The sequence below is a fragment of the Muscardinus avellanarius genome (genome assembly GCF_963383645.1).
Source record: "Muscardinus avellanarius genome assembly, chromosome: 17".
Classification (NCBI taxonomy): Eukaryota; Metazoa; Chordata; class Mammalia; order Rodentia; family Gliridae; genus Muscardinus; species Muscardinus avellanarius.
This window is the reverse complement of record NC_137803.1, coordinates 63,259,343-63,403,521: the sequence shown is the minus strand read 5'-3', so window position 1 is coordinate 63,403,521 and position 144,179 is coordinate 63,259,343. Positions and strand designations below refer to the sequence as shown.

The following is a 144,179-nucleotide window of genomic DNA, read 5'->3' as shown; positions in this document are numbered from 1 at the left end:
GGCCTCCCCGCCGCGCTGCCCGGGCTGGCGCGCACGGGCCGCCCCGCGAGAGAACCGTGTGGGCGCCGAGTGCAGCCTCCCGGCGGGCGCCGCCATTTGCAGGCGCTCCGGTCGCCGCGGGGCCGGCGGCGGCGGCGGCGGCGGCGGCGGCGGCGGCAGGGCGGGGCCTCCGGCGCCAGCGCGGTCACGTGCCGCGTCACGTGCGGCGCCCAGCCAATCGCCGGCCGCGCCCGGGCGAGGCTGCGGGACGGCGGGCGGGCCGCGATGTGCTCACGCCCGGCCCCGGCGGCGGCAGCGGCGGTTGCGGCGGCGACGAGGACGGGCCCCGCGCGCAGGCCCGCGCTCCGGGGGTAGCGGCGGCCGGGGCGGGCGGCGCCCGCGGTTCGCGCTCGCCGGGCCTCCGCCGACAGGTAGGGCGCGGGCGAGCGGGGCCGCCGCGGCTCGGAGCAGGGCGCGGCCGGCGGGCGGCGGCGGGCGGCGCGTTCTCGCCCCGGTGCGCGCGGCGGCTCGGGGCGGCGGGGCCGGCCGCGGCGGGTGGCCTGCGGGGCTCGGCCGCCGCCTCCGGGCCCGCCGGCCGCGTACAAAGACATGGCCGGCGGCCGCCAGCTGCCGGGCCGCGCCCCGCCCGGCCCGGCCCGGCCCGGCCCGGCGGGACGCGTCGCGGTCGCCTCGCCCGCGGAGGGGCCGGCCGTGGGGGCCGCCCGGCAGGGGCGGTGGTCGTGCGAGCCCTCACGCCCAAGCAGGCCGCGGAGACGGACGGCCGCGCGGCGGGCGGCTCTGCTCCGCACCCAGCCGGCTGGAGATGAGCTCAGGACTGGCAGGACACAGGCTCTGTGGGCGCCAAGTGGCCTAGAAGTCAAACGAGAGTGTCCGCGCTGGACATGAAGGCGTAGCACCTCGTCTCGGGGGAAAGTCCTCAGTTTGGTTTCAGAGAAAAAGACACAGGGCGACTTGGAATGGTTTCTCCGAGATCACAGACAGGCGGGGCTCTAGTCCTTAGGCTCCCTTCCTAGTTGGTAGGAGCAGCAGCTGCGTTTCTTGGCCCCCTGGACAGCTGGACTCGGGGCTGGCTCTGCTGTTCAGGGTGTGTGCGAGGTCTGACGGACAGGCAGGGTGTTGAAATGAAGGGAAACCAGAACGGTAAGTGAATTCATGCAAGGAAGGCTCGTGTTCCGAGTCGGGTGCCTTTCATAGTCTTAATCTGCTTAGCTCCCAGAGCCGTCAGGAGTTTGTGTTTGTTAGCAGAGTTTAACGAACTGATACACAGAGCTGGGAAAGTGGAACTGCCTCCGTGTGTATTCCATGAAGAATATCCGAGGAAGAGTAAGGAACAAAAGTCATCAAAGGAAGGAGAACCCAGACGTTGAGAGTACGTTTTCCATGTCTGCTCCCCTAAGATTCGGTGGTGGGGGTGGGGGGGAGGCTTGAATTTAATTTGGAGACAAGTTTCCAGCGAGTGTAGTGAATTTAAATAGATGTTTATATCACAGTTCCAGTGTTACTTTTTTTTTCCTCTAGGAAAGGTTTTTAGAAAAGTTATTCTACTGCTGAGGTAGATTGGGGAAGGTGTCAGCTGACTATTAATAGGGTTTTTAAAACCACCGTTTTAAGAGCTTATTTAAGACTAAAATGAAAATGGTTAGGGAGACTAGTTTTTTTTCCTGTCATAGTCCGTAAGGACTGCACTGCTTTCTGTATATAAACCTCATGATGCCAAGGTAACTTCTATCAGATAGTGTGGAAGAATCTCCCTGATACTTGGAATAGGTAGCTTAAGAGCTGTTGCTGCTGCTCTGATTTGGAATTTGTTGCTAACAACACGTATTCTTGTAAAATGTCTGTGCCCTGGAAAAGGCCTTGGAGACTTATCATAACCTAGAACTGGAACGGACCTCAAATTTTTTAATCCATGCCTCTCGCTTTACAGACGAGAAAATAAAGGTCTGATGAGGTAAAAAGACTTAGAGCTAGTCTTAAGTCACACAACTTTTAACCTGTAAAGTAGTTTGCAGCTAATTAAGCAGTCTGGCTTGGCCCGGAAGTTTCTTCCTGTGCTGTAAGGTGTAGCTTTATGGACTGGTTGAAAGAATATTGAAATGTAAGTGAGCGTGCCTGAGTGTAAATCCTTAATTTATCGCTTAACAGTGTTTTTTGACAAATCACATTAACACTAACTTTCAGAATCTTGCCTCCTTAATCTACAAAAATTAAATTCCTACACAATTCACAGCATTGTTGGGTGGAAGAAATGAGAGTACTATATAGAAAACATGTTTTCTATATATTTTGTATGGATAGAAGAGGTTGATATTTTTAAGGAAAATACAGCTCTTAGAGTGTAACAAGGTGTTTAGATCCCTAGGTTTCTGTTTCGCCCTAGCGTTATTGTTTTCTGCACCTGCTATTTTGCAGATTATGACTCCCTGTAGATCCATTTTCTGATCCCCACTTGGTTCTAATCTTAGTAAAGCTGCTTATGAACATTTTAAATATTGCAGTTGTTAAAGCCTGACTTTCCCTGGAGAATATAAAGTTTCTTCATGAAGCATTTAAAAACATTCTGGTATACACTCATGCATACATAATCTGTTTCCTTAACTGACAGTGGCTTTTTTAAAGTAATAGTGGAAATATCTTAGTAGCTATGTTAATTTGTCTCTTGCTAGTTTTCATATATAGCAATAGTAGGAGATAATTTCCTTTATGAACTTAGTTTTGAGTAGTTCACATTAAGGTCTTCTGACATCTAATATACATAAAAATGAAGCCGGGCGTGGTGGCTCACGCTTGTAATCCCAGTTCTTGGGAGGCTGAGACTGGAGGATCACAGGTTCATGGCCAGCTTTCAGCTACTTAGTGAGGCCTAAAACAACTTAGTGAGACCCCTTTATTTAGTTTCAAAATAAAGAATAAGAAAATAGGGCAAGGGGTGTAACTCCGAGGTAGAATGCCCTGGGTTCAATCCCCAGTACTGCAAATAAATAATAAATAAACTAATTAAAGTAAAATGCCTAAAAATGTTTAACAAGAGTTTTTGTTTAACCTTAGTGTTAAGTTTAAAACCGTTTTTCGAGTACTTTAAGTTGGTTATGCTACAAATCAATATATCAGTATTATAGTATTATATAGATCTTTTCTTGTGCATTAAATTGATAATACTGAAAATCACTATCAGGATTATAGCGTATTGATTACTAAAGTGTTTATAACCTTGAAAATAAAGTAATGATCATAGATAACAGTCAGTGAGCACCAGAATATGTGAATCTGTGTTCAAAATTCTAAGTGAAATTTTAACTGACAGGAATACAAATTTTAACTGTTTGACAGGAATCAAAATATAAAATTTTGATTAGTTACTATTTGATTAGTTACTATTTTGACATATGGCAGAGGAAGCAGGCTGTGAACAGTTAGTTGATGTTAGGTGTTCACTAAGTAAATAACAGATTCCTATTGGCCTCTCCCCTCCCCTTATTTTTTACTAAGGGATTGAACCCAGGGCATTTTACCTCTGAGATACACTTCCAGCCCTTTTTAAAATTCTTTGTTGTTTTTGTTTTGAAAAAGGTTCTCTCTAGGTTGCTGAGATTCTTGCTATATTGCTGAGGCTGTCCTCTAACCTACAGTCTCCTGTCTCAGCCTCCCAAGTACTGGATAACAGGCTTGCACCAACTTCTCTGGCTCCACTGTCCCCTTTCTTAGCCATTTTTCTGTACTCTTCCTCCAAAAGTAGCCAGCTTATTTTAGAGTTGGAAGGTTTTGTTTTCTTGGTTTTCATTCTTCATGGAAGTGCTTTGGGGCCACCTATTTTACCTTTTAACTGGGTGGTCAAAAAAGGAAATAATCTTCTGAGCATCATAGAAAATAGGTCAGCAATCCTTTTTATGAGATGCCGATACAATTGTTTTGGTTTTTATATTAGTTGTCAGGAGCAAATTATTTTCACCCACTACAAAAGAACTCCATTTGTCAATGTTATAAGAGGCTATCTCAACAAACTCCATCTTTATATTTGATGTTATTCTAAAAAGACATTTTTAATCACAGATACTGAAGGTAAAGATTACTAACCAAACTCAGCACTTTCATAAAGGAGTAAGTACATCCAGTAATGGAAAATGAGTTTTCCAAGTTAGAAAATAGCACCCAAGACTAGGTTTTCTTTCTTTTCTTTTTTTTGCGGGTCTGGGGATGGAACCCAGGGGCATTCTACCTCTGAGCAACACCCCCTGCCCTATTTTTTATTTTTTATTTTGAAACCGGGTCTCACTGAGTTACAGAGGGCCTCCTAAGTAGCTGAGGCTGTCCACGAACCGTGATCCTCCTGTCTCAGCTTCCTGAATGCTGGGATTACAAGCGTGTGCCACCATGCCCGGCAAGACTAGGTTTTCTGATTAGTGAGACCCTCCAAAATTCTGGCAAGTTTAAATATGTAGTAATTTACTTTCCTGTATTAGTTTGTATTTAGGCCATGATCAGGGAAAATACCAGAAACATTAATAATATGTACATTTGGCTGGGCATGGTGGCGCACGCTTGTAATCCCAGCATTCAGGAAGCTGAGACAGGAGGATCACACAGGTTCGAAGCCAGCCTCAGCTACTGAGTGAGGCTCTCAGCAACTTAGTGAGACCCTGTTTCCAAATAAAGTATAAAATAGGTCTGGGGGTGTAGCCCAGAGGTAGAAAAAGAGTATAGCCCAGTGGTATTGGGTTCTACCCCCAGTAGCCCCCCCCCCCCACACACAAATGTACATTTTTCTAACTACCTTATTTCTCTTGTTACTTGTAATTGGATCCAGGGACATTTACCTCTGAGCTACACCCCCCAGCCCTTTTTACTTTTTGGTTTGAACCAGGGTCTCACTAGGGTGTTGAGAGTCTCATCATGTTGCTGAAGCTGGTCTCAGCCTTCCAAGTACTACGATGAGAAGCATGTCCCACCGCGCCTGGCTCTACCTACCTGATTTCCTGGGTGAGTTGTAGGTGCACTCCATAGCTTCTCTGGTTTCATCTTATTCTTCCTGCTGTGTAGACGTTTGTCAGCATTCTTTCAGTAGAGAACAAAATTATGTATGGCCCCCTGTTTTGTCTAGAAGTAGCTATATTGACTAATGATTTTCTTTAAGAATACCTTAAAAATTACAGTGCTTTGTAGTTCAAAAGTATTTTTACACTTCCTAAATTTCACAGCTCTGTGAGGTAGGCAAAACAAAGCTTGTCGGCTAATAATGTTGTCAAGCCTTGGATTGAACCTAGGTTAAGATTATCTGGAGTAGTAGACTTCTCTGAGATTCACTCATGAAAGAGACGCGAAAGTAGAGTTTAGATGCCATCCATCATTGGAAATTACCTGGTGGTTCAGGGAGAGACTTTCTGCTGAGCTTCTGTACACGGGGTACTGTTCGTGACCATCATGTATTCTCTTTTAACACATGATGAGAGTAGGTATTTTACACATCCAGTTAAAACCAAAAACATTGTCATTAGAATATCGCCAACTCTAGATCTTACTGCCTAAGAACTAACTTGAAATTTTATGAGTGCTCTTAAAAATGTTATCAACTGCTGGGCGTGGTGGCGCACCCTTGTAATCCCGGCGCTTGGGAGGCGGAGACAGGAGGATCGCGCTAGTTCGGAGCCAGCTAGTTCGGAGCCAGCCTCGCTGGCTTAAGAGACCCTGTTTCCAAATAAAAATATAAAATAGGTCTGGGAGTGTAGCCTGGAGGTAGAAGGGCTTCCAGGAACCCCAGTACCACCAAAAAAGAAAAAGTTATCAACCCAACTTACTCATGTTATAGTTGAGGTGATTCTCCATTGGTGGTCATCTAACCTTCAGAAATTATACCTGTTTTCCAGGAAGTGTAAAAACATCTGAAAAGTGGAGAAGAGTATTTTATTTAAGCTACAGTTGAACAGGACTAAAAAGTGCCCCTTTACCAACTTTCTATATGTCCTTATGATATTGAAAGTAAACAAGAATGGTTGGCAACAAATTGGCTTACAAATTCTTCTCTTCTTTGTCCTTTACAAGCCCAAGCCCTCTGGCCTCCTCCTCCAGATGTTGGTGCTCCTTCAACACTGCAGACACAGTGCAAGCCTGTACTTAATACTCACACGCTTACTTTCATGTTATTAAGCATAAACATATTACCACTTGATTTTACATTTTGAGGCTTTTCAGTTGTTATAAAAGGCATTTGACTGGCTACAGGAATTTGGATCATTAAATATAATAATATGTGGTGAAATTATCATTTGCATTTTGTCTTCTGCAAATCCAAACTTCATGTCCTTTAGCTCTTTTTCTCTCATTGTTTCTTCTTACTCAAAACTTTGAAGAGTAGTAGTCAAGACATTTTTTTGGGGGGGGAGTGGTACTGGGGTTCCTGGAAGCCCTTTCACCTCCGGGTTACACTCCCAGACCTATTTTTATAGTTTTATTTGGAAACGGGGTCTATTAAGAAACAGGGTCTTTTAAGCCAGCAAGGCTGGCTTTGAACCTGCGTGATCCTCCTGTCTCTGCCTCCCAAGCCTGGGGATTATAAGTGTGTGCCACCAAGTCCGGCTAGTAGTCAAGAATTTAAATAAACCGGGTGGAAAAAATAAGTAAATAAGTAAATAATAAATAAGCTGGGTGTGGTGGTGCACGCTTGTAATCCCAGCATTCGGGAGGCTGGGACCTGAGGATTGCGGTTCGCCCACAGCTTCAGCTACTTAGGCCCTCTGCAACTTAGACCCTGTTTCAAATTGAAAAATAAAAAATGCCGGGCATGGTGGCGCATGTTTGTAATCCCAGCACTTGGGAGGCTGAGACAGGAGGATCGCGCAAGTTCGAAGCCATCCTCAGCTACTTTGTGGGACTCTTTCCAAATAAAATAGAAAACAGGTCTGGGAGGGTAGCTCGAAGGTAGAAAGCCTTTGGGTTCCACCCCCAGTACCACAAAAATAAATAAATAAATAAATAAATAAATAAATAAATAAATAAATAAATGGGCAGAGGGTGCAGCTCAGAGGGTTCCATCCCCAGACCTGCGGGGGGGGGGGGGGGATCATTTAAACAAATAACATCCTAACATTTTTCGTAAGGTTTATAACAGCATTGCCCCTTATCAAAACCAAAAAGAAACAGGTCTCTCCAAACTGCTACCTAATTGGGGGTGAAGCCTTTTTAAGCTCATCTTTTTTATTCTGTTCATGTGGTTAGCATAAGAATTGCCTTTGCCTGTAGCTTTTATATACACTCATGTTTTAGCAGAGACAGTTGAGAACCCTTTAGCATAGGGAGAAACGTGGATGTCTCGTACCTGAGTCATATTCTTAAGATGCGTTAATTGAGCCGCAGAGGCAGAATTCCAAATACTCTGGTTGATAATCTGGAAATTGTGTGGAATTCAAAAGGGAGGTAAGATCACTGAAAAGGTTCTTAAATTTTAAGGATTTTGGCCCCAGTGCTGAACATGTGTCTGAAGAAGGCATTCTAGTTTTTTTTTTTTTTTTTTTTTTTTTTGGTAAAGCTTAAGGTCCAGCAGGAGAAGATAAGTTACTTAAAACAAGGACCCATAATTAGAAGAGGCTGTGCAAATTTGTGTGTGTGTGTGAGAGAGAGGGAGGGAGGGAGGGGGTTGAGCATCGAACTCAGGAACATTCTACCTTCAGGCTATACCCCCAAAAGTGTTTTATCTTTTATTTGGAAACAGGGTCTTCTGAGTTATTGCGAGCCTCACTAAGTTGCTGAGGCTGGCTTCCAACCTGTGATCCTCTTGTCAGCCTCCCAAGTGTGCACCACCACCCCCGGCTCTACAAATATTTTGAATGTAGATTGTCTAGTGAATATGTGTTTAGAGGTTAGGATGTATAGACGCTAAAATAGGTTTCTCCAAAAAAGGCTGAGAATCACTGACTTTGAAATTTGGGTTCAGTTTTTTGATGTAGAACTCTTTAAATTCTTAAACTACTAAATTTCTTTTTTAGCCATTTTTAAAAATTGGTACTGTGAATTGAACCCAGGGGCATTCTACCTCTTAGCTATACCCCCAGCGCTTTTTATTTTTATCTTTAGTTTTTATTTTAGTGTGCTGGGGATGGAACCCCGGGCTGATCTACCTCTGGGCTGTACCCCAGCCCAATTTTCTTTCTTTTGTTTGAAACAGGGTCTCCCGAAGTTGCTGAGAGACTCGCAAGTTGCCAGGCTGGCTTCTTACCTGCAGAATTCTCCTGTCTCCGCCTCCCAGGTACATGCCAGCACGTCCAGCTCTTTTCATTTTGAATAAGGTCTTGCTACAGGCCGAGGCTGCCCTCAAACCAGTAGTCACCCTTGCCTCAGCCTCCCAAGCACTGAGCACAAGGAGCGGGTACTCTTCGAGCACATGTGTTTGTGAATGCAGTTGTTTAGCATGTGCACCACTAATGAGTTTCCTTTTTTTTTTTTTTCCTTTTTCAAAACATTTGTGTGCTTATACATCAGGAAATATTTTATTTGGGAAATAAAGCCAACTTTTTTTTTTTTTTTTTTTTTTCCGGTACTGGGGATGGAATCCAGAAGCATTCTTAGCCTTTATTTTGAAACAGGGTCTCACTGAGTTGCAAAGGGCCTCACTGAGTAGTAGCTGAGGCCGTCTGCGAACCCGGATCCTCCTGTCTCAGCCTTCCTCGTGCTGGGATTACAAGCGTGCGCCTCGGGTGCCCGGTGCCCGGCACTTCCCCCCATTGTGTTTGGAGTTTTCAAAGTATCAGTCTTTCGGTTTCATACTGTTGTTGTTATTAGAATATGTTGAATTTGCTCTGCTCCCACTCCTGATTAATCTTTCTCATTCTTATCAACATGATTTGATAGAAAAACAGTTTTTAGTTTTTAGTTGCTCTGGGCGGAAGAGCTACCAGTGACCTCTTACTGCTGCCTTAACTCAGTATAGAGTATGAGCGCCCCGGAGTCTGCCTTCACCCTGAGTTCCTGTGTAGCACAGGACGTAGCTTCCACTGGAGAGCGAGAAGACAGTGGGTAGCCACCATCGTCCTGGAAGGCCTGAAGGGGTCAGCCCCGCTACCGGTTCATAGGAGAGGCAGCTCTGAGCTGCAGTTGGAGCAGCATTAAGACCAGTGCCACAAAAACAAACAAAAACCCACAGGATGGTTGGGACACGAGAGAAGTGGCACAGTGTGCAAATTGGAAATTGCTTTTTAAGCATTACTCTCCTATAGGGTGCTGATTGCAGCTCTCCTTACTGCGTGGAGTTGAGGCAGAGGTAAAGACATTTGGGGGATCACAGGCTTCTGCTGCAGAAGCAGTGAGGTTTTTTTTAAAGTGATCTTTAATCCCAGTTTCTCTTATTTTTGTACCACCATTGAAACTGGATATGTCGTCCAAACAAATTGTTTCCATTTCTGGGTGCAGGAGTGTGTGCCTGTAATCCCAGTTCTTGGGAGGCTGAGGCAAGGATTGCAGGTTCGTGGCCAGCCTCAGCAACCTCACAAGGCCCTCTACAATTTACTGAGACTCTGTTTCAAATAAAAAATAAAACCAGGCAGGGTGGCGTATGCTTGTAATCCCGGTACTTAGGAGTCTGGAGTAGGAGGATCGCAGGTTGCAGCCAGTTTCGGTACTTAGTGAGGCCCTGTTTGAGAATAAAGAATACAAAAGACTGGGATTGTAGCTTGAAGGTAAAATGCCCCTGGGACTAATCCCTGGTACCACAAAAAAAAATACAACAAAATAGTTGGGGGGGTGAAGCTCAGAGGTAGAGTGCCCCTGGGTTCAATCCCCAGTACCAACACACACACACACACACACACACACACACACACACACACACACACACGTTCTTTCCCTTCACTCAGGGGCAAGGTATGTGTCTATCATTTTTAAAGAAAGCCAGTAAGAGTGAGATAGGGTGCTCTTTGGGATTAAGATGTGAATAGTACTTAGAGATTACCAGGCTTATTCATAATTATAATGATACATAGAAAGATTGGCTGTAATAGCTTGTCTTTTAAGGTGGGTGGGAGAGAAGGCAAAATTAAAATACCTAGAGCTTTTATTTTTAAATATTTCTGATAACTTAAAATGTAAAACAGCATAATGAATTCAAGGATTAAACATTACGGATTGAGTTGAAGCTCCATTTATACTTTCCTTAGTTTATTTCCACAGTCCCCGGTGTGAATTCCTGTGTCCTCTTTGTACAGACTTTCTTCTCCCCTAGCCCTGTATAAGTCTTCTTTTCTTCCTAGTTCACCTCAGTGTGCCCTGTGCAGTGAAGTCAGCTCCTATGTATTGTGCAGGGCCGTTAAGAGCATCTGAGTAGGATGTGCACGTGAGGTGGACATCTGCGCCGCAGGTTAGTAAAAGGAAACCAGGCTTAGCACTGCTTACCTGCGGAATGGATTTGAGAAGGGTGTGAGACTGACCTAGCAAAGTAATAATTTTAAGAAGATTAGTCTTGTAGCAGCAGTGTAGACCAAGGGGTCAGAAAGAAAGTGGTAGACTGTTGGCTCAGATTGATTCTTTTTCTCCCTAGATATTCTATGGTAGGTAGATTTTACTTGACCTTTAAATAGTTTACTATTTTGGCAGAAGGGAAAGGAGGTGCTGGCAGAATTTCTTTTTTATTTTATTTATTTAGTTTCTGGTAATGGGCATTGGGCCCAGAGACCTTCTACCTTGAAGCTACAACTCCTAGGTCTATTTTTTTAATTTTTAATTAATTAATTTCAGTACTAGGGATGGAACCAGGGGCATTCTACCTCTGAGCTACACCCTTAGCCCTATTTTTTATTCTTTCTTTTGAAACAGAGTCTCACTGAGTTGCTGAGGACCTCACTAAGTAGCTGAGGCCGTCCTCAAACTGCTATCCTGTCTCAGCCTCCCAAATGCCAGCACGCCCAGCAGTATTTTTAAATTATAAAACAGAGTCTTACTAAGTTGCTGAGATCTGGAACCTCCCAAGTACTGAGATTACAGGTATTTGCCACCACAGCCAGCTCAGAACTCTTAATTTGGGGTGTTTCTAGTTTTCAAGATTTCTGGGGTCTACTGGCTGCTCTCCACGTTGATGGTGAAGTGAACGTAGTGGCTGTTACATTCCTCCTTACGCATTGGTCATTTTCTTTCAGTTTCCAATGCCAGTTCGCAAGCAAAGCTGCCTGACTGTTTTTACTGAGCTTTGCAGCCCTCTGCTGGTTTATGAGGGTTGCAACAATTTAAAACCTCTAGGGCCACAAGGAGGTCCGTAAACTAAGCATTTCCTCTTGTGAATCTTAGACCCTTAGAAGTCATCAGTGTCATCTCTCTTAATTGCAGATGAACATTTTATTTATTTACTTATTTTTATTTTTTATTTATTGGTACTGGGGAATTGAACGTGGAGGCATTTTACCTCCAGCTTGGTTTTATTTCTCATTTGGAAACAGGGTCTCACTAGGTTACTGAGGGCCTTGCTAAATTGCTGAAGCTGGCTTTGAACCTGCAATCTTTTTGTCTCAACCTCCCAAGTACTGGAATTATAAGCATGTGCACTGTACCCCGCTGCAGATGAATATTTTAATAGCTACTGTTCTGGAGGGGAAAAATCAAGATATTCATATCATTCATTCATATTCTCTCTGTGTCTTTCACACACACACGATACCCAGGGCAAATAGATGACTGCAAACACATCTGCTTACATTATTTCACCTACAAACTCTAAAAGTGTTGTTAGAGTGGGGCCTTTTGAAGTTAGATATTTTATACTGTCAAAGAAATCGCCATTGGGAGGCTGAGACAGGAGGATTGCAGGTTTAAAGCCAGCCTCAGCTAATTAGTAAGGTGCTCTGTGTGCACGTTAGACCCTATTTCAAAATAGAAATAAAAACTAGGACTGGGAGTGTAGCTTCAGTGGTGGCGCGTGCACACTTGGAATCCCAGTACTTGGGAGGCTGAGACAGGAGGAACACAGGTTTGTGGACAGACTTTCATCAACCTAGACCCTGTTTCAAAATAAAAATAACAGGACTGGGGGAGTAGCTTGGAGGTAGAATGCCTTAGGGCTCAATCCCCAGTACCACACACACATACACACCTTCCTAAAACTAACCTTTGAGAATTTTTAAAACATTTGAGGTGATTTCAGTTATAACTCTTAGAATAAGACAAGTGCAGCAGATAAATGCTTGTGTTTCTTCACACTGTTGCTGAAGCATTTTTCCGGTTATCCTAGAAGCTAGAAGTTGACTGTCATTCTAGCCACCCAGCTGTAAGTGGTCGAATCCTCTGTCAGCTAATTCCTCCTAAGACCAGCTCAGAGGCTCATCAAGGGCACCTTTCTAAATGCTCCTTGAGCTCCGCCCCTAGCTTCTTAAAACTGCACAGTAGGGCCCAGCCCGCCGCAGTCCCCACCTGGCCTCGTCCTGCTGCTTCAGCCTCCTTTCTGCCTCACTGTGCTTCAGGTGTCTGCTTTCCCTCAACGGCGGCCTGCTGTCCTGTGTGGGCGCCTGCCCACGCCTGTTCTGGCCTCAGCTGTCTCCCTTCCTCCTGGGTACCCGCAGGCTCCTCCTCCGCGCCCGCCCAGCCCACGGTCACTGGCACCCGGGCTGGGGCCTTGGTGCCCATCCTCCATGCCACTTACTACTCACAGGGCAGCTCACTTGTCTTTGCCCCCCCCCCCTTTTTTTTTGGTGGTGGTGGTACTGGAGGTGGAACCCAGGGGCTTTTCTACCTCCAGACTACACTCCCAGACCCATTTTATACTTTTATTTGGAAACAGGGTCTCACTAAGTTGCTGACAGCCTCACGAAGTAGCTGAGGCTGGCTTTGAACCTGTGTGTTCCTCCTGTCTCAGCCTCCCAAGTGCTGGGATGACAAGCGTGCGCCACCACACCTGGCTCCTTTTGCTTCTTAAAAAACTCCAAGCCTAGCCGAACGTGAGGGCGCACGCTTGTCATCCCAGCATTCGGGAGGCTGAAACCAGAGAGTCGTGGTTCGGGGCCAGCCTCAACTACTTAGTGAGGCCCTCTGCAACTTAGTGAGACCCTGTTTCAAAATGAAGAATAAAAGTAGGGCAGAGGGTGTGTGGCTTGGAGGTTAAATGCCCCTGGGTTCTATCCCCAGACCCACACACACACAAAATAGCTGAGGCTGTCCATGAACCCCCAACCCCCGTCTCAGCCTCTTAAGTACTGGTATTACAAGTGTGCGCCACCTCGCCCAGCACTTTGTATAGTCTTCTGTATTATCTGTCATGCTTAAATTCCTGAAAGATAAACATTAGAAGCACCAACCACAAGTACAGCCTATATATGCTGGATTGAACTTCTGTCTTAAATATTTTGCGTCCTTCCCTATTCTGGTAATAGGAAGAGATGGATCACAGAATTGCAGCCAGCCGCAGCAATTTTAGGCCCTCTACAGCTTCGTGAGAGCCTATTTCGAAATTTAAAAAATTGGGCTGGGGGAATATAGGTCAGATTTAAAACACCCATGGGTTCAGTCTTCACACACACACTACATATACATATACGATATTTGCTGATTATAAAAGTAGTACTAATTGGGCACAGTGGCATACATCTTTAATCCCAGTATTTGGGAGGCTGAGACTGGAGGATCACAGGCTCAAGGTCAAATAAAAAATAGAGCCAGGCGTGGAGCACGCTTTTAATCCCAGCATATGGTAGTCTGAGACCTGATGATTGCAGTTTATGGGCAGCCTCAGCTACTTAGCGAGGCCCTCCACAACTCAGTGAGACCCTGTTTCAAAATAAAGAGTAAAAAATTGGGCAGGGGGTGTAGCTTGGAGTTCAACTACCTCAGAGTTCCATTCCCAGACCCACAAAAAAAGTAAAAATTTAAAAAAATTTTAAATAAATAAAAAAGGCTAGAGCTTGGAGGTAGAATGTTTCTGCATTCAATCCCCAGTACCAAAACAAAAGTAGTATATGTTCATTCTAAAAGTTAAGACAGTTGGCTCTGTGTAAGATAGACTATTAAAATTCCTTACAGACTTGGGGACATTCTGGAGGAGTCTGCTGCTTGAGAGAGTGAATGTTGGCGCTTTGTTTTTTTGGGGGCACTGGGATTGAACTCAGGCCCCCTGAACACAGGTGCACACTCTACCTGCACTACACTCCCAGCTCTGGCCCTTGGCCCTTTGTTTTCATTTTTGCATGATGTTGGTTAAATTTTGTGGCTTTTTTATGTTACTCATTTCTTGTTCTGGAATGCAACCATTAGATTCTTGTGGGAAGTGTTACATAATAGCTACTAAAAAAATTGTGCTGACAATTAACTAGTACTTTGAGAAATTGGTGGTAACCATGTTTTGCCTGTTGAGATGGAACACTCCTGTAACCCCAGTACTTGGTAAGCTGAAACAGGAGGATTCCGGGTTCAAGGCCAGCCTCAGCAAGCAGAGTGAGGCTCTTAGCGACTTAGCAAGACCCTGTTTCCAAATAAAAAATAAAAATATGGCTGGGGTGTAGCCCGAAGACAGAAACCCGTAGGTTCGATTTCCAGCACCACGAAAAAAGAGAAAAAAAGAGCAAAGCGTGTTTTCCTTTCATAGGCAGAATTCTCATTTGAACGGTTTGAGTGGTGAGCAGGAGGATCTGGTTAACACCTAAGAGCGTGGCCCTCCATCTTGAGTGGTGAGCAGGAGGATCTGGTTAACACCTAAGAGCGTGGCCCTCCATCTTGAGTGGTGAGCAGGAGGATCTGGTTAACACCTAAGAGCGTGGCCCTTCATCTTGAGTGGTGAGCAGGAGGATCTGGTTAACACCTAAGAGCGTGGCCCTCCATCTTGAGTGGTGAGCAGGAGGATCTGGTTAACACCTAAGAGCGTGGCCCTCCATTTAGTGGTGAGCAGGAGGATCTGGTTAACACCTAAGAGCGTGGCCCTCCATTTTGAGTGGTGAGCAGGAGGATCTGGTTAATACCTAAGAGCGTGGCCCTCCATTTAGTGGTGAGCAGGAGGATCTGGTTAACACCTAAGAGCGTGGCCCTCCATTTTGAGGCCTTTCCCGTCTCCTCAAAATCCCTTTTCAAGTATGAGGAAATTAAGCTGCTTGGTCTTTTCTTTTACGGTACTGGGGATTGAATCGACCTCTAAGCTTCACCCCCAGCCCTATTTTTTATTCTTTATTTTGAAACAGGGTCTCATTAAGTTGTGGAGGGCCTCACTAAGGGGCTGAGGCTGTCCATGAACCACAATCCTCCTGTCTCATCCTCCTGAATGCTGGGATTACAAGCCTACATACACCACCATGCCCAGTTTGGTCTTGTCTGTCTGTCTGTCTTATTTCTTTTCTTTTTTTTTTTTTTTTTTTTGTGGTACTGGGGATTGAACCCCAGGGGTTTCTACCCTTGGGCTGCACTCCCAGACCTAGTTTATATTTTGTTTGGAAACGGTTCTCAGTTTCCAAACAAAAAACAAAAAGTTGCTGAGAGCCTCATTAGGTAGCTGAGGCTGGCTTTGAACCTATATGATCCTTCTGTCTCAGCCTCCCAAGTGCTAGCATTACAGGTGTGCATCACCACGCCTGACAGTCTTTAAGAAGGAAATACTCAGCAGACCAGCCGTCGGGCATCATGGAGGCCTACGAACAGGTCCAGAAGGGACCCCTGAAGCTGAAAGGCGTCGCCGAGCTCGGCGTGACCAAGCGGAAGAAGAAAAAGAAGGACAAAGACAAGGCGACACTGCGGAAGCGATGGGGACAAGCAAAAAGGAGGAGGAGGAGGAGAAGCGGCGCTGTCTGGACAAGCGCACCCGGCCCAGGCGGCCTTCGAGAAGATGCAGGAGAAGCGGCAAATGGAAAGGATTCTGAAGAAACATCCAAAACCCACAAGCAGAGCGGAGGACTTCAGCAGTACAGAGAATGAGGGGCAGTTATACGAAACTTGGAGAGCCAGGATCTTTGGGGCCTCTCTGTGCCACAAGAGAACCCAACTGCTTATGCTGTTGGCAGAGACTCTGTTGGCATTGGTACCAAAAGAGCAAAGTCAGAAGAGAGGAATCAGCTGGTGGATTTGCAGCTGCCAGGTATAAACTACACAATAAGGCAAAGACGAGTTATTAAAAAAAAAAAAGGAAATATTCTCAGGCTGAGTGTGGTGGTGCACGTGTGTCATCCCCGCACTTGGGAGGCTGAGACAAGGAGGATCTCCAGATTCGAAGCCAGCCTCAGCTACTTCATGAGGCTCTCAGCAACTTAGTGAGACCCTGTTTCCAAATAAAGTATAAAATAGGTCTGGGAGTGTAGTCCGGAGGTAGAAAAGCCCCTGGGTTCCACCCCCAGCACCACAATAAAAAGGAAAAGGAAATATCATGTTTGTGTCTAGTAGCCTCTTCTTTTGCATGTAAAGAAAACAAATATGCCTATAATTCAGTAATTTAAGATACCATTTTTGTGTTCATAAAAAAGTATTACTAGGATGTGAAGTGAAATGGTTGTAAACTTATCCTAGAATCAGAATTTTGGGAGGAGATGCTATCTTAAATGGCATATGTGTAATTTTACTTTCAAGAAGAAGAAACAAATATTGAAAAATGATAAAGGACAATGAGAAAGTCGCGGTGGGTCTCAGAGTAGCGTCTTGGACCTTAGGTCTCAGCTCAAATAACAGAGCAGCGGCCTCTTTCCCTGTGAGCACCTTCAGGGAAGGCCTCGCTTGGCCCCTTACTAGTTGCCTTTTTTCTCCTATCAGAGTTGGAGGAAGCATTTTACCTTCAAAAAGCAGTAGCTCAGTGGAAACTGGAACCCAGATACTAAGTCAGGACCATCCCGTCCATGCACATAGTCATCGCTTTGCTTTCTGTAGGTAGAGTATAGACTTGGTGTAGTAAGTTGGAATGCAGCTTTTGGCCTTTTGAAAGCACTAAGGACTACGAGTGTGAGTTGAACGTTATCATCTCATAGGTGATGAAATTAAGGGATTTGGATCTCCATTGTATTTAAAGTGCATGTTCTGAGGGTTTCTGGGTAAGATGGCAAAGTAGAGAAATTCCCTTTTTCTAGTATATGAAAATGCTAGAAATAAAAAAATACGCACCGAGCTTTACACAAGAAAGGGTAATCTGCATTCTAAAGTAAAAAGAGACTCAAAAGTTATGCAGAAAACAGAAATTAAAGCCTAGTCCCATAGGGAAAATAAAGATACCCGTAAGGGTAAGATTTTTAATGCAGCAGTAGAGGCCACAGGCCTGTGAGTGGCAGAGCTGAAACTTGGTTTGAGTAAAATCCTAGACCAGACAGACTGAATTATTCATAAATGGTGCCTAAAAAAGGTACTCCCCCCCCCCTCTAGATACTCATGATTGAACTCAAGGGGGGACACTTTTCCTCTGAGCTATATCCCCAGCCCCTTTTGCTTTTTTATTTTGAAGCGTTATCTAAGTTGCTGGCCTAAAGCCAGTGATCATACTGCCTTACCCTCCCAAGTACTAGGATTACAGGTCTGTATCACCACACCCATTTAAAAAAAACTCAGTTAAAAAAATAAAGACTTAAGTCCGTTTTGATTTTTTTTTTTTTTTTTTTTTTTTTTTTGGTGGTACTGGGGATAGAACCCAGGGGCCTTCTACCTCTGGGCTACACTCTCAGACCTATTTTCTATTTTATTTGGAAACAGGGTCTCTTAAGCCAGCAAAGCTGGCTTCGAACAGGTGCAACCCTCCTGTCTCCGCCTCCCAAGCGCGGGGATTACAAGAGTGCGTCACCACGCCTGGCTAACTCTTACTTTTAAATAATAATTGAGTTCAGTTGATTATTTTGGTTTGAAATATTCTTTTAACATTTTGAAAATACTCCATTGTCTCACCTCTGCTGTTGTTTTCAGGGATTTCTGGTGTTAATTGGTTTCCTTTCCTCTGTGTGTGAGGGGCAGTTCCTCCAAGCTATACTCAGAGCTCTATTTTTTTTTTTTTTTTAGTCTTGTTATTTTTTGAAACAGGCTCTCACAGAGTTGCAGAGGGCCTCACTGAGTAGCTGAGGTTGTCGGCCTCCCGAATGCTGGGATTAAAGTCTTCGCCACCACGCCCGGCTTGTTTGCTTTCTTTGGGGGGTGTCTTTTTTTGGTTTTACCATAACAGGTTTGTGAGTGGCATATTTTCTGTCTTCTTTGGCCCTCTGGGCTCATATCTATTCATTCAAGTACTTAGTTGTTGAAACCTACTGTGTGCCAGACACTTTATTCTGAGGTCTTCCATCTTTCTTCAATTCTGGGAAGTTAGTGTTATTTTTTCCACACATTCTCTCTCCCAGACCCCCAATTATGTAACAGTTACACGTCACTTAGTGACAGATACACACTGAGAGCCCATCACGAGGCGAGTTGTCACCTGCGCACATTATAGGATGTACTTGTACACACCTAGGCTGTGTATAATCTTCCGCTACTACTGTTGGTTGTATGTGTGGTCTGTTGTTGGCTGAAACATGTTTGTATGGTATGTGACTGCTTGTGGATTCTGAAACATCTTTCTATTGTGGTACAGGGAATTGGGCCCAGGGGCATTCGACCTCTAAGCCACACACCCAGCCCTATCTTATTTTTATTTTGAACAGGGTCTCAGCTGGGTGAGCCAAACTTGTACAGAATCCTAGTACTGCACCTACAGGATTGCAGGTTCAAGGATAGCCACACCAATTTAGTGAGACTCAGCAACCTAGTGACACCCTATTTCCAAATAAGAAATAAATTGGTATGGGGATGTAGCTCAGAAGTAGAATGCCTCTGGGTTCAATTCCTGTACCCCAAACATGCACAGAAAAGAAGAAACAGTGTCTCACTAGGTTGATGAGAATCTTGCTACTTGCTTTGAACGTGTGTGTGTGTGTGTGTGTGTGTGTGTGTGTGTGTGTGTGTGTGTGTGTAGAGAGAGAGAAAGAGAAAGAAACTAGGGATTAAACCCAGGGGCATTCTACTTCAGAGCTACACCCCCATTCCTGTTTTTTATTCTTCATTTTAAAACAGGGTCTGAGTAAGTTGTGGAGGGCCTCACTAAGTAGCTGAGGCTGGCTATGAACCTGGATCCTCCTGTCTCAGCCTCACACATTTAGGTAGTATATAAGTTAGAAAATAGGAAACCAGCATCAGGTGCTGAGGCACACCTAATATTTACAAGTTCTACAGAAGAGGTGTTAATTTTAAAAAGAAGTAGTAGCCTTTTAAAAAGGCTTATTTTTAGAGGCGGCGGTGGTGGTGCATGCTTGTACTCCCAGCGTTTGGGAGGCTGGCACAGGTTCAAAGCCAGCCTCAGCTACTTTGTGAGGCTCTCAGCAACTTAGTGAGGCCCTGTTTCCAAATAAAGTATAAAATAGGTCTGGGAGTATAGCCCAGAGGTAGAAAAGACCCTGGGTTCCACCCCCAGTACCCCCCCCATGGCTTATTTTTTATCATTTGCATAGCTTTCAGCATGAAAATGTGCCATAGTTTGTTTAACCACATTCTTGTAAATGGATATTTATTTATTTTTGGTGGTACTGGAGTTCCTGGAAGCCCTTCTACCTCTGGGCTACACTCCCAGACCTGTTTTATACTTTTTTTTGGAAACAGGGTCTCTTAAGCCAGCATGGCTGGCTTTGTGAGATCCTCCTGTCTCTACCTCCCAAGCCCCGGGATTACAAGCGTGCGCCACCACTCCCGGCTGTAAATGGATATTTAGATACACCTCCCATTCTAGTGTTTGGGGCATTGCTAACCACACTTCCTTGAATGTCTTTGCCTATCATCTTTCTATATTTGTATAAATAAAACTCTTAACATAAATTCCTAGAGGTGGAAAATTACTAGGACACAGGCTGTATATTTTTACTTTGATGGGTACTGCCAAATTTTCATCTCCATTAGCCAATTAATGTTGTTAGTTTTCCTGAAAACTTGGCAAAACAGCTTTAATCTTTGTCCGATTTTTAAATGAGAAGTTGTGTCATTTTACACTTTTAAAATTATGAATGAGTTTGAATACTACTTTGGGTTTACTCGACATTTTTATTTCTTGATCTTTGAACTGCCTCTTCATACCTTCTGACTTTTGTAATTAAGTTCACCTTTTTATTGACTGTTAAAACTTTTTTTTTATATTTGTTGCAAATAGTTTCATTTGTCTTCTGACATCTGTTTATGATATGTGCATTGTAGTTTTTGTGTGTGTGTGTGAGAGAGAGAGACATAGATACACACACACACACACACACACACACACACACACACACGGGGTGGAACCCAGGGGCCTTGTCCTCCAGGCTATACCCTGAGCCCTATTTTATTTATTTATTTGTGAACAAGGTCTTGCTAAGTTACTGAGAGCCTAAGTTGCTGAGGCTTCGAACCTACTAGCCTCCTGGCTCAGCCTCCCAGGCTCTGGGATCACAGGCACACACCACTACATCCAGCTAACTTTAAAATTATTGCTTAATGTTCATCGTGTGTCAGAATTTAGTCATTATGCTAAGTGAATTAAGTCAGTTACAAAAAGACAACTAATTGTACAATTCTAACTACAGGAGGTTCCAAGAGAAAATAGGATGGTGATTACCAGGGGGTGGAAGGTGAAGGGCTCTGGAGATAAATGGGTAGTGACAGTTGCACAGATGTGTAGATGTACTTACCTAAGTCCACAAAGCTGGATACAGAATTATGGTTAAAGTGGTAAGTTTTGTTATCGTATTTAATCACAGTTTTTAAAACATGCAACAAAATAATGGCACAGATTTTATTTTCTTCCAAATAAATTGTAAATTATGATTATCTCAGTAGAAAAATTGGAAAAGATATTAACAGTACTCTGAGGAGGGAGAAATAGGTGGCTATAAGGTAGAAAAGAGTTTTGATAATAAGACATTAACCAAAACAACCACCAGAATGTGAAATAGGTATAGAGAAAAACTTGGAAGAGAACCCAAATGGGCCAGGTTGTAGGAGCACACAAACCAAAGGCAGTACTGAGTTCTTTCTCTATTACTAACAGCTTCTATTAATACTGTGCATTTGTCACAAGTGATGAACCAGTTTTTCACTCCATTTTTCAGTCCGAGTTCTTGAGTTTTTGTCTAATGTCCTTTTCTGCCCCAGGATCTGACTCGAGATGCCACGTTACATTACTCATCATGTCTCCTTAGGGCTCTCGCTGTGATAGTTTCTTAGACTTTCCTTGTTTTTGATGACCTTGACAGCTTTGAGGAGTAAGGGTTAGGTGTGTGTAGGATGCCTCACTATTGGAATTTGTCTTACGTTTTTCTCGTGATTGGACTGGATCTGTGGGCTCTGAGGAAGAATATCACAGAGGTGGAATGCCATTTTCTTCAGATCAAGAGTGCGTCCTGTCAGTGTGGCCCTGGACTTTGCCGTGGCTCTCCCGGCTGAGGTGGTGTTTGTCAGGCTTCTGCACAGGTCTTTCCACACTGTGGTCTTGGGGAGGCGGCCCTTATGCCCAGTCCGCACTTGCGGGGTAAGGACTTGGGCCCCACTTCCTTGGGGGCAGAATAGCTATATAAGCTCTGTACTTCTCAGGGAAAGTCAACCTGTTCTCTTTATTTTTTTATTCAGTCTCATATCACTGTGGACTCATGGATATTTATACCTTGAGTTTTAATCCAGTAGTACTTTATTTACTCTGTTGCTTTAATTTTTCTTGCTTTGCCCATTGGGACCTCTTTATTTACTTATTTATTCATATTTTTATGGTACTGGGAGTGGAACCCGGGGGCTTTTCTACCTCCGGGCTACACCCCCAGACCTATTTTACGCTTTATTTGAAAATGGTCTCACTGAGTTGCTGAGAGCCTCACTAAGCTGAGGCTGGCTTCGAACCTGTGCAGTCCTCCTGTCTCAGCCTCCCAAGCCTGGGGATGACAAGCGTGCCCCCCACCACGCCCGGCTCCATCGGGAACTCTTTCAGTTGACACTTCTGTGCCTTTGGCCTGTCACCATTGGCTGTGTCTTACATACGATGCATGTTTTCAGCACTTCCTGACTTTCCAGCAGAATGAGGTCCTCTGACTCGTCTATATTTTCTGCTTCACCCCTAAAGCCAGCCATTTCTCCAAGGAACCTGGCTCCTTTTATTAGAGGAAGATACTAGTCACTGCTGTGGCTTGGATGTAGTTTATATGCCAAGGGTTCATGTGTCCACAGATGAGACTGTCGGGTTGATACTAGGAGGCTAGGACCTGGAGAGGTAGAGCCTCACGGGAACTGGCTAGGAGCAAGGCTGGCCCTGAAATCACTGCCCTTGGCTTCCTGTCAGTGACGCGTCTCTTCACATGCTCCCATTTTGATGGTGTCCACACGCCTTTGGGCCCTCACCAGAGCCCCTGCCGTATGCCTGTGCCGTGCACCCGCGAGCCTCCAGAACTGCGAGCTGTCAGTCTCTGTGCGCACCAGCCCCGGCCATCTTGTTCTCGTGAAGGGAACGTGGACCGAGAAAGCCGCAGCGCTCGGTCTCGGTGCGCTTCTTGCTGAGGCTGATGCCGTGGGGAGGACGCGCGTGTGTTCTGAGTCTGTGCACATCTACAGCTGCGCAGTGCAGCCATCTGTGTCTGTGTTAAACCGGACAGGAGTTCACGGCTCCAGCTGCACGCAGCCTACATTCCCGCAGGCTCTGACTTGCCTGCTTCTTAGTTCTCTTACAGTGAGAGCCGGGTTCCCACCACTCACCGTCGGTCCGCTCAGGCTTTCGGCTTTCGTTTCCAGTACTGTGCTTTCAGAATGGTTAACGAGTACCCTCTGGGACGCTTTTTTAAAAAAATTGAAATAAAATTTGCATAATGTATAATTCACCGCTTTAACATAATTCAGTGGCTTTTAGTATATTCGCAATAAAGTATAACTGTTGCCACTAATTAGAGAACATTTTCATCACCCCAGAGAAACTCTTCTACCATCATACTGTCCACAGTCACTCTCCGTTCCTCCTTCCTCCAGGAAGTACTGAGGGAGCTTTTAGAAAGCATATTAGGGTAAGCCGGGCGCTGTGGGCACGCTTGTAATCCCTGCGCTTGGGAGGCTGAGACAGGAGGATGGCGCAGTTTTGAAGCCAGCCTCAGCTACTTAGTGAGACCCTGTTTCCAAATAAAGTAGAAAATAGGTCTGGGAGTGTATCCCAGGAGTAGAAAGCCCCTGGGTTCCATCCCAGTACTGCAAAAAAAAAAGAAGAAGCATATTTGTAGATTCCCCGACTGTGCATACAATAGGTCTGGAAATAGGCCTGTATTATTGTCCCTCCTTTCCAAGCTGTATACCTTTTTTCCTTTTTGCCTTACTGAACCAAGTACCATGTTGAATAGAAGTGAAGAGAAGAGACTTCCTTGCCTCAGTGTCAGTCTGCGAAGACATGCAGATGCCTTTTTGTTTCTAGTTTGCAGATTTGTTGAGTTGAACATTATCGAACACTTCCAGTATCTATGGAGATATCTTTTTTGGTTTGCTTTAATTAATACTGTGGGTATAGCCCGCTCCCAGCACTTTGGAGGCTGACAGGAAGGTGTGCATTCAAGGACAGCCTCAGCAATTTAGTTAACCTCATATCCAAATAAAAATGAAATAGGGTTGGTGGGTGTAGATTTTAGGTAGAATGCTTCTGGTTCAATCCCCAGCACCACCACCTACACACACACACAGAGATTACTACAGTGTTAGGCTGACTTTGCATTTCTAGGTTCAATCCATCCCACTTGGCCCCATGAAGTATCCTTGAAGTATCCTTTTTATATGTAGTTGGATTTGATTCGCTGATATCTTGTTTAGTATGATCCTTTGAGATAAATTGGTCTGCAGTTTTCCTGTAAAAGACCTAGTCTGTTTTTGGTATTAGGACAATGATGATCTCATGAAATGTGTTTCTGCCCCCTTTTTTTCCAAGAGAGCTTGTGTACAGTTGGAGTCATTTCTTAAATGTTTCTTAGGTGTCTCTGTTGAAACCATCTGCATCTGGAGTTTTGTTTTTATTTTATTTATGATTGCCAGGGGCATTCTACCTCTGAGCTACACCCCCGAAGCCCCATTTTTATTCTTTATTTTGAAGTAGGGTCTCGCTAACTTGCAAAGGGCCTAAGTAGCTGAGGCTTGCTGAAAACCTGCAATCCTCCTGTCTCAGCCTCCCAAGTACTGCGATTATAAGCATGCATCACCACACCCAGCTTTCTTTGTTCTTAACTTTGAATTTAATTTATTTAATAAATGCAGAACTTTTGAGGTTGTCTTTTCTGTGATGAGCTTTGGTATTTTGTGCCTTTCAAGAACTTGTTTGAAATATTCTTTTTTTATATGTTTATAGGATCTATAGTGTTGTTCCTCTTTCATTGTTTATATTTGCAATATATATTTTTAGTCTTCTAATTGATCTATCAGCAGATTTGTCAATTTTAATGATATTTTTAAAGAATCAGTTTTCAGTTTTATTGCTTTCTTTTTGGTTTGGAGATATTCCCATTAATCTTATATAATTCTAGTTTAATTTTTATCTGAGGAAAAATTTGTATGATTTTAATTTATTTTAAATTTGTGAAAGCTTGTTTTTTATGGCCCAGGATGTGGCCTGTTTTGGTGAGTAATCTGGTTGCCTTCGAAAAGCACAAGTATTCTGCTGTTTATCTATAAATGTCAATTAGTTCCAGTCAACTAATGGCATTTTTCATTTCTTTTATATAATTTCTGATTTCCTTTCTTAATGAGAGAGTACTTGAAACCTAACTATTACGGATTGGGAGACTATGGTTTGTGGAAACCATTCCCCGGGGACCCCTGGTAGGGTCCCAGACACTTTCCTCCAACCCATAACAAAACCCAAAATGACCTCAAACAGAAGAAAATTACTGCAGATTCTTGTCCTAAGCTAAGAATAAATATGCATAGCTTGGACCGTTGCTGAAAATTTAAAGAAGTTTATTAAAAGATGGAAATACAGAAAATAGAAATACAGCCCCATGCCAAAATGGCATGGGGGGGTGACTCGAAATGAATACACCAAAGGGCTTACACGTGGACTTGGCCTTTTATACCCATGACCTCCACCTTGTTTGCATGACTCTGACATAGTGAAGGTCCCTGCAAGGTACCTCCCCCAACCAGGTGTGGCAAGGTGTCTCCTTTCCTGAAGGGCAAGGTCAAACCCTGCCCTATCCTCCCTAGATCTTCATGTATATCTCTTTAGAAAGCAGAAGTCCTAGCTCTCCTCTATTGACTTGGTAATTATTTTGAGCTAGGTTAATTTACATTGGAATAACTGCCTGTCTTAGGCAGAGGTCAAGTCCTTGCACAGATCTGCCCCTCACCCATGTCTGCCGCCATTTTGATACAACTATTTTTGAAATATCAGTCATCTTCTTTTGAAATATATTAATAGAGTTTTCCCAAATCTTCCCAGGCCGTTCCAATACTGGTACATTAACTGTCATTTTAAATTTATTTCTTTCTTCAGTTCTGTCAGGTTTTGCTTCATGTTGTTGTTTTTTCTTTGTTTTATTTTTGGTACTGGGAATTAACCCCCCCAGCCCTTTTATTTTTTTATTTGTGTGTGGGTAGAGTTCTGGGAATTGAACCCCAGGGGCATTCTGCCTCCAAGATATACCCCTGAAAGAGGGTCTCTTAGTTACTGAGACTGACTACAAACCTGTGACCCTCCTATCTCAGTTTCTCAAGAATTGGGATTATAGGTGTGTGCTGCCACACCCAGCTATTTTTATGTTGAAAGAGGGTCTTGTTAAGCTATTGTAGGCCTTGAAATTGATTTGAAACTCCATTGATGGTTGTGTATGTATTTAGGATTTAGTACGTCTTAGTGAGTTGGCCCTTTTATGAACATCTAATTTGTGATGTGTCTCTGCTCCGAGATCTGTTTTGTCTGGCATTTTAATACAGCTGCTGCGGCTTCCCTTTGATTATTGTGCTTACGTGGAGTATATTTTTATTTTTAACTAGGCCATTTTGTCAACCGCATTTCTTCGTGTTCGTTCTTCCATTCCCCTCCTTCTGACAATCTGTGTTTTAGTTGTAGTGTATAAACCATTTCTGTCATTCATTATTTGCTTTGTTCCCTCTGTTTTTTTTTTTTTTTTTGGTGGTACTGGGGTTCCTGGAAGCCCTTCTACCTCCGGGCTACACTCCCAGACCTATTTTTACTTGGAAACAGGGTCTCCTAAGCCAGCGCGCGCGGCTGGCTTCGAACCTGCGCGATCCTCCTGTCTCTGCCTCCCAAGCGCAGGGATGACAAGCGTGCGCCACCACGCCCGGCGTTCCCTCTGTTTTATTTCTCAATTTTCCTTTTCCTAACTTCTATTGGGTTATTTGTAATTTTTGAAATATTTTAATCATCTAGTGTGATATTGGCTCTTCTTTGTATAGTTTGGTGATTATAAATAAGTTTACATTTTTGGGAGTGGTGAGTTGGCCCGGGCCACCCTCCCCACTCATGCCATTTCTATTTTCTGTGTTTCTATCTTTCTAATAAACTTCTTTAAATCTTTAAAAAAAGTTTACATTTTGGGACAACATATATATGTATATATGTGTGTATATATATATATATATTGCACAATACAAGCTTTTGCTAACATACAGTCTACTTAATATAACACTTTCTATAGTGTTTCTTCAAAAATATTCTTTGCCCTTTAATTTACTAATAACTTGTTTTGCTTCATCTACAAATTAGATACTGCTTTATCTTCATAGTCTCACTTAGTTTGATGTGTTATATGCAGCTCAGCTTTGATTTTTGAGTCAATTTTTGTTATTAGAAGACTCGTAACTCCAATTTTGTAAGCTCTGTACATGGCTAGCTTTGAGGATGGTGCTTTTTTTTTAATGATTCTGCTAATATAATAATAGTTGAAACAGGTGACTTCGCCCCAAGCTAAGATATGCCTCTTCTTTGTAATGTATAGAATTTCCTATTTTCAAGTATATTTTCTCCTCTATAAAATGAGAAATGTGAACCATTTGAACTATGGCAGTTTTTTGTTGTTTGATTTGGTTTGTTTTTCAATGCTGGGGATCAAACCTAGGGCCCTCTACATACTAGTCAAGGGCTGCACTGCTGACCTGTACTCTCAGCTCTTATTGGCTGGCAGTGTTTATGTTGTAATATATTCTAATTTGATTCTATCCAGATCAGTTTATATGTATAGCTCTGATGATTTAGCTCAGTTTACTTCAGGCATTTTTGTTTCTATCTGAACCAATTTTCAAGTACCAGTAGAACAATTTGAAGAGCATAGCAGGTTTTACTAGTACTCTGTTAAAGTTGTCAGATTATAGCCGGGCTGGTGGCACAGGTTTATAATCCCAGCTTTTGGGAGGGTGAGACAGGAGGATTGCTATTCATGGACAACCTCAGCTATACTCTCAGCCCCGCCCTGCCCCCCTTTGTTTTCTTCCTTGTGGCACAACTAGGGATTGAACCCAGGAGCATTCTACGTCCAAATTACACCCCCAGCCCTATTTTATTTTTATGTTGAAACAAAGTCTCACTAGGTTACTGAGTCCTGCTATTCTCTGTCTCAGCCTCACAAGTACTGAATTATAGGTATATACCACCACACCTTGTTTTCAGGAAACACATATTTGAACAATATAATTTTAATTAGAACCTTAAATTATTAATGAAAACTTATTTTAGGGTAGGGTAGCCTTTCTGAGAAAGTATCTAGAAAACAAAATAGCAACAATTGTGGCACTTAAACTTTAAGTCAGTTCTAGAATGTTTAAAAATAACCTTGTCTATCCTTGTTTTACAGATCCAGGATGAAAAGACTGATAAAAGAAGAAGCTAGCTGAACAGCTATAAAATGCCCAAATCTGGGTTTGCAAAACCAGTTCAGAGTGAAAATTCTGACAGTGACAGCAATATGGTAGAGAAACCATATGGAAGAAAGGTATATTGTATAACTCAAGATCTTTTTTATGCTTTGGAACTGGGGAAGGGTACGCAATTTAGTATTTTCAGTAATTGCTAATAAAAAGTGTGGGTGCTGTTAGCTTTCCATTACTGCAACAAATACCTGCGATTACTTATAAGGAGGAAAGATCTATTCTGGCTCCTGGTTTTGGGGGTTCAGTCCACAGTGACTTGTGCCCGTTGCTTTCAGGTCCGTGGCAGGGCACGTGGTAGGTTGCTCATGGCGAAGCAGTGTTCACTTCACGGCCAGAGGTAGGAAAGAAAAGATAGGGAGGGCTGGTTTCCACTCTCCGTTTTGAGGGCATACCCCAGGACCTAAGATCTCCCACTCGCCGCCATTTAACCACCGTCTACTAGCATCAACCTTTCGAGGCTTGGACCTTCTGGAACATTCAGATACAAACTGTAACAACAGATAAATGGAAGCTTTTATAAAAGGCCCTTTAGAGTTAGATTCCGGAGGATGCAATTGTTCTCTTCCCCGGGATCAACACAGTTACGCAAAAACCCAGTCACTTAAGGTCACTCAATTTTAAAGCAGTCATAGTTGAGCATAATTCCAGTACTTGAGAGACTGAGACAGAAGGATGGCAGGTTTGAGGCCAGCCTGGGCAACTTAGCAAGACCCTCTTTCAAAATAGAAAGTAAAAAGAGGTGGGGGTGTCGCTCAGAGATAGAACGCCCCTAGATTGAACCCAGTACTGTTAGGGGCAGGGCAAAGCAGTTGAGTTGGAGGGGGGATTCAAGACCTCAAGCTTTGGCATTTCTTCCCCCAGTGCCACACCCCAGTGCTCCCCCCCCCACCCACACACAAAATTAACCTGTCTGTAACCTTCAGTAAATTTACAGTAACTTCTCCATTCTTAAGATTTTTCTCTGTGTTAGAGGATTATAGTACCTTAAAAATTTTGATGGACACAATGGAATTTTACTCAGCCATAAAAAATAAAGTTACGTCAGTAAATGGGAAATGGATGGAACTGGAGAACATTATGCTAAGTGAGATTAGTCAGTCACAAAAGTAAAAAAAAAAATCAGATGTTCTCCCCGATAAACAGAAGCTAGGGAGAAAATGGGTCAGAGGAGGAGCTCTAGTTGAAGAAGGAGAAACCATAGATTAGCAAATAAGGTGACCTAACTGAGGGGGTGGGGGAGTCCCATTGTGTACGTGGTGTAAATTAACAAGCATATCAAAGTTAATCACTAAGTCAAACATATGGGAAGGAGGGCGGACTGAGGAAGGGTTTGAAAGGGCGGGAACTTGAGCCGGGCGTGGTGGCGCACGCTTGTAATCCCAGCATTCTTGTAATCCCAGCATTCGGGAGGCTGAGACCTGGAGGATCGTGGTTTGCGGACAGCCTCAGCTACTTAGTGAGGCCCTCTGCAACTCAGTGAGACCCGGTTTCAAAATAAAGAATAAAAAATAGGGCAGGGGGTGTAGCTCGGAAGTCAAATGCCCCTGGGTTCCATCCCCAAACCCGCAAAAAAAAAAAAAAAAAAAAGAAAGGGCGGGAACTGGGGAAGGGCTAAATGAGTGATGTGTGCATGTACACCTCCACCATCCTGTACCCCATTAGGATGTATGACTATAATGCACCAATAACATTTTTTTAAATTAAAACATTTTGATGGGGTCAGGCTTCGTGGCACATGCTTGTAATTCTAGCTCCTGGGAGGCTGCAACTTCATGAGACCCTCTGCAACTTTGTGAGACCGTTTCTAAATAAAAACTTAAAATAGGGCTAGGAGGTGTAGCTTGGAGATAGAATGCCCCTGAGTTTAATCCTCAGTATACACAAAAGAAAGAATTATGATGGAGAGGGAACATACTTTCCATGATGCTTGGCACATAATAAATGCCAGTAAATGTCAAGCGTTCCTGTTGTCATTAGCCCCCACCAGCACCTTGGTCAGCACTCTTAACTGCTGACCCAAAGACTTAGCGCACACAGCCCAGAGGAAGGAACATCTGTCTGCTCAGTTTTGGAGATCTCGGTTCCATCCACGTGAAGCCCTCGGAGGCCAGAAGCAAGAGAGAGCGAGCCGGCCCGGGATTCTGAGACGCACAGTCTGCAGTCTTGGTTACCACTCCTCCCCGTCACAGCCCCGGGGCTGAAGCCAGGTGTGCTGGCACGCCTGTCATCCCAGTACAGAGGGACCAGCCTGAGAAACATAGTGAGACTCTCGCAGCCGAGTGAGAAAAGGCCCCAAGGTAGAATGCCCCTGGGTTCAATCCTAGTACCACAGACATGAAAGGAAAACAAACCCCCACGACTGGACCGGATCAGCCTGGACCTGACTAATAGTGAGCTCTTCAGTGCTACTCTCCATCTGACCACGACAGCTAGTAGCCCATGATTCTTTTGATACCTGCCCTCTCCATTCCTGTTTAATGTAGACGTGGAAACCTTCATTTTGACTTCTACTGTTGTCTTCTAACTGATCTCTTGCTGCTCTCTTTATCTAGATTTCTGCACTATCTTTGTTTTCCTGTTCTCTTTGTTTAAGCTTTTTCTTTTCAAGGCATTTCTGCTTTAGAAATTGAACCTGGAGCATTCTATCTCCAAGCTATACCCCTAGCCCTTGTGTTTGTTTTGCTTTGAAACTCTGTCTCACTGGGTTGCTCAGGTTGCCGAGGCTGTCCTCAAGCCTGTGACCCTCCTGTCTCAGTCTCCTCAATTCTGGGATTACAGGCATGCAGCATTGCACCCAGCCTGAAGCCATTGTCTTGTTGCAGGACATCTGAGATTTTTTGGTTTTAAACTAAGTAGAGTCATGCAGTGGTCGTCACAGTCCAGTCGTAGAGCATTCTCATCGTTATGGAAGACCCTTTTTGCCTGTTGCATCCAGTCTTCACTCTGCCCCAACCCGAGTCAGCCTTAGATCTGCTTTCAAAGCGTAAGAAGTTTAAGCTGGCGTGCTGGGCACACTGTGATCCCAGCACTCGGGAGGCTGACACAGGAGGATCGCCACTGGGGACAGCCTCGGCACTTAGAGGCCTCTGCGACTCAGTGAGACCCTGTTTCAAAATAAAGACTAAAAAATAGGGCTGTGGGTGCAGCTCAGAGGTAGAGTGCCCCTGGGGTCCATCCACAGTACAGCAAAAAAAAAAAAAGTGTAAGAAGTTTTCAAATCAGTCATTTTAAGATTGTTTTGACTACCAGGTTCCTTAATGTTTTCATGTAGATTGTAGGACCAGTTTGTCTGCTTCTCAAAAATAGCCTGCCAGGATTTTGCTAGGAATTTATTCAGTGTGTAGACCACATTGATAGCATCACAGTCTTGATGTTATTTCCCTCCGGGGTGCTTTATGGTTTTTAGTGTATAGATCTTTTGCTTCAGTTGTTCATTCATGAATGTGTTGTTTCTTTATTGTTACTGTATTTCATTTTGGAATTTTTGTTGCTAGTGTAGAAATATGATTGATTTTTATATAATGAACTTGTGCCCTGTGGCCTTAGTTATTGGCTATAAAAAGTTAGTGATTCCTTGGGATTTTCTAAATATGAGATCGTGTCATCTGTAACTAAAGATAATCTTACTTATCTTCCAGTCTTGATTTTTCATTTTCTTGCCTGATTGCACGGGCAGGCTCTGCCTTTTGATTTTATGTTCAGTCCAGTCACATTTAATGTAATTATTGATAATGGCTTATATCTGATATTAATTATGCTATTTTAATTTTTGTTCTTATATGTTCTTGTTTCTTTTATATTGCATTATTAGGCTTTAAATATTTTTCAGTGTCCTATTAATTTCTCTATTTTTTATTTATTTTCTTGTTTGTATATGTAGTACTAAGAGTTGTACCCAGGGATACTCTACCACTGAGTTGTACCTCAGCCTTTTTTATTTTTAACTTTTAAATTTTTAAATTTTTGTTTGTTTTGAGGTGCTGGAGATTGAACCCAGGGACATTTTGCCACTGAGTTGCATTACTGGCTCTATTTATTTGGGTTTTGCTAAATTGCTATGAGCCTTACTAATTTTTTTTTTTTTTTTTTTTTTTGGTGGTACTGGGGTTCCTGGAAGCCCTTCTACCTTAGGGCTACACTCCCAGACCTATTTTATATTTTTTTATTTGGAAACAGGGTCTCTTAAGCCAGAGCGGCTGGCTTCGAACCTGTGCGATCCTCCTGTCTCCGACTCCCAAGTGCGGGGATTACAAGCGCACGCCCAGCGTGAGCCTTACTAAATTTCTAGGGCTAACTTTGATCCTGTAATCCTCCTGTTTCTGTTTCCCAAATAGTGGGAATCAATGTTAGAACATTTTTACTCCAATACACCCTCTTTCATTATGATTAAACCAAGGCAGGTTTTAATCAAGGTGGGAAGTTACAGCAGCCCTGCCTTATTCACAGTTTTAGTCCCTCGCTTAACTCCACGTAGTCACGTATGAGTGTGAAGTGGTGCGCCATTCTGAGCAGTGTGGTAGATGTCACAGTTTCTCCTGTTCTCCCTGGGATACGAGTCCTCTGTGTAGAGAGGACTTTACGCTGAGCAAATCACCCTCCTACTCGTCACCTAGTAGCTCCCAGTAAGCCCTCTGGAGAGAATGAGAGGATATAGAAGCCTCCTTGTTATTATGAGCTTACGTCCAACCTGGCAGAGCCCTAACATGATCTCATGGACCCTGATTGGAGCACAGCTGTACCAGTGTCACCAGCACCCAGAGGGGGGAAGAGGCATGATCACTCTAGGGGGCCTTCCTGTAGAGAAGGTCCTACCTATGTTCTCAAGGCATCGATCTGCAGGAGAGTAGTGGTAAAGGTAGTCTAAGCACAAGAACGAGCAAGTAAAGTCAGACAGGAATCTGTCCTGAGGTGCGGTCCATGAGTGATGGAGGATGGGCGCCGAGTCTGCCACCAGGAGCCAGCTGGCTGTGACCCTGGGTGCTCCAGAATCTTGGGCGTTGTCATTGGTCAGGAGCCTCGGGAAGGGCCATTAAGAAATCACTGGGAGTGCCACTTTGTAAAACCCAGCAAGAGGGAGTATGCACAGTGATTTGGGGTTGAAGAGAAGTAGCTGCTTTCAAGGGTGTTGAGTGAAACAAACTTCCCGGGTGTGTAGAAAACGTAGTCTGCGGGAAGGGGCCATTGGACGCCTTACACAGCTTTAGTAAGTGGAGACTGTATTACAGACTTGAACAGAACTGAGGAAAGCATTAGAGCTTTGATTTGTAAATGTTTAATAAATACAGTGAGGATTACATTATGACAGTGCCTGGGCCACTTGATGTCACTTTCTTGGATTTGCATTTCAAGCACTTATAATCCTTGAAGCTCTTACTGTTCCTCCGTACTTAGTGTCTTCTGAAAGCTGCCACAGGTAAGTAGTGCTGAACCTGCCCGGTGAAAGTGAGGTTTCTTAAAAGTGCAGGGACAGCAGACAGCAAGTACTGCCACCGACGCGTGCGTTGTCAACGTGTCTCGGTTAAGAGTACTTACCATTAGATTTGTCAGAGAATAGACACAAGCTCTTAGAGTCCTCTATTCACTTAGCTTAATTAAGTCACACTGAGCTCTGATCAGTCTGATATACTCTGTATTCAAGGTCACCTTTCTATGGGCAGGGGTAAGGACAAGATACAAAACGCCCTTCGGAGGCAGTATGCCTGGGGTATTTTTACTGTGCTTTGGGACTAAATAGCATCTTGAAAGCTGTTGGATTTGTCTCGTGCTTTATGAATATTGGACTGCTTATTTGTTCATTAAGAGAGGAAGGGCCATAGTTTCCTACTTATAGACCATGTTGCTACTGTTTCTTAAGGCAAAATTAAAGTTAGAAAGGTACAAGAGAAAAAAGTATGGCCATATTATTCACCTCTATTTTTGCAGCAGATGTTCCTTTGTCTTTTTTAGTTATTAGCCTCAATGCCAGCTTGAGCTCTGCAGAATTTTATTTTTCTCCCATAAAATTTTTATAAATGATTATTTGTTTCATTATGTAGAGATGCTATTTATAATTTAATATAACAGTATCTCTTAGGAAATTCTAAATTTAAAAAATATAGCCTAAACCAAAATTTAACTTACTAAATGCATTTAAATAGGTTTGATAGATCAGTATTTATCATTTACAAGACCTCAGGTGATAATCTAAAACCTCCATGCATGGTGGTGCATGCATGTAATCTCAGTACTGGGTATTGGATGATCACAGGTTCAAGGACAGCCTTATTAGCAAGTAGAGAGACTCTTAACCTAGCAAGATGCTATTTCAAAATAAAATAGGGCTGGGGTTGTAGCTTGAAGATAGAATGCCCCTGAGTTCAATCCGTAGTACCAATAAATGAGTAAACCTGGGTTAAATTGATAAAGTATGAGAGAATATTAACAATTATAACCTTTTGAGTGGTTCTGTCCTGTCCTTTTCATCAATATAGTTAAGATGTTGATTGTTTCCTATCCAAATGATTATCAAGAAAATTTTTATTATCCAGGTAAAACATACATCTATATTGCAGAAATTTTTCAGAATACATTCAAGGATCATGAAATGGAAATTACCTTGTAAAACTGTGATAGACCTGAGGATTTTTTTTTTTTTTTTTTTTTTTTTTTTTTGGTGGTACTGGGGTTCCTGGAAGCCCATCTTCCTCCGGGCTACACTCCCAGACCTATTTTTTTTAATATATATTTTTATTTGGAAACAGGGTCTCCTAAGCCAGCGCAGCTGGGTTTGAACCAGCGCGATCCTCCTGTCTCCGCCTCCCAAGCGCGGGGCTTACAAGCATGCGCCACCACCCCGGCTAGACCCGAGACTTTTACCTTGTTTGCCAACTAGTCAGTTCACGCGTGCTGGCAGAGATCTCCGGTGCTCTGATACCCTGGACCATAGGTGAGGGAAATTTGTCGGGTGAGCAGCAGCAGCACCGAGGACAGCAGTGTGCGTGTTGCTTGGCCCTGCCAGCCAGCGTTTCACCACTGGGACCTCAGGAAGCACCTCTGGAGGAGAGGAGAAGTGGTTACTTTGGCTCCTGGCTTTGGTTGCTGTTCAGCTGGCTCCATTGTTGCTGGGCCTGAGATTAGGCAGGCGCTGCCATGGTGGAGGACACAGCAGAGCGAAGCTCTCACCTCTTGGCAGCTGCGGAGCAGAGAAAGAGGCGGCCGGGCATCTCCCCGCGGCCCCACGCCTTGGACGGCAGTTTCCTTCATCTCCCAGTCACCTGTGCAGTTGTGAATCCATCCGGAGGTGAGCCCATTAGCGAGGTCACTGAGGCCCACCTCTGACAGGTGCGTGGGACCAGGTCTTCAACACGCGAGCCTGAGCGGCGGGCGTGTCAGCTCCCAGCCTGCAGTCTCCTCTCTCACAAGGCTAAGCAGACGCGTGCCAGGTGCGGTTACACTACAGTGAGTTGTGTTACAAGTCTTTTATTATGAATGGGTGGTGAGTCTACTTGACCCTTGCCCTGGAAGATGACATTATTGTGCTGAACACTGAAAAGATCTGTCCCTTGCTCCAGAAGGAGTCACTCGCTCTTTCAGACTGTTGTGTGTATGTGTACTGGGGATTGAACCCAGGGCATTCTACTTCTGAGCTACGACTCCAGCCCTGTTTTGTTTTTTATTTTGGAACAGGGTCTCAAGTTGCTGAAGGCCGTGCTAAGTTGCTTAGGCTATTCTTGAACCTGCCATCCTCCTGTCTCAGCCTTCCAAATACTGGTATAATAGATGTGCAAGCCACCACAACAAGCTTCAAGGCCATTCTTTACTCAAATGGCCTTGAAAAGATAGTGCAAGACAGGAAATGTAGTGTTCCTGCTTGCAAGTTTATAACTTTCAAACATTATTCTATTTGTATATGTTCATGTGTGTTTGTTGTCAGGTAAATTCCTACCTCATTTCTCTTACTGAGATGGAGAAAGTTACCAGCATATTGTTTAACAGAGGAGGTGATAGCCATTCTTATTTGCTACTGGGAATTGAATTCAAGGGCATTCAACCACTTAGCTACACCTCCAGCCCTACTTATTTTGAAACAGGTCTTGCGAGTTGAACGAGTCTCACTGTTTGCTGAGGCTGTCCTTGAACCTTCAATCCTCCTTTCTTGAGCTCCCAAGTACTGGGGTTACAAGTGTGTGCACCATGCCTGGCTTCTTTTCTTGCCATTTATGCTTTCATTTTTATGTGTGCTAGCTATTGTAGATTATTTTAAAAATTAGTTAAAAGTAAAAAAAAAAAAACTTAATTTAAAATAATAAACCCAACAAAGTTAGATATTTTAAAATTCTTTTTTTTGGTGCATGGTAACTATACAATTATAAAATACTTTCATGGTATATTATAGCATCATAGTGAGATTCAGAGCGGTGCGCTGGGTGTGCATGCACGAGTCAGTGGTGTTCCCCTGCACCTGGCCCGCCCCCTGCCCTGCGTGTTAGTGGCAGTGCAGTGAGCCTGCGTCTGCCACGGCAGCACTTGAGCCGTGTGCTTCCTCGGGCCTCCCACCCCTTCTGCTGGCCTGGCCTCATTTAGCCGAAGTCCTTTTGTTCCTTATTTTATCTCTAGCTTACAGACGGTGTATCTCCTAGATGTGGAAGAATATACTAATGGTCCTCTCCTGATAGAAATTTTAAAACGATCGGAAATAAGTATTTATTCTGAAAGTTGCTTCTTCAAATCTGAAAATACTTTCAAAGTATTCAGAATCTCGCGTAATACTTGTAAGGGTGGTTTTACTTTACGGAGGGCATCGCGGGGGGGGGGGGTAGCAGTAATGGTCACATAGTTGCTGTGTTGCACAGTGTACTCCTGTAAGTGTTTTCTGTTTAACTTACTACTAAGTTGGTTCCTTTTAACTCAGGTGGGACAGAAGATATCTTTATTTAGCAGCATGTGGGAGAACAAGCGTGTTGGGGTTTCCTTAGCTCTTCTGTTCGTAACACAAATGTGTTTTCTGGGCAAGTCTGGGGTCCCGCCCGCTGGCCTTTGTGCTCTGGTCCTGTCTCAGCAGCGGTCCCACTGAACGCCTCCCAGCTCTGGTACAGCACAGAGGTGGACTTTTGTCTCCCTTGCTCTCACTTTCTTTTTTTTCTTTTTCTTTTTTTTTTTTTTTGGTGGTACTGGGGTTCCTGGAAGCCCTCTTTCCTCCGGGCTACACTCCCAGACCTATTTTATATTTTTGAAACAGGGTCTCTTACGCCAGCGCGGCTGGCTTCGATCCTGTGCGATCCTCCTGTCTCCGCCTCCCAAGCGCGGGGATTACAAGCATGCGCCACCACGCCCGGCCCTTGCTCTCACTTTCCATACACCACTCAATGATCGCACAGGTTAGCACTATTAGGAAATGAGCTTTGTGTTAGAAGATTTCGCCTAGCTGCAAGTGATGTGCACGTTACACTAAGGTGTCGGTAGGGTAGGTATTTTAAGTGTAGTTTCTGCTGAATATTTTCAACAGCAGGTAGGTTGATTGAGATATAACCCATTGCAAGTTGAGAAGCATCTGTATAAGCATGCTTTTTTTATTATCTTCATTTCTGATGTTTTGACATAGGGAGCCATGCTGGTCTGAGAGACTTCCCTTACTGGAGCTTAGAATTCCCTCGAGATAAGTTGGGCTTGGTGGCACACACCCGTAATCCCTGTACTTGGGAGGCGGAGACAGGAGGGTTGCAGGTTCGAGGCTAACCTTGACAGCTTAGCAAGGCCCTCCACAACTGAGTGAGGCCCTGTTTTCAAATAAGAAATAAAGAAATAAAATGAGGTTGGGGGTATAACTTGACGGTTCAGTCCACAGTACCAGACAACAACAAAAAGAATTTCTACAGATAGGCCAGCTCAGTTGGGCATGGCTGTAATCTGAGTATGTGAGAGGCTGAGACAGGAGGATTACAGGTTGAAAGCCAGCCTCAGCAACTTAGGGAGATCATTCATAAAGTAGGGCTGGGGTGTGGCTCAGAGGTAGAATGTCCCTGGGTTTAGTCCCCGGCACCCACACACCCCCGACACATAAGAAGCAGCTTGTGCGCCTGCCTTCATATACAGACCAATGCCGAGCCCACGCCTCCACCACCAACCTCATTAGTTCACACTGTGGCCCACCTTTTCTCTTTCTAGTTACCACAGAACCAGGTACCACATAATTAGAAAACTATCCCTTGTGGCCCAAAGCCCTGTGGGATAGTTCATACTAGCTGATTCTAAACCTGTTGGCCTGTCTCATCCTTTCTTCCCCCTCTGGAAACTCCAATGAAGGCTTCTGTTCACATGCCCACCCCACCTCCTGATTGCCCGGGTGCTGCCCTGTGTAGTCTGGGGTGCAGGACACCCCTCCTCTTCCATCCTGGGAAACTCGGGCCTTGTCAGTGGCCACCGTCTCCTGAGTAACAGTAGCACCCACACTTTAAAACAACCTCATAAACAAAACATTTGGTTGTGAAGTTTTATCTCATTGACAGAAAAACAGGCCAGGAGAATTTTACTTTAAAGCTTGTAAATAAATGACATGAGGCTCTTATCTTTGGTAATATTTACACTTAAGATGGAAGGCAGTCTCAGGAAACTGACGCAGGAAGACCACAAGTTTAAGGCTAACCTGTTAAAGTTGGCTAGACCACGTCTTGAAATAAAAAAATACAAAGAGGTCTGGGGATGTAAGTCCACAGTAGGGCACTCTTGCGTTAAAATCCCAGGTATTGTAAGACTCCAGACAAACCAACAACAGAAACATGGTTTTTTCCTTTCGTCTTGATAAAGTTGATTGTCATAAGAGGTTTCCTGCTATCTAACTACTCATTCTCTGAGTGAACCCTGCTTGGTCGTGATGTACTATTTTCTAAGATACCGAATTTGACTTGACAGTTTATTTAGGATTTCTATATTTATGTTCATAAGCAGATTTTTTTCTGTAATTTTTATTCTTGCAGTGTGCCGGGGATAGAATCCAGGGGCATTCTACCTCCAAGCTACACTCCTAGCCCTGTTTTTTAATTCTTTATTTTAAAACAAGGTCTCACTAAGTCACAGAGGGCCTCACAGTTGCTGAGGCTGGCCGTGAACCTGCGATCCTCCTGTCTCAGCCTCCCAAATGCTGGGATTATAAGCATGCACCACCAAGCTCGTCTGTAATTTTCTATCTTGTATTCTTTGATTATTTTGACAAGATGTATTAAGTAGCTCTTATTATTTCTGTGTTGTGTTAATGTTTATTTGAAATGGGGAGTATTGAGTTTTTCTGTTGAAATTTTTGTGAAGTCATCTAGGGTACACTCCTTAAAACATAAGATTTGGGGTTATGGATTTATTCTCTTCTGTGGTCATTAATCTATTCAGGCTTTCTCTTTTGTTAAGCCAGTTTTTAAAGATGCATGTTTTCTAAGAAAACTATCCATTTTTTTTCTAGGCCTTAAGTTTTTTTATAATGTAAAAATGAGATGACATTCTTTTGTAACTTTAGTATATCCTCTAGAGGTGCATTTAAGCGCCATCTCAGGTTTTTAAATTTTCTCTCATTGTTATGATTTTACTTGATTTGTTTCTTCTGTTGCTCTTTTAGAATCACTTTGCTTTTATTGAAAAGTCTGTTGATGTTTTTGAAAAACAGAGTGGTTTTTAAGTTCCTTGCTGCTCCCCGCCTCCTTTTTTCTTTAAATTGGTTTTTCTTTCCTCTCTTTTTTTGGTACTGACCCCTTCTACCTCTGAGTTAAACCCCAGCCCTATTTACTTTTATTTTGAAACAGGGTCTTGCTAAGTCTCGGAGACTGCCTTGGACCCTCTTGTCACAGCCTCCTAAGCATGGGATTGCATACAGGCAGGCACAGCCACGCTAGGCTCCTTTGGTTTATTTTTCATCTTGGGTTGATAGCTAGGTTTTTCACAGACTTGCTTCTTAGACTATAATTATGATACATGTTATTTACTGTCATAAATTTGGAGCAGATTTCTCTAAGCTGCTCTGCTCAGGTGATAGAGTTCAGCTCTTAGCAGGAGCTTGTGTTCACAAAGGCGTTTCCCAGCCCAGGGGCTGCACTGTGCTGGCTGAGACTGGGTGGACCTGAGTGCCCTGAAAGGAGGCTATTTACCTCACTGGGTGCGCATATCATTTCTTTATTTGATACACTGGCTTTTTTCCACATTAAATCAGAAATGAATCCTGTTTCTCTGATTTAAGAAGTGAGATTGTAATCTTTTACTGAACTGGCTTTTGTAATCTGTGTATATTTCCTTTTTCATTGATAAAATCAGTGGTTCTCAGACTTCAGCTTACATGAGAATTGCCTAGAAGGACTTTTCCCCGCTACGTGGTACCAGGAATTGAACCCAGGGGGGGCATTCTTCGAGCTACACCCCCAGCCCTATTTTTTATTTTTTATTTTCAGACAGGGTCTCACTCAGTAGCTGAGGCTGACCACAAACCTTGAAACAGGGCCTCACTCAGTAGCTGAGGCTGACCACAAACCTGCAATCCTCCTGTCTCAGCCTCCCAAGTACTGGGATTATAAGCCTGCACACCACGCCCAGCTGGAAGGACTGCTGAAGGCGATCACTGGCCCCAAGCAGTTCTGGTGCAGTAGGTCTGCAGTGGAGCCAAGAATTTGCATTTCTAGTAAAGTTCCCAGGTGATGCAGAGGTTGCATGCCCCAGTGATCACTCCGCTGGCACAATGTCTGACTGTGCAGTCATGTACCTGCAGGGGTCCATCCCAGGGTGCCCACACACACGCATTTCAAAATCTGCAGATGCGTGAGTCCCATGTAAAATGGAGTCTTGCTTACATCTAACCTACACTACCCTCCCATCTACTTTAAATGATCTCTAGTTATAATATGTAATACAATGTGAGTGGTGTGTAGTTGTTACCTTCTATTGTTTAGCGAATAATGTTCGGTTCAGGTACAATTTTTTTCCAAATATTGTCAATTCGTTGTTGGTTGAATCCACAAGTAAGAAATCTAAGGATACATAGGGCTGGCTGACTACTTTTTTAAAAAGAATCTATTTCATTCCATCCAGAATTACATTTTTAGAGTTGTATATTTTAATATTGTTTTTAAATTACTTTATTAAGTAAAAGCAAAGAAATATGAAAAAGTTGGAAAAATTGTTATAATTATTGAATTGGGTCTTGAGTACATTGTCCCTCTTTGTTTTTTTTGTTTGAAAATTTCCTTAATAAGAGTGAGCTTTTATTTATTTATTTTTACCAATTTGTTATATTTTATTTTATTTTTTTTATTGGTGCATTGTATTCATACATCATAGTGGGAATACAAACTTTTGTAGACATACATGCACACATTGCCCAGTCAGCCCCTACCCGATCCCCACCCCATTCTCTCCCCATCCCTCCCTCCCATGCTTGGCTTAGTGGTTGATGTCTAGTATTATAGCAATTTATCCAAAATTAAAAATGATAATCTCTCATAACAGTTTCATTTGTCTGATACCAAGCTTTTGATGACTTAAAGATAACATTTCAATATTTCTTTTCACTTTCTCTCTTACCAGAGAATATTTTTTTTTCTATTTTTTTTAGGTGAAACTATCATATATTTATATATTTATTTTTCAAAAAAAAATCTATCCTAATATGGAATATGGACTCTAGATACCCAAAACGATCTTGAAAAAGAACAAAGCTAGAAGATATATATTTTCTGATTTCAAACCATATAAAGCTACATTAATTGAATCAGTGTAGTACTATTCTAAGGGCAGATATATAAACCATTGGAGTTAAATAAAAGCCTAGAGCTAAATTCTTCCCTATATTGTCAAGTTATTTTTGACAAGGTTTCCATGAACATTTGGTGGTGGAAATAATAATCTTTTAACTAAATATTGTTGAAACATAATAATTACATGGAAAAGAATAAAATTGGACCCTTACCTAATCCCATATACAAATATTAACTCAAAATAGATAAAAGACCTAAATATAAATCTTAAGACTATAAACTTTTAGGAGAAAATCTGGGTCATAAAACCTCACAACATTGAAATTGGCAGTGATTTCTTGGATATGATTTCAATGGCACAGGCAACAGAAGAGTATACAAACTCCCTAAAAAATAAAAAACATATTGTATATCCAAAGACAATGTAAACAGAGTTAAAAGTTACTGATAGAATGGGATAAAATATTTCCAAATGCTATATCTGAAGGTATATTAATATTCCAACTAGAAATCCTAAAAATTAACAACAATAAAGGCAAACAATACTATTTAGAGATAGGTAAAAGACTAACATAAATAATGAATCTCCACAGATAACCAATCTTAGTTGACTGTTGGATGGAAACTCTTGTTTCTCTGGTTCTGGTGTGTTACCTATTTCTTCTTTGTAGTTAATCTCTTTGAGTATTTTCTCTAGTGCTGGTTTTGAAGACATAAATTCCTTCAGTTTCTGTTTGTCATGGAAGCTTCTTCTTTCCCCATCTAATTTGATAGAAAGTTTTGCTGGGTAGGAAATTTTTGGCTGGAAGTTGTTTTCTTTCAGAGTTTGGAATATGTTACTCCAAGCCCTTCTGGCTCTCATAACTTGGTTTGGGAAGTCTGGAGTGATTCTAATTGGTTTGCCTCTGAATGTCACTTGGCCCTTTGCTTTTGTTGCCTTTAAGATTCTCTGCTTGGCTTCCACATTGGTCATTTTGACAATTATGTGGCGTGGGGATCCTCTTCTCCGATCCTGTCTAAAGGGAGTTCTATAAGTTTCCTGGACCTGTGTATCGACCTCTTGCTCTATGTTTGGAAAATTTTCTGCTATTACTTCCTTGAAGAGATTGTTGATCCCTTTGGTTTCACCTTCTTTTCCCTCCTCTATTCCAATTATTCTTAGGTTAGCTCTCTTAAAATGGGCCCATATTTCTTCAATATCAGATTCCTGCTGTCGGATATTTTTTTCTAGATTAGAAACTATGCGTTCATTTTTGGAATGATCATCTTCTAAGAGCAAGATTCTGTTCTCCATGTGTTCTAATCAGTTGTTTGTGCTTTGAATTGAGGCCTTTACTTCATTAATTGCATCCTTTATCTCTTTTTGGCTCTCTCTGAGTTCTTTTCGAAGCACCTCTATTATTTCTACAGTTATTTTCCTGATTTGATCTTCTAAAAATCTCTGAATTTCTGTTTTATCGGGTTCTGATGTTGTGGGGTTGTGGGCATTCATTGCTCCAGTATTATTCCTTTTTCCCATGATTTCAGAAGTTTGTGCCTTCTCTGGGTGTTCCCTTAGGTCACTATGAATTCACTTAAGGTGTTCTGGATCTCAAGTCAGTAGTATCTCAGACCCCACTACTCCTTTACTGTGTTGTATCACAGAGTCTCCGACCCAGAGAGTCGATAGAGGCTGCTTTAGACTGTGGGGGGTGCCAGGTTGCACGTTCTCCTATGGTGTGATATCTCTGCCACCGCCACTCCCCCACTGGGTCAAGTCCCAGGGAGTACAGTACTGGGATTTCTCCTCTGTGGCCCGCAATTTGACTCACTGTTCTTGAGTACGCAGATGTAGCTGTATTGGTCTCGGTGAATTTGCTGCTGCTGCTGCCGCCGGTGGCAATATGGCGCCGCTGCCACGCCCTCGGCCATGAGGCTGGCGTATTTCTTCTTGGTTTTGAGTTCCACTCTGAGTCCCTGCAGCGTGTGCTGAGCTCAGCCACTGGGAGCTTTAGATGCTCCCTGCGCCGAGAAATCCCGCCTGGCTGTTCCGCAGCGGCTCACCTCGGCTTGCTGTAGCCGTCCGGTGAATTCGCCACTGCCGCCGGCAGTATGGCGCTGCTGCTGCGTCCTCGGGCATGAGGCCGGTGTATCTCCTCTGTGGCTCTGAGCTCTGTTCTCAGTCCGCTTTCTCTCTGGAGCCTGGTGATTTTTTTGTTTCTCTAGTGATGGTGTTTTCTGGCTATGAAAGGCGCTGGTTTTGTGGTAATGGAGATTGCTTGTTAGCGGGGCTCTTAAGCCCCGCTTTTCTCGGTCGCCATCTTCCCGGAACTCAAGAGTGAGCTTTTAAATGCAGTATTGTTGGCTGGGCGTGGTGGGCACGCTTGTCATTCCCGCGCTTGGGAGGTGGAGACAGGAGGATCGCGCAGGTTCGAAGCCATCTGCACTGATTTAAGTGACCCTGTTTCCAAATAAAAATATAAAATAGGTCTGGGAGTATAGCCTGGAGTTAGAAAGGCTTCCAGGAACTTCAGTACCACCAAGTAAATAAATAAATAAATAAATAAATAAATAATAAATAAATGCAGTATTAAGTATAATAGATATAACTTTATTCACATTTGATTTTTTAATAGAGTAAAGACAAAATCGCATCCTACAGCAAAACTCCAAAAATTGACCGAAGTGACGTGAGCAAGGAGATGAAAGAGAAGTCGTCCATGAAACGCAAACTGCCTTTCACCATTAGCCCGTCGAGGAATGACGAGCGGGATTCCGACACAGGTAAGCTGCAGCTTGTTGTTTTCTGTTAAAAGCTTCCCTGCTCTCTAGAAGCCTGTGGGCTTCCTTCGTGTATACCACTGCTCTTGACACTGCAGTTTGTGGAGGAATATTTGTGCTTCAGCATTTTAGACTTGCTGTTTTGGGGGCAGAAGTTTATTCATTACACAAATGTAATGGGCATTTTAGATTCCGAAATGAATTAGAAGCATGTGCCACACGTGAAAAATAAGGCTGATTAAGTGCTATTCATGCCACTTGTTTCTTAGATTCCTTATACCTGTGAAGTTGATACTTGAGATCAGTTCACTCCAGTTATTCATGATACCTGAGAACCTTCTTACTGTTACCTAATGTATTCCCAGGTTGTGCCTTAGGCCAGAACTAATCATTTTTGAAACTTAATATGAACTTCAGTGTTTGTTATGTGTTTGCCACGTGTATTTTTCCTTGCATGAATTTTTCCTTTTTTCTTTTCCATTTATTTGTTTGTTTGTTTGTTTCCAGTACTGGGGATTGAGCCCCAGAAGCATTCTACCTTCGAGCTACACCTCCAGCCCTGATGTTTAGTCTTTATTTTGAAATAGGGTCTCACTAAGTTGCAGATGGCCTCACTAACTTGGCCAAAGCTAGCTGAAAACCTACAATCCTCTGGTCTCGGCCTCCCAAGTCTGGAACTACAAGGGTGCGCCACCATACCCGGTGTTGCATTAAATAGTAATACATTTTTTTAAAAAAACATTATTTCTGGCCGGGTTTGGTGCACACCCTTGTAATCCTACTATATGAGAGGTTGAGACCGGAGGATCCATGTTCATGGCCAGCCTCAGCTACTTAGGCCCTCCACAACTTAGTGAGACCTTGTTTCAAAATAAAGACTAGAAGCCGGGCGTGGTAGCGCACACTTTTAATCCCCGCACTTGGGAGGCGGGGCCAGGAGGATCGCACAGGTGTGGTTTTTTTTTTTTTTTTTTTTGGTGGTACTGGGGTTCCTGGAAGCCCTTCTACCTCTGGGCTACACTCCCAGACCTATTTTTATATTTTTATTTAGAAACAGGGTCTCCTAAGCCAGCGCGCGCGGCTGGCTTCGAACCTGCGCGATCCTCCTGTCTCTGCCTCCCAAGCGTGGGGGATTACAAGCGTGCGCCACCACACCCGGCCAGATCGCACAGGTTTGAAGCCAGCCTCCCTGGCTTAAGAGACACTGTTTCCAAATTAATATATATGTAAAATGGGTCTGGGAGTATAGCCCGGAGGTAGAAGGCTTCCATCCCCAGTACCACCAAAGTAAAAAAAAATTAAAAAAAATAAAGAATAGAAAGTTGGGCTAGGGGTGTAGCTTGAAGGTAGAATGCCCCTGGGTTCAATCCCCAACACAACAAAAAAATAAAATAAAAAAATAAAACATTCATTCTCACTCACAGAAAGTTAGTGTTCAGTTCTTAATCTTACATACAGCGATCATACCCTACTTATATTTCTCTAGCAATCTTTAATCAATACTAAGTTGATCTTCACTCTGGAAAACTATGAAAATACTCTAAAGATTTTTAAACGCTCTCTGCTAGTAGAGCTTTAGAAAATTCTTGTCGTGGTGTGGTGGCACACACTTCTAATCTCAGTACTTGGGAACCTGAGACAGGAGGATCACAGGTTAGAAGCCAGCCTCAGCAACTTAGATTCCATGTTGTTGTTGTTGTTTTGTTGTTTTTACCCCTGAAGCTTAGCTGAGAAGAAGATGATTATAGTCATGTGCCAAACAATAATGTTTTAGTCAACAACAGGCTACGATCTCCAAGATTGTATCACCGAGTGACGTGTTGGTATAAGTGTACTGTGTGACACTCACACAACAGTGGAATTTCCTGGCACAGACCTCAGAGCACTATATGTTCCTCCATGTATCTACTTAAAATTTAACCCTAAGCTGGGTGTGGTGGTGCACACCTGTAATCCCAGTACTTGATAGGCTGAGACAGGAGGAGCACAGGCTCAAGCCAGCCCCAGCAACTTACTAGGCCCCTTGCAATGTAGTGAGACCCTGTTATCAAAATGTATAACCCTGTTATAAAAATGTAGTGAGCCCTGAATAAAACAGGGCTGAGTATGTAGCTTTTAGGTAAAATGCCTCTGGGTTCAGTCCTTAGTACTACACACACACACAAACAAAAGAATCCTCCTTATATTTTCTCTTTGGGAATCTATTTGCTGGTGATTTTTAAATTACATTACCCAGATCTTTTTCTAGTGACAGTGTTATTTATAATAGTAGATCGAAGCAGGGATTTGGTTAAATTCTAGGAATAAAGTTTCAAAGTAATAAACTTGCCATGAGGTCCTTTTCTATTAAATCAGGTGAATTCTCTTTTATTTAGAGTAAAATAAGGGGAAAATATTACTTAGGAAGACCTGAACTTTAGGCACTGATTAAACATAATCTAATTCATATTTTAGTAATTGAATTATATACTTTTTCTCTGATAAAGTTTTCTTCTGTTTGCATTAGTGGGATATTAAAGCTCTCTCTAAGAACATTTTATAACTCGTTCTTTTAGAAAAGTTACAAGTAGAGCCGGGCGTCGTGGCGCACACACACACTTGTAATCCCAGCATTTGGGAGGCTGAGACAGGAGGATTGAGATTCAAAGACAGCCTCAGCTACTTACTGAGGACCTTTGCAACTCAGTGAGACCCTGTTTCAAAATAAAGAATAATAAGAAATAGGGCTGGGGTGTTGCTCAGAGGTTGAATATCCTTGGGTTCCATCCCCAATACCGTGAAAAAAAAAAAAAGGAAAAGTTACGTAAGTGGGTTGTGTGCCTACAATCCCAGTAGGAGGCTGAAACAGGAGGGTTGCAGGTTGGAGAACAGCCTCAGCAATGTAGCAGAATTCTCAGCAACCTAGCAAGACCCCATTTCAACACAAAAAATCAAAAGAGGGCTGGGTATGTAGCAGGAGGTAGAATGCCCCTGGGTTCATCGTTAGTCCACCTTTTTGGGAGGTTGAGACTGGAGGATCGCGGTTCACGGACAGCCTCAGCTACTTAGTGAGGCCCTCCATTACTGATGAGACCCTCTTTCAAAATAAAGAATAAAAAATAGGGCAGGTGTAGCTCAGAGGTTGAATGCCCCTGGGTTCCATCACCCATCACCAGATCCACAAAAAAGAAAAAAAAAAAAAAAAAGAATTTCCCTGGGACCAAAGGAAAATGTATTACGTAGAATTTACATGCTTCTATTTTTATCTTTTAAAATGAAATAATATCCTGAATACCATTAATTGATATCTTTCATATGAACAATAATACAGTATCAGACTGTGTGTGTGTGTGTGTTTGTGTGTGTGTACTGATCCCAGTGGGATTTGTCTGTTAGCTATATCCTAGCCCCTTTTCTTTTCTTTTCTTTTCTTTTCTTTTCTTTTCTTTTCTTTTCTTTTTTTTAATTAGGGACTAAACCCAAGAGCATACCTCTGAGCTCCATGCCTAGCCCTTTTTATTTTTTTTATATTAAAACCAGGTCTCATTAAGTTATTGGGGCTATTGCTTAGGACTTGAACCTGCGATTTGGCTCACCTCACATTGTATGTGTGGAGGAGAATTCTGCCAGTTGAACCCACGGGTGCTCTGCCACAAGGCTACATTTCCAACATTTTACAACATATGTGATAACTTAATATACATAGTATTTCAAAATCTCTTAAATATGAAAAAGAAAAAAATAGCAAAACGGATAAAAGATTTGTATTGGGTAGTTCAGAACAACAGAATTAGAGTTGGCAAAGAAATAATATAAAACATATAAACAGTAATCAGAGAAATATAAATTTATAATGAGTGGCAAAATTATTAGTGTAAATCATACCCAATGGTCATGGGTTGGAAATAGGAATTTATTTTTGTGGGTCTAAATTATAGGAATACCTGTTGGTGGTAAATACGGCAACATATATTCCAAACTGAGTTTCTTTCTTTCTTTTTTTTTTTTTTTTTTTGCGGGTCTGGGATATGGAACCCAGAGGTTTGACCTCCAAGCTACAACCCCTGCCCTATTTTTTATTCTTTATTTTGAAACAGGGTCTCACTGAGTTGCGAAGGGCCTCACTAAGTAGCCGAGGCTGTCCGTGAATCCCGATCCTCCGGTCTCAGCCTCCGGAATGCTGGGATTACAAGTGTGCGCCAACACGCCTGACTCAAACTAAGTTTCTTATCATTTGACTAGTTGTTTTGGTATTTGTTTTTTATAAACAGTCATTGATAAGAGCAAAAATTTATATTTGAGTGTTTCACTCAGCTTTGTGTATAATAGCAAAAAGTCCTCCCCAAAATTAGGGAAATAGTGCTGTGTAAATCTAATGAGGAAATGTGATTTTCACCTTTAAGTAACAGTGTAGAATAGACAGTACATTTTTGGTATTGAAAGTGAGAAACCTGGGTTATGAAACAAGCCGTATGTATGGTCTGGTTGCATTAAACGTCATAATTTGTATATATACACGTGTGTGTAAGTACAACATATTAACACACATATGGAAAGGTAAAGTAAGGTTTTAAGTGTAAAAGATTTGTCCTTTGTAGGAATGAAGCCTAAGCTTAGTGGGTGTACTCTGGATCCAGAATGGGATAAAAGAACAAAGAGTGAGGAATGGTGCCATGGTGTTAGTTAATAATGGGGACCAGCTCACGCTGCTCACAGCGAGGCGCCACCTAACACTAGAACTGAAATGTATAGCTTTAGAGGGAAGCTATTTAAACCTCTTATGGTTTTAAATTTTTTAATTTAAAATTTCTACATACATTTTTCTTTTTATTTTAGTATATTATGTATTTTAGAGAAAAGTTAAATTCTCTAATTTTTCCTTTTTTTTTGGTTAAAGCTTTTTATAGAGCACGTCTGTGTTACCTTAAGTGAATTTATTTCTTCTTGTCTTGCCAGTTTCTCTGTCTTTGGACATATTAGAGACATGTTTGGAATGATGCTCACCAGATATTTATGTTTTTTCTTTCTAGAGTTGGGGATATTTGTTTCTTCTTTGTGCTTTTGTGTACGGCTTGGATTTTTATAATTTTAAGGGAATATTTTTATAAAGCAGAGTTGCTAGCCGGTGGTGGTGGTGCATGCCTGCACTCTCAGTTCTTAGGAGGCTCAGACAGGAGGCCACAGGTTCCAGGACAGCTTCAACAAGTCTCACTGGCCTAGGGAAACGCTGCTTTCAAATAAGAAAATTAAGGGACTGGGGATGGAGCTCAGTCGTGGAGTGTTTGCCCAGCGTGGGAGAGGCTCTGGGTTTGATTCCCAGCACCATAAAAACAAAGATAGATAGGTAGATAGATACCATAAGTTCGAGACACATTTAATTTTTATTTTTATTTATTTATTTTTGTGTGTGTGTGGTACTGGGGTTCCTGGAAGCCCTTCTACCTCCGGGCTACACTCCCAGACCTATTTTATATTTTTGAAACAGGGTCTCTTACGCCAGCGCGGCTGTCTTCGAACCTGCACGATCCTCCTGTCTCCGCCTCCCAAGCGCGGGGATTACAAGCGTGCGCCACCACGCCCGGCACATTTAATTTTTACTTTTTTTATTTTTTGGTGGTACTGGGGTACCCGGAAGCCCTTTTGCCTCCGGGCTACACTCCCAGACCTATTTTTTACATTTTTATTTGGAAACAGGGTCTCCTAAGACAGCGCGCGTGGCTGGCTTCGAACCTGCGCGATCCTCCTGTCTCTGCTTCCCAAGCGCGGGGAGTGCGCCACCACGCCCGGCTGCATTTAATTTTTAAAAAAGAAAAAAAAGAAATTGAGCTAGGGATGCAGCTCGGGGCTAGAATGCTCCGGGGTCAATTCCAAATACCACAGGAAAAAAATGAAGTCACTGCTTTAAAAAAAAAAAAAAAGGTATGCATATCATTCTCCAGAGAGTGGTACTACACTAGCATTAGTGCCATCAGCTGAATGAAGACTTTTAGACCTCATTTTATGATAGCCTAGTGTACTTTTCTTAGGCTTTAGATGCTGTTGAACAATTTACCTTAAATTGTGATTCAAATTTACAGAAACCTTTCTTTTTTTTTTTTTTTTTTTTTGGTACTGGGGTACCTGGAAAACCTTCTACCTCCAGGTTACACTCCCAGACCTATTTTTTATATTTTATTTGGAAACAGGGTCTCTTAAACCAGCACGGCTGGCTTCGAACCTGCACAATCCTCCTCTCTCTGCCTCCCAAGTGCGGGGATTACAAGCGTGCGCCACTACACCCAGCTTACAGCGAACATTTTTAAAACGAGAACTGTGTTCGGTGGGATGTGGTGGCACACGCTTGTAATCCCAGAATTTGGGAGGCTGAGACAGAAGGATCGTAGTTCGCAGACATCCTCTGCTACTTAGTGAGGCCCTTTTCAACTCAATGAGACCCTGTTTCAAAATAAAGAATAAAAAATAGGTCTGGGGGTATAGCTGAGAGGTAGAATGCCCCTGGGTTCCACCCCCAGAACCGCAAAAAGAAAAAAGAAAAAAATAGGTGAGCCGTTAAATCAGTGCTATGTTTCCTAAGAATAAATCACGTTTGGTGATGATTTTCACGGCAAATCACTCATTGCAGTCTGGCTCCTCTCCCTTCCTTGATGTTTTATTTTATATATATATATATATATATATATATATTTTTTTTTTTTTTTTTGGTGGTACTGGGGGTGGAACCCAGAGGCTTTCTACCTCCGGGCTATACTCCCAGACCTATTTTCTATTTTATTTGGAAACAGGGTCTCACTAAGTTGCTGAGAGCCTCACTCAGTAGCTGAGGCTGGCTTTGAATTTGAGCAATCCTCCTGTGTCAGCCTCCGAAGCGCGGGGATTACAAGCGTGCGCTACCATGCCCAGCTATTATAAAAGTTTTGATTATACACTTTGAGTTTTAAAAATAATGTTTGTACTGTTCTCTTTTTCTCTTTTAACCTAAAGTATTAATTTAACACTTAAGTGTTTTACATTAGTCTCGTAAATAACAGTAGTCTTATACCTAGTCTCAGAATAGCGCAGAAGGAAGAAGTAATAAAGGGACAGGGTATGGAAATTTTAATTTTCCAGCTCATGAATTAAATCCCTATAGAATACATATGTAATTCCCCCCAAATATAAACATACTTATTCAAATCAAAGCTAAATGGTAGAGGTCAAGGTGAATTTGTTACTTCCAAAGGAAGACATTGACAGACTGTTTCTTATTTTAATGAATGCAATCAAAAGTTCATTTTATCAACGGTTTTTAATCTGTTTAAGTAATAAGATCTATTATCAGTAGCCATTTAATCCATTTGATAGAACTTAAAATTGATTGCCATTTTTTTCTTTGTTTTGCAGTTTTTTCATTTTAGATTTTTGTGTTTGTCTTTCTATGAAATGTCCAGTACTACTTTTCGTGTAATTCTTATACTGCTTACTTACTGCACTTAGTTTTGAAATGTAAGTGTTCATTGAAAGTATTATAATTCAGTCCATCTACCTGCTTGCTTTAGAATTCATCTAAATGTTATTTTATTAATGATCCCCTTCCAATTGAGTGAATCTTCTCATCACTAAATGTTTAGGATTATCTTCAATTTTTTTTTGGGGGGGGTACTGGGGGTGGAACCCAGGGGCTTTCTACCTCCAGCTACATACTCCCAGACCTATTTTATACTTTATTTGGAAACAGGGTCTCACTAAGTAGCTAAGAGCCTCACTAAGTAGCTTAGGCTGGCTTCGAACCTGCAGGATCCTCTTGTCGCAGCCTCCCAAACGCTGGGATTAACAAGCCTGCGCCAACATGTCCCATGTCCGGCTATAAAAAAAAATTTTTTTTTTTTTTTTAAGTACTGAGGCTGGAGCCCAGAGGCACTGCACCTTTGTGCTACACCTCCAGTCCTATTTTTTAGTCTTTTTATTTTTTAAAACCGGCTCTCACTGAGTTGCAGAGGCCTCACTAAGTAGCTGAGGGTGTCTGTGATCCCCCGGTCTCAGCCTCCCGAATGCTGGGATTACAAGTGTGCGCCCCCACGTCCGGCAGAAATTACATATTATCTAAAAGCAAAGGGTTTTCTTGCCATATTGTCAAAGTCAGTGCTTCTGTTCTGGCTCTTCTGTCATGAGTTGTCAGGCAGGATTCCATTCTTCACAAACTGGTTCAGGCTGCTTTCTCTGTAAGGTGTCTTTGTTAGTGATCACTACAGTCGTTCGTGCTGTTTGAAATATATATAACTTACAGAGACGTCTGTGATCCAGGACAGTGCTGCATCCAAAGCGTTTTGTTTTGTTTTGTTTTCAGTGTTGTTTTGGCCCTCAGAAAAAAAGGGTGTTCAAGTTTTTAAAAGACAGATTCTAAAGACAAAGCTAGGGATGAGTATTGTCTTCTTTGACCGTCATTCAGAGATTGCAGAAATGAACATCAAGAGAGATGTTGTTTAATAAGCAACTTGAGTTATAGCCACTGTTAAAACTATATGATTGACTTTCTAAATTTTAAGGTACTCTATTTGAAGAAATTGGCATCTTAAGTGTTGACCAAACCTGTGTTTTAAATATACTTTGGGCTTTACCTTAAAAGTAATCTTTCAGAAAAGTAATGATAGATCATTGCCTAACTGGTGGTCTTTTGAAAATGTTGGTTTGTTGAATTCTGCATTTCCTTTCGTGTGCCTTTTTCTTTCCTCTGTCTCTTCTCATTCTGTAGATTCAGACCCAGGACATACAAGTGAAAATTGGGGGGAGAGACTTTTATCTTCTTACAGGACATACTCAGGTAATTAGATTATCAGGCGCTCTTCTCGAGCCAGTGGCTTTTGTCCTCTTACAACTAAATATGGTATTATAAGTAACTTATTTTCAAATCAGTTTATAGATATCTTTGGTTGAATAAATGTGAACTATATGAGTCTACCAAATTTTCCAGTTTTTGTGAGATATCCAGTCTATCATCATCGACACATGCTATGTATGAACACTGAAAGGAAGAAAGCTATATACCTTTATTTAGGTTTTATACAGCACAATGTGGGGATAGTAGTTTATTTTGTTGTATACCCTTTACAAGGTACACTGAGTGTACAAATTTCAATAGACAGTGTCATCTTACCCTTAGGTCATGTGATATCTTTTAAAAGCATATTTAAAATTTTTCCCATTGAACTCTTCTGTCTTTATTGACTTTATTGCCCACAATCAATTTAACTGTGAGTGTATTAATATACCATGTAACTAGAGAAACACCATTACTGTCAACTGTGTTAGGACCTCTCTATTTGGCTGTGGCTCCATTTATGTGTTGGTGATTAATAATTGCACCAAATAAAAGAATACCAAAGAACATACCAATACCACCTTTTAAAAAAAGAGTTAAATATATTTCCTAGTTGAAAACTAGTTAAGTGTTTTGATTGTTCTTATCTATGAACTTTTTTTTTTTTTTTTTTTTTTTTTTGGTGGTACTGGGGTTCCTGGAAACCCTTTTACCTCTGGGTTATACTCCCAGACCTATTTTTTTTTTATATATTTTTATTTGGAAACAGGGTCTCTTAAGCCAGCATGGCTGGCTTCGAACCTGCACGATCCTCCTGTCTCCGCCTCCCAAGTGCGGGGATTACAAGCGTACACCACCACGCCCGGCTATCTATGAACTTTTTAAAATATACTGTTTAACAGCCCCATAGCATCTAAGGCTTCAGCTTGTAACACATAACATTTAGCTATAAATATAGCTAAAATAAACCTTTTATGATGTGCCTTTTATTATTTTTATAAATTTGTGCCTGTAATCCTAGTACTTGGGAGATGGATACAGGAAAATTCGCAAGGGAGATGGATACAGGAAAATTCGCAAGGGAGATGGAAAGCCTCTAAGTTGGAACCCCAGCATGCACACATCCGCACACACGCCCTCACCCCTGTGGGGCTGGGTCAGGTGATGGCAGAGCCAGTCCGCCTTGACATTGTCCTAAAGGTAGGAAGTTGGCCCGCCTTTATAAGAGGAGACTCCTGCTCTCCAGGTACACCTGAAAGCTGTATGTGACGGAGCCATACATGATCTGAGTGTGACTGCTGAGGTCAGGGTATAGACATTCAGTTGTTAGAAGTTCATGATATTTCAGAACCAGAGCATGATGGCAGTTTTTCCCCAGGATTGAAGTATGCATACTACAAACATGAATGATAGAATGATACTCATCTGTATTTAGACTGTAGCCCCACCATCTTGATTCCTTATACAGTGCTTTCTTTGTAGGGAAATGTTAGTCTTTAATTTTTGAGACCCTGTATGGTTTTTTAACCAAGTTCCCCATGAAAAAATTTTGTCTCTTCATAATATATCCTATAATTAATAGGGAAGTAACAGTGCTGAGCCTTCTGTTTATTCTGTCAAGACCTTAAAGCATTAATTTTCCAGATTATGACTGGGACATCTCTGTATTTCTGAAGATTTCTTTCTCTCTCTCTCTCTTTTTTTTTTTTTTTTCTTGCAGTACTGGGGATAGGACACAAGGGCATTATACTTCTGAGCTATACTCCCAGCTCTATTTTTTTATTCTTTATTTTGAAACAGGGTCTCACTGAGTTACAAAAGGCTTCACTAAGTAGCTGAAGCTGGCCTCAAACAGCGATTCTCCGGTCTCAGCCTCTTCTCAAACTCTTCTGAATCTTAAAAGATGTTAGATTGTTGTAAAGGTCATTCTAGTTTTGGTTTTGAAAAATCTTAAATAAGCCTCTTGAATTTCCCTTAGAAATCTCTAGGTTAGCTAAGTTAGATAGCAGGTCTTTGGTAGAATGTGCTAAGTGACCACATTTACCTATATTTGTTGCATGTACATACTGCAGTATTCTTGTGTTTAAAGTTCTAGTCTATTATTAGGAAAAGTAAATGTTACTGAAAGCTGGAGAAGTGTCTTGATTCCTTGAGATTTACTTATGGGTCGGAGGAAATGAATTCTTTACACAATAGATTTCAAATAGTCAAGTCATATTGACTGCTTTAAATTTGAAAACAAAAATTTGGGGGAGATCACAGTAGTCTAGCACTTAACGATTTTGAAGAATGTTATAATTATCTCAAACCTAGTTACCTTGTTTCAGCTACTGTTTATTTAGCCTTCTTTTCCTGTCTCATGTAAAACATGAGTTCAGACTATGATAACTCGTTTAAAGAAAAAAAGTTTATATTAGTTGGAAGCATCTAACTTGAAATTTGGTTTAGAGCATTCCAATTTGTTTATTCTTTTCCAAAATGTAATATATGTTTGATTATCTAGTAGTGTGGAATTCTAATAATGAACTTATGTCTTTTGTTTTTGTAAACCTGAGTATATTAGAGTATAATCTTTTTTAGTATTTTGTTAAAATACAGATAGAAAATGCATACAGGAAATGCAAAATTGTCCCCCAAATTTTAGAAAGTACTTAAAGGATAGATACTAAGAATATTTTGTTTCTACCTGTTACTAGATTTTGCTCCTTTTCCTTGAAATATCTTTTCTGCTTTCTATAAAATGTTATAATATTAAATATTCTTATATTAGGAGAGAATTAAATCATTATTTTAAATTTTGTTAATCAAATAGAAAGCCATTAAAATAACAGCAAGCCAGGCGTGGTGGCACACACTTGTAATCCTAGCTCTTGGGAGGCTGAGACCGGAGGATTGTACAGGTTGGAAGCCAGCCTCAGCTACTGAGTGAGGCTCTCGGCAACTTAGACCCTGTTTCCAAATAAAGTATAAAATAGATCTGGGAGTATAGCCTGGAGGTAGGAAGCCCCTGGGTTCCACCCCAAGTACCATACACACGCACACGCGCACACACACCAGCAATATAGTTCCTCCCTAAATACGAGAGAACTAAGAGGTACACAAAGTTACTAAGAGAGTACACATTTCAGAAAAAAGGGTCCCTCCAAAGACCTACTTAGGGCATTATAATAATTTAATAATAGGTTAAGTATTTTGCTGGGTTTGGATTTATGCTATGATGTTGGCCAATTAATGTTAATATGAGAGATATGAAAAAATACATTAGCAATACTAATGAAAGTATTTTAATAAGTCTTGAGATTTCAGTTTTGTTATATAAAAATCAAATTCAGTGAAATGGATATACTACATATTACTGAGTTTTGAATGATTTTTGATAGCAGAGTTTAAATATTAGTGCCTCTAATTTTTCTAGGCCATTAATTAGGATCAGCTTATTCTAATTAACCAAAGCGGCACACGAGAACAATCATTAATTTCTTAGGGCTACTAATATACTTTAATTAGTTTTTCGAACTTGCTAGATTAATAAATACTTATTTCTTAAGAGTATCCTACCTGCTGGCTACATCTCTTGGGGGTAGGACAGGTATTGTATTAACTACTAAACCTTTCCATCTCCCGCTCATTTTTAAAAATATTTAGTTTATTTTTAACTCCTGGTTGCAAGTACCCTTAAGCCTAGATCCAAGAATCTCAGGTATTTGTATATGATTTCCCAGGAAATAGGTACCTAGACAGGCAGTCAACCACTACATTAGTTTGCCTAGGACAGCTGCATTTACTCCCAGAGAATTCCTAAAGAAAAGACATCTGTATTTATTACCTTTGGAATCTAGTTCAGTCTGAGTTCCTTGGCACTTAAGAGAAACACTAGGTGTTTTCAAATGATTCCCAACACAGCTAAATAGGAGAGTTGATCTTGTGACAGATGCAGTCTCTTTGTAAAGACCTTGTGTGTTACAGATGTTCACAGTGTTAGGATCTGTGCAGGACCTCTGTTAATCCGCAGCCCGCAGAATCTCAGATGTTCACTTTTAGCTTAGATTAGTATCATCTCTTGTCCAGCTAGAATGACTAGAATCAGTTGGTTTGTTTTCAGTAGCTATTCTGTGTGATGAGACTTGTCTTAACTACTTATTCTTGAAACTTTATACAAATTATTGCTGGAATTAGGTGAATAGTTTGAAGGAGTATTGCTGTACAGGGTTAGCAGTCATAGGAATAAGTCATAGTGAATGAAAAGAAGCTTCAAAGGTGTAATACTTGGCCTTCTATCTGCAAAGTCGCCTGATCACAAATCAACAATTTTGGGGAAAAATTGCATATACAAACTTTTTTCTTGTCATTATTCCCTAAACAGCAATAGAATAACTTTATTATTTATAATATTTATAATACCAGGTATTATAGGCAGTGCAGAGATGATTTAAAGCCTGTGGGAAGATCGTTCAGGCTGCATGCAGATGCTGCACTCTGTTATGTTAGGAACCTGATCATTCACAGACTTTACTGTCTACGAAGGGATCCTGTAGCCAGTCCTTTGCAGATGACTAAATGAAATGTTTTTGAAGAAGCTACATTTTAATAGAACAAAAACTAAAATAAAAATTTTACTTGTATAACATTTTCAACTGCTTAAAATCGATAAAATTAAAGCATTTAGAAAGGAAAATATGCTCATAATAACGAAGTCCAGTGCTCGCTTGACTGCTACTACATCATGTGTTTTATACTCTGCTCATGTTTATGTAATGCTTCTATCAGAAAAGTTGTCCCAGCCGGGCGTGGTGGGCACGCTTGTAATCCCAGCGCTTGGGAGGCTGAGACAGGAGAATCGCACAGGTTCAAAGCCAGCCTCGGCTACTTAGTGAGGCTCTCAGCAGCTTAGTGAGACCCTGTTTCAAAATAAAAATTATGAAATAGGTCAGGGTGTAGCCCGGAGGTAGAGGCCCCTGGGTCCCATCCCCAGGACCACAAAAAAAAAAAAGTTGTCCCATGTTTAGCTTTTTAATACTTGCTTTTGTTTCAAATTATCTTACCTGTTTATTAATAATTTCAGAGAAAGAAGGTCCAGAAAAGAAGAAAACCAAAAAAGAAGCTGGAAGTAAGAAGTCCGCGCCAGTTAGCATTCTTTTTGGTTACCCACTGTCTGAGAGAAAGCAGATGGCTCTTCTCATGCAGATGACGGCGAGGGACAACAGTCCAGGTGGTGCCTGCCCTGCAGACTGCGCGCCGCGGGCTCGGGCCCGGCGGCCTGTCCGAGTCTTTGCACTTACGGGGCAGTAAGAGCAAAGTAGTTAAATAAAATGGGACTTTGGAAATGTACTCAGCTTAAGAAATACATGGCAGAAGCCAGGCGTGGTGGGTTGTGCACACTTGCAATCCCAGCATTTGGAAGGCTGAGACCAGAGGATCACAGTGTGTGAACAACCTCAGCTACTTAGCGAGGCCCTGTTGCAAAAAATAAAATAAAAAGACTAAAAAGTAGGGCTTGAGGTGTAGCTCGGAGGTAGAATGCCCCTAGGTTCCATCCCCAGTACTGAAAAAAGAAAAAGAAATATATGGCAGAACTAGGTGCTTTTTTCCCTGATCCCTCCCAGAACTGTGTCCCTTGACCTTACTGAAGATTTGTGGGTCTCTCTATGTAGCTCTTTTCAATCTTCCACTTCACTAGCAACCTGCTGATAAATTGGAAATCTTAGCATGTTTCTTCTGTCTGATTGATACAAGAAAGTGTCCATCACTCTTGTGTGGAGAAAAATGGTTCCTTCTGGCTCTGAATTCAAGGCATCTCCATATAAGATTGTTGGAATGTATTGAAAAACAAGTTTTTCCAGTGAACTTTTTCCTATATTGGCTCTTTTTTTAAAAAAGCCAACAAGCCGGGCGTGGTGGGCACGCTTGTCACCCCAGCATTCAGGAGGCTGAGACCAGAGGATCACGGTTCACAGACAGCCTCAGCTACTTAGTGAGGCCCTCCGCAACTCAGTGAGACCCTGTTTCAAAATAAAGAATAAAAAATATGGCAGGGGGTGTAGCTCGGAGGTCAGGTTCCCCTGGGTTCCATCCCCAGACGCACACACACACAAAAAAAAGCCAACAACAGTAAAATTCTTAGTGTTTCTAAGTATCAAGATTTCAATAAAATTGTTAGTATATTAAATACCTTGTGAGACTTTCTGCTTTAAAAACTATAGAGTATGTTGTTTTGTTTGCTCTCACCTTTTCTGCACTAACCTCAGAAGGACTGCTCAAAATACTTTGCAGTGCTACAGCTTTCAATGTCTCTATAAAATGCTGACTTTGAAGGCACACGCAATGCAGCCACCATCCCTGGCTGAAATACTTCTGTTTTTAAAAACTTTTTAAATACTTTAGAAGTAGTTAAAGAAGTATTTGTCCTTAAATTAAAGAATTAATGCAATAAGACAAAAAGTAAACGTCCTCCTTAATCTCCAGTGGCCTGAGTTAAGAGTTCATCCACACTCCAGGGACTTTTTAGTGTTACAGACACAAAGCTTACGTTGCGGTTGAAGTCTTTCCCATTGGTTCTTCTCATTTAGTTCTTCCTCAGCTCTTGTTACCAATATACATAAATATCAAGCTGTTTGCCATCATACAGAAGTACTTGCAATTCAGGGTTGATTCTTTTTGGTTTTTGTCTTTTGTGGCACTGGGGATTAAACCTATGGGTGTTCTACATCTAAGCTGCATCCTCAGCCCTATTTTATTTTGTATGTTGAAACTTGTATGTTGAAACAGAGTCTTGCTGAATTGCTAAGGGCCTTGCTGAGGTTGACCTGAAACCTGAGATCCTCCTGTTTCAGCCTCCTTAATACTGGGATTACAGGCATGTGCTTACAGCTCCTAGCTGGAATTGATTCTTTAATCAATTAAATATGTGCTTTAGTTTTTAAGAATCAGCAAGCTAGTTTTCTTAAAAAATAATTTCACTATAAGGATTATAATAAAATGGATATATTCATTCAACAAATGTTTCTTGAACTCCACAATGTGCCAAGAGGTCTTCTACGGCGATGCATAGGTTCTTATGTCCATTCTAGAAATACTTAAGTAGGAAAATGTTACCAAGGTAATGTATTTAAAATCCAAAGGGCAAGCTGGCTATGGTGGGCACGCCTGTAATCCCAGTGCATGGGAGGCTGAGACTGAGGATCCCAGGTTCACAGCCAGCCTCAGCTACTTAGTGAGGTCCTCCACAACTTAGTGAGACCCTATTTCAAAATAAAGAATTAAAAATAGGGCCCGGGGTGTAGCTCGGATATAGAATGCCCCTGGGTTCAATTCTCAGTACCACCAAAAAAAATGGGGTAAACCTTTAACTTTTTCTTTTTCTTTTTTTTTTTTTTTTTTTTTTTTGGTGGTACTGGGGTTCCTGGAAGCCCTTCTACCTCCTGGCTACACTCCCAGACCTATTTTTACATTTTTTAAATTTGGAAACAGGGTCTCCTAAGCCAGCGCGCGCAGCTGGCTTCGAACCTGTGCGATCCTCCTGTCTCTGCCTCCCAAGCGCGGGGATTACAAGCGTGCACCACCACGCCCGGCCTAACTTTTTCCATAATGAGAAAAGGATAGCTTTGCTTTAGTGCTCTTAAATCTTACATTTTATTTTTCATGGTACTGGGAATTGAATCCAGGCACCCTCTCCCTTCAAATAACATCCCATCTTTTCTTAAGTTTGGTTTGAAAAAGGGTCTCTGGGTTGTGGGAATCTAGCTACTTTTTGATTCTATCCTCAAATTTGTGATTTTCCTGTCTCAGCCTCCCAAGTACTGGGATTAAGGTGTGCACACCCACACCTGGCTTGGAGCTCTAATCTCGCAAAACTGATAATGCAAAATGACTTTCCAGAGATGTTCTCTCTCTTACAAAATTGTTCCCTTTAAATAGTATAAGATAGGCCGGACATGGTGGCGCACGCTTGTAATCCCCGCGCTTGGGAGGCTGAGACAGGAGGATCTCACGGGTTTGAAGCCAGCCTCAGCTACTTAGTGAGGCTCTCAGCAGCTTAGTGAGATCCTGTTTCTAAATAAAATATAAAAAAAGGTCTGGGAGTATAGCCTGGAGGTAGAAAGCCTCTGAGTTCCACCCCCAGTACCACCAAAAAAAGTAAAAAAAAATAATAATAATAAAATAAATATTATAAGATTTCAGAATTAATTAACATTGCCTTGACTCCTTAGGAAAAGAACACCGTCCCAGTAGTTTTAATAAGCAAGTCATCTAGCTTTACTTTCTTGTTTTTGATGTAGAAACTAAAACAAAAATCCAAAGATGAAAGTGAAAGCAAAGCATAATCTCTTAAGACTTTTTCCCATTGGTGTTACTTCTTACTGTTCTTTGGCTTTATTTTATACTGAAATCGTCCTTGGCCTTGATTTGCACTTAGCATCAGATTGGAACTCTGGTGCTCTGCATCAAAAATGTGAGCTCCAGCCAGGCATGGTGGTGCACACATGTGACCCCGGTATTGGGGAGGCTGAGCCTGGGGGGTCACAGGCTGGAAGCCAGTCTCAGCAACTCAGTGAGCCTCTCACTAACTTAGGGAGACCCTGTATCCAAATGAACAATGAAGTAGTGCTGGGGGATAGCTCAGAGATAGAATGCCCCTGGGTTCAGTCTCTAGTACCATCAAAAAAAAGTGAACTTCAGCCTTCCATTTAGTCTTTCTTAATTAATTTCATTTAGGTATTAGAATAATAGTATAACATGCTCAGAAAAATATTTTTGTAGCTTCTCCAGTTATTCATTAAGCAGATACTTTTAAGGTGTGTCCGTTATTTCAAACCCATTTTATGAATTGCAGGACTAAAACATTTTTCTAAATTGGCTGTGTTACTTTATAATCCTAAAGGAAGATGTACTCCATGAGTTTGTCTCAAGTTATAAATATCTAATTCTAAAGTTTAGTATTTTTAGAGTGAGAACGTATTCTCTGTGACCTAGGAGGTACTTTTAAGATGGTAGAAAAAATATTTAGCCTAGAACCTTTGCTCACTTACTTTTCTTATAGATTCCACACCAAATCATCCATCACAAACGACACCAGCCCAAAAGAAAACTCCCAGTTCTTCATCGCGACAAAAAGATAAAGTTAACAAGAGAAATGAACGTGGTGAAACCCCTTTACACATGGCAGCGATTCGAGGAGATGTGAAACAAGTCAAAGAACTAATAAGTCTAGGGGCGAACGTCAACGTGAAGGACTTTGCAGGTGAGACTGGGAACTCGGGGCTCAAGAGATGATCTTGTAGACCGTGGTTACAGTCTCGTCTGCGTGCTTACTCCTTCCGCTGAAAAGAAAAGGCTCCAGGAGTAGGTTTCATTACAGAGCCTTTGAGGATAAACATGAAACCCTGACATCTGCTACATATCATCTGAATTATTACTTAGATTTTTACATATTAAGCTTATATTTTAGTTGACACATTACAAATATAATTGGCTTAAGTTCTAGGTAATTTTGAGTATATAATGATTTTAAAGAAATTTATTCTTAGGAGTGTTTACAATATGGAATTTGAACAGCTGGATGGACACGTGCCTATCATTCCACTACTTGGGAGGCCGATACGGGAGGATCACAGGTTCAAGACCAGTTTCAGCAACTTAAACTCGTGGCAACCAAGTGAGGCCATGTTTAAACCAAAACAAAAAGGGCTGGGGCGTAGCTTAGAGGTAGAATTCCCGTGGGTTCTATCCCAAGTAACACACATACACCAAAAAAACTCAAACACCAGAAATACAAGGAGAACAGTATAGGATTTCCCCCTTAATTTCTCATACTACACTATTCTTTCCTTTCTCAGTTTTTCTTTTCCACAGAACTGTTACTAACAAGTTAGAGGTTATTCTTTGAGTGCATTTTTATGATCACATGTAATAGTAAACATTGAGGACGTCCTCAAACCTGCATCCTCCTATCTCAGCCGCTCAAGTCCTGGGATTATAGGTGTGAACCAGCCCAAGTTTGTCAGGCCCTCATTTTGAAAAAGTGAGATTGCTCTGTCTCTATCAGCCTGCTTGCAGTGTCTTACAGGTATTTCATCGGTAGGTGTAAGTAAATTGATTTCATTTTCATCAGCTGCATTGTGTGTTACACCACGCTGTGGGCAATGCTGTAGTGAACACTCCTGGAAAAACTAATTTATGTATACTTATGGAACTATGTTAGTACAATTGAAGTTTGTTTCAAAGAACATGCATATTTGAAATAATGGCATGTTGTCCGCTAAAAAATCCTATATCAGTTTATATAGTCACCAAGAGTAAGTGAAAGAGCCCCTTTCTGCACATTTCCACTAAAACTGTATAATAATAACCTAATTATTGAATCTAACAAGTAAAAAAGCCCTTATTTTAATTTGAACTTTCATAATCAGTCGTGATAGTGAATGTTTCTTCTCCTGTTTATTATACATTATGTATATTTTGTGAATTGCTAAATCTAGTCCTTTGTTGATTTTCTTTTGGTGTGGTACTGCTTTTAGCAGAGCCTTTGATTTAGGCTAGACTTTATTTTTCTACCAAATATATGAAGATTTTCACTATCTGTAACTTATGTTGAAGTTTGATTTTTTTATGTTATCACACCATTTGATCTTTTCATTTATGAGTTGTTTCAGTGTTTCAAGAAGCCCTCTGTCTCTAGACCATAAAACTGTATTTCTGAGTTTTCTCGTTTTCAAGTTTTGTTTTCATCTTGTTTTTACACATAGTTCTATTATAATATCCTTGGAATTTATTCCTCTATTTTGGTGTAAATGAAACACGAGATTAAAATACACAGCATCACCGGGCGCGGTGGGCACGCTTGTAATCCCTGCGCTCGGGAGGCGGAGACAGGAGGAACACGCAGGTTCGAAGTCAGCCGCGCTGGCTTAAGAGACCCTGTTTCCAAATTTTAAAAAAAGTATAAAATAGATCTGGAGTGTAGCCTGGAGGTAGAAGGGTCTCCAGGAACCTCAGTACCACAAAAAATAAATAAATAAAATACACAGCATCCATTTTATAGAGATAAAATATCACAAACCTTAGAAAATAAACCCTCCCTTTGACTTGAAAAATCTACTTTTAAGGATTTCTATTTAGAGGATTTACTCTTCACCTAAGATTTTATTGTAAGGATACATTGTTTGTAATATTCAGAAACTAGCAATAATCCAATTCCCCGGTAGTAGGGGAAGTTGAGCTTATTGAAGCACATTACAGTATAGTCAGTCAGTCAGTGCTGTGTTAGAGAAAAGTGTAACGGTGCTGGGTGCAGTGCTGCACACCTGTAATCCCAGTACTCAGGAGGCTGAGATAGGAGGATCAGAGCTTCTAGGTCAACCTCAGCAACTTGGACCATATTTTAAAATAAAAGGGGCTTGGAGTGTAAATCTGAGTTAGAATGCCCCTGGTTTCCCCCACCCTGGTACTTATGTGTGTAAGTAAGAAAGGGGGAGAGGTGAAAGGACGTGGCAAGCCCCCCCACCCGCTGTAGAGGAGAGAGCGGGAGAGGGTCACTGTCACCACAGGCTTGACCAGTGTGGGAAAGCCAACAGACAGACAGACTGTAATTGTGTGTGCATATGTGGTGAGGTTAGAGACCGTGCTCGTGTGTGTGTGTGTGTGTGTGTGTGTGTGTGTGTGTGTGTGTGTGTGTGTTTAAAATGAGTGTCCTGGCTTTGACAGCACATATTAAAATTGGGGTGATACAGAAGGGGTTACCATGGCCCAGCACAAGGGTGGCATGCATACATGAAGCATCCATGAAATAAAATAATAAAATGTTTTCCAATGTTTCTTTTTGTAAACATATAACCTTTTTTACAAAAAAAAAAAAAGTTAAAGTTGATGTTTATTTTAGTTAAAATAAGTATTAGGTCCAGAAAAGATTGTACTAGCAAAATAAAGCCCTTAAAACATCAGTGTGTGTTTACATCTTGAAAGCCTCTCATCAAGCTCATTCATCTTTTGCCTCCTTTTCTGCATTTTCCTTATTTCACCTGGTTATGATTGATACCAATATGTATTTATTGGATGAGCTTACTATTTTAGTGTTTTTGTGAGTTAATTTGACCTGTGTGAGGTTGGTGTGCTTAGGTTTTGTTCCAGAAGCCTTCATCACATTCCTTCTCTCTTCTGTGTCATTTGTTACTTGGACTTGATGTGTCATGCCTAGGCTAAATGGGAAAGCCTCGATCTTGAATTAGTGTCATTGGGAATTGATTTAGAATCGATGTGTCAATACAGGGGTGTATATGGAAAGCATAGATCTTGTTGGTGCACATGAACTGTATGTTAAATTAATCTTCTAACTAGGTTGGACACCACTGCATGAAGCTTGCAATGTTGGATATTATGATGTTGCTAAGATACTTATAGCGGCTGGAGCAGATGTGAACACACAAGGATTAGATGATGACACTCCACTCCACGACTCTGCTAGCAGTGGGCACAGAGATGTAAGTATGATAGAAAACTCAGCCATGCGCCTTTGCAACTTGCAGGTTCAGCACAGAATTTTTTCTTTTTTCTTTTTTTTTTTTTTTTTTTTTGCGGGTCTGGAGATGGAACCCAGGGGCATTCGACCTCCGAGCTACAGGTCCAGCCCTATTTTTTATTCTTTGTTTTGAAACCGGGTCTCAGCCTCCAGAATGCTGGGATTACAAGCGTGTGCCACCACGCCCAGCTAGCACAGAACAATTTAGCTCATCACTTCTTGTTTGTGTGGTCTTGGGTCACATTTCATTCCTTGCTTGATTAGTTCATCTCTATTTTGTTTTCCTATTTTTCTTTGAAACTGCTAATTCATAAGCAGAATCTCTTCTTATAAAAATCCTCGTATTTAATTTGATAATTGATTAAACAGTCTGGCAGAAATTTTATTTCAAGGCATTCTATTATCAGATAGCCAGGTATTAGTGGTTAAAGTAGATCTTACTAGCAGTAATAATAATTTTGCATTATTGTGCTACCAAACTTCAAAACCATTGAATTTGGAGTGAGGATAACTCTGAAAAGAATTCTGGCCTTGCCAGTTTACCAGCTGCTTGATCTCAAGTTACTTCTCTCCTTTTTGCATATATTTCCTTATCTTAAAAATATACAGCAAGAAGCTGGGCATGGTGGCTCATGCTTATAATCCCAGCACTTGGGAAGCTGAGACAGGAGGATCAGATTTGCGGCAGTCTCAGCTACTTAGTGAGACTTACTGTTTCAAAATAAAGAGTGAAAAAAGGGCTGGGGGTGTAGCTTGGAGGTAGAACGTCCCAGGGTTCAGTCCCCCTCCCCCACATATATATGTATTATAACAAGTAAAACCTCTCTAAAGAGGATATTGTAAAGACAGCGCTGCAGGGAAGCACATCTGTGTGTGTGGTGAGTTGGTCCTGGAGATTCCGCCCAGGGGCAGTCTACTTCCAGACTACATCCCAGCCCTTTTTATTTTTGTATTTGAAACAGTCTGGCAAGGTTTTGAGAGTCTCACTGAGTTGCTGAGGCTGCTCTTGATCCTATGCCACAAACTGTATGTAAGCACATCTTAAATCCACAGAGGGATAAAGATTAAAAACCTGCCTTTACACTGTTAAATTTCATATGTACCCAAGTATCTTAGAAATTAAACTGCAAAAATGCTATTTCTCTCCTATGTTTCTGTAAGATACATTTTCTGTGTTCCTCCACAAAGAAACTGTAGTGTTAAAGGAGAATGCAGTCTGAAGGGTTTCCTCAGCTGTCCTTGCCTGCCTGTGGCCCATTCTTTCCTCTCTGCTGCACTGACAGTGTGTGCGCACCTATATGGTAGTACACACTGTGTTATTTCTTATTGTCTGTTCAGTGCTGTGGTTCCCACACTCAACTGCATACTATTTATAAGGCATTCCGTGTTTTCTCTTAGTGACTGTGGAAGAGCTTGTCACAGAAGGGATGCTCAGTGGGTTGGCCTGGGTGGGTGGGTAAACCGCCTCGGCTGAGGCTAAGCAGAGTGTGCAAGGCTTCGCCCCAGCCTGACAGCACACACGGCGGCATTGCCCTTTCCTCCGAATTCATCGCCGGAGGTGCAGCTTCTGGCATTGGTATTTTAGATACCATACCTCTTGCCTTTTTTAAAAAATAGTTTACCAAAAGCAAATGTGTTATATAAAGGTTTCCTGACTTTTAAATATAATTTTAAAGAATTATGCCTTCTGACTAACATGTTTCTGTGAGTATGCAAGTTTCTAAAAATGCACATAGCTACAAAATGTTTCCAGAAACTGACCTTTGAGCTCATGTTCTCACATGAACTCAAACGCTATTTTCAGTCTCTTACCAGAACAAGACAATGGCGTGCTACTTTCAAAAGATCTTTGCTTTCTCTCCTACTGCCATGCCTTGGGTAGGAAGAGGCACAGCTCAGGAGCTGCTGTTGGTCTGTTTTCTCCTTGTTCTTTTACTTCTGCCTGAGGAGGAGGGAAATGAGAGCCACATTTCTGTGTATTTATACCATGTCTTATGAACCTCTGCCTAAGAATTGGATCTCTTTCACTCAGTAATAGTCTGAACAGTTTCAGCCACCCATAAAATATTTCTAATGTAGGAAAAGCCAAAAAGTATCAGTTTTGTAGTCAGGTTTAAATGACTTAGAGTAAGAGAGGCTCAATATAGCTTACTAGCAGTAAGCTGATCTTTGGCTTGCTGTGGTAAGTGTATTGTACCTTAGGTCGGTGTACTGGTGCACATCTGTAATCCCAATATTTTGGAGGCTCAGAAAGGAAGATCAGAGGTTTAAGGCTAGCTCACACACACGTACACACAAAAGTTAAAAATAAGTGTACTGTAAATTATACACATGTGTCTTGGGGGGTTTACTGGAGAGTGAAACCAGGGGTGTTTTACCACTGAGCTATGTCCCCAGCCCTTTTTTATTTTTTATCTTGAAACAGAGTCTCACTAAATTGCTGTGTGCTAACCTCAAACCTAGATCCTGTGTCATCCTTCTAGGTCACTATGGTTATAGGCATGCACCACTGGGCCTGGCATATAATACACAAGTGTATGATAACCTTAATTCTAGTTCTGTTTCAGATACTTATCATGTGTGTGGGGAGGGTGTACCAGGGTTGGAACCCAGGGCATTCTACCTCCAATCCACACCCCAACCCTGTATTTAACTCTTTTTTTTTTTTTTTCCTCTCGCGGTACTGGGCATGGAACCCAGGGGCATTCTAATTCCAAACTCCACCCCTAGCCCCCTTTTTTTCCTTTATTTTATTTATTTATTTATTTTGGTGGTACTGGGGTTCCTGGAAACCCTTCTACCTCCAGGCTATACTCCCAGACCCATTTTATACTTTTTTTTTTTTTTTTAATTTGAAAACAAGGTCTCTTAAGCTAGCGCGGCTGGCTTTGAACCTGCACGGTCCTCCTGTCTCCGCCTCCCAGGCACAGGGATTACAAGCGTGCACCACCACGCCCAGCTTTCTTCTTTTATTTTAAAACAAGGCCTCACTGTTGGAAAGGACCTAAGTAGTAGCTGAGCTGTTCTCACCGCGGTCCTCCACCTCGGCCTCCCAAATGCTGAGATTACAAGCATGAGCCACCACGCCTGGCTTAACTCTTTATTCTGAAACAGGGCCTCACTAAGTAGCTGAGGCTGGCCTTTGACCTCCTATTTCAGCCTCCAAAGTGCTGGGATTGCAAGTGTGTGCCACCACACTGGCTCCTATCACTTTTTTGCCTAATCATTTTTGTCTACTTCTGATTTATAGCCTGGTGTGTGTGTGTGTGTGTGTGTGTGTGTGTGTGTGTGTGTGTGTGTGTGACAGATAGACAGACAGACAAGGGATCAAACCCTAGGGGTGTCTACCCCTGAGATAAACCCCCAGCTCTGGGTTTTTATTTTTTGTTTGTTTTGCTTTTTGAAACAGGGTCTTGATATGTTGCTAAAACTGGCCTCAAACCTGTGATCCTTCTGTCTCAGCCTCCCAAGTACTGGGATTACAGGCACGTGTTGCCATGCCAAGCACCTGTTAATGCTTAAAGCAACTTTAAGTTGCCTGAGATGAGAGTGATCTGTAAAATATTGATTATTGGGATTTTTGTAGCATGTTTACATGAATTGTCTGTTCCTGACTTATTGTTGTAGGAATGTACTAAGTATTTATTGATACTTCTTGATGAGAGTAGAAAGCTTTCAGCAATATCAAAATTCTTTATTACTGTGTTTTCTCATCCTAAGGCTTTAAGAAAGTAAGACTAAAGTGAAAAGCATTTCAGTTCATAAAAGCGATTGCCGCAGTGTTATTTATAACGGCTAAAAGTTTTTTTTCTTTAGTTAACCTTTCAAATCCCTAAAATGACAGGGAGTTTTTGTTATGGTTTTGGTTGGTTTTTGTTTGTTTGTTTGTTTGTTTGATTGAACTTAGGAGCAGTCTACCTCCGAGCTACACCTGCAGCCCTATTTTTTATTTTTATTTGGAAACAGTGTCTCACTAATTTGTGGAGGGCCTTACCAAGTAGCTGAGGCTGGCCACAGACCTGCCATCCTCCTCTCCCACATCCCAGGATTACAAGTGTTGTGCCACCGTGTCCAGCCAGGGAGATTCTAAAAGACAGGGAGCCACAGGACAGTGAGTGGAGGAAACACAACCCCAATTTTAGAAGACATGTGAGAGCAGCCCAGCTCTAGGACGGGCTTTGGCGGACTTTGTATGAAGGCCAAATAGCAAAATATTTTAAGCTTTGCAAGCCGGAGGCTACTGCTGCCACCTCTTCCTGCCTTCCCTCCTCCTCCTCCTTCTCCTCCTCCTCCTCCTCCTCCTCCTCTTTTAATAATCCCTTAAAAATATAAAAAGTGGTCTTAGCTAGCACACCAGATTTGGCCCAGAGGCCATCATTGGCCTACCTCAGATTTCAAAGAAGAAAATTAAAACCAAAGCCATTATATCACAGAATCCCAGAAAACTGAAACTCAGGAATTGAAGGCACCAGTTACCCCTGAAATTGCTCAAGTTAGAAATGGAAGCAAGATGTCTCAACCAGTCTTTCCCCTCACAGCCCCTCCAACTCCACACAGCTCCTGCTTTCACCTCCAAGACCTCAGTAGATACTTTTCCTTTGTAATAGGTATTAAACCCAGGGATGTTCCTTCTCAAAGCCACAGCCCAGACTGCTTTATTCTGAAGATGGTCTGACTGAGTCGCTGACGGTCTTGCTCATCTGCTGAGGCTTGTCCCGAGGGAGGGAGCCTCCCGCCTCAGCCTCCTGAGTGCTGGGATTAGAGGAAGGGAGCCTCCCGCCTCAGCCTCCTGAGTGAGTGCTGGGATTGCAGGCCTGCGCCAGCACGCAGTAGGGAGCCTCCTGCCTCAGCCTCCTGAGTGCTGGGATGACAGGCCTGCGCCAGCACGCAGTAAGGAGCCTCCTGCCTCAGCCTCCTGAGTGCTGGGATGACAGGCCTGCGCCAGCACGCAGTAGGGAGCCTCCTGCCTCAGCCTCCTGAGTGCTGGGATTACAGGCATGCGCCAGCACACAGTAGGTGCCTTTGACACAGAGATAGCAGTCAGGGGCAGCCATGGGAGCTAGTTGGTCTCCTAAAATATGAGCTTTTGTCATTTGATAAAATGTAACAAACAGGAATAAAATATTGATATATTTATTACAACTATAATTTTTTTCTATTACATTCGAAATTTTCTACAGTAATTTAGAAAAGTTTTTATTTTGAATCATTATTATTCCTAAATAACTTGTTTGATATTCTTGATTTACTTTATTTTATTTTAAATTGTTCTATTAGTGCCAAGAAGATAGTTAATAGTTATCTGTTTCAGGATATATATATATATATTTTTTTTTTAATCTTTTTTTTTTTTTTTTTTTTTGGGTGGTACTGGGGTTCCTGAAAGCCCTTCTACCTCCGGGCTACACTCCCAGACCTATTTTATACTTTTTTTTTTTTTTTTTTTTTTTTGTAACAGGCAGGGTCTCTTAAGGCAGCACGGCTGGCTTCGAACCTGCACGATCCTCCTGTCTCCACCTCCCAAGCACGGGGATTACAAGCGTGCGCCACCACGCCCGGCTAGGATATTTGTTTTTAAATATTATTATTTTTTATTTATTTTTATTTATTTATTTTTGGTGGTACTGGGGTTCCTGGAAGCCCTTCTACCTCCGGGATACACTCCCAAGGGCTACCCTCCCAGACCTATTTTTTAACTTTTTAAAATGTGGAAACAGGGTCTCTTAAGCCAGCAAGGCTGGCTCCAAACCAGGGCGATCCTCCTGTCTCTGCCTCCCAAGCGCGGGGATTACAAGTGTGCACCACCACGCCCGGCTATTTTTTATTTTTTTATTTTATTTTTTGGTCGTAGTGGGGGTGGAACCCAGAGGCTTTCTACCTCTGGGCTATACTCCCAGACCCATTTTATATTTTCTTTGGAAACAGGGTCTTACTACGTTGCTGAGAGCCTCACTCTGGCTTCGAATCTGCGTGATCCTCCTGTCTCTGCCTCCCAAGCGTGCGTCACCACGCCCGGCTAACTATTATTTTAGAAGATATATTTTAAGTACATGAAAATATTATAGTTAAGTGCTAGAAACACAGAGGTAAAGAACTGATTTCATATGAAGCTTATAGTCTTGAATGAGGGAGGAGATATGTTAGTAAATATAGTGTAGGTTTGTGTATGACAGAACACACCAGTGTCAATGGAAACAGAATTTCAAAACAAGAAACAGCAAGGAGGAGCTGTGCTTGGTGGCACATGTGTGCAATCCCAGTATTTGGGAGGCCAGGACACAGGAGAATTGCAAGTTCAAGGCCAACCTTAGCCAAAATTAGTGACACCCTGTTTTTAAAATATATATGTATGTATTTATGTGTGTATATGTGTGTGTGTGTGTGTGTGTGTGTGTGTGTATGGGGAGGGTATAGATTAGTGATAGAGAAGCCCAAGGTTCAGTTGCCAGTACCACCAAAAAAGGCACAGGTAATAAACTCAGCCACTTTGGTGATTGTTCAGTTTCAGTGCTAGTCATTGGTAGTAAGAACATGTAAGACAAGTTTAATGAAGCCCACTCAGGACTTGTTTTAGACTTTTGTTTTGAAATACACGTGCATTCAGGTGGATTTCGCCAGTGCTTTCTGAATACTTGTTTAGAGTTAGGGAGAGAGAGAGCAAGCAAAGGAAGGAAGGGATTGCGTGCTCGCCACTGCAGACCGCCTGGGCAAGGGCGGGATGAAAGGGCAGCATGTGCCCACGGCTGCAAAGCAGGCTAGGGCGGACTGCTGATAGAGCTGTTTGCGGACATCGCCACAGTCTAATTGGAACTAGCATGCCATAGGATGTCGCAGGTAGAATACGGAAAAGCCGTTAAAAGAAAGGCTGCAGCTGGGCACAGAGGCACAGGCCTGGAATCCTAGTGCTTGGGAGCCGAAGACAGGAGGAACACAGGTTCAAAGCCAGCCCCAGCAGTTTAGGGAGACCCTGTTTCCAAATAAAAGAAAAAATAGGGCTAGGTTAGCTCAGAAGTAGAACAGCCCTCAGTTCAGTCCCCAGTCCCAGAGGGTGGAAGGGAGATCTTTTCAGAAGTTCATGAAGAAAAAAAAAGATTCAGCTAACGGAGGAGGTGTCGTGCTTCGTTTTGTTTCTTGCAGTGTTGGTGATGTAGCCCAGCACTTGCGCACTCGGGGGAAGCTTTCTACCACTGAGCTGGGCTTTTTTTTTTTTTTTTTTTTTTTAACAAAAGTCTTGCTAAGTTGCCCAGGCTGACTTCAAACTTGCACTTCTTTTAGTCTCAGCCTTCCAATTAGCTGGGATTGGTAATACAGGTTTGCAGTTTCCTACTTTGTGTTTCAGTTCTACATTGCTATATTTTTTTTAGGTGAGATATAAAGTGGGAAGATTTATCTTCTAAATAGAAGCCAATCAAGGAGAGGTTAAAAATAAAGGAAGAAGACAAAGAGAAAAGAGAGGGATGATATTTAACTGGGCAGATCCTGGTTTTATGGAGATTGAAGTTTCTATTATTCAGTTAGGAAGAAGTTCTCTTAGAGAAGAGTTTCAAAATAATGGATGCAATATTAGATACAGGGACTTGTACGGGTCCATGATCGTGAAGGACTTTGGCGTTTAAGCTTCATTAGTTCTAAACAAATTGTATGAGCTAATGATAGTTAAAATTCCTGGGAGATTGGGAAGAGAGTATAATTAGGCATTGATACTAATAATAGCCTTGGACAGAAGGGAAATGCCTCCTTTTAGTTCTTCCTACAGGCTACATTTTACGAGGCTAGGGAGTGTGTGTGTGTGTGTGTTGTTGTTTTTTATCGACTTTATGGTGAAACAGAAAAAAAAGAAGCTATAAAATTAAGTCCTAAAAGCCAGGCGTGTGGCGCACGCGTGTGATCCCAGCACTCGGGAGCTGAGACAGGAGGATCCAGGTTCACAGACAGCCTCCGCTCCTCAGCGAGACCCTCTGCAAGCCAGCGAGGCCCCGTTTCAAAATAAAAAGAATAAACAATGGGGCTGGGGGTGGAGCTCGGAGGTAGAATGCCCCTGGGTTCCATCCCCAGTACTGCAAAAAAAAAAAAAAGAAAAAAAAAAAACCAACAACAAATTAAGTACTAAAACAGCCCCGTTTGAGTTTTAAGAAGGAAGCGCCTTCGTCAGTGGAGGTCGTTGGTAGAGGAGGCTTCAGTGCAGTTGGAGCTGTGGCTAAAGCTTCCTGCCTCTTGATGTTGCAGATAGTGAAGCTGCTCCTCCGCCACGGTGGAAATCCATTGCAAGCGAACAAGCACGGGGAGCGCCCAGTGGACGTGGCCGAAACAGAGGAGCTGGAGATGCTGCTGAAAAGAGAGGTGCCTCTGTCTGACGACGACGAGAGCTGCACAGGTGTGTTTCAGAAGATCTACATTCAGCCCTTGGGTATATTTGATAGAACATTGTGAATAGGTTTTAATACATAAAACATTTGAGGACTGCGGAACAGTGCTCACTAGCTATTACTAAAATAATGCTTTCCCAACTAAGATGGCGGGGTTAGTAACCTGGGTATTTGCCACGCCCTGTAAGCGGAGTCACCCTGTCGTGCCGTTTGTGTGACACTCCTGCTCTGTAAGTTGAAGTGTTTTAGTCAGGCTTGCTGCATCGCTCCCAGCAGCACTGACCCTGACTGCTTCTCATTCGTGCGTGCGTGCGTGCGTGTGTGTGTGTGTGTGTGTGTGTGTGTGTGTGTGTGTGTGTGTTGGAGCTTACCAAACCTTTCTTCCTCCCCCATGTTGGTGAGCCATCTCTGCAGCATCCTTTTGCGATTTAGGGCCTGAACTCTCGGCCCACCAGGGCAGGGGCAATTCCTTACTGACAGTTTTGCTTTTGTTGTTGTTGTTGTTGTTGTTGTTGTTGTTGTTGTTTTGGTACTGGGGGTTGAACCCTGGAGCTACACCCCCAGCCTTGTTTTATTTGTCATTTTGAAACAGGGCCACACTAAGTTTCAGAGGGCCTAAATTGCTGAGGCTGACCATGAACTCGTGGTCCTCCTGTCTCAGCCCCACAAATACTGGGATTTCAAGCATGTACTCTCACACTTGCCTACAAACCATTTTTTAAAAGACAGATCCAGCATAACATGGTGGCACACCCTTGTAATCCTACTACTTGGGAGGCTGAGACAGGACTATTGCAGGTTCAAGGACAGCCCTAGTAAGTAGTGGACTCTCATCAACCTATCAAAACTCTTAGTTTTAAAAAATAACTAGGCCAAGTGTGGTGGCGCACGCTTGTAATCCCCATGGTTGGGAGGCTGAGACAGGAGGATCGCACGGGTTCGAAGCTAGCCTCAGCTTAGTGGGGCTCTCAGCAACTTAGTGAGACCCTGTTTCCAAGTAAAAAATAGAAAATAGGTCTGGGAGTATAGCCCGGAGGTAGAAAGTCCCTGGGTTCCACCCCCCAGTATCACCAATAAATGGATGGATGGATGGCGAGCTCTGGGGGTATGGCTTGGAGGTAGAATGCCCATGGGTTCAATCTCCTGCACTATGTACACACACATACAAAAGATAGATCTAAAAGAATTAGAAAGCTTTTGGTATGAATGGAGTTTAAAAAAATAAATTTTAAGCTGGGCGTGGTGGCGCACACTTGTAATCCCAGCATTCGGGAGGCTGAGACCTGGAGGATTGCGGTTCGTGGACAGCCTCAGCTATTTAGTGAAGCCCTCCGCAACTTAGTGAGACCCTGTTTCAAAAATAAAGAATAAAAAATAGGGCAGGGGGTGTAGCTCGGAGGTCAAATGCCTCTGGGTTCCACTCCCAGACCCGCCAAAAAAAAAGAAATGTGGACTCCAGACAGTTTAGCATGTGTTGAGCTGCCTCGTGGACTTGCAGGCTGTGTCTTAAGGAATTAATTGTCTCAGCTACTTAGTGAGACCCTGTTTCAAAATAAGAATAAAAAATAGGGCAGGGGGTGTAGCTCGGGGGCCAAATGCCCCTAAGTTCCATCCCCAGACCTGCAAACAAACAAACAAATAAATAAATAAAATTTACAGCATAACAGAAAACTTCTTTTCTATGTTAAAGGATGTCTACTTAAGGCCAGGCGTGGTGGCGCACGCTTGTCATCCCAGCATTCAGGAGGTGGAGACCAGAGGATCGGGGTTTGTGGACAGCCTCAGCTACTTAGGCACTTGGCGACTCCGTGAGACCCTATTTCAAACATAAAATAAAGGATTAAAAAATAGGGCTGGGGCTGTAGCTCCAAGGTACAATGCCCCAGGTTCTATCCCCAGTACAGAAAAAAAAAGGCAGCCCCTTTTTTATAAACTGAAAGGGTTCATCATATTTCAGGCAAAAATCTATGAATAAATTTATTAGTTTTTTTCAAAGGCTATGTCCTCCTAAGAACTTAGTTCTATAAGCAATTAGGTCATGTTACTTTTATATTACATACGAGAGAATAAAAACCAAACCATACTTATTTAATCTCAGCCATTCTAGAAAGCAGTAGAAAAATATCTAATTTCAAGCAGGAGTTCTGTCCTTTATATAATGCAGTTTAAATTACCTTTCTTGTGAAAAGAGAACTAAAAGAACACATCTTCTGAGTATAACATCCTTATATTCTTGTTGAACAAAAATTAGTTATAAATATGACCCAAGTTCAAGGCATGAGCGCTCACTGCAAAAGAGATACCTAAGTAAATCTTGCAAATATCAAACTGACTATAAATATGAGATCATACTTAAAGTAAGTCTTGAAATGAAAACATTTGAGAAGATAATCTTTTAAATAGGGAAATTATGTGATAACATCTTCTATGGTAGTTGAAAACTCAGCTAAAGTGCTTTTTAAAATAAGCAAGATTTACATTATTTAACAGTAGACAATGAAGAATTAAAGTCAGGAAATAGCACATGGCAGAAGAGATAATTTTGTGCTAATTAAGGGCATAAAATTCAAAACAAAGATTAAATTTGGTTGCCCTGTTAAGCACCAGGTTGCACTGTCAAAAGAAATAGAAAGCAAAAAAATTTTTTTGTTAGAAATATAAGGCAAGCCGGGCGTGGTAGCGCACACTTGTCATCCCAGCATTCGGGAGGCTGAGACAGGAGGATCTCTGTTCGCAGACAGCCTCAGCTACTTAGTGAGGCCCTCCGCAACTTACTGAGAACCTGTTTCAAAATAAAGAAAGAATAAAGCAGGGGGTGTAGCTTGGAGGTCGAATGCCCCTGGGTTCCATCCCCAGACCTGCCAAAAAATAAAATGTGTGTGTGTGTGTAAACACAAAAATGTATGGAATCTTGTTTCCAGTCCATACAAATGTCTTATTATAAAAGTCTCAAAACTGTAGACATTAATACTTAACAGAATGAGACCAAAATTATGCTATATTTGGTAAAAGTTCATAGCCGTCATCCTTAAGAATGAAAACAAATGACTTTACTAAGGACATCTGGAAGAAGAGAAACTCCAAAGAAAAAAGCAAGGTATTAATAAAGAGCAAAATCTAATCGTTAAAACAAATTTCTGATTATTACACAAGTTCTTTCATATTTATAAACAGTAATAGAGTGAAACTCTAAGTTCATTCTATTACTTAGCTGTCAGCTGAATAGGGAAACATGTAGCACAGCTAACCCAGGGAACTGAACATGTGTAAGCATCCTCTAAGAGTTTTTTATTTATTTTGTTGTTGTTATACTGGGGTGGAGCCCAGGGGCTTTCTACTTCCGGGCTACACTCCCAGACCTATTTTATAGTTTATTTGGAAACAGGGTCTCACTAAGTTGCTGAGAGCCTCGCTTAGTAGCTGAGGCTGGCTTCGAACCTGTGCAGTTCTCCTGTCTCAGCCTCCTAAGCGCTGGAATGACAAACGAGCGCCACCACGCCTGGCTTCATTTAAGAGTTTAAAATAGCCACAAAGATAGAGAACATTTTTCATAATATAGTGCATGTAGATCTTAGCCAAAAACCATTAAAAGCTTGAAAGATAAGTGCAGGCACAGAGCAGACCTAGGAACTGGGAGAGCAGGTCGCAGAGGAGGCGGCGGCAGGCGGCACCTGTCGAGGCATGCCAGCAAGGCTCTGATCCCGCAGCGAGGAAGGCAGCTTAGCAGTGGAGAAGTACAGAACAGGCTCCAGCGCGGCTCCATTGCAAGCATGCAGAAATGCTCAAGTAAAGCTGCCCTGTGTAATTGGTAAAGACTTCTTTTAAAACTAGTGTTCTGAGAGCAGGGCGTGGAGGCGCACGCTTGTTACCCCAGCATTCAGGAGGCCAGAGGATCACGGTTCGCGGCCAGCCTCAGCCACTTAGTGAGGCCCTCTGCAACTTAGGAGACCCTGTTTCAAAATAAAGAATAAAAAATAGGGCAGGGGGTATAGATCGGAGGTCGAATGCCCCTCGGTTCTATCCCCAGTCCTGGTGGGGGGGAGTGTTCTGCCAGGTGTGGTGGCACACGCTTTTAATCCCAGTATTTGGGAGGCTGAGCCAAGCCTTGGCTACTTAGGCCCTCAGCAACTTAGTGAGATCCTGTTTCCAAATAAAGAATAGAAAATATGACTGGGGATGTAGTTCAGAGGTAGAATGCCCCTGGGTTCATTCTTCAGCACCACAGACACACACACAAAATAGTCTTCAGATGTTGATAAGCTTGCATTGAAGTTTGAGTAATACACTGTTGTTGAGAGTAGTTTAGTATGTATGAAAAATTGAGAAAGACACAGCCAGAAATGCTGGTGGCTCTTGGCACCTCACTGCTGACGGGAAGGAAGCAGGAGGCAGGGGCCACTTTGCCTTCCATCTCCTGGAGGAGAGCTGCCATGTGCATTGCTCAGACAGCAGACAAAGCTAACCACCTTCCAAGGTTGTCTAAAAGAAATAGCAGTAACCCAGCAAAATAAAACAACAAGAGAGAAAAAACACAAATTTATCCACAAAAATGGGCATCTAGGAAAATTCAGCTGCAAGCTGGGCACAGTGGCATGCACCTTTAACCCCAGTCTTGGGAGGCTAGGCAGGCGACTCTTAGATCCAAGGCACAGCCTCAGCAACTTGTCAAGACGCCATTTCAGAATAAAAGAATAAGGCCGGGCGTGGTGGCGCACGCTTGTAATCCCTGCGCTTAGGAGGCAGAGACAGGAGGATCGCGCAGGTTCAAAGCCAGCCACGCTGGTTTAAAAGACCCTGTTTCCAAATAAAAATATAAAAAAAGGTCTGGGAGTGTAGCCCGGAGGTAGAAGGGGTTCCAGGAACTCCAATACCGCCAAAAATAAATAAATAAAAATTAAAAGAATAAAAAGGACTGAAGGTGTAGCTTGGAGGTAGAATGCCTCAGGAGTTCAGTATAAACTAAGGCGTACAAGTTGTTGCTATCTTTTTTCGTGTGTGTGGTGCAGGGATTGAGCCCAGGGGCTTTCTACCTCCGAGCTACCCCTTGGCCTTATTTTACTTTTATTTTGAGTCAGAGTCTCCCCAGAGTGATGAGAGTCTCACTGTTTGCTGAGGCTGTCCTTGAACCTTGTGTCTCAGCTTCCCAAGTATTGAGATTATAGGGTTGCAGCACCATGCTCAGCTTGTTCCTGTCTTTTGTTAAAAAAAGATCTGGAACAGCTAACAAAATACAAGACCTTTATCATCTTAAAGGCAGCACATTTATGGATGAGATCATAGGACAAATGGGATGTTTAAACAATCAAATTGTGCTTTTGATTTACCAGGCGTATTTCTTGGAATATCCCATGGTTGCTATATTCTTTTCAGTGGCAACAGTGAGTGTATGTACTTGAGTTGCAGATACTGGGAGCAAAGATATTCTTTAGTTAGAAAGATCAAGATGAGCTGGGCACCGTGATGCATGCCTATAATCCCGGTACTTGGGAGGCTGAAACAGGAGGATCTCAGACTGGAGGACAGCCTCAGCAATTTAGTGAGACCTTCTTTCAAAATAAAAAATATCAGTGGAGGAATCAAGTGAGAATACCATTGTCAGCCTCAGTGCTGTGTGCCTGTGTCCCGTCACCATGGAGCCACATTATGGTATGAGACAGTTATGCACCAGTAACAGTATAAAATCAACAAGTAGGCTGGGGAGGGTAGCTCAGAGATGAATAATTTTTATTAAACAGTGGTTGGTGTTGTTTTGTGTTGCTGGGGATCAGACCCAGGGATTTGCATGTTCTAGGCAGTGCTCAACCATTGAGCTACACGTCAGACCTGAGCAGAGTTTGCAAACCCGTTCACAAGTCCTTCCATTCATAAAGTACAGTGTAGACTAATTCTCCATGGAACATGTTTTACTAAAGTCACACGTGATCTTTCACCTCAGATCCCTCAGCTATATGTCAGCCCCTGTCCTTTCAGACTTTTCATAGAATTTGACGCTTTTGATCAGGTTCTTCCTAAAACTTCTTGTCTTAGTTTCTGGGACATAATTCTCTAGCTGTCACCAAGCTTCTCAAACTGTTCTTCCTCACTTTCCTTGTAGAATCTTGTCTTCTTTCCTTTTCTTACACCCTGTGATGATCTTTCCAATGATTTTGCTTTCTGGATTCCCTTCTTAGGTCGCATAGTCTCCCAAATAAGTCTCACCCACTCTCACAGTGTCAACTCACTCACGTAGTGAGGACTTACTGTTATCTCTTTGTCCTAGAGTTTTTTCTTAAACTTTAATTAATTAATTAATTAATTTGTGGGTCTGGAAAGGAACCCAGGGGTATTCGACCTCCAAGCTACACCCTCTGCCCTATTTTTTATTTTCATTTTGAGACAGGGTCTCCTAAGTCGCAGAGGGCCTCACTAAGTAGCCGAGGCTGTCTGTGAACCACAATCCTCTGGTCTCAGCCTCCCGAATGCTGGGATTACAAGTGTGCGCTACCACACCCAGCTTTAAACTTCAAATTTAATTTAGCTGACTTCCAAATATTAGACTTCCTCAAAGAAACTTCAAAAATCAGCATAACAAATGAAACTATATATGTCTTATACTTACAAGTTGTTTAACCTTCTTTTCTTCCTTTTCCTTCACCTGAACTATTCAACAACTATTTTTTTTAGCAATTTGTTTGTGTTTGAGATTGTGAAATGGGGATACGTCTGATTAAGTAAATGGAGATAATAAGCCGAGCACAGTGGTAGGTACATGCTTGTAATCCCAGTACACGGGAGGCTGAGACAGGAGGATCACAGCTTCAAGGCTAGTCTTAGTGAGACCCTGTTTCAGAATATAAATGCTGGGCTGGGCGTGGTGGCGCATGCAAATAAAAAGTATAAAATGGTCTGGAAGTGTAGCCTGGAGGTAGAAGGGCTTCCAGGAACCCCAGTACCACCAAATATATGTGCTGGGAGTGTAGCTCAGAAGTAGAACGTCCCTAGGTTCAATCCCAGTACCTCAAAAAGAAAGGAAAGAAAGAAAGGAAATGGAGGTGTAATCCACTAACCTCTATCAGCCTTTGCTTTCAGCACACTTGTTCCATCTGCTAGTTACAAGCTAAAAATCCTTTCAACATCTTTTTGGTATGTAGAATTAGAATTAGTGAAACTGTGTTGTCTTTCATGAGAAAGTAGAAAAAATAATAAGAGAAAGGTTGGACATTTGTATGTTCAATGTTAATTGTTTATTATGGCTGTGAGTTTTTTAATCTTGCTCTCTTCAGAACACTATGAAAAGCAGCTCTTATTATAAACTTGCCATTAGAAAGAAGTGCAGCAAATTTTGTCCTGCAGAAGAAAAGGTATTTTATTTGAACTTACATATTTGAGTAGAGCAGAATATATATTTGAGAACCTTTTTGATTCTCCCCCGTCTTAATGATCACATGTGTTCATCGGCTCTGTATTGGTTTTTCAGAATACTTACTTTGACATGGTGAATGCGTCTGAACCCTTGCTTGGTCAGAGTCCCTCAAGGAGTGGTGCAGGACTTAGCAGTAAGTATCACGCAAAGATTGTGGAGTTGCTGGGAGGCTGATGAAATACCCAGCGTTTATTGTTCCATTTACATGAGGTCCTTGTTAGACTTAACTGTATCAAATTTCATCCAATCTGGTTTTAGAACATGCTAGAATTTAATCAGTATTAACTTTGACTGCCCATCGTGCTTATGTAGAGAAAGCTGATAGCATGTTTACTTATGTATCTGATATACCGTGTCATCCATGTGACAGATGCACTTTAAGTGTTGCAGTTAGAGAATAACTAAGACTGAATTTTAGAACTTAGTAAACTTGGAGTAAGTGACAGGGTGCAGTATGTGGAGCCCTCCACGCAGATAGAAGTCTCTACGTCAGTGCTCTTCAGAGCGGCCATCCTGTAACTATGTCTTACTAGCCCTCAAAATGAGGAGCTTATGCCAGAATGTAAACTCTTGCCCTGCTTTCTAAGAAAGGGAAGCGCTGTGGGCAGATGGCAGCTGAAGTGAGATTGTGCTAGAGGTACAGTTGACTGCCCACCGTGGAGCGTGCTCCTGACGTCATGCTGGATCAGTAGCGAGCCGTGTTCAGCGTAGCCTTGCTGCTGGAACCACAGTTTGAGAACCGATTTTTGTCTTGCATATCAGACGCTTTATGATAATGTTGCAAGAATCTATGTCCTGGTTAATACTGCTTATTGTATAGGGATATATGGTAGTTCTAAATTTACACGGTTCCTCCACACACCGTTTCTTCCTTTTCCACAGTCTTGCGCCACATCACCTTCCCATACCAAAATTCTATCTAATCATAGTGTCTGCTGCAAATACTTGCTTCTTGCTGCCGTGCTGAGAATTCCTTCCTTCCTATTTGGAGAGCTGTCTTCCATGCCCACAGTTGTGGTCATGGAGCACATAACTCAGTGCCATACAGTGCCCTCTCCCCCGCTTGCTGACCCGGCTTGATAACTGCCAGGCGCTGGTTCCGTCATTCCCCACAGTGCCCGGTGGGGATGTGGGAGGTGCCGGCCATGGTCATCAGGCCCTCCCTCGCTGACCGATGCCGCAGCTGGGCTGGTTCCTAGACCGCTGCTCTGCGCTTTCCTCACTCACACGCCTCGCTCAGCCAAGGGATGCTCCGTCTTGACACAGCAGGCTGCTTCCAGAGACAGATCAGCACACTGAGCGAACAGATTGTTGCCCACCGGTGTGGCTGAGTGCATTTCTGTGTCATAAAATTTCTAAAAATGACCAGTATCATTGAATCCTTCCCTTCTCAATGCTAAAATAGTAAATGGTACTATTATATCATAAATATATTGTCATAACTTGTGAAACTCACTTCCTCAGTTTTATGTTGCAGGAACTCTGAAAATCCAAGTACTGGCACATGCTTTATGGAGTTATAACAGCTAATATATCAAGAGATCAAAAAAGACCACAGATATTTAAGTTAAATTATAACAGAATTGTTTACCATGTGGCTTATGTGCTATTAGTAGTTTAACCCTAAGTAGGAAGAAGTACCACCCTAGGAAGTTTAAGAGCAAAGCTTTAATCTTAGGATTCCAGAGTACAGAAGAGGTAGAGTGTCCAATCAGTGTCTTTGATCATTAGAGTTTGGACTTGATAGGGCATGCTATAAAAGTAAAGTAGCTTGTATATTGACATACCTATAATTAAAAGATTTCTCTTCAACATATAAAGTTAAAATATACATTGTATATTTATTCCTTTCCAAAAGACATGCTTCAGTCATTTCCATTATATTTATTAGGTAATAAGAGACCATGTGTATAGAAAAATCACAATCCATTTTTAATCCAAGGACCTTATTTTATTTAACCAAATCTACTAGAAACCTTAATTAAGCCAGTTTCTGAAGTTCAGTAGTAGCAAGCACAATATTTGGTGCTCATCTTACACAGATCGCTGTGGTATTCGTGCTTAGTAACATGGAAACACTCCTCAGGAGTCCGCTGTGCAGAGGGCTGCGCAGACACGGGCCGGGGAAGAGGCGACACCGCTGACCCGTTAGCAGGGCCCCACCTGGCTCTGTGGACCAGTCCACTGCCTTCTCTGCGCTTTGTAACGTGTATGACATGCTTCACACGCAGCTTCTGGATTCCCTTTTTAAAACTTTTCATAGAGTACCCTCAGCTTGCTTCTGCCAGTTATCTTAAAACCTAATCTAGTTCTTCTTTTAAAAAATCTTTTGAAAATATTTTTAAATTAATACATATTTCTTGTGGATTAATTATATCAACCTAGTCCCAAATCCTAAGAATTTTTTATTCCAGTTGAAGTATTTTTAGAGGAAAATATATGTCAACTTTTAAGTAGGGGGAAGCAAAAAAAATTATGAATACCTAAATTGCCATACATTGTAAAAATATACTCTTGAGCAGTGTCTCTAAGAATTCTGTATCTTTGACTTGTTTAATATGTCAGAAAGATAATGGGAAGTTGGTGTCGCATCGCCACTGTGCTCTGGGTGGGTACAAACTCATATGTCCTGTGTCTTCCACTTGGCTACATAAAAAGTCTGCTAAGTACCTCTCTTTGAAATTCCTGTAAAGATCACAGAAATTTGAAGTGTACTTACCAAAGAAATATAAAATTATTTATTGTCAATACTAAAGCTAATACATTTTTTTAAAAAATGTTAGCTTGGTGATTTTCCTTAAAAAAATGAATTTCTACCAGTGCCTAACAACTTAAAGTGAGTCTGTCACATAATTATAGTAGTGAGCTATTGCTAAATATTTAAGATTGAAACTCTTGATAATAAAGGTACATTTGGGCAGAACCTTAAAAAAGCATATATTTCACATTAAAATATTAGTTGTATATGCATACATATAAACGAATTCAGCCTTATCTGTATCATTCTGCCTGCAGAAAGTGGTTTAAAGGACCTCCATGTAATGTATTTATTTATGATTGAATATCTGAAGTCTGGGTGATTTTGTCAGTTTCCTTTAGTAACATCCAAATTTTTGTAGTGATATCTGTCCTAATTTTAGAGAAAGGAGATCTTGCTTACCATTTATAAAATCTAAATCTGTGTCACTGGCATTTTAGTGTGAAGGCGTTGTGCGATAACTGAGGGATGTGTGTAGGATCCTGTAGTGTTTACTTTTGTTTCTCCTGTAGATTATGCCTTTAGAATTAATATTTTCAGCTGTTGATTGTTTTCTTTCCTCTCCTCCTCACCCCTGAGCTCTTAAGTCCACTTCTCCTACCGATGTCTGTTACTGTAGAAGTAAAGTGAAAACAAACCCTCCCTGTGTGTACCTATCTCCAAGTAGATAGGTGACTGATTGCTGCTCCTAAAGTAGAATTGAAACACCCAATATTTACTTCGGAGAAGTGAAATTATAGAAATACAAATTTAGAAGAGAGAATGAAATTAGCTAGTATTTTGTTTCCCTAAATAAATATATTTTATTTCCCTAGATATATTCTGTAAGATACATTTCTCAGTCAGTTTGGGGATGGGAAAACTAAAGATTTGCTTACTAAAATGCAGGCATAGTCTTTTTTTTTTTTTTTTTTTTTTTTTTTTTTGGTGGTACTGGGGATGGAACCCAGAGGCTTTCTACCTCCGGGCTATACTTCCAGAACCATTTTATATTTTATTTGGAAACAAGGTCTCAATAAGTTGCTGAGAGCCTCACTTAGTAGCTGAGGCTGGCTTTGAACCTGCGTGGTCCTCCTGTCTCAGCCTCCCAAGCGCAGGGATTATAAGGGTGCGCCACCACGCCCAGCCTTAGGCATAGTTTTCTAATGTTCCTTCTTTAGGTAACATAAGTGACAGTTATGTAACTATACTATAGTTTATTTTTTAATCAGTGCTGGGGATGGAACCCAGGGGTATCTACCTCCAAACTATTTCCCCAGCCCTATTTTTTATTCTTTATTTTGAAACAGGTTCCCAGTACGTTTTGGAGGCCTCACTCGGTATTTCCCAGGCTGGCTGTGAACCTGTGATCCTCCCCTCCCAGCCTCTCCAGCACTGGGGTGACAAGTGTGCGCCACCATGCCAGCTTTGTTTGTTTTTTGCTGCGGGACTGGGGATCTGTATTTCTGAGCTGCACCCCAGCCCGATTTTACTTTTTGTTTGGAAATGTCTCACTAGGCTGCTGGGAGTCTCTGCATTGCTGAGGCTGCCCTCAAACCTGTATCAGTTTCCCACGCACAGAGATGAAAGGTGTGTGCCCCACCCCCACTTGTGCTTGTATGATTCTTAGTCACGATAGTTTTGCTAGTGAACTGTTCCAAAACAAAGGAGCCACTCTAAATGCACAAGGGAGGCCTGCTTTATTTGCGAAAGTCTTCCACGTGAGACCCCAGAGAATCCTGTGGCCTCGGCATCAGCTGGTGCAGGAAGCATTCTCAGCCAGGTGCTGAGGTCAGACGTGAGCACACGGCCATGAGCAGGCTGCTCACTCAGCAGACACCACGGAACTGCTCAGAAAGGGTTCCTTACAGACACGGGACGAAATCGGGAGATTGAAGGGAAACCAGCTGAGTGAAAGAGCCAGTGTGAACAAACCGAGACTGTAAATAATGCAAGAAGACAAGGGGTAAGTTCTCGGCGGCCTTGAAGAATACGGATGCAGCAGGCCATCCGTCGTGGCAACAGAGGGCTGCTGTGAGGAAGCGTAACGAAGCGAAGCGCCCTTGAAGTTCTAGGTGTCTATGGCTACCCAAGCAACTGCAGCCCTAGAGACTGGAGCAGCAGGTACTGTTGAGGCTCTGTCTTGGGACATAAGGGCAGATGTCCGAGGTAATCAGAGCAGAGACACGGGAGGAATGAGAAAAAGGACATTAAGAAATACCCAGAACACACATTTTCCATGCTGCAAGAAGAAAGTTGGAAGCAGTTTTTTTGGGGGGACGGCATTGGGGACTAAACTGAGAGGCATTCTACCTCTTAGCCACACCCCCAATCTTGTTTTATTTTTAAACAGTGTCTCATTAAGTTGGTGTGCCTGGCCTCAAACCTTACTGCTCCTGTCTCAGCCTCCCACATACCTAGGATGACAGTTGTAGGCCAGTGTGGCTGGCTCAAGAAATAGAGTGCCCTTTAACTGAAGAAAGACTTATGGTTGTTTGTTTGTTTGTTTGTTTGTTTGTTTGTTTGTTTGTTGGTACTGGGGGTGGAACCCAGGGGCCTTCTACCTCCGGGCTACACTCCCAGACCTATTTTATATTTTATTTAGAAACGGTCTCTTAAGCCAGCTGAGGCTAGCTTCGAACCTGTGCGATCCTCCTGTCTCAGCCTCCCAAGCGCAGGGGTTACAAGCGTGCGCCACCACGCCCGGCTTAGACTTATGTTTTTATATCCGAAGGAATGTTGTGTGTGTATGTGTGCAATACTGAGGGCTGAACCCAGGGCACTCTACCTCCAGATACACCCCAGACCTATTTTTTATTCTTTATTTTGAAATGGGATGGCACTAAGTAACTGAGGGCCTCACTAAGTAACTGAGGCTGGCCACAAACTTGCAGTCCTTCCTGTCTCGGCCTCCCAAGTACGGAGATTACAGTCGTTTTAATAAAAGAAAAGAGGAGGGCTACTCACAGCTAGAAACAGTACAACTTCAAGGATAAAGATTTTTTTAAAACCTTATAAGCGCTCAGAAACATGTTACTGACAAAAACAAGATACAAAGAGAAACTCGAGATTTTGGTGGGAAAAAAATCTAGAATGACAGCAACAAGCATTTGTAATGCCTTTGGACAAAATACCAGTTTTATGGAAAACGTTAAGGAATGATTAAATCCTAACACGCTTGGTAGGAATTAGATTCTGGGATTTCACTGAATTATGCTATTGGTGATCTAAAGACATTTTGTTCTGATGACTAAGAAGACAAGAGCCACAGAGAAATGGTCCGCACAGCACAGGGTACAAATGAGCAAGCTGCATGCGGCGTGGTTTGGATTGCTCGTGGAGTACATGAGCCTGCTCTCTGAAACGACAGGGCCAGGAGGGCAGCTGAGGGTCAGAAACTGTTATTAGGCAGACGTTAATCACAGAATGGGTCAGGAAAATGGTTCTTGAGTGATGGGATTAGCTTTTGTTCTTTTTTATGCTCATTTCTTTTTCTGATTTTCTAACAAACTAGTGTAATTTATAAGAAGAACAATAAATACATATAGTTGTTGTGGGGTTTTTTTTGTTGTTGTTTGGGGTTTTTTGTTTGTTTTTGCTATCCTGGGGATGGAACCCAGGGGGCATTCTACCTCCAAGCTACACACCCAGCCCTAATTTTTTTTTTTTTTTTTTTTTTTTTTTTGGAAACAGAGTCTCACTGAGTTGCAAAAGGCCTCACTAAGTACCTGAGGCTGTCCTTGAACCGCAGTCCTCCTGTCTCAGCTTTGTAAATGCTGGGATTACAACCATGCACCACCATGCCTGGCTAATAAATATTATTTTTAAATATCTTAGGTCAGCATAGTGGTGCATACCTATAATCCCAGTACTTGGGAGGCTAAGACAGAAGGATCACAGGTTTGAGGACAGCCTCAGCACTTTTCATGAGTGTGTGTGTGTGTGTGTGTGTGTGTGTGTGTGTCTGCAGATTGAACCCAGGGGTGTTCTACCTCCAAGCTACACCACCAGCCCTATTTTGCATTCTTTATTTTGAAACAGAGTCTTGCTGATTCGCAGAGGACCTCACTAAGTAGCTGAGGCTGCCTGAGATCCTCCTGTCACTGCCTCCCAAGCACTAAGGTTACAAGCATGCACCACCACACTGGGCTCGAGACCTGTTTCAAAATAAATAAATAAATAAATAAGGATGGGGGTGTAGCTCAATGGTAGAATGTCCTGGTTTCAAGCCCCAGTACTGCAAAAAATAAATGACAAAAATAAAGATCACTGAAGAATGGCTGGGACTGTTTTGTTGTGTTTTGTTTTTAACTAGCCCATCTTCACATAAAGCACTTCCAAATTAAAACTAGTTTTTTTCATAGTAGTATTTCTAGTGTCAGGAGACTGATTCTGGTTGAACACCTTACCTATATACACAGTTTCTATGTTGTAGGAAATCAACTCAAACACCAACCTCTTTCCTTGCTGCGCTTTTACATGGCCATGTGCAGACCGAAAGAGCTTGGATTTCAGCTGATCTCTGACCGTGAGCAAAGCAGTTAAACGTAGGTGTGCTCAGCTTCCACATGTATGGAATAGGGATTCAGGGTGGGGGGTTGGTTGTTTGTTTTGGTGGTACTGGGGGGAACTCAGGGGCTTTTCTACCTCTGGGCCATAGTCCCAGGCCTATTTTATACATTATTTAGAAACAGGGTCTCACTAAGTTGCTGAGAGCCTCACTAAGTAACTGAGGCTGACTTCAAACCTGTGCGATCCTCCCGTCTCAGCCTCCCCAGTGCGGGGATGACAAGGGTACGCCACCACGCCTGGCTTTTGAAATAGGGATTTCAGAAGATACTTCGTGGGGGAGTAATAAATTTCAGTAAGTTAATAATACAAGAGTGTATGTAAGAACTTGACTTGTAGAATTGGCTAATATTAGCTTTAGAATTGTGAGGATTAAGTTTATCATGTTAAGTCAGTTACTTGAAATATTCAGAGCCATACTTTATATATTTCAGTCTTTTGTGGTGGGGGGGGCGTACTAGGGATTGAACCCAGGGGCATTCTACAACTGATCTGTACCTCTAGCCTTTTTAAATTTTTTATTTTGAAAGAAGGTCTCACTGGCCCTTAGCAACTCAGACCCTGTTCCAGAATAAAGAATAAGGCTGGGGTTGTAGCTCAGAGATAGAAAGCCCCTGGGTTCCCTCCCCAGTATCACACACACACACACACATAAAGGTCTCACTAAATAGCTGAGACTGACCTCAAACCTGCAATCCTCTCGTCTCAACCTCCCAAGTAGCTCAGACAGTAGACACGCGCCACCTAGTCTGGATGGGTTTTCTTATTAGACATGTGGCTTGCAATTGCTTTCTCAGATGTCAGCCTGAAAGTGGATGTTGTATGTCTGAAGTTTTAGAGCGGTTTTGAGAGAGGCTTACTGTGTTTACAATGACCACCTGAATTGGTCACATCTGCCCTTTGATACCTTGCAAGAAGTAATGAAATTTACCGTAAGCTCAGAGAGGAAAAGTCAAGCCTGAGATAAAAAGCTCAACTAACAGTTAACCATGTTTTTATGTTTCACCAGGCTTAGCTGCAAGAATCTGAAATTGCCTTGATATATAAAAGAGCAACTTTCAAGTGTATTTGCTAAATAATTAAAATGCAGCTTAATTTATTAGTTTTCATGAAGAAGATACAGGCTTTGATAAATTTTTAGTAAACTATCCTTACAATTGCTTATTTCTCATTTTTCTTCCTTGTACCCTAAATAAGATTGTTGATAATAAGTTGAGGTGCTAAACATTGTTTTTTTTGTTTTGTTTTTGTTTTGTATTGGGATTGAATCCAAGGACATTCTACCTCCAAGCTACACCCTCAGTTCCTATTTTTAAAACTTTTCTTTTGAAACAGGGTCTCACTAGGTTGATGAGAGTCCCACTAACTTGGCTAAGACTGGCCTTGAATCTGCAATTCTCCCGCCTCAGCATCCCCAATACTGAGATCATGGGCATATGCCAACACACACACACACACACACACACACACACACACACACACGGCCTCCAGTACTGGGATTATGAGCATGTGCACGTGTATGCACACACCAACACACACACACGGAATTAAACCCAGTTCAACTTCTGAACTCCGCCCCAGCTCTTTATAGTTTTTGTTTTGAAACAAGATTTCTCCAAGACACTAAATGCATGGCTGAGTTGCTGTTGTACTGGTCTCAAACCTTCATTTCTCTTGTCTCAGCCTCCTAAGTCCTGGGACTACAGGCACATCCCACCATGCACAGCTGTAATGGCTGGTTTTACTACAGGGAATTGAGGATTTGGGAATGGGTGGTTTTTTTAATATGGGTATCATCAACTAAGAAAGGCAGGGCAAACTTTTTTTTTTTTGGTGGCACTGGACATTGAACCCAGGGGCAGTCTACCTCTGAATTTCACCCCCAGCCATAGTTTTTATTTTGAAACAGGGTCACACTAAGTTGTTGGTGGCCTCACCAAGTAGCTGAGACTGGCCACAAACCTGCAATCCTCTTGTCTCAGCCTCCCAAGTACTGGGATTGCGAGTGCAACCACCACGCCCGGCTAGGACAAACTCTTTTTGCGATACTGGGGATGGAACCCAGGGGCATTGGGCCTCCGAGCTACACTCCCAGTCCAATTTATTATTATTTTTTTTCACTACAGGCGTTTTATTACTTTTAAAGGGGATACAGATAAAAGTAGTAACAAAACCTACCAGTGGCTAAGCAGTTGGAAACCCCCTCATTGGAAACCACTGTCTTTAGTTTACAGAGTTAGCACTTTGAAGTAAAAATTAAACCAAATAGGGAAAGAGGTAATACTGCTTGTCCCTGATACCATGACTGTTTATTACATGTTTTGCCATATAAATTACCCAGAAAATAGTTGAGGGGGTACTAGAATTTGCCATTTACTTAGTGCATAGCAGGTGGGCATACAACTTCTCCCTCTCAGGCAATTTTAAAAAACAAAATTTGCTTCTGTAACAAAAGTAAACAAATCAAGTGTCATTCCTATACTAGATAAAGTTTGAGCCAAAATTAGCCTCCAGGGCTTTAATGAATATGGCCCCTACAAAAAAGTCACAAAAAACTTGTATAAATTATATTACTTATTATTGTAATTAGATCTTCACAATCAAAGTTGTCTTTTCACCGTCTGTGTTTTGTTAATGTGAAACTAAATTGTAGTTATAAAGTTGGTTGCCTAGGGAACAATAGCAATTTTTTATTATTTTTTGAAACAGGGTCTCACTGAGTTGCAAAGGGCCTCACTAAGTAGCTGAGGCTGGCCTTGAACCGTGATCCTCCTGTCTCAGCCTCCCGAATGCTGGAATGCTGGGATTACAAGCGTGCGCCACCACGCCCGGCTCAAACATTTTTTGAAAAGCTACTCTAGCCTCACTGGAGTTCAGGATTAGGTTGATTTATGTTCTTGGGTAGTTAAAGTAAAAAATTTTTTTTTTTTTTTTTTTTTTTTTTTTTTTTAGGTACTGAGGATGGAACACAGGGGCATTCTACCTCTGAGATACACCTTCAGCCCTATCTTTTTTTTTCCCGGGTCCGGGGATGGAAGGGGCTTTCTACCTCCAAGCTACACCCCTGCCCTATTTTTATTTATTTTTTGTGTGTAGTGCTGGAGATGGAACCCAGAGGCTTTCTACCTCTGGGCTACACTCCCAGACCTATTTTGTATTTTATTTGGAAACAGGGTCTCACTAAGTTGCTGAGAGCCTCACTAAGTAGCTGAGGCTGGCTTCGAACCTGTGTGATCCTCCTGTCTCAGCCTCCCAAGCACTGGGATTACTAGCATGTGCCACCATGCCCAGACCCTGCCCTATTTTATTTATTTATTATTTTTTGGTGGTACTGGGGTTCCTGGAAACCCTTCTACTTCTGGGCTACACTTCCAGACCTATTTTTGTACTTTTTTTATTTGGAAACAGGGTCTCTTAGCCAGCGCGGCTGGCTTCGAACCTGCGCGATCCTCCTGTCTCCGCCTCCCAAGTGCAGGGATTACAAGCGTGCGCCACCACACGCAGCTTATTCTTTATTTTGAAGCAGAGTTTCACTAAGTTGCAGAGGGCCTCAGTACCGCAATCCTCCTATCTCAACCTCCCAAATGCTGGGATTACAAGCATGCACCACCACGCGCGGCTAGCTAAAGTAAATTTTTAAAAATTGAGGGCTACTTAAGGTAAGAATAAGATTTCAGCCTAGTCTCCAGGTGACATGATGACTTTTGCTGAGGTCCACAGGCCCATAGTTCTTAATCAGAGTTTTCTACAGATATTATTTTGATGTGTTTCCATTGTTTGTTTTTTCCTACATGTACACATACTAATATACTACTCTCTCCAAGCAACAGCATATATTAAAATTCTTCTGTTATTAAATACTTGGAATATCAAGTATTGGGGAGTAAGGACCCTTCAGTAGCGAAATTAGGTGATCGAGTACTAACTCAAGTGTAATATGCAGCCATTGAAGATAATCAGGACAATAGGGTCGAAAGCTTCTACAGTGTATTAAGCGGACAAAAGACCTATACGAAAAGTTGTGGGTTCTTTGCTGTGAGTTGCATGTTCATGCAGTTACTTCTGTGGCCGTCTGTATGCTTAGCTTTACTGAGACTCCTGCTGTGAGCAACCTGCATTCTGCGTCTCCCCAGCAGCTCTCCTGAGTGCACCCAGCGACCACGTACCTGCTGCCATCCTAGCATTCCTCGTGGTTAATTAGGAGTGCATCTGTCTCAGCTGCGACCTGTGATCCCAGAAAAGCATGGGTAGTTTAGCAAGCCCTTACTTCAAAATAAAGTACGAAGGTCTGGGGACTCAGCTCAGTGGCCTCACATCCCTGGTTCTGTCCAAGAAAGTGCAGTTACCTTCGCGGACAGCCTCAGCCACTTAGGCCCTCTGCAACTTAGTGAGACCCTGTTTCAAAATAAAGAATAAAAAATAGGGCAGGGACTGTGGCTTGGAGGTCAGATGCCTCTGGATTCCATCCCCAGACCCACAAAAAAATAAAAAAGTGCAGTTACCTCTTGAGTTAGGGACTGGTTTTTGTTTTGTTTCAATCTTGCCACACCTAGCACTCTGTACCTACCAGAACTTAATACTTAACCAAGACTAATTTTGTTTGTTTTTGGTACTAGGAATTGAACCTGGGGGCGTTCTACCTCTGAGCTACACCCCAATCCTATTTTAATTTATTTTTGTTTTGAAACAGGTTCGCTAGGTTAATGAGAATCTCACTACTTGTTCTGAAACTGTCCTTGAACCTGCTATCTTTCTGTCTCAGCCTCCCAAGTACTGGGGTTACAGGTGTGCACTACCACGCCTGGCTAACCAAGACTAATTTTAAGTAGAGAACATTGTCCTGGGATTTTATGGGACATAGAAAGATAACAGTACTTCCCAATTTCCAAACCAACAAATAATCTAATGAGAATATAAATAGAAGTAAAATTAATTAAAAAAAAAAAACTACTAGGAGCCGGGCGTGGTGGCACACGCTTGTAATCCCCGTGCTTGGGAAGCTGAGACAGGAGGATCGCACAGGTTCGAAGCCAGCCTCAGCTAATTAGTGAGGCTCTCAGCAACTTAGTGAGACCCTGTTTCCAAATAAAATATAAAATGGTTCTGGAAGTATAGCCTGGAGGTAGAAAGCCTTTGGGTTCCACCCCCAGTACCACCAAAAACAAACAAACAAACAAACAAAAACAAGGAAGAAACATCATCATGACCAAATTATAAACCAGGTATCAGTAAGAGGAATTACAATATCCATTTTATGAAGGACCAAAATTAATACTGGCTCCAAAATAGGTGTTTGCTATAGTTGCATTGTCACGTGGTTTGATGCTGTATGTTGGAATACTAATAAGTGCATATAGGGAGTATTTTAAATATGTGTATTTACAATTCTAATTACTTTTTAATACTGTAGGTATAAGAGTAAATACTTCACTCAGTGGCACTTTATTATCTTAGGATGTTACCACATCTCCAAAAACTATTGCTATCTCTCTGCAATGCTGATACGGAGCCAGCCACCTTGTATGCACTCAGAAGTGTTCCCGCGGTTGGAATCTCCATAGTGGGAATGTTTGGGAACTAGATGACAAGTGTAACTTTTTTCTTTTCTCTTTTTTGTTATCCTGGAAACCCAGGGGCACTCTGCCTCCAAGCTATACCCTGCAGCCCTATTCGTTATTCTTTATTTTGAAACAGAGTCTCACTGCCTTGCAAAGGGCCTCAATAATTGGCTGAGGCCAGCCGCGAACCATGATCCTCCTGTCTCAGCCTCCCAAATACTGGGGTTACAAGCGTGCCCACCACGCCCAGCTTTACAAGTGTAAGTTTCAAGTATTAACTATTCAGCAGGGAGGTGGCTTACATCTCGGTGGTAGTGTCTGCCTAGCATGCGTTAGAGTCTTGATTATCTAACGGGGTTGGGGATATACAGCTCAGTGGTAGAGTGTCTGAGTGTCTGCCTAGCATACCTGAGAACTAGATTGTATCCCTAGCACCACACACACAAATACAGTGAATGCTATTTTTGCCAGTTTGGGATGGGTGGGGGTTCCCCTTGGTCAGATAGCTCAGTTTCATTTTTGCTTAGATGTCTGAGTTGTCCTTGCAGTTAAGAGACTTAATGTATACAACATTTTAGCTATGGAAAGATGCTAACCTGGGAAGAAAAAAAAATTCTCTTTGTCAGAAAACCCACAAAAACCATAATGAAATATAATCTACAAGGTTTTGACTATACAATGGTTTGGATATAATTTCATTAAACTTTCATGTACTTAAACACAAGAATTGAATTTGTTATTTTCCCATTGTATTAAAGTACATAATAGTATCAAGTCTGAATTATAACAGAGGAACACGGCAGCTTTTTTCAAATTACATATATATCCATTTTATCTGCTACAACCTGATTATGTAATTGGGATTTGTATTTGTTTTAATATTTCAGATATTTTTTCCCTAAACAATCATGTTTCTGATATTGTTAAAACTGTTTGGCTGGGTGTAGGAGCGCATGCTTGTAATCCCAGTACTCAGGGGGCTAAGACAGGAGGATTGCAGGTTCTCAGCCAGCCCCAGCTACTAGTGAGGCCCTATTTCAAAATAAAGAATACAAAACAGGGCCGGGGGTGTGGGTCAGAGTAGAATGCCCCTGAGTTCTGTCCCAGCTCCGGGTAGGAGCTGCTGCTTAGGGCTGGGAGTGGGACTCTGTGGTAGAGCCTGTCTACATGTACACGGCACTGGGTTTAATTCACAGTGTTGCAAAAAAAATTTAAATTATTTTTCTTTATCAGGATTATGTGATCTTTTAAGTATTTTGAAGTACATAGAAAAATTTGTCATGTTTATTTAATTAAGCCATTTAAATTAGTGGTGCTTAATCTTTTTTGTTTCAAAAGAATCTTATGTAAGTTAAGTATTACCTTGCCAGGAAAAATGTACAAGTAGCTCTTCAGTAGCTGATGCTTCGCCTAATCTAGACCCCTCTGGACTTTGTTTTTATATTATGTTTTGAGTTTAACATGTGTGCTCTTACAAATGTCAAAAGATTCTCATCATAAAGCAGATTTTATAAACCTGTTTGCGGTACTGTACCAAGGTGCTTCGGTGATTTTACTGCATCATTTGCATGTAAATCTACAATGATTTGATCTGTGGTTTTTCTCTCAGTCTTATTTCTGATAATTGTGTTTTGACCACAGACTCTTTTTTCTTCCTCTAGATTCTGAGGAGGCCCAGTCTGTCAATCCTTCCAGTGTTGACGAAAACGTTGACTCTGAAACAGAGAAAGACTCTGTCGTCTGCGACAGTAAACAGAGTCTCCCCGGTAAAGCGCCTCTCCCATCGGCCCTTGATGAGTACGAGTTCAAAGATGACGATGACGACGAGGTCAGCACAGTGATGGATGACAGGCACATTCTTAGGAAGGAGCAGCGGAGGGAACACGACTCTGAGGCAGAGAAGAGCAGTTTATTTGCAAAGCAGGAGAAAGCCTTCTATTGTAAATCATTTAAGAGTAAGAAACAGAAGCCGGCCAGAGTTCTGTACTCGAGTACCGACAGTTCTGACGATGAAGTTCTTCAGACCAGAAAGGTTCCTCCTGCGTGTTCGGTCCCTGAAGCATCCAATTCTGGTATGCAAACCAAAAAGGAGTATGAATACAAGCAGAAGGGCAAAGTGAAAAGGAAATTAAAAAACCAGAACAAAAATAAAGAGAACCAAGAGCTGAAGCAAGAAAAAGAGGGGAAAGAAAACTCCAGAGGAGCAAACTTAACCCTCACTGCCGCACTAGATTGTTCAGAAAAGACCCGAGAGGAGGGAAATTTTAGGAAATCTTTTAGCCCAAAAGATGATACTACATTACATTTATTTCATATTTCCACTGGTAAATCTCCCAAACATTCTTGTGGACTAAGTGAAAAGCAGTCAACACCACTAAAACAAGAGCACACTAAAGCGTGCTTATCACCAGGAGGCCCCGAAGTGTCCTCACAGCCTGGTCTTCTTCGGTATGATAATACAGAGTCTGATTTCTTGCCAGAAAGCTCATGTGTAAAATCTTACAAGCATAAGGAAAAGAACAAACATCAGAAAGATTTTCACTTAGAATTTGGTGAAAAATCAAATACTAAAATAAAGGATGAAGATCACAGCCCAGCCTCTGAAAATTCAGACTGCACACTGAAAAAAGTGGATAAAGAGGGCAAAACATTAAAAAAACATAAACTGAAGCATAAGGAGAGGGGGAAGGGGAAACACAAGAAAGAAATGGACAGTGAAAAGGAAAAATACAAAAATAGGGAGGCTCCTAAAGAACTGCAGAGGAGTGTGGAATTTGATAGAGAATTTTGGAAAGAGAATTTCTTTAAAAGCGATGAAACTGAAGACCTGTTTTTAAACATGGAACATGAATCCCTAATGTTAGAAAAGAAGTCAAAACTGGAAAAAAGCATAAAAGACGATAAATCAACTAAGGAAAAGCATGCATCAAAAGAGAGGAGCTTTAAAGAAGAGCGGGAAAAGGCTAAAAGGGAAAGTGAAAAGTCTTTCAGGGAAGACAAGATGAAAGAGCTAAAAGAAGAAAGAGAGAATGTTTCTACAGATAAAGAGACAGAATTTGGTTCTCTGGGTCTGTGTGTAAATGAGGACTCTGTAGGGCTACATTCAATAGAAAAGGAAATGGACATTGAAAAACAAGAAAAGCATATAAAAGAAAGTAAGGAAAAATCTGAGAAACGATTTCAAACTAAAGAAAAGGATTTTGAGAAGACTGAAAGAAAGTTTTCTGAAAAAGAGAAGAAGAAACATGAGCATAGGTCAGACAAGTTAGATTTTAGTGACTGTATCGATAGAATAAAAGAAAAGGACAAGCTGTCTTCACATCACACAGAAAAATGCCATAAAGAAAATGAGAAGACCAAAAATACCCCTAGAAAACCTGATGACAGAGAAAAGAGTAGGGAGAAGATGGATCGAAAACATGACAAAGACAAACCTGACAAAGAGAAACATTTGATGGAGAGAAAAAAGCAGTCAGATAACAGTGAGTACACGAAGTCAGAAAAGGGCAGAAGTAAAGAAAAAGACAGGGACATAGATAAGAAGGAAAAGTCTAGAGATAAAGAAAGTGTAAATATAACTAACTCCAAACACTTACAGGAAGAAAAAAAGCCAAGTATAGTGGACAGTGGTAGTAAAGCACAGTATGAGAAAACTTTATCCCTTAAAGAAAAAACAAAAGATGAACCTTTGAAAACCCCAGACGGAAAAGAAAGAGATAAAAAAGACAGAGATATAGATAGGTACAAAGAACGAGACAAACATAAAGATAAAATCCAACTAAATAGTTTACCCAAACTAAAATCTGAAGCAGATAAAGCTAAATCTAAGTCCTCACCAGCTTCAAAAGACAGTCGACCTAAGGAAAAAAGGTTAGTGAACGATGACTTAATGCAGACGAGTTTTGAACGCATGCTAAGCCTTAAAGACTTAGAAATAGAGCAGTGGCATAAAAAACATAAGGAAAAAATTAAGCAAAAAGAAAAGGAACGATTAAGAAATCGTAATTGCTTAGAACTTAAAGTAAAAGATAAAGAAAAAGCAAAACATACCCTATCTGAATCCAAAAATAAAGAACTTACTAGATCAAAGAGTTCAGAGTTGACTGATTCTTGTACCAAGGAGAAACTCTCTAAAGATACTGTAAGCAGTAGATCACAGTCTGTTGACACCAAAAATGTAATGAATTTAGGGAGAGCCTCCTTCATTTCAGATAATAGCTTAAACAGGTCTCCTAGATCAGAGAGTGAAAAGCCAGGTCTCAGCTCCAGGTCTGTATCCATGGTTTCCGTTGCTAGTTCAGAAGACTCTTGCCATGCTTCAGTGACCACCCCACGGCCCCTGGTTGACTCTGACTCTGACTTGATGTTGGAGGGTTCAGAGTCCCAGATGTCATTTTCCCAGTCACCATTTTTGCCAGTTGCCAAATCTCCAGCCCTTCATGAAAGGGAGTTGGACAGCCTGGCTGAACTACCAGAGCGCATTAAACCACCATATGCAAATAGGCTTCCGGCATCCCATCTCAGGTCCTCTTCTGTAGAAGATGTTAAATTAGTTATAAGTGAGGGGAGGCCCATCGTAGAAGCTCGAAGATGTAGCATGCCATCTGTCATTTGTGAAAATACAAAACAGTTCCAAACAATATCAGAAGAAAGCAATCAAGGTAGCTTGTTAGCTGTGCCAGGAGATAGTTGCCCTTCTCCCACACTTGAGGCGTCCTCAAATGTGCCTGAAAGAGACCTTCCAAATGTATCTAACATACATTCCAGTTTTACAGCCTCTCCAACTAGATCTGTAAACAGCAAATACGCGTCAGCCGATGTGAATGCAATTCAGAGTGCTGCCCCGGTGAGCATTGTGGAGAGTCCTGCACATTTAGAACCAGCGCGTCAGGTCAGCGTGACCCAAAATAAGTCCTGGGAGATGCCCGTCGATAGACTGCGACTGGACTCCGTGAGCACCAGTGACTTTATCTGTCCAAACTCAAATGCACCTGATCATGATTCCTCTGTTGAGAGTTTTTGTAATTCAGAAAACAAAATAGCAAAAGAGCAGAACACTGACATTTTATCTCTGCACCAGACTGACCTGCCAGGAAATTCTTGTGCTCAGGATTCAACATCCTTTCTTCCTTCACAGCAACCTTGCTCTTACCCCAACCAGTCACTTTCAGACACTGAATCTATCCCCAAACATGTGACTTTGTCATACGTTCCCAGTCAAGAACCCGGCCTTGTGCAACAGAAAAATGTAGTTCAAATTATCGGTTCCATTTTAGATACTGATGCTGAATCTACAAAAGATGTGGAAAGTGCTTTTGTCCTAGCAGATGTTCAGAGGACGGATGCCTTTGTCTCAGTGTATTCTGAAAGCACTATTCAAGAAGCATCGCCCAATTTTGAGAAAGCTAATGCTTTGCCTATGTTACCACTGGAAAAGGACTTTAATGGAAGCGATGCTTCCTCCCAGCTACATACACATTATGCTTTTAGCAGGCTAACTTTTAAGTCTTCTGGTGGCCATGAAATGGAGAATAGCAAAACTGATATTCAAGTTATAGCAAATGAAAAAGAAAATAAACTGGAGAGTTTGGTTTTAGCTCACTTGAATAAGTGTGATTCTGGTTTGTGTGACATGAATGTAGGCATGCCTAAAGGAAGCCTGAATGAACAAGCTCACCCAAAACGTGGTCCTGAAAGTGACAAGTGTGTGCTTCCCATCGAAGACGAGGAGTCTCAGCAGAGCCCTGTCTCGAGTCTTGAGAATCCCTCTCAGCAGTCAGCGCAGCCGGAAATGCACAGGTACGGTCAACTCGCTAAAGTAGAATTGGAAGAAAGTGCTGAAGACGATAAAGCTGAGAGCCATGTCCCTCAAAGAATGACTAGAAACAAAGCAAATACAATGGCGAATCAGAGCAAGCAGCTTCTTGCCAGCTGTGCGCTGCTACCAGAAAAAGACAGTGACTCTTCGTCTCCTAGAGGAAGGATAAGATTAACTGAAGAAGACGACCCTCAGATCCACCATCCACGGAAACGCAAAGTGTCGCGTGTACCTCAGCCTGTGCAAGGGAATCCCTCTTTACTGCAGGCAAAAGAGAAAACTCAGCAATCTCTGGCAGCCATCGTGGATTCTCTGAAACTAGATGAGATTCAGCCATACAGTTCAGAGAGAGCAAATCCATATTTTGAATATTTGCACATAAGGAAAAAAATTGAGGAAAAGCGCAAATTATTGTGTAGCGTTATCCCTCAGGCACCTCAGTATTACGACGAATACGTAACGTTTAATGGATCGTATCTCCTGGATGGAAACCCTCTAAGCAAGATTTGTATTCCCACAGTAAGTAGCATTGTTCCTTGGTCTACATCTGCAATATTGGCCAGTAGAGTCTAATGGCAAGCCATATATGTAACTTTAACTCCATACTGAACATCTTAATAAGTAAAAAGAAGCAAGTAAAATCAATTTAGTTAATGTCTTATATAGCTCAGAACTTTCCAAAATGTTATTTTGATGTATAATCAATATAGAAAATTTATTAATGAGGTTTTTCCTTTTTTTTAACTAAATCTTTGAAATTTAGTGTGCTCATATAGCAAATCTCCACTCACACTTAACAGCATTTCAGAACGTGCTCAGTGGACACGTGCGGCTAGTGGCTTCCGTCCTGGACAGCGCCGGTCTGTTTTCTTCTCCTGACCAGCTTTTCTTTTGTCTCAAAGGAGGTCTGCTTCTTGGAAGCTCGTGCCTCCTCTGCGCATGCTGCTGTTCTCGTCCTTTCCCATCTTCTCAGGAACTCCCCAGGACAGCGTTCTCGCTAACACATGCCTAGGCCCTGCGTTGGCCTCCATTCGCCCCGGTGTGTCGGGGTCTTCCCCCTGGACGGCTGGCTCAGCAGGCTTGCTTTGTCTCCTTCGGTCGCTGCTGGACTCTTGTTGGCAAGGAGTCTGCCTGAGGGTCTCTGTGTCTTCTCTTATTCACTCCCTGGCGTTATGCATGGTAGAGGTCACGAGTGAGTTCATCATGACCAGATTCACTGGCCTTTCTTTTTCTTTTTTTTTTTTTATTTTTTATTTTTTATTTTTTTGCGGGTCTAGGGATGGAACCCAGGGGCATTCTACCTCCAAGCTACACCCTCTGCCCAATTTTTTATTCTTTATTTTGAAACAGGGTCTCACTGAATTGCAGAGGGCCTCACTAAGTAGCTGAGGCTGTCCGAGAACCGCAATCCTTCGGTCTCAGCCTCCCGAATGCTGGGATTACAAGCGTGCACCACCGCGCCCGGCTTATTTTTCTTTATGTTGATTTGTCAGATTCGACATTGTGACCATCTTGTTCTTCCTAAAATGTGTTGGCACTCTTATCATATCTCTGCCTCACTATTTCTTTTAACGATTTCTTTGCCCTTTAAATGTGAGTTCTGAAGTTATCCATTCTTCAGTCAACTTTCTGATCTGTGTGCTTTTCATATGTGAAAGGTATCTGTTTTTTCTGGTTTCAGGGGGCTTCCAGGTATCAGTAAGTCCCCAGAAAGTTCTTACTTAGTGATACATGTCTGTTAAGCACCAGAGTCAAACATAGGAGGTGCTTTCTAGGCATCAGCGTCTAGGTGTTTTTCAAACACCTCAGCCACAGTGGGTTCTCCAGAAGCTGACTCTGGGGAGGTGAGTGCCAGTGGGAAAGTGTTGAGGGAGGCAGAGCTGGACATAGGACGGGGTGGGGCTGAAATGTGGCCTCGTGGGATTGCTTGTGCCTTGAGCATTCCCTGCGATATCAGCATAGCCAGTCTTCTGTGTGTCCGCCTCTGTGTCGTGGTCTGATTGAGGGACAGGATGCTGTCCGTTAGAGACTGAGTCCCAAGCTGGTCTCCAGCCCCGAGAACCCTGCTGATACCCTTAGCCATGTTTCTGGCTGCTTCTCACAGATCTTAGAATTACTGTGTTCTGTAGCAAGCTCGTTTCTCTAATTCTTCGGCCTAGACGTTATCTTCTCAGTGCAGATTACTCTGGCACTCCTATTCTAGACGAGTGGATACTCCTCATCCGTGCTCCTTAAGAACCCCAGGTCTATAGGGCTGAAGAACTAGAAGAGCAGCGCCTTGGCCGGGCGTGGGGCGCACACTTGTCATCCCAGCATTCAGAGGCTGAGGCGGGAGGATCGTGGTTTGCAGACAGCCTCAGCTACTTAGTGAGGCCCTCCACAACTTAGACCGTTTCCAAATAAAGAATAAAAAATAGGGCTGGAGGTGTAGCTTTAAAGTAGAATGCCCCTGGGTTCCATCCCCACTACCGCAAAATAAAAGAGTAGCACCACACCCTCCACAACTCTCATGCTGAGGGCAGTTGACAAGACATAGAAGTCAAATCTGTTACTGTAGTTAGAGACTTGGTTTCTTCAGTCCCGATGTGTTACTTATCCTGCCGAATTTTCACATCCTGACGTGAATGACGGTCCTTGTGATTTTATGTAACATGCTTCAGTCCCCGTGATTCCTGTGTGCTAATTCTGAGTAGTTTTAGGAGATCCAGGCTGATTGTTTGGCAAGAGCTTTTCATATTTAGTGCTCTCTGTTCCGATGACTTTGCGGGGAGTAGGAGATGTGCTCTTGTGCCGTTTGAACGTCGATTGAGTGGAAACCATCAGCAGGCGGGTGGTGATTATAAGCAAGCGGCGGGGGGGGGGGTGAGATTCAGGTGCTCCAAGGGTACAGAGGAAATGCCCCGGGTCACAGAGGGCGCAGCGGCGTCACTGCACGCTGACCGTCGAGTGCGCGTGTGGGTTGAGCCCTTTCCTCCATCTCGGCGTCTCTCAGAAGCCCCTCTGATACCAGGTCAGGAATGAGCCCGTGAGCATTTCCGAGTGTGCGCAGCCGTGCGTGACGCCCCACGTAATGACGGCATTTGAAAGCCATGAGTTCATTCGACCATTTCATCTCCCTTTATGATAAGTTCACTGAGTGTATTTAATCCCAGCATTCGGGAGGCTGAGACAAGGATCGCGGTTCACAGCCAGCCTCAGCTACTTAGTGAGGCCCTCTGCAACTTCGTGAGACCTTGTTCCAAAATAAAGAATAAAAAATAGGTCTAGGGGTGTGGCTCAGAGGTAGAATGCCTTTGGGTTCAATCCCCAGTACTGCCATGAAAATAAAAAAGAATAGCCCATTTTTGCAAGTAAAATCTAATGATATTTGATTCTGTTTTTAGATTACACCTCCGCCTTCGCTGTCAGACCCACTTAAAGAACTCTTTCGGCAACAGGAAGTTGTAAGGATGAAACTGCGTTTGCAGCACAGCATTGAAAGGGTGAGGTACATTTAAGTAATACGAGTATATTTTACAGCTTTTCACTAGCAGACTTTCCTTGTCTAGAGCCATTCGGAGGAAGGGTTTCACTCTGTTACCTGTGCTTACTCAGCTAAAGGGAGAAGTTTTACACCTATCTTAGGACAGCTGCCCCTACTGCAGTTCATGTTGAGTGTATATTTGATAGATAATTCATGGGTGTGTGTGTTTTACTGGGGATGGAACCCAGGGGCATTGTACCTCCGAGCTACACCCACAGCCCTAGTTTTCATTCTTTATTTTGAAATAAAGGGCCTCACTAAGTAGCTGAGGCTGTCCCCGAACCACGATCCTCCTGTCTCAGCCTCCCGAATGCCGGGATGACAAGCGTGCGCCACCACGCCTGTATTAAATTCATATTTGATACATAAGCCTCTCACTTTTCCTTACTCTTTGTTGAGTTTGTAGAACTACAGCAACAGATTCTGAGGACATTCAGATTTCCAAGTTTTTAGCCTTGTTTCATGTACCAGCTGCTTTGGGGTTAAAGTACAAATGCTGTGTCCTTGACAGTTCTGCCTGAGTGTCTGGTTTTCAGAGGTTAGTATTGGAATGAAATGACAGGAAAGACTGATTATCTAGTTATTTACAGAAGTCATCGAAGTCATTCTTTATTGTGAAACCAGGGTCTCACTAAGTAGCTGAGGTTGTCAGCAAACAGCAATCCTCCTGTTTCAGCATCCCACGTACTGAGATTACAAGCCGGTGCCACCACGCCCAGCCGATCTTGATTCTTTAGTCTTCACTGACTTATGAAGAAAGGAAGGCTAAAGTCCTCGGCACTTGAGGGCAGGACGGGAAGCATGGCATGAAGAGGCAGGCACGCCCTTTGTGTTCAGCAGGACAGGGGCACTGTAGACCTGGGGCTGCCATCTCGACTCCTCGTCAGTCCCAGGGTTACAGCCGTTGATAGTTAAGCCAAAGAATGCACTGCCCACCAGATGGCATGAACAGTCCCACCAGGATCAGGTGGATTGGGGTCTGCCCGAGGCTCCGGCCTGCCGAGTGCCGAGATGCTTGTTCATCTGTTAGCCTCAGCTCTCTGCCTGTTATGAGACTGGAGGTGTGGGGCCCACTTAGCTCAGTAAAGCAGAATTCTCCTGTGAGGCCAGAGGGCCAGAAGCAGCCGGCACCGGCATTCACTTTTATGTCTATGAAAATGTTTATAATAAAAGAAGCCGTCGCCGCAGCTTAAAATGGCCGTGATCAAACAGGTGAGAAACGAAGCCGGGCGTGGTGGCCACGCAGCACTCAGGAGGCTGCGGCGGGAGGACTGCACAGGTTCAAAGCATATTTTAAATGATTTTATTTTAAAAATTAATGTTTTTTCATTCTTTGTTTAACTAGGAAAAACTTATTGTATCAAATGAACAGGAAGTTCTACGAGTTCATTACAGAGCTGCAAGAACATTGGCCAATCAGACACTGCCATTTAGTGCTTGTACCGTCCTCCTGGATGCAGAAGTGTACAGTGTGCCTTTGGACTCTCAGGTAAAGTGCTCTCGGTACACGTGGAGTGCTCTCAGGAAAACGAGGCGTGGTCACACATGCTTGCAATCCCAGCATTAGGGGCTGAGACGGGAGGACAGCGATTCACAGACAGCCTCGGCTACTGAGGCCCTTTGCGACTCAGTGAGACCCTGTTTCAAAATTAAGAATAAAAAAACAAAAAAGGGCTGGGGGTGTAACTCAGGAGTACAATGCCCCTGGGTTCTATTCCCGGTACAAAAAAAAAATACACCTTGAAGCTAGGCAGACATGGTAGTGCATGCCTGTAATCCCAGCTACTCAGGAGACTGAGGCAGGAGGATAGTAAGCTCAAAGCCGGAAATTTAACCCTGTCTCAAAAATATATATAACTTGAGCTGGTCATGGTGGCGCACACTTGTGATCTCAGCGCTTGGGAGGCTGAGGCAGGAGGATCACACAGGTTCGAAGCCAGCCTCAGCTACTGAGTAAGGCTCTCAGCAACTTAGAACTTATTTCCAAATAAAGTATAAAAAAATAGGTCTGGGAGTGTAGCCCCTGGGTAGAAAAGCCTCTGGGTTACACCCCCAGTACCACACAATATATGTATGTATGTATGTATGTATGTATGTATGTATGTGTATGTATATACATACACACACACACACGCACGCACGCACGCACGCACGCACATACATCCGTACATATAAAACTTGTAGCCGGGCATTGTGGTTCAATCCCAGTCCTTGTGAAGCTGAGACAAGAGAACCACAGATTCGTGGCCAGCCTCAGAAACTTAGCAGGACCCTTCACAACTTAGTGAGACCCTGTTTCAAAATAAAGAATAAAAAACAGGGCAGGGGGTGTAGCTTGGAGGTTAAATGCCCCTGGATTTCATCCCCAGACCCGCAAAAAAGAAAGTTAAACATAAAAAGTTTAAAAAAATAACTGTGAGAGTCGTTAGAAATAGTCACAAAACTAGAGTTAAAACCAACTCGGGTCACAGTTGGCCTAATAGTTAAAGGGCTGAAAAACTTTTTTGGGAAGTATTTTTCATATTAAGCTGAAGAAAATACTGCTTTGGACTACATTTACTTATCTTGGACTTCTTTCCAATACTTATTTTCTTTATTCTCTCCTAGTAAATTATATAAATTTTTAATCAAAAAGGGATGGGGGGGTTATTGGGGACTGGGGTGTGCAAGCCAAGGGCTTTTCTACCTCTGGACTATACTCCAGGACCGGTTTTATATTTTATTTGGAAACAGGGTCTCACTGAGTTGCTGAGAGCCTCACTGAGTAGCTGAGGCTGGCTTCGAACCTGCGCGATCCTCCTGTCTCAGCCTCCCAAGCGCGGGGATTACAAGCGTGCGCCACCACGCCCGGCTCACAAAGGGATTTTGAGTGTTTGGGGGAAGGGGTTGGGGATGTAATCCAGGAGCAGTCAACCTCCGACCTACATCCACTGCCCTATTTTTTCTTTATTTTGAAACAGGGTCTCACTGGGTTGCAGAGGGCCTCACTAAGTAGCTGAGGCTGTCCGATCCTCTGGTCTCAGCCTCCCAAATGCTGGGATTCCAAGCGTGGACCACCACGCCCAGCTGGATTTTGATCATTTAAGTAATTTATTGTATGCTGTCCCAAATTTTTTTAGTGATCCAGACCACCTGGTTTTTCCACCCCCGTCCCCACGCTAGTAGGGTGAACCAAGGGGCATTTACCTCTGAGCTACATCACCAGGCCTATTATTTTATTCTTTATTTTGAAAGAGTGTCTCACTAAGTAGCTGGGGCTGGCCACGAACCTATAATCCTCTTGTCTCAGCCTCCCCAGAAGACCTCGTTTTAAACCAAAATGAGTCTTGATGGGACCAAGATGTGAGGCATAACGCTTGTCAGAGGAGCTGCTCCTCAAGGCCTTTCTGTGTTTCGAGGACTCGCTTATGCGCAGAACCCTTTTACAGTTGGCTTTAGAAGAGCAGGTTTGAGTAGCAGGCTTATTTCCGCTGAAAGTAGTCTCTGAGGAACTAAGGGCCTGGTACCCCAGCCTTGGGTAAGGCCCTAGATGACCCATTAGCCTACTCTTCCATAATAGTAGAAGGTGATTGTCATTTTAAAACATTGAACAGTAACATTTAAAATGGCCTGGGCGTCTTACTTGAGTAAGAAGCGGTGGTTGCAGCTTGAATAGTGGCGTGTGGGCCCGCTAACGTGGACGTCACGTGCGGCCCATGGGCACCGAGGCACGAGCGGCAATCTTAGGAGGGGAGCTAAGCTGAGGCGCTTCCTGTGTGCACCTGGAGGACACTCTCCATTCTCATACAGCTTAGGAGAGGTCCTCCTAACCCATTTTAGAGAATAGAAAGTTGAGAGTATCACTAATGCAGGCGCATTCAGTAAGGTACAGAGCTAGGATTTGAATGGCCTGTCTTAATTCCAAATCGGTAGTCTTCATGGTTGATATAGACTCTTCATGAGCATTCCAAAGAAGTTCTCTTAGAAGACGCGGCATCTTCAGAGGCAGCTGCCGCCCACCGGCGCTTTTGTCTCCCCACGTGTGATAAACGAGAATTCAATCTGAAGTCAGTTGTGCGTGGTTAGGGTGTCACAGGCACGCTGCTTGATACGACGTGCCTTTTTGAGAAACACCTTTGACTCACAGAGCAATAGGAATCTAATTAGTAACCAAAAGCAGCCGCTGAGAGAATTCTAGCAACTTCTAGAATGGAGATGAAAACTTGAATTTTAATGGTATTCAACTTATATGTCTATTTCTCCAATTATTCTCATCATTACTTAGAAGGCATGTACCCTAAAAAGTATTACATGGCACATAAGTTTTTAAATGGTTTATTGTGTTACAGTACTCAGCTGTATTTACCATTCTTTTTCAGTCCGATGACAGTAAGACTTCCGTGAGAGATCGCTTCAACGCGAGGCAGTTCATGTCTTGGCTGCAAGATGTGGATGATAAATTTGACAAATTAAAGGTATGTATCTTTAGAGGGCATGCTCCCCTCCTGAGCAGAAGCTGGTGTTGGACAAGGAGAAAGGATTAGAAAAGGAAATACTAGTCACTTGTCAATTTTCATGCTGGATCATAGTCGGAAGGTAAAGATAAGTGAGCCCGCCGCTGTTCATAAAGACCAGACATAGGGGGGCTGCCATCGTGCCTCCCTGAGAACCAGCCAGTAGAGCAGCCTGTCTATCAGAGCTTAGCAAGAAGTGAAAGGAAAGGCTAAGAAGAGGCATGGCCGGGTGTGGGGCGCCACGCACGCACCCCAGCACTCGGGAGGCTGAGGCCGGAGGATCACGGTTCACGGCCAGCCTCAGCGGCTTAGTGAGGCCCTCCGCAACTCAGCAAGACCGTTTCAAAATAAAGAATAGGGCTGGGGCTGTAGCTCGGAGGTAGAATGCCCCTGGGTTCAATTCCAGTTACCTCAAAAAAGAAACAACGAAGGTGCAGAGCCAGAAATAGTTGGGATGTTGAAGTGAACAGGGTAGAACTGAAATAGATGTTTTTCTCGAGTCTTTTCTCCTTCAGAATCAACTGTTGTAGTCGAGTTGACTGTAGTAAATAGATACACGTAAAAGGTAGAGCCCGCAGAGTCACAATAAGAATTCAGCCTGTTCTTATCACTCCTCAGGCTTCTTTCCTTTAACGTGAGCCTTTTTTATGCTCCTAATATCTCCATTTTAGTTCCTAAAGAAACTATGGGTAAGAGAGGGGTGTGTGTGTGTTGCCAGGAGTGGAACTCGAAGGCATTTGATTTCTGAGCAACAGCCCCAGTCCCCCCACCCCTGTTGGTACTTAGGATGGAGCCCAGGGGGGATTCTACCTTCAAGCTACACCCCCAGCCCTATTTTTTATTCTTTATTTTGAAACAGGCTCTCACTAAGTAGCTGAGGCTGGCCACAAACCTGCGGTCCTCCTGTCTCCGCCTCCCCAGTGCTGTGATCGCGAGCTGTACCACCAGGCAGCTGGGCACAGTGTTTAATGGTGTAGTTAACTCTGCTCTTCTTTTAAATAGACCTGTCTTTTAATGCGGCAGCAACACGAAGCCGCGGCTTTGAACGCCGTCCAGAGGCTGGAGTGGCAGCTCAAGCTCCAGGAGCTCGACCCTGCCACCTATAAGTCTATCAGCATTTATGAAATCCAGGAGTTTTACGTCCCCCTCGTGGATGTGAACGATGACTTTGAGTTGACTCCTATATAGTGTCTCGGCTTCCTGACGATGTCGTCTGCTCAAGCATCATACCATGGGATTCCGCCTTTTGAGAAAATGCTGATATTACGCCTTTACAGCTGTTAGTAAAGTTGGATTAAGCTTGGTTATGTAGTAAACACTGTCGTTTTATAAAAATGAAGAGACGTATTTTGGATCCTAGGTCCAAACATAGTTTCTAACAGAAAACTTATTTATATTGGTGAAAGGTAACTGTTGCTCGGAGCATGTTGACGGACTAAAGGATGTTTAAAAAGAGAGATCCCTAACAGCGCTGGGAGCTGTTGGCACTCTGAGTCCGAGATAACCACTGGTATTCAAATCTCTTTCAGGTTTTACTAAAAATACATCAGTAAACTAAAAGGTTCCATTCCTACCAAATAGTTTCTAATGTAGAAGAAAAACTTGGCACAAAATTTCTTCAGTTTATTATATTTGTAAATTAATTGTATAGTTTTCTTTTTGAAAGTTTTAATATTGTCTTCCTTTTTTAATAACTTATTTTATACATATTGTGCAGATGTACATCTTGTAATTAATGGTCAAAATGTATACAAAGGGATCAGTAGTCAAAATATGTACAAAGAAATAACTGTAAAACTGTTTTGTCTAATGAGTTACTGGACCAAAGTCATAGTTTGTGTGGCGTGTAATCGCAGCGTGTTGAGGTAGTGAAGCTTTTCATAAGGCATGCATGTGTTTGAGGTAGCGTGCTCCCATCACCGTGGCGGTGACCACACACTGACTGTGGTGCATGCTCCCTGTGACTTAGACCTGCCTCTGACTGAGGCCGGGCAGCCAGGCTCCCAGCAGCCTCCTGTGAAGACCCCGACTTAGGTGTTGGCACGTTCTGTAGACTAGTCAGACCAAGAAGCTTAGCTCTTCCATCTCACAGCAGAGCCTCTTTCCCCAGAACAAAAATGCCTTTGAATAAATACTCTGAAATTGTAAATGTCTATTTTAATACTCAACTATGAAAGAATCTGTGAATATATGTAAATATGTTTAATAAATTTTATTGGTCATGTTAAATCATTGTAAAACTTTTTTACATTGCTTAAATTTAACGTTTTAAGCTTAATAACCTTTGCACTTTTAAATAAAAACTGGGTACTTGACAAATGAGACATTTAGTAGTCAAAATAAGGAAAAGCCTCTTGGAAATGTCCCAGTCGATCACTTAGACGTTTATGAAAGATTAATAAGTTGTCTTTTTCCTTGTATTCAGATGTGAAGCATATAATTTGCAAATTTTTATAATTGAAATAAGATTTGGTATGCTGTTTTGTAATAAATTAATTAGCAATATACTTAGGAAAATCCCGTTTCTCCTATAACATGATATAGACTAAATATTGAGGAGTATTTCAGATCTAAAACCTGCTGAGCTGGCAAAACATTTGTGAAAGGAAGATTTACTGTAAAATTTGTCATAAGCATATGAGATAAAATTTACAAAACTCATAAAATACTGCTGGATGTTTTTGGTAGAGAAAGGTGGAAAGTACTCAGGAATGAAGTCGTGTCAGTTGAGCTTGCAGGTGGGGATCCCAGCTAACAAGGGAACGTAATGTTTGAGTGCAAAGGTGTGTATTAAGCTTAGGGGTTTTGAATTTTTACATCAGTTTCTACCTTCATTTTTACTGTACTTGGCATGCGCAATAAAGCAGCACGTGTAAAAGCTACACAGTGCGAGGACTTTATTATTAAAGGTTGGATGTAGTTTGTTTTCCTTAGAAATTTAGGTGAGAGATTTTGGCCTTCTTTATTGGATAAATGGGGCCAGAAAGGCAGGGTAGATTTCAAAGCACTGGTTTTGTTGAAGTTAATTTTATTAAGGCTGGGAACATTAAAAGCTAATTTATAAAAGCAATACTTTTTAATATGAAAAACTTAATGCAAAGTTTGTTTATACTTTTGCCTAAAAAGGAAATTTGATGTGGCTTCTGTGGCAAATCATGAAAATATAAAGACCAGATTAGTGAGTACTGAAGTTGTAGGAAGTAAGAGAGGGCTGAGCTCGGAGAGCATTTGAATCTGATGAGCCAGGCCCAGGGCGGGCATCCATCGCTGGCCACACTGGGCAAAGCTGGAGGAGAAGCAGCCGCCGCGGGAACCTGGTGAGCCCAGGCGGCTGCCCAGCTCTGAGTCTCAGCTGACCGCCCGCCTGGACCTCGGAAAGCTGGGCCTCTCGGGAGTCTGCTTCTGCAGGCTTCCTCTGTAAGGTGACTAAAGCCCATCAGGATAGCTTAAAAAGTTACTGCCTTCTCACAGGAAATTTATAACTAAGCACGTAGTTAAGGGCTCTTGATATTAATAATCTGAAGTTCTGAAAGCTAAAAACAAAAAACGTGGAATGATTCTGAAAGAAAAATAAAGAAGGTTAATCAGTGATTCTTTTTAAACTGTTCAAGTATCATGAACAAGATAACTAAATTGTACCTAAGGATTTGTATTTCTTTAAATCTTGTTCTAAATCGTATCTGTTTAATAAATGACTAGTTGATATTTGTGCATGTTATTTAATAAAGAGATATATTTTTATAGAAAAAATAAGAGTGGCGTGTGTTAAGTGTTTTCCCTTAGTTTTCCACTCACACGTAACTATAAGCCAAATACCCACGTTTACTTGGGCGCCCGGCATGCACCAGGCCCTGGGCTCAATCTCCAGTGCTGCACAGTAAATAAATAAATGAGCTGCTGTGGAGACGGGGCGGGCTGCGCGCCCCGTGAGGCTGATGGGGTGCGGGTGTCACGCGGCTTGCCGTCATGTGATGTGCAGAGCTGGAGGCATGGCTTCGTGGGCAGTAGCATTGTCAGGGTGTGGCTTCGACTTTTTGTAGGAAATTTTCTTTGGGGGTTATGGGTTGTACTAGAAATTGAACCTAGGGGCATCTGCCTCTGAGGTACACCCCCAGCCCTATTTCTTTTTGTTATGAAATAGGCTCTGGCTAAATTGCTGAGGCAGGCCTCAAACCTGCAATCCTTTTTTTTTTTTTTTCTTTTCCAGTACTGGGGATGGAACCCGGGGCACTCTACCTCCGAGCTACACCCCCAGCCCTAATTTTTAATCTTTATTTTGAAACAGGGTCTCACTAAGTTGTGAAGGGCCTCACTAAGTAGCTGAGGCTGTCCTCGAACCTCGACCCTCCTGTCTCAGCCTCCTGAATGCTGGCATTATAAGCGTGCCCACCACGCCCCGCTGCAGTCTCTTGCAGCCTCCCATGCACTGGATTACAAGTGTGCCCCACCAGGCCTGCTATACGGAACAGTTTTTTTCTTTTTTTTTTTTTTTTTTGTGGTTCTGGGGGTGGAACCCAGAGGCTTTCTACCTCCGGGCTACACTCCCAGAGCTATTTTATATTTTATTTGGAAACAGGGTCTCGCTAAGTAGCTGAGGCTGGCTTCGAACCTGCGCGGTCCGAAAGCTAAGTCCTGGTGGGACGAGCCCACTCCTGGGGACGGGCTGGATGGGCCGGGGCGGCCCGGCCTGCGCTGACCGCCCCGGCCGTGGCCGCCCCTCGCAAGCCAGCCCAGGGCCGGGGCTCGGGCCGGCGCGTCCCCAGAGGGCGGGCAGGTCTCCGCGGAGTCCCGAAGCCGGGGTCTGAGCCCCGCTGTGAGCGCGCCTGCTCCTGGAGTGAAAGGCCAGACGCCGGCCGGGCTGACGCAGTCTGGCGGCTCGGTGTCCCCTCCCCAGGCCCCGGACGCGCCGGTGAGGAGCGTCCATGGCAGCTGCTGACCTCAGCTCTGCAGGAGAGGGGACGCGGGCCGCGGCAAACCCAGCGAAGGGCTCGTGGGGCTGGGAGAGCGCAGGCCGCGACGCGGGGAGGGAGGGCGGCCCGGCGAGGACTGCGGGCTGCGGTCTGAGGGCCTGCAGGGGCGGGGCCAACCGTGGGCCGAGCCCCGGGGCGGGGCTTGATGGCTTGTGGGCGGGGCCGGGAGTGGCGTGCTCGCGGTGGGGCGTGCGTAAGCCTCGCTCGGAGAGGACCGCCGCCACGGTGGGCGTGGCCCGGGGCCTGCGTAGGTGACGCCGGGTCTGGACCGCCGCGGCGGTGGGCGGGGCCGGCGGCGGTGGGCGGGGCCGGCGGCGGTGGGCGGGGCCGGGGCTGCGTAGGTGACGCCGGGCCTGGACGGCCGCCGCGGTGGGCGTGGCCGGGCGGGCCCGGGGCGTGCGCGGGGCGCCGGGGCTCCTCCCGGAGGCGCGGGCCGGCGGCGGCGGCGGCGGCGCGAGGCTGAGGGCGCTGGGCCGGGGGCGCGGAGGCGCGGCGTGGCTCGGCGGGACCAGGGCGGCGCGAGGTGAGCGGCCGGGCGGCGTCCGCGGGCGGCCCTGCGCGGCTGTCCGGGCGCCGCAGACAAAGGCGGCCGCGCGCCGCTGTGAGCCGGCGCGGACCGCGGGGACGCCGCCGCTTTGTCTCGGGTCCACGGGGAGCGGGGCGCCGCGAGCCCCCGGGTTTGGGCGTGGGCTTTGGGGGAGTAAGAAGCACTTGAGACGACAACTTCCAAGGATGGGGAGGAGTTTTCTACTTTGGGGGGCTGTAAGATGAAAACTAAGTTCTGGACAAATGAGTTTTCAAATGCCTTTTTTAGCTCCCAAAAATATGCACTTACGGCTCCAGAAATCAAATGTGCTGTGAAATAAGTGAGAAAACTGGGGTAACAGTTTTTGGTTTTTGGTTTTTTTTTTCTTTGGTGGTACTGGGGATGGAACCCAGGAGCTTTTCTACCTCCCGGCTCCCTCCCAGACCTTTTTTTTTTTTTTTTTTTTTTTTTGCGGGACTAGGGTATGGAACCCAGAGGCGTTCGACCGCCGAGCTACACCCCCTACCCAATTTTTTATTCTTAATTTTGAAACAGGGTCTCACTGAGTAGGTGAGGCCGGCTTTGAACCTGTGCCATCCTCCTGTCTCAGCCTCCCCAGCGCGGGTTATTAACAGATTTTGAGGAATGCTTTGTGAGTTCAGTAAGAACCACCAGGGCTTTCTTTCAAAATTGAGCTGTAACCCATACAAAGCCCTTTATTCTACTCAATTTCTTACAGACTTTCCTTTATTGCATCTCATAATACTTAAAATGAAGGTGTAATTGTAAAGGCCCCATAAACCCACCTTCTACTCTGCTTACATCAGTAGGTATTTATTTTAATTGGTTATGTTTGGGGCTGTGCTTTAACCTCGGGCAATTACGTTTCTCTTTTTAAAGTTAACCTCCTGTTGGCTGCCTCACCCATGTTAAATCCGTGCTGCTCTTTCTTCCTCTCCGGTTCTGTTGGTTGGTATCTTATAAACGTCCAACAATCTGCTGCTGTAACAGAATTAAGAGTATCTTCACGTTGTAATGGCATGGTGGTGCAGGCCACCATCCTAGTACTGGGAGGCTGGGACAGGAGGATCTTGGGTTCGAGGACGGCCTAAGCAATGTAGGGACTTTCTCAGCAACCTAGGGAGACCCTGTTTCAAAACAAAGTAGAAAGGGCTGGTGGGGCAGCTTGGAGGTGGGATGCTCCTTCATTCAATCCCAAGTACCAAAAAATGTCCTAGCGTTCTAACTTGTGATTCTTTGTCTTAGCCTCACAGATGCTGGAATACCAAGCTTGTGCCACCATGCCCAGTTCACAAATTCGTTTGGATTCTAAGAATTCAAATGTTGGGACTGGAGCTGTATAGTTCAGTGGTAGAACATTGGCCTCAAATGGAAGAGGGCCTGGCTCCATGTGTCCTCTTGCATTTGAGGATATGTGTCCCTGGCACCACACAGACCAAAGAATTAAAGATGTTTTGAAGTCTAAATTTTATTTTAAGTGTTTTAAAATTAAAATATTAGTGGACTTTATTTGGGTTTCAAGGTGAATAATGGACCCAAAATTTAAGCAGCCATCCAGTATTAAAACTAGTTATTTGCGTTGTTATACTTTCAGGTTACTAAGGGTGTAGACATAATGACTTACCTTTCACAGACACCATTTCAGGGTAGGTTCTGTATGCTCAGTCTTTGAAGATGCTATCAAAACACTGCTACATAAAGTTACCGTTGAGATTTATTATTTACCTCTGAACTATACCCTCGGCCCTATTTTATTTTTATTTTGAAACAGTCTCACTATGTTGATGAGATCTTCACTGCTCTGAAGTAGGCCTCAAACCTGGGATCCTCCTGTCTCAGCTTCCCAGGCATGTGCCACCACACCCAGTAAGATCTTTATTTTCTTTGCAGTACTGGAGATGGAACCCAGCGTCATTTTACCTCCACGTTAAACCCCCAGCCCTATTTTTTATGCTTTATTTGGAAACGGTCTCACTGAGTTGCGAAGGGCCTCACTAAATAGCTGAGGCTGTCCGGGAACCGTGATCCTCTATTCTCAGCCTCCCAAATGCTGGGATTACAAGCATGCCCGCCATGCCTAGCTTCAGTGAGATTTTTTTTTTTTTTTTTTTTTTTTTTTTTTTTTTGTGGTGGTACTAGGGGCGGAACCCAGGGGCTTTCTACCTCTGGGCTATACTCCCAGACCTATTTTATACTATATTTGGAAACAGGGTCTCACTAAGTTGCTGACAGCCTCACTAAGTAGCTGAGGCTGGCTTCGAACCTGTGTGATCCTCCTGTCTCAGCCTCCCAAGCGCGGGGATGACAAGCGTGCCCCCCACGCCTGGCCAGTGAGATCATTTTTCAATGACGGCTCGGTCTTTTGATAGTGACTCTTGGTTTATGCTTTGATATTCACCTTTTTAACTTGTTTTTACCTTGCCTCGTGCCTTGTTCTGTTTGTTTAGCTACCGAGGAGGTTCTGCTGTGAAGAGCCATGAAGTCCCCGTGTGCTGCCGTGCTCACCCCGGCCATCCTGCTGCTCCTGACGTGGCTGCCCGCGGCACTGAGCTGTAACAAAGCACTCTGTGCTAGTGATGTGAGCAAGTGTCTCATCCAGGTAGGGCTCAGAGCACGCTGCAGAGCAGATGTGCGCACATACGTACCGATAGAGCGTGCGTAAGGCCTGGGCACTGCGTCAGGCTTGAGGGACTGAGCCCGGGTACACTGTGGAGGTTTACTCCTTGTTGTGCATATAAATGAGGCCTGATTTAAGAAGTTCAGTAATGTCAGGTGGGGCGGTGCACACCTACAATCACAGCTACTTAGGAGACTGAGGCAGGAGGATTGCAAGTTTGAGGCCAGCCTGGTCAACTGAGTGAGACCCAGTCCCTAGATAAACTTACTAGCTAGGTGCACACTTGTAACCCCAATACTTGATAGGCTGAGACGGGAGAATCACAGGTTCCAAGCTAGCCTCAGCAACTGAGTGAGGCTGTTAGCAACGTAGCGAGACCTTGTTTCCAAATAAAAACTAAAATACGGCTGGGGGTGTAACTCGGAGGTAGAAGGCGCCTGGGTTCAATCCCCAATAACACACATGCGCACGTGCACTTACATTATTTTGTGGTTTTGTGGTACTAGAGATTGAACCCGGGCATTCTACACCGAACTGCACGCTCAGCCCTTAAGACGGGATCGTGCTAAGGTGCTAAGGCCAGTCTTGAACCCCTTCTCAGCCTCCCAGGTACTAGGGTTCCAAGCACGTGCCACCACTCCAAGCGAGGAGAACCAAGCTTTCCTTTCCTTTGGGGGAGAGGGCTGCAGGGGGGTGAACCTGGCAGCGTTCTACCTCCAGGCTACGTCCCCAGCCTTACTTTACTCTTCATTTGGAAACAGGGCCTCCGAGTTGCTGATATCCTCACTGCTAAGTTGCTGAGGCTGGCTTGGAACATGGCATCCTTCTATCTCACCCTCCCAGGAACTAGGATTACAGGCGTGTGCACTGCACTTGGCGTAGGGGAATCACTTGTAATGTTTTAAGTACTGTTTTTACTTCTGTTAGTGGTTTTTAGCCATATGGCTAAATAATAAGCTTTTTACTCCTTTTTTTTCCCCAGTACTGGGAATGGAACCCAGGGACATTCTACCTCCAGGCTACAATGCCAGCCCTATTATTATTTATTCTTTTCTTTCGTGGTACTGGGGTTCCTGGAAGCCCTTCTACCTCCGGGCTGCACTCCCAGACCTAGTTTATACTTTTTCTTCTTTAGTAACAGGGTCTCTTAAGCCAGCACGGCTGGCTTCGAACCTGTGTGATCCTCCTGTCTCTGCTTCCCAAGCCTGGGGATGACAAGTTGCAAAGGCCCTCACTAAGTAGTTGAGGCTAGTTGCAAACCGCGATCCTCCTGTCTCCGCCTCCCAAGCTTGGGGATTACAAGCGTGCCCACCACGCCTGGCTGTACTACTGTTTTTTAAAATTTATCACATCTAGAGATTATGTGTCTCTACACAATGCCTCTCTGCTATGTAGATCAGGTTACCGCTTTAGGTGTATCTAACAACTTCATAGTTATATCACTGGTTTGACTTTATCTCTTGGTCCTTTCCAGTTTCTATAGTATATTTAAACTTTTTTGTTCTATTAGCTAGGTAAAATATCACTTGATTCTTAATGTATGAGGAGATTAATAGCCTCACATGTGTTTGTTTGTTTGTTTGTTTGTTTGTTTGTTTGTTTATGGCGCTGGGGATTGAACCCCAGGACATTCTACCTCCGATCTACAACCTCAGCCCTATTTTATTTTTTTATTTGAAACAGGGTCTTGCTAGGTGGTTGAGAGTCTCACCACTTGCTGAGGCTGTCCTTGGCCTTGCATTTCTGTCTCAGCCTCCCGAGTACTGGGATTATTACACGTGTGCCCACCACCCCTGGATTACTTTTCCCTTTTTAGATTTTGTTTACTTTCTCTCTCTAGCAATGAGACAGTATAATTAAGTTCTAAGAAGAACAGTGCAGCCAGGTAGGGTGGTACACACCTGTAATCCCAATTTCTTGGGAGGCTGAGGCAGGAGTATCACAAGTTCAAGGCCAGCCTAAGCACCTCAGTGAGACCTTGTCTCAAAATAAAAAGGGCTGAGAATTTAATTCAGTGGTAGAGCATTCTTGGGTTCAATCCCCAGTACCGCCCAAAACAAAACAAAAAGAACAGTGCCTTTCTTTAGGGAACCTAGCAAAGGGAGGGCTTATTGGGGCTGTGGAGGCCTTGAGAGGTCCTAGGAGCCTATTGCTGTCCTACTAAATGTCGTAAAGCTAAGGAATCGGTTTCCCTTGCATTTGTGAGCGCTGCCCTCGGCATTTCTACTTTGGCATGACTTATGGTGGCTGAATTAAATCTGCGGGGAATGGCTGTACGCGCTTGGTCAAGCCAGCCGCAGTGCCGCTGGCCCTCCCTGTCAGCTAGGGCCTGTCAACAGCCCTCCCTTAGCAGGTAAATGTGCAGGTCTGTGTCCCTCATCACCGGCCCTGTGCCACTGTTAGTAGCCACATTCCAGCTTCCCTTCTGTAGGTACTGGATATTCTTTTTGTGTGTGTGTGGTACTGGAGGTAGAAACCAGGGGCTTTTCTACCTCTGGGCTATACGCCCAGACCTATTTTCTACTTTATTTGGAAACAGGGTCTCACTGAGTTGCTGAGAGCCTCACTAAGTAGCTGAGGCTGGCTTTGAACCTGTGCGATCCCAAGCGCTGGGATTACAAGTGTGTGTCACCACGCCCAGCTTGTACTAGATATTCTAAACTGACAGTCAGTAAACTGCCTTTGTGTTATGTGGATATTGACCGGGGTGGGGGGGGTCACAACACTATGCAGATTACGTTTCCTTTTCTTTCTTTCTTTTTTTTTTTTTTTTTTTTTTGGTACTGGGGATGGAACCCAGGGACATTCTACCTCCGAGCTACATCCCCAGCCCCATGTTTTTTAATTCTTTATTTTAAAACAGAGTCTCACTAAGTTGCGGAGGGCCTCACTAAGTAGCTGAGGCTATCCACAAATCGTGATCCTTCAGTCTCAGCCTCCCAAATGATGGGATTACAAGCGTGCGCCACCACACCCAGCTAATTTTATTTTATTTTACTGGTACCTGGGATTGAACCCAGGGTCATCGTACCTCCAAGCTAGGCAACCTCCAGCTTACGCTGTCTATTCCTGTTCTGGATTTTCAATGTCCATGGAGTCAGACAGTGTATTGTCCTTTGTATTTAGTTGCTGTCATTAAGCATGATGTCGTCATGGTTCATGAATGTTGGAGTATGTATTACTAGTTCATGGTTTTATGAGGGGGGTGGTATGGGGGATTTAACCCAGATGTGTTCTACCACTGAGCTATACCCCCAAGCTCTTTTTATCTTTTATTTTGAAACAGGGTCTCACTAAGGTGCTGAGGCTGGCCTTGAATTTGTGATCCTCCTGTGTTGACTCCCAAGTATGGGATTTAAGTGCATACCACTGTGCCTGGCTGATGCTTTGATACTTTCTTATGCTCCCCGCGCTTGGGAGGCTGAGACAGGAGGATCGCACAGATTCGAAGCCAGCCTCAGCTACTTAGTGAAGCTCTCATAAACTTAGTGAGACCCTGTTTCCAAAAAGTATTTAAAAATAGGTCTGGGGTAGTAGCCCAGAGGTAGAAAGCCCCTGGGTTCCACCCCATTACCACTAAAAAAAAAAAAAAAAAAAAAGATAATATTTCACTATATGAATATAGTACACTTTATCCATTTATTAGTTAGTGGATATTTATTTCTCTTTTCGACTGTGGTGAATAAGATTGCTATGAACATTCATGTTTTTGTGTGGATGTTTCTTTTGGGGTTTTTCCCCCGCTGGTAATGGGGATTGAATTGACAACACACACACACACACACACACACACACACACACACACACACACACACACACCAGGGTCTTACATGTGCTAGCCAGTCATTCTACTACTGAGCTACATCCCCAGCCCTGGATGTATCTTCTAATTTCTGTATGTATCTAGAAGTGAAATTGCTAGATCTCATAGTAACTCAATCTTTAATTTTCAGGAACTAAGAATTCTTCAAAGTGCCTGTGCCATTTGACATTCCCATTTAGCTGAATGTGAGGATTCCAGGTTTTCTTCACGCAGCTGTTTTATTATAGCCATCTTATGGCTAATGATATTGAGATCGTTTCATGTGCTTATTGGCTATTTTTTTATATTTTACCATATCTTCACATTTAATAGTAGAAGGAGGTTACATTACAATAAAAAAATAATAGTTAAACACAGTGTGAGTGACTTGCTTCCACTGCGGGCTCCTTCAGACTGGAGTTCCCAGACATTCAGCCAGGTTCCGTGGGACTGAGGATTGAACCCAGGGGCATTCAGCCTCTGAGCTGTATCTCCAGCCCTATTTTGCATTCTTTCTTGTGAAACGGTCTCACTAAGTTGCAGAGGGCCTGAGTAGCTGAGTCTGGCCACGAACCTGCAATCCTCCTGTCTCAGCCTCCCAAATTCTGGGATTACAAGCGTGCTTTGGCATGGGGGTAACCTGACTGTTGTGATGGAACCCAGTTCTGCTCAGTTGAAGAACAGATTGCCTTTGGGTTTCAAATGGTAACTGTTTAACTGGGTTCTAAGACCTCATCTTCAGGGTATTCCCAGATGTGTGGTGGAATTTCATTGTTGTTTTCATTTGCAGCTCCCTGGGCAGATTTTTATATTAAACTTGTGTCGTAATTTCCTGGGACGAAAGTCCATAGCCTTCAAGAAAGCCTCAGAGTGGCTGGCAGCCCTGAGAGGTGAAAGCTTGTGGCTTCATTTTCCGTTACAGCGGGCTGAGTTGTTCACATCCCGCTTCCACGCCCAGCGGAGCGCAGGGCACATCAACATTTCAAATGGTAATAACAGCTTCTCTCTTTAAACTTGCTCTGAACACTGCCGCGGTGACGAGAGGTAGGCGATGAAGTCCTCTACGAAAGACAAAGATGCGGTGCTGTCGCAGCGTACGGGAAGCTCCGTTTCCGTGGTTAGTTTGGTTTACAACATCTGTGCTGTTGAAATGAAGTCCTGTGAGGCTGAGTTGGAACATGTGTTGACTGAGCGGCATGCTCGAGATGACTAAGTCGAAAGCACTTTCCTGGTGCGCCCAGCGAGGTCAGTGTCTTCCCCGCGTGGCTGCAGGCGGTGCGGTCGCTCCTGCCTCTCCACAGGTCGCAGTGCTAAGGGTGGTCCCTATGTAAATATTTATTTTGTGCTCTGACAGGAAAGAAATCTCACTTTAAACATGAAGAAGGTACATTTGTCTTGGTGTGCTTCCTTGCTTACATAAGCAGTGCTTTAGCAGTACTGTTTGGGGGGGGATGACAATACAAGATCTTGCTTTTTTGCAGGATCTGCTTTTATGAAAATAACTTTTAAAATTTGGGCCAATAGTAAGCTGTAGTTAACTTTCCATCATTGAACAAAACATGAGGTAGATGTCCTAAAGGAAGAGCGGAGTAGCGTGGAGGCGCGCGCTGCGACCCCAGCCGGAGGCCGAGGCAGGATCCCGCAATGCCCTTCAAGGCACACCCATGACCTAACTTCCCTCTGCTAGGCCTGCCTTCTTCAAGTGCCACGCCTTCCCATGTGCCATGGGCAGGGACCAAGCCTTCAGCACATTGGCCTTTGGGGAAATATTCATTCAAGATCTAAAATATACCTGAGCCAGGTGTGGTGGTGCACACTTGTAATCCCAGTACTTGGGAGGCTGAAACAGGAGGATGGCAGGTTCACAGCCAGCCTCAGCTACTTAGTGAGGCCCACTGCAACTTGGACCCTGCTTCAAAATAAAGAATAAAAAATAGGGCCAAGAGCCGGGTGTGGTGACGCACGCTTGTAATCCCAGCATTCGGGAAGCTGAGGCAGGAGGATCGCGGTTCACAGACAGCCTCAGCTACTTAGTGAGGCCCTCTGCAACTCAGTGAGACCCTGATTCAAAATATAGAATAAAAAATAGGGGGTGTAGCTCAGAGGTCGAATGTCCCTGGGTTCCATCCCCAGACCCACAAAAAAAAAAAAGAAAAAAAAAAATAGGGCCGAGGTAGAAGGGCCCTGGGTTACATCCCCAGTACCACACACAAAATGAAAATAATACCTGGAAATTTTCAAGGGATATATATATATATATTATTTTTTTGTTTGTTTTTTTGTTTTTTTGTGGTGCTAGGGGTGGAACCCAGAGGTTTTCTACCTTCGGGCTATACTCCCAGACCTATTTCCTATTTTATTTGGAAACAGGGTCTCACCAAGTTGCTGAGAGCCTTACTAAGTAGCTGAGGCTGGCTTCGAACCTGCACAATCCTCCTGTTTCAGCCTCCCAAGTACTGGGATTATAAGAGTGTGTTACCATGTCCAGCCCATATTATTTTAAGAAGCGAAAAAAACTCATATTGTTTTGTAAGTTACCAACTTTTAATTTTTCTAAGATGAATTAGAATTTCAAAATACTTTTTCTTATGAATAATTCTGTTTTATCATTTTTATTTACTATTTTTTCATTTATTTTATTGCGGTACACTCCCAGACCTATTTTACATATATATATTTTTAAATTTGGAAAGAGGGTCTCTTAAGCCAGCAAGGCTGGCTTCGAACCAGCACGATCCTCCTGTCTCTGCCTCCCAAGTGTGGGGATGACAAGCGTGCGCCACCACGCCCGGCAGACAATTCATTCTTCATAGAGGATTCACATCTCTCTGACTGTTGTAAGTGTGCAGTGTAAGATTTTCCTCCACGGTTGATTGGATAGCTACGTAAAGCTTCTGTGTCCTGGCGTTTAGAGATTGCGGTTCCTGTCATATTACAGTCACCTCTGACCCACGTGTTGTGAGGTACATTTTAAACACACAGGCTCTTCCCCTGGATTTCTCATCGCACCAGGTTTTCATGACCTTTCAGCTTTCTAAACGGCTTTCCAAGCTCTCTCTGCATATTCATGCTGATCAAGAAAGGATAGCCCAGAAATAGGAGTTTCAGTTTTCCATTTAGTATGATTTTCAGTTTTTTCCATTATAGAATTATTAAGCACTGTGATTACCAGCCTTTCAAAACATCTAGTAAAACACTTCACACACACAGGATATCTCATTCCCAGCTGTAACACGCAAGAGCAGAGCTGGGAGAGAGAGGCCCCGGCCAGAGACAGGTGTCTACACGGCGGGCTGCGAGCTCGGGAGTCCCCAGCCGTCCCTGTCAGCCTTGACCTGCATGGCCGGGAGCGACCACAGTGCTCCTGGAGCTGCCGGGGAGGCAGAGGAGGCGTTTATTAACTGGCCGGAAAGAATCAGGGCTGGCTTTCCAGCTCTCAGCCAGTGATACCCTTGTACCTCTGCAAGCAGGGATTAGACTGGAGCAACTGCACTTCTGATTATATTAAGTACTCAGAGTCAAGAGGCCTTTGATGAAGCAACCTGAGGAACTTTCTGAATTGAATTACGGGCTCATTCTGAGAAAAGAACAGTTGTCATTGCTGAGGCGCTAAGCTACTGAGAGCATTGATCTTTAGATCTCGAGCAGGACACCTGATTGCATTGAGGATCAGACCCCAGCCGCTTGCTAGTTGAATGATGTTTTGTAAATTTTACAGCTTCGCTTGAGAAATGAGGGCAATGGCTACCTTGATGGGGCTTTATGAGGTTCAGAAGTGACGCACGCAGAATCCTTAGCACGCCGCCTGTGAGTGTGAACTAGAGCCTCTCGGGCCGCTGGGGGAGGCGGTGGACTGCAGATGGGAGGCTTTGAGTCAGTCTTTATTTTAGACTCTGAGCTCTATATTTGCTTTGATCACAGATTCCATTCAGCTGAGCAGTACCAAGTTTAGTCATAGCGAGGTTGGTAAGATATATAAATAATCTAGTCCAAAGAAAATTCTGAATTTCAGCTGCACTGTATTAACTCTTTAAAATCTCTTAAGAGAATTTTTTGTGTGTGTGTGTGTGGTACTGGGGATGGAGTCCAGGGGCATTTTACCTCTGAGCTACACTCCCAGCCCTATTTTTTATTCTTTATTTTGAAGCAGGGTCTCACTGAGTTGGCAAAGGGCCCCACTATGTAGCTGAGGCTGGCCATCAACTGTGATTCTCCAGTCTCAGCCTCCCAAATGCCGGGGTTACAAGTGTGCGCCGCCGTGCCTGGCTCTCTGCAGAGATTTTGAAGCTAGGCATGGTGGCGCATGCTTGTAGTCCCAGTGCTTGGGAGGCTGAGACAGGAGGTCACAGACTTGAGGCAAGCCTGCAGTAACTTAGCTAGACCCAGTTTCAAAAAATAAACACTAGGGCTGTGGGTGTTGCTCAGGTAGAGGGGCCCAGTTCACTCCCCAGCACCACACATGGCAAGTTAAGTAGAGACCGCAAAGCAGCAGTAGTCGGCTAGCACAGCGGGAAGGTGGTGAGGACGCGAGGAGTGGACAAGGTGCGGGATAGGGGTTTAAGAGCGAGCCCGGTTGGGCACAGGGTCAGCATCGTGCTATGTTGGCAGAGGTGTGATCATGAAATGCCCGTGTTCTTTAGATCCAGATAGTCATGACCACTGGTGTGTTAAATGCTTAGGAACTTCCCAGAGTGGGAGGGATTGGGGTTTTCTCCACCCTCAGGCCGCCTCCCACCAGCATATCTCTGTCTTGACTTGAGCCTCTCTAACTATGGAAGATTCGTGTTTGTCCTTGTAACAAGTAGCTTGAAGGAAAAGTTTCCTAAATGTCCTGAAGAAAAGATTCTACTTGATTTACGAAGGGTAATTATTTGCACTTTTCTGTAACCCTGGATTGATTATTGATTGACTGATTGATTGATTGAAGGTAGAAAATTATTCTACCTGGGTTCGATCTGTCCAGTACCAAAAAAAGAAACCAGCAACTCCAAATGTAATTGATGAATCCAGGTTGGGCATAGTGATGCATAACTGGAATCCTAGCGTGCATCCTGCCACGCAACCACAACTGTTTAATGTATGACGGTCAGGAATCTCTGTTCTGTGTGTGTGCATAAGGGGGATACTGGGAATCCAGCCCAGGGCTTCAGGCATGCTAAGGAGTTATGGTAACACTGCATTTCTCCCCAGACCATTTGATTTTATTTTGTATTTATTTTTTATTATCTATTTATATATTTTGGTGGTATTGAAGGTGGAACCCAGAGGCTTTTCTACCTCCAGGCTATACTCCCAGACCTATTTTATATTTAATTGGACACAGGGTCTCACCAAGTTGCTGAGAGCCTCACTCGGTAAGCTGAGGCTGGCTTCGAACCCGGATCCTCCTGTCTCAGCCTCCCAAGCGCGGGGATGACAAGCGTGCGCCACCACGCCTGGATGTATCTATTTATTTTGTGATACTAGGGATTGAACCCAAAGGCTGCTACCACTGAGCTATGCCCCACCCCTTTTTATTTTGAAGCACGTTGTCTGGCTGCCCAGGCTGGCCAGCTGGCAGTCCTCTTGAGCAGCGCGCTGGGAGTGCAGGCGTGGGCCGCCGCACCAGCCCAGATTAGTGCTCTGTAAAAGATGATCTTACACTTTACATGCTGAGAAACCACAGCTCCCGCTACAAATTGGCTGTTCCTCTAGACGGATTTGCACAATGGATTTAATAACTGACAAATAGGTTTTGTTTGTGTACTGCTTGTTGTAATGAATTGTGTGTGGCGAATTATGTGTTATGTGGTGAATTATGTGCTATGGGCTATAAATAAGTTTTCTTTGTTTAAAAGTGAGATGAAACCTTAATAATATATGATCACTAAATATGTCCAAAAGAAAAAAAAATTTGCCCGACATTGTAGCTGTTCTATACATAATGATGTTAAATAATGATCTGTCAAAAATAAATAGAGCCGGGCGTGGTGGGCACACTTGGAATCCCAGCATTCGGGAGGCTGAGACCAGAGGATCGCGGTTCCCAGGCAGCCTCAGCTGCTTAGTGAGGCCCTCCGCAACTCAGTGAGACCCTGTTGCAAAATAAAGAATAAAAAACAAGGCTGGGTATAACTCGGAGGTAGAATGCCCTGGGTTCCATCCCCAGTACTGCAAATAATAACAATAATAATAATAATAATAACAACAACAACAACAATAATAATAATAATAACAATAATAATACATAAATACTATAAATGCAGACATTGTGGGGGTTTTTTTATTAGAAAGTGATGCTTTGGGCTGTGGCTCTCAGGAATTCCCGCCTCAGGCATCTCTCTGCTCTCTAGGAGCTCTGCCAGTGCCGGCCTGGTGACGGGAACTGCTCCTGCTGCAAGGACTGCATGCTGTGTCTCGGGGCCCTGTGGGACGAGTGCTGCGACTGTGTGGGTAAGTGAGAGGCCACACGCTGTTTCTCACCACGAATTTTTAACTCAAGAAACCTTAAAAAAGTGACAGCTAGGTGCATCTTTTTGAGATCTGGAAGTCACCTAATGCTAAAGTAGTCGTAGCTGACCTTTTTTTGGTACCAGGAATTAAACCCAGGGGCATTCTGTCTCAGGTCCACCCCATCCCCAGCCCAGTTTTATCTTTGTTTTAAAACAAGGTCTCTTGCTGGGCATGGTGGCGCATGCTGGTAATCCCCGCGCTTGGGAGGCCGAGACAGGAGGATCGCACAGGTTCGAAGCCAGCCTCAGCTACTTAGTGAGGCTCTCAGCAACTTAGTGAGACCCTGTTTCCAAATAAAGTATAAAAAATAGGTCTGGGAGTATAGCCCGGAGGTAGAAAGCCCCTCTCTGGGTTCCACCCCAGTACCACCAAAAAATTTAAAAAATAAAATAAAATAAAATAAAACAGGGTCTTACTAGGTTACTCAGAGTCTCACGCCTTGCTGCAGCCATCCTCAAATCTGCAGTCGTCCTGTCTCAACCTCCTAAGTACTACGATTATAGGCATGTATCACCATGCCTAGCTTCCTCCAGACCTTTTTTAGCTTTAATTTTGAAACAGGATCTCACTAGGTTAGTACTGGGATTACAGGCCTGGACCACCATTTTTTTTACTACTGGAAATTGAACCCAGGGCATTCTACCTCCAAACTATACCCCCAGGCTACCTACCTACCTACCCACCCATCTATTATTTGTATATTTATTTATTTTTTGGAACAGGGTATACTAAGTTGCTGAGACTGGTCTCAGACTTGAGATCCTCCTGTCTGGCCTCCCATGTATAGGATTACAGATGTGTGCCAATGCCCTGCCAAGTACAAATTTAAAAAACGTTATTTTGGGGCTGTGGGTATAGTTCAGTGGTAGAATATTTGCCAGATATGCATGAGGCCCTGGGTTCATTCCCTGGTACTTTAAAAAAAAAAAAAAAAAGAAGAAGAAGGAATGCTATTTTATTAACCTGTGATACATTAAAAATAGTTCCTGGGGGTCGGTGCTCCGGCAGTGCCGGGAGCCTGTGCTGGCCCCTCACGGGGAGAAGGATGCAGGTGCTTTGACACTGAGGAGCCTCTAGCTTGGTCTTCACGTCTCTCTCCCTCTGAGGCCTGCAGTTTCCAGGGAGCAGTCTTCCCGCTTCCTGCCTGGGTGGGGCCAGGGTGTGGGGAGTCCCTGCCCAGCGCAGAAGCTCTGGACCTGCAGGCCGGTCCCGGTAGTCAGCGGACGTCCTTTAACTTTTTTGCTTGTTTTTTTTTCCATCCTCTTCCCCGCCCTGTGCAGCTCCAAAAACTGTGTTTTCAGCTGGGCATGTTTCTGAAATCCCAGTACTTTGGAGACCAAGACAGGTGGGTCACAGATGGGAGGCCCGCCTAAGCAATTTAGCAAGACCCTGTTTCAAAGTTAAAAATAAAAGGCTGGGGATTTAGCTTGGAGGTAGAACCCCCACCAGGTTCAGTCTCCAGCACCCCCATGAAAAGAAAAAATTCACTACAGAACAGCAAGGAAACATAATTTTGGGGGTTTTTTGGTGCTGGTGATTGAACCCAGGGGGCATTCTACGTCTAAGCTACACCCCCAGCCCTTTTATTTTGAAACAGGGTCTCACTGCGTAGATGAGAATCTCACTACTTGCTAAGGCTGTTCTTGAGCTTGTGGTCCTCCTTTTTCAGCCTCCCAAGTACTGGGATTACAAACATGCACCATCATATCCAGCTACACTCCCAGCCCTTTTTGTTTTTTATTTTGAAAATATGGTCTTGCTCTGTTGCTGAGGTCTTGCCAAGTTGTGGAGGCTGGCCTCAGCTCCTGTGGCTTTTGGATCCTAGATCTCTTGTGTTGGTGAAGGTGTTTGTTTTCACTGCTTTTACTTTTCCAGTTGTGCAGTACACAGAACTAGAAAGCACGGTTGGCCGCCATGTGCCTGCGGCTCTGCCGGAGCGGCCATTACCTGTCACCGAGACGCCGAGTTCATCTGTTTCCGTGCACCCTCCCTACTGTTCAGCTGGGGTACTAGAAAGTCAATTGTTTCACAATACCCCAAAATATGTTAGTTATGCATCTCAAAAAAAGAATTTTTAGCAAGTGTCATGATACCTGTCTGTAATCTCTGTACTTGGAAGGCTGAGACAGAAGGATTTTAGCCTCAGCATCTTATGACTGTGTCAGTTGACTGAGGTGGGTGCATTTAAAACCGCCATCAGTGGGGGAGGTCAGGAACTGAAAGGGTCAGAGTATATTGGGTGCATCTTCAGTATAGATACTGACACTGTCAGGAATCACTCGGGTGCCAGGTATGGTGGCGCATGTGTATAATCCAGTACTTGGGAGGCTGAGACAAGAGGATTGCAGGTTTGATGCCAGCCTCTCAGCAGTTGGGCCAGTTCCTAAAGAATTTAGTAAGACCCAGTTTCAAAATTAAAAAAATTATAAAAATATAAAGGGCTGGGCATGTAGCTCAGAGGTAGAATACCCCTGGGTTCGGTTTCTAATAACACACACACACCAGACACAGAGCCTAGCATGGTGACTCGTGCCTGTAATCCTGGTACTCGGGGGGCTGAGATAGCAGGATTGCAGGTTCAGGGAGGCCTCGGCAGGTAGCAGGACTCTCAGCAACCTAGCAAGAGCCTGTTTCAAAACAAAAAATAAAGGAGGTTGACGGTGTAGCTCAAAGGTAGAATGACCCTGGGTTCAATCCCCAGTACCACAAAATGGGGTGGGGGGAGAAGGCAACAACTAGGAGAATAATCACAAAGGTCTAGTGACGAAAACTGGGAAAGGGTCAGTTAGGAGGCATTAAAGCCGGGCATGGCAGCACGCACCTGTAATCCCAGCCCTTGGGAGACTGAGACGGGAGGATCGCAGGTGCGAGGACCTCCGCAGCAGCATCGCGGGACTCAAACCCAGGGAGGCCATTTCAGAACAACAGGGCTGGGGTAGCTCAAGGCAGAACGCCTGGCTAGCCCCCACGCAGGTGTAGACAAAGTGAAAACACTTTCAGACAAGAACTCAAAGATTCCTTCTCACACCAGTCATTAAAAGTAGAATAGATACGCAGCCAAACGTGTTAGGGCAGAAAGGCAAGGCGCTCAGTTGGAGGAGGGCCGGTCGGGGCGGCGGCCGTGAGCCTGGGCGGCCTCAAGCATGGAGTGGGAGCACAGTGACTTCACCACAGGACAGCCCTTACTGTGTGGTCCACGAGAAAGGACATTCCAAGCGTGGAAAACAAGAACCAAGAAAATAACTGTCCATACAGGAATTAAATATGTAAGTTCATTTTTACGATGAAAGTCCTCAAATATGCCAGGCGTGGTGGCGCACTCCTATAATCCCAGTACTTGGGAGGCTGAGACCAGAGGATCACTGTTTGAGGACAACCTCAGCAATGTAGTGAGACTCAGCCACCTAGTGAGGCTCTGTTTAAAAACAACAAGAAAAGGGTTGGGGATGTGGCTCAGAGGTAGAATGCCCCTGGGTTCAACCCCCAGTTCTAAATGATAATAATGATCTTCAAATACACACAAAAGAGGAGAGAATTACACAATAAACTCCAGTTTATTCATCATCTACATTCAGCAGTAATCAAGGACATGCCACATTTGCTTAACCATTTTCCCCCTTTTCTCTGCTGAAATACTTAAAAGCAAGTTAAAGTGGGCGTGGTGGTGCATGTCTATTGTCTCAGTACTTGGGAGACTAAGACAGGAGGATTGCGGGTTCACGGCCAGCCTCGGCAACCTCATGAGGCCCTCAGCAACTTAGTGAGACCCTGTTTCAAAATAAAAAATAAAAGCTGGAAGCTGGGCATAGTGGCGCACACTTGTAATCCCTACACTTGGGAGGCGGAGACAGGAGGATCGCGCAGGTTCGAAGCCAGCCTCGCTGGCTTAAGCAACCCTGTTTCCAAATAAAAATATAAAAAATAGGTCTGGGAGTGTAGCCCGGAGGTAGAAGGGTTTCCAGGAACCCCAGTACCACCAAAAAATAAATAAATAAATAAATAAAGCTGGGCATGGAGGCGCATGCTTGTAATCCTAGCATTTGGGAAGCTGAGACTGGAGGATTGCAGTTTGTGGACAGCCTCAGCTACTTAGACTCTCTGCAACTCAGTGAGACCCTGTTTCAAAATAAAGAATAAAAAATAGGGCAGGGGGTATAGCTCGGAGGTCAAATGCCTCTGGGTTCCATCCACAGACCCGAAAAAAAAAAAAAAAAATTGGGCTGGGGGTGTTGCTCAGAGGTAGAATGCCCCTGGATTCCATCCCCAGTACCGCAAAAAAAAGTAAATTAAATAAATAAATAAATAATAATAAAATATGGCTGAGTGGTAGCTCAGTGGTAGAATGCTCCTGGGTTCAGCCCCCAGTACCTTCCCCCAACACACACGCACACACTCAGAGCAAATAATTTTTATCCCTATCTTCTATCTTCTACAATGTCAATCTCTAAAGAATATGAACATGTCCTTTTTTAACTGTGATGCCATTATACCTGATAAAGTTAACATTCATTTCCTGGTATCATCTAAGACTCACCCTGTGATTGGGTTTCTCAGGTACCTCAGACATGTGTTTTCATGCTTAAATTTGACCAGGTTGATTCCAGGGAGGTCCTTGTGTTGCACCTGGCTGTCTTCACTTGACATGCTGAGGACACTGGTAAGCTCTAGAAGGCCACACATCCGGGACGGGCTGCTCCCTGTGGCCCCTTTGAGGGCGCTTCCATCCTTCTGTATTTCCAGCAATCTGAAGCTGCCTCTAAGATTCAGGTTTACTATTTCTTGGCAAGAAGGCTTCACGGGTGTGCTGTATGAATGTGGCATGGTTTTCAATATTTTATGGAGTCCTAGGAAAAGGCCATTTTATTTTGAAATCAGAAAGATTGTCCTTTGATAAAAATGATGTTGAATATGTAAATCTTACCCTTTATTGTTGTTTTGAGTACTGGATATTGAACCCAGAGGCATCTACCTCTGAGCTACACCCCAGGCCCACTGTACTTACTTGGCAACAGGGTCTTGCTAGGTTGATGCGAGTCTCACTACTTGTGAGCTGTCCTTGACACTACGATCCTCCTGTCTCAGCCTCCCAAGTACTGGGACTACAGGCGTGTGCCGTCACGTCCAGCTAAATCCTACCTTTTCTATGGTGAGGAATATTCAGAAGGCCCTGTTAGGATAAGTACTGTTGAGGAGTTTGCAACTTAGAATGACATATACAAAGATGATTCATTGTGCATTTGTAGCAGAAACTAGCTATCAAGTCTGTCCATGTAAGTGGGGCGTCAAGATACACACCTGCACTCCCAGGCCTTGGAAGGCTGAGGCAGGAGGATGCAGGATGGGGGGCAGCCTCAGCAAAGTAACAGGACCCAGCAAACTAGAGCCCTCGTGTGAGGACAAACACGAAACGGGTGGGAGTGTAGCTCAGAGGTAGAGAAGCCCTGGGCTCCGTCCCAGCATAGCACACACAAAACGTTTGTCAGCACAGAAGTTAGAAATTGGGTGGGGAAAGTGGGGACGGCCCTAGTATCCTCTTAATTGGGTGGGGAAAGTGGGGACGGCCCTAGTATCCTCTTAATTGGGTGGGGAAAGTGGGGACGGCCCTAGTATCCTCTTAATTGGGAGATTAAGAGAAGAATGAAATTAGAGGTGTGAGTGTGTTAGATTATAAAGGAGAGCCAGGCATGGGGGCGCACGCTTGTGATCCCAGCATTCGGAAGGCTGAGACAGGGATCACGGTTCGGGGGCAGCCGCAGCTACCCAGTGAGGCCCTTTGCAGCTCAGTGAGACTCTGTTTAAAACTAAAGAATAAAAATAATAGGGCTGGGGATGTAGTTTGGAGGTAGAATGCCCCTGGGTTCCATCCCCAGTACTGAAAGAAAAAAAAAAATTCTGAAGGAGACTCGCTGCAGGTTGGAGGCCGTGACTGTGGGAAGCAGGGAGGGCACTGCACGTGCAGCCTCTCAGCCGCAGAGCAGAGGCTGCGCTCATGGCGTCTGGTGCCGGAAGATGTTTTCACTCTGCTTAAGTCATTTTCATTTAAATTATAGAGGTAGCCGGGCGTGGTGGCGCACGCTTGTAATCCCCACGCTTGGGAGGCAGAGACAGGAGGATCGCGTAGGTTCGAAGCCAGCCGCACGCGCTGGCTTAGGAGACCCTGTTTCCAAATAAAAATATAAAAATAGGTCTGGGAGTGTAGCCCGGAGGTAGAAGGGCTTCCAGGAACCCCAGTACCACAAAAAAAAAGAAAAGAAAAAAAATCTAAATTATAGAGGTAACTACCAGAAAAACTGGGGCAGGCGTGGGGGAATGGGAAGGTTTGGTGCTTTTTGCTGTAACCACTTCCCAACAAGTAGTAGTGGTAGTAGTTACTAAAGTAATAACTTTTTCCCTTCTTTGACTTAAGTTCTACACTAAAATGTGTTTTGTTAAGTAGATTGCTCTTCACTGTCTCCTTGTTTTTCACGTGCATGGTGGCAGTGGCCAGAATTATAGCAGAGAGATTCTTTGTGCTCCCCAGCTGTAGACCGAGTGTGGTAGTGAATTTGGCCTGCTGACTGAGAAACGGCGCCTAACTTGTGTCACGTAAGGATTGAGGTGTGTGTGGTCCAGCTGCTGTTGCTCGTCCTAATGTTTGTCCTTTCTGTCACTCACAGAACCTGTTTCTTTAGCATTTTATTTATTTTGGCAGCACTGGAGGTTGAACCCAGGGCATTCTACCCCCGAGATACAGAAGCCCTTCTACCTCCGGGCTACACTCCCAGACCTATTTTATACTTTTTTATTTGGAAACAGGGTCTCCTAAGCCAGTGCGTGCGGCTGGCTTCAAACCTACGTGATCCTCCTGTCTGCCTCCCAAGCGCAGGGATTACAAGCGTGCGCCACCACGCCTGGCTTATTTCTTATTTTGAAAATAGGGCCTCACCAAATTGTGGAGGGCCTCACTAAGTAGCTGAAGCTGGCTATGAACCTGTGATCTTCCTGTCTCAGCCTCCCAAGCGCGGGGATTACAAGTCTGTGCCATTAGGCCTAACTTCTTTAACATTTTAAGTATAATTAGTCTTTAAATTTCTGTGTAACTTAAAGTATCATAGTATCTAAAGAGAAGACAGCTCCCAGAGCGCTCTGCGATGGCATGCTGCCGCAGAAGGTAGAGTCCCAGGCTGCTTACAGGAGAATGCTTAAAGCTGAAACTACGTGGAAGAAATGCATGCCCGTGTAGGTTACCACTTCAACAAAAAAGATGGCTTTTATTCCTTCTCACTGGTAACTCTAGCCAGAAACGCACCATGGTTCAGACATGATGGACAGTTAGCATCCCAGGGCTCTCACAGGGCTTGTTTCCCTCCGGAGCAGGCAGCGCACGGCACGGAAGGGTCGGGTTCATAGTAGCTTGGGCCTAAAAGAACGCACAATTTGAGGAGCTCCGGCAGAGAGCTGAGAGTCTCATAACCCTAATAAGGCAGATGAAAATCTGACACCATGGAGAGACATTATGTGGCAAGCATTTATTTTAAAATGCTGCTTTAGATTATTACAGCGTGGGTTATTAGGAATTACAGTGGGTATGAAAACGAGGCTGGGCTGGGCTTCTGGCTCCAGTGCTAGGTTATGTAATGTTGGGACCGCTTCCTCGTGACTTGATCATTCAGCCACGGCTCTGCTGTACGTCTCCAGAGTCAGAGGGCTCGGAGCGCTCCATGAAGCACATGCACAGTTCTGTTTACCTTCTCGGCTCTTGCCAAGTTCTTCAAACTAACAAACTGGAAACAACTGAGATACTTTTCTTTTTCCATGGATTTATAAAATTTAGGAATTTACAAATTTGGTTTTTCAAACTTAACCCAAGGAAGACATGAACCTTTGTGTTAAACCTGAAGGATGCTAAACAAAAATGAAACAAATTCAGCTTTCCTGTGTGGGGGGTCGGTTCTACCTCTAAGCTACACCCCAGCCCTATTTTGGGGGGGCGGTGGTACTAGGGATGGAACCCAGAGGCCTTCTACCTCTGGGCCATACTCCCAGACCTATTTTCTATTTTATTTGGAAACAGGGTCTCACTGAGTTGCTGAGAGCCTCACTAAGTAGCTGAGGCTGCCTTCAAACCTGTGCGATCCTCCTGTCCCAGCCTCCCAAGTGCAGGGATTACAAGCGTGTGCCACCACGCCTGGCTATGTTTTAGTGTTTTGTTTTGTGTGTTTTGTGGGGTTTTTTTTTTGGTGGTACTGGGGTTCCTGGAAGCCCTTCTCCCTCCGGGCTACACTCCCAGACCTATTTCATATTTTTTTATTTGGAAACAGGGTCTCTTAAGCCAGCGAGGCTGGCTCCGAACCAGCCTGATCCTCCTGTCTCCGCCTCCCAAGCGCGGGGATTACAAGCATGCGCCACCACACCTGGCGTTATGTTTTAGTTTTGAAATAAGGTCTCACTAAGTTACTAAAGCTGCCCTCAAACCTGCAATCCTCCTTCCCCACCTCCCAAGAATTGGGATTGCAGGTGTGTGCCTCTCGGGCTCTCACCGTTCCTCAGTGCTCAGTGTGTGTGGCCGTGGGAACCTCCAGACGGCCTCCTGTGTCTCCGTCAGTCTGTTACTCCCTGAGGCTTTCCTACTCTGTCTCACTCGGAAGTGCTGCTGGCTCGCTGGGACCTGCGCTGCCCACCCCGGAACCACCTTTCTCCAAGAAGCTCGGGTCTCTCCTCATGGAGGATAGGTCTTTAGAAACAGATCTGGTCGTTGGTGCTTAAGGCTGTGAGTAGTTACCATCACTTCTAGACCCTTTCAAATAAACTAGGAAAACACCAACCCCTAATGTTAGAAGTCACAGTTTTGTGTGTTGGACTCTGCTCACAGGACAGTAGCTAACAAACCCCAGTGTTACCAGCACTGAAGGAATGACTGTGTTCTTTGCCTCCACAGGGATGTGTAACCCTCGAAATTACAGCGACACGCCCCCCACCTCCAAGAGCACGGTGGAGGAGCTGCACGAGCCCATCCCCTCTCTGTTCCGGGCCCTCACGGAGGGCGACACCCAGCTCCACTGGAACATCGTCTCCTTCCCTGTTGCAGAGGAACTTTCACATCATGAAAACCTGGTTTCGTTTTTGGAAACGGTGAATCAGCCCCACCACCAGAATGTGTCTGTTCCCAGCAACAATGTGCATGCGCCTTATTCCAGCGACAAAGGTAACTGCAGAACTTGACTTTTTCTCCTCCGCCGGATCTGTTCCCTTGGGCTGTTAAGAGTATCTTTTGAAAGCCGGGCATGGTGGCGCATGCTCGGGAGACTGAGACAGGAGGATCGTGGTTCACGGACAGCCTCAGCTACTTAGTGAGGCCCTCTTCAACTCAGTGAGACCCTGTTTCAAAATAAAGAATCAAAATAGGGCTGGGGGTGTAGCTCGAAGGTAGAATGCCCCTGGGTTCCATCCCCAGTGCCGCAAAAAAAAAAAAAAAAAAAAAGTATTTTTTGAGCTGGGTGTTGTAGTACAAACCTGTAATCCCAGTACTAGGGAAGCTGAGACAGGATTGCCGGTTCCAGGACAGCCTCAGCAACCCTGCAAGACCCTGTTTCAAAAACAGGGGGGTGGAGGCCGGGGTGTAGCTCAGAGATAGAATACCCCAGGTTCAGTCCCCAGTGACACACGTGTGCACGCGCATGCACAGTTTTTTCTTCAGTGGCCCTTTTGTGTTGAATTTAAATAGTCTCAAGGAAAGTTTATATTTTACTAAAAGATCCCAGAGTAGGTAAGGAGATGTGTCAGTACAGTTGAGAAAGTAGTCCCTGTCCCCAGTTCTGGGCTGTATTGGTGTGAGGCTTTAACATTCTTTTCACAAAAGACAACCGTGTGTTTACCTAGTGCAGCACTGCTAGCTGTCAGGGAACATTCAGTGTCCCTGTATACTAGTACTCAAGAGGCCAGGAGAGGGGAGCCAAAGCAAGACAGAATAGATAGTGTATGCCTGCAGTCGTAGTGCTTAGGCTGAGACAGGACGGTCTCGAGTGTGAAGCCAGCCTCTGGAACTTAGCAAGGCCTCAGGAACTTACCGTTTCAAAATAAAGCAGGCTGATTTAGCTCAGTAGTAAAACATCGCTGGGTTCAATCCCACTGCCAAAAATCAAAACGGAGCTAACTTTCTGGAACCACGTCGGGCTGCAGACACTGCGCACATCCCAAGTGCACATTCTCTTCTTAGTTGGTATCACAGACGCCTCGTTTTCAGACAGAACTCAGCCTCAGCCACTTCTCTCCACATGGGCACTCTTGGTCACTAGGGGACAGAGTCAAAAAACGACTCACACAAATCTGAGAAGCATATTAAAGAACATTTTAGTAAAAAATAAAAACTGCGTTTGGTGCCTGGGAGGCTGAGACAGGAGGATCACAGGTTCAAGGCCAGCTTCAGCATCTTGGCAAGACTGTTGTTCAAAAACTGTAAAAAGGGCTGGGTGTGTAGCTCAGAAGTAGAATGCCTCTGGATTCCATCCCCAGGACCAAAGAAGTATAAGAAAAGAAAATATACAGAACATTTTAGGCAAGTCCTAGTGTGATTTTGAAATGTAAAGCCTTTGATATTCCATTAAGAGGCACCACACAGTCTTACTGTAGAAGAGTCCAGCAATTACAGAAGTTGCAGTTTGTCTGGAAACAGGAGGCAGTTAGCGCGCTCTTTCCTGCTCGGCTGTTAGCTGCGCTCGCCAGTACGGTCTTGACCACACAGACCAGGGGAGTTAGACCTCATGGTGAACGCAAAACAGCTTTTGTCCAGTTACAGAGTAGGATCCTCATTTCTTTTGAGATTAAAGTACTTTGTAAGACAAACTCTGGTTTTGGAAAACATGATGATCACATGGGAGGTGGCGTGTTTTGCTGCCATCTGCCCACTATTAAAATGTAACTAGCCAGCATCAGGATTAAATAATAACTCCTAAATTTTGCTGAACAGAACCCCAAGTACAATAACAAAAAAAGAAATAATGTATTTTGTTTTTGTAACGGTAGGAATAGAACTCAGGAGCATTCCACCTCCGAGCTTCACCTCCAGCCCTGTTTTATTTTTTGTTTTGATACAGGGTCTTGCTAGGTTTATGAGGTTGTCCTTGACCCTGCAATCCTGTCTCAGCCTCCCAACTTACAGGCATGTGTCACTACTCCCGGCTAAAAATTATTATTGTTATTATTTATTTTTTTGGCATGCACCACCATGCCCTGCTAGAAGTCATTACTAATAAGACTATGCTGGGCGTGGTGGTGCACACTTGTAATCCCAATATTTGGGAGGCTGAGACAGGAGGATCGCAGGTTCGAAGCCAGCTTCAGCAGCTGAGGGAGGCTCTCAGCAGCTTAGGGAGACCCTGTTTCCAAATAAAGTATAAAATAGAGCTGAGGGTATAGCCCAGAGGTAGAATGCCCCTGAGTTCCATCCTCAGTGCCACAAAAAGAAAAAAGACAAGCACAGCCAAGGGCTAGAGATGTGTCTCGGTGGCAGAGCACTTGCCTAGCATGTGTGAGACCCGGGGTCAATCCCCAGCACCACAGAAGCAAAAGCACAGCAGCAGCAGCAAAGCCCACACACAGCTCTGCAGCACAGCAGATAGTTTTGTTTTTGTTTTAGTAGTTTGCCGTTTGGAATGAACTCAGTGCTTCACACGTAGTGGGTAGTCACTCGACCGCTGAGCTGTATTCCAGCTCTTTTTATTTTGTGACAGGTTTCCCCATCTGCCCAGACTGACCTTGCACATTGGTCCTCCTGTCTCAGCCTCCCAGGCCGCTGGCACGACAGGTACCCACCGCCAGATGTTCCACCTATGAACGCCCCTCTCTTTGGAGTTGGAGTTGCTGAATCTGGCCCCATGCTGGCGGCCTCCTTTCTCAGCCTCCCAGCGGGATGCAGGTGTGCACCACCACACCTGGCTGCAGAGTTTTTAAGCCAGGACAGAGTCTGACCAAGGAGTGGAAGGATTTGCACAGTAATTAGCAAATGCAGATCTTTTTTCTGTAGCTGCTCTTTGTCCCGTGCAGCTGGCAGTAATAGAATAAGACAGGTGGCAGGTGCCGCGGAGCGAGCGGTAAGGCGCTGCCGCTCTGCACCTGGCAATCGGAACGCTTGTTTTCCAGAGCACATGTGCACAGTGGTCTACTTTGACGACTGCATGTCCATCCACCAGTGTAAGATCTCCTGTGAGTCCATGGGCGCCTCCAAGTACCGCTGGTTCCACAACGCCTGCTGCGAGTGCGTCGGGCCGGAGTGCATCGACTACGGGAGTAAAACCGTCAAGTGTATGAACTGTATGTTCTAAAGAAGGAAACAGGCAGGGAGCGAGGCAGGTGGGTCCGGCGTGCCGGTGCTGGGTGCTTGAGAAAGCGCGCACTCCGAGAATGCGGAGACTCGGAACGGGTGCCGGGATGTGAATGCTTCCACGGCACCGCTGCTCCGGCTCACTTTGTCGCCACGCTCCTTCTCTGAACACATCTACCGCTTTGGCACAGGGAGCAGGTGCACAGGGCTTGAAGGGCCTGCAGCGTCAGCGTGAAGTGCTGCCCAAGGTCTCTGGCCGCCCCCTGCTCCCAGGATGCTCCTGGCGCTCCCTTCTGCCCTGGGCCTGTGCGCTCACCTGCTCCGCCCACAGCGCAGGTCCTGAGGATTCACAGCAAGCACACAAAGGCTCAGTTTCAAACCTTTTTTCATTGGTTTTAGAAAATAAATGTGAGCCAGGCGTTGTGGCGCACGCTTGTAATCCCCGCACTTGGGAGGCTGAGACAGGAGGATCGCACAGGTTCGAAGCCAGCCTCAGCTATTTAGCGAGGCTCTCGGAACATAGTGAGACCCTGTTTCCAAATAAAGTCTAAAAAATAGGTCTGGGAGTATAGCCCGGAGGTAGAAAGCCCCTGGATTCCACCCCCAGTACCGAAAAAAGAAAAGAAAAGAAAAGAAATGTGTCCTCGATTCTGTGATTGAAACTCTTTGAATAGTAGATTCCATCCTACCTTAACAGCCCGCTGCTTTCGGCCTAGTGCCCCCTTCTCTCCGTTGCCTACCTGAGTCCTGGTGCACGCAGTGAGGGCGCCTTCACCAAGGTCTTCAGCAAGTACCCACTGAGAGGGCGGTGACTGCACCCCTCAGGTGCAGGGGAATTGCTGCCAAGCCACACCCCTCCCGAGCAGCAGGGAGCAGCAGGGGGCCGGGAGCCTAAGGCTGCGCCAGGCCTCGCCAAAGGGCGTGCCAAAGGGCGTCCCAGGAGGGACCGAGGAGTTGGCCTGGGAGGAGCGGGGTGCTGGGATTAGCTTGGGGAGCGTTCAGGCTCTTATGTTCATCACTGGTGATATTTGCAATCTCTCATTTGTTAAGTCTCTGTCTGGATCTCTTCTTACTCAACAAGTGTTTGTAGGATGTTACCATTCTGAACTCTTCAACTCTCTGTGCAAGATTTGTTCACTCTGGTACACTACAGGATTATTTAGTCAGCTTCTATGTTTCAGTAGAGGTAAAAGTAAATAGTGTGTGTTCTTCATAGTAACAAAACCACCCATGGATCTAAAATAGAACTATTTATATTACACTTAATTTTATAAAGTTTCTAATTTCTCTAGTACATATTGGAATTACTTGCATTATTTGAAGTTTTTAGGAATACCTATCTTTATATGCCTATATATTTTGTATGTAAAGATAGATGCCTTTGGACAAGTTTTTGTATTATTCATTATTTAAACAGTAGTTAGTTACAAATCATTTGTGATACTATGATTTAACTATATAAAATGTAAAGCCTTGTTACCTTTTCTGCCCATTCAGATAACTCTAGTGAATAATCAAGGTATTTTTAGCCTCTTAAGAAAGTAAGATTAGGTGATAGACCTATCTGATAGGGTAGTTTCGGGGTGTCCTTTCTTTTATTCAGAGCGCCTTTATTAGAAGTGCCTTGAACATTGAAGCCTCTTTTTTCACTAGCCCTGAGAAAGCTGGGTGCCTCCCTGAACTCGAGAGGGGGCGTTTTCAAGGAATCTGCAGCTAAGCTGCTTCCTTTCAACGTGGCTGTTTTCCAGGTAATTTCACACCTATGGAAGAAGGCTTGTGGTTTGTTTTTGTTGTTGTTGTTGTTGTTTTGTGGTACTGGGGTTCCTGGAAGCCCTTCTACTTCCGGGCTACACTCCCAGACCTATTTTTATAATTTTATTTGGAAACAGGGTCTCTTAAGCCAGCGAGATCCTCCTGTCTCCACCTCCCAAGCGCAGGGATTACAAGCGTGTGCCACCACGCCCGCCCGGCTGAAGGCTTGTGTTTCTTAGCTCATGCTTGATATTTTCTTAATGATGACAAACATTTTTAACTGACTCACCACCCCTTTTAACTCTTCACTATTAAAATTTAAAAGCCAAACATGGTGGCACACGCCTGTAATCCCTGTTTGAAAATTAAAAGGACTAGGGGCGTAGCTCAGAGGTAGATGCCACAGGGTTCAATCCCCAGTACAAAAAAAAAGTGTCTTTATTAAAAGTTCTTTCTGACCAGGCCTGGTGGCACATGCTTTAATCCTTGTATTTGGGCGCCTGAGACAGGAGAATTACAGGTTTGAGACTAGCCTCAGCTACTTAGGCCCTCTGCAACTTATTGAAACCCTGTTTCAAAGTAAAGAATAAAAAATAGGGCTGGGGGTATAGCTGGGAGGTAGAATGCCCCTGGGTTCCATCTCTAGTACCACACACACAAAAAAAGTCCCTTTCTAGCTGGGTATGGTATTGCACTCTTGTAATCCTAGTACTCGGGAGGCTGAGAAAGGAGGATCGTGGTTTGTGAACAGCCTCAGCTACTTATGACCGCCACAACTTAGACCTTGTTTCTCTTTTTTTAAAGAATAAAAAATAGGGCTGGGGTGTAGCTCAGAGGTAGGATGCCCCTGGTCTCCGTCCCCAGCACTATAGGAAGCCGTGTGCTGGCCAGCAGGGTTTTCTCTTATTCCCTCCTCATAACATTTAATCAAATAATCATTGCAATTGTATTCCTAATTGTGGCACCAAATCAAATGACAATACAAATAAAATAGTGTTTGTTTACATAGGCTGCTATAAACCTAGGTCTTGATGTAGAAATATGACTCCAAAAGTTTCAGGAAACAAAACTGTTGTTAGACTATTGAACAAATATTTACAAATGAGAATAACACGAAAATGGAGAAAAGAAGCCGAAACTGTTTGGTGAAGTGAGGCCTCCACGATCGGCCACTGTTTGCAGTCCGCTTTAGGAAAGCTCTTTGACGGTCTCTGCATCCCGAGAACCTGTGCCTACCGTATTTTACATGAGCTGCAACAGATAAAGTTGTGTATTTTTCCTTTGGTTGTCCCTGTAAACAGAAAAGTATTTTAATAAAAAATGAAGGTGAGCGTGTCGTGTTTGCACAGTGAGTGTGGCACGTCTGTCTGGCAGCTGGGCCTCGGCCTCCTCTGGTGGCCCAGCTCCCTGGCCGGGCCTTCCGAGCCGCCCCCGGCCTGGACCGCTAAAGACGCTCGCACTGTGGCCTAAGCTGTCAGCCAGCTTCACGAGAATGGTCTGGTGGTTGGAAGAAGGCACAGCAAGACCAGGGTGGAGGAGAGCATTCCCACCCCAGCTGCCTCGCTCCGCCACAGCTGCTCTTGGGGGTCACCGGCAATTCCTACAGCTCACATCAGGTCAGTGTTGCCAGGCGCCATTCCACAAGACGTGTGTGTGTGTGTGTGTGTGTGTGTGTGTGTCTGTGTGTGTGTGTGTGTGTCTCGGGTGGTGGGGATCAAACCAGGGGCAGTCTACCTCCGAGTCACACTGCCAGCCCTATTTTATTTTTTATTTGGAAACGGTCTTGCTGAGTTGCCAAGGGCCTTGGTAAGTTGCTGAGGCTGGCTGCAAACCTGTGGTCCCCATTTCTGCCTCCCCGGTGCTGAGGTTGCAGGCGCGAGCCAGCACCCAGCTCAGCATCCGCATTTCCCGCACAGTGCGGAGAGCGGCCTGGGGAGGGAATCATGAAGAGTCTCAGTGCTGAAGAGGATGGACCTGAGGCCTTTGGGAGCTGGAATGGGTTTCAAGGAGCGAGAGCACTTGATCAGAAAGGCTGATCGTCTGCTGACAGCGTCCAAGTTGGGGGGCACTGGTCTGACCCATGGGGGCTTTTTAAAAGTAACACTTTTTGTGTGTGTGTGTGTGTGGTACTGGGGGTGGAACCTAGGGGCTTTCTACCTCCAGACTATACTCCCAGACCTATTTTATATTTTATTTGGAAACAGGGTCTCACTAAGTTGCCGAGAGCCTCACTAAGTAGCTGAGGCTGGCTTTGAACCCGTGCGATCCTCCTGTCTCAGCCTCCCAAGCGTGGGGATTACAAGCGTGTGCCACTACGCCCAGCAACGTGTTTGTTTGTTTATTTATTGTGACACTGGGGATTGAAGCCAGAGGCATTGTACCTCTGAGCTAATAAACTCCCCGCCTGATTTTATTTCTTTTTTGGTAACAGGGCCTCACTAAGTTGTCAAGGCTGGCTTCGAACCTGCAGCCCTCCGTTTCAGCCTCCCAAGTGGTTACAAGTGTGCGCCACTCGCCTGGCCACACTTTCTCATTTTTAGCTGACACGTGATGGTGGCGCAGGGCTATGGATGCAGCACACTTCAGCACGTATACGCGGCATGACCATCAGCCCAGCAGTCAGCGCCTGACTCGGGCTTTGAGCTCCTTGTGTGGACACTTGGAGGTCCCTCTACTAGGTGTTTTGAAACATTCAATTAGCTGTTACCCTGCTGTTGTAGAATATTAGAAGTTTCCCTTCCCAAGCTGGCGCAGGCGCACACCTGTGCGCCAGTACTTGGAAGGCTGGCAGGACGATGGCAGTTTCAAAGGCTCTCAGCAACTTAGACCCTGTTTGCAAATAAAAAATTTAAAAATGGGCTGGGCGTAGGTCAGGGTAGAATGTCCCTGGGTCCATCCCCTGCGCCCCCCACACACATTCTCCTTCGTGCCCAACTGCAGCCCTGGGTCTGCCGGCCATGCTCTGGATTCCTCGATCCCCACACGCTCCCGCATCCTGGACCTGCCATTCCTGGACATCTGCGAGTCAGGCCAGCTTCGCTGCTTTCACACAGCAGCGAGAACGCGTGGGACTTGTCCTGCTGCGCTTGGTTTACGTAACATACTGTCCTCCGTTTGATTCCACAGACAGGATTTCTTTTCTTTTTTGTTTTTTCTTTTTTTGCAGTACTAGGGATGGAACCCAGGGGCACTCTACCTCTGAGCTCCACCCCCAGTCCTATTTTTTATTCTTTATTTTGAAACCAGGCCTCACTGAGTTGCAAAGGGCCTCACTAAGTAGCTGAGGCTGGCTGCGAACCGTGATCCTCCTGTATCAGCCTCCCCAAGGCTGGGATAACAAGTGTGCCCATCACGCCGGCTGATTTCATTGATTTTTATGGCTGAATTCCATTCCCTGGTGTGTGGATACATTCCATTCGACCTCCGAGCTACACCCCCTGCCCTATTTTTTATTCTTTATTTTGAAACCGGGTCTCACTGAGTTGCGGAGGGCCTCACTAAGTAGCTGAGGCTGTCTGCGAATTGCAATCCTCTGGTCTCAGCCTCCCGAATGCTGGGATTACAAGCATGCGCCTCCACGCCCGTCCTTTCCTTGACTTCTTAGCTCTTCCCAAGCAATGAAAAGCAAGTTCATTTTATCTCATGTTGAACAAGAATTACAGGAGGCCCTTGCTTTAGACGACGTTCCTCTTCTAGGCCCAA

The 144,179-nt window shown here is 43.7% G+C and overlaps 2 protein-coding genes and 1 pseudogene across 4 annotated transcripts; all 3 read left to right on the top strand.

Moving 5' to 3' along the window:
- Nucleotides 1–15,564: 15,564 nt before the first annotated feature.
- Nucleotides 15,565–15,855, top strand: LOC308276150 (protein FAM32A-like; annotated as a pseudogene). The gene has a single exon. The product of its transcript is annotated as a protein FAM32A-like (transcript).
- Nucleotides 15,856–27,761: 11,906 nt separating this feature from the next.
- On the top strand, nt 27,762–109,187 carry ANKRD12 (ankyrin repeat domain 12; the record flags this gene model as incomplete). Of its 2 annotated transcripts, XM_080714498.1 has the most annotated exons (12): nt 27,762–27,848; nt 44,105–44,252; nt 52,957–53,025; nt 58,085–58,231; nt 62,060–62,260; nt 65,353–65,495; nt 73,760–73,907; nt 95,827–100,502; nt 103,367–103,465; nt 104,852–104,995; nt 107,865–107,960; nt 109,002–109,187. In XM_080714498.1, the coding sequence occupies 12 exons, from the start codon at nt 27,762–27,764 to the stop codon at nt 109,185–109,187; spliced, it is 6,144 nt and encodes a 2,047-aa protein (XP_080570624.1). The 2 variants fall into 2 exon arrangements, with proteins under 2 accessions (XP_080570624.1, XP_080570625.1); XM_080714499.1 differs by lacking the exon at nt 52,957–53,025.
- Nucleotides 109,188–115,992: 6,805 nt separating this feature from the next.
- On the top strand, nt 115,993–138,726 carry TWSG1 (twisted gastrulation BMP signaling modulator 1; the record flags this gene model as incomplete). The annotated part of the gene is made up of 4 exons (XM_080714292.1): nt 115,993–116,115; nt 126,268–126,367; nt 135,345–135,611; nt 138,545–138,726. The coding sequence occupies 4 exons, from the start codon at nt 115,993–115,995 to the stop codon at nt 138,724–138,726; spliced, it is 672 nt and encodes a 223-aa protein (XP_080570418.1).
- Between the last annotated feature and the right edge of the window lie 5,453 nt (nt 138,727–144,179).